The sequence below is a fragment of the Zea mays genome, chromosome 9 (assembly GCF_902167145.1).
Source record: "Zea mays cultivar B73 chromosome 9, Zm-B73-REFERENCE-NAM-5.0, whole genome shotgun sequence".
NCBI classification, from domain to species: domain Eukaryota; kingdom Viridiplantae; phylum Streptophyta; class Magnoliopsida; order Poales; family Poaceae; genus Zea; species Zea mays.
The window spans coordinates 14229642-14372672 of record NC_050104.1 but is presented as its reverse complement, the minus strand read 5'-3'; the positions used below and the strand labels follow the sequence as shown (position 1 = coordinate 14372672).

Sequence of the window (143031 nt, the reverse complement as noted above, 5' to 3'; positions counted from 1 at the left end):
TTGCTGCAAAGTACCATGTTGTTAGTGTTCCTCGGATGATTTTAGGGTTTTAGGGTTTTGCTACTGTAGGAAACGAGTGACGCCTAAGAGGGGGGGTGAATTAGGACTTCTAAAACTTTCGCTAAACTAGGCCACAATTAAATCCCTAGAGCAAAACCTATGCAAATAGACAAACTAGAATGTGCAAACTAGGTTTTGTCTAAGTGTTGCTATCTCTACCGCAAAGGCTAAGTTTCAATCTACACTAGATATGTATGAATACAAGATTGAAACTTAAATGCTTAATATTAATGCGGAAACTTAAAAAGCAAAGTAGAGAAGCAAACTCTCGTGGATGACGCCGATATTTTTACCGAGGTATCCGGAACCGTGCAAGGTCCCGACTAATCCTCGTTGGTGCCCCTACGCGAAGGGAAGCCCACGCGAGGGCCAAGCACCTCGGTCGAGTAACTCCGTAGAGAGCCGCGGGCCTTCTCCACGCGCAAGTGGTGCTCCGCTTCCGGCTCCTCTCGGACGCTCCCCGCCGTCTCCACTATCGAGCTTCCGGCCGAAACGCCGCGGGTCTCGTTCCCTCCGGTACACGGTGGCGGCCGTGACACAAACGCGGTTGTCACGGTCTCGCAAGACTCTCGCCCCACTCGGTACAATTACAACGACTCACGCAAGAGCCGAGGGGTTGTGTGGTTTTACAAAACTCACTCAACAAACTAGGATTCACCTAGAGCAAGCGCTAATGCGGTCTAACTAACCTAAGCACTTCGCAAAGCACCTACGCTAATCACCGAGTGATTCTATTAAGCACTTGGGTGTTTGAGCACTTGGAAATGTCTATAATATGCCTTGGTATGTTGCTTGGGCTCCCACACCTTCAAATGGTTGATTGGATGAAGTATATATAGGCCCCAACTCAACTAGCCGTTGGAAAGCAGACTGTTGTAAGGGTGGCACACCGGACAGTCCTGTCAGCCAACAGTGCGCCAACTGTGTGCCAACAGTGCGCCAACGGTGAGCCAACGGTGCGCCAACGGTGCGCCAACAGTGTGCCAACGTTGTGCAGCCAACGGCTAGTTCTGACACACCGGACAGTCCTGTCAGCCAACGGTGCGCCAACTGTGTGCCAACAGTGCGCCAACGGTGAGCCAACGGTGCGCCAACAGTGCGCCAACGTTGTGCAGCCAACGGCTAGTTCTGACACACCGGACAGTCCGGTGCACCAACTGTGTGCCAACGGTGAGCCAACTGTGTGCCACCGGTGAGCCAACTGTGTGCCACCGGTGTGCAGCCAACGGCTAGTTCTAAGCTAGCCGTTAGTGCACCGGACAGTGAATAGTGACTGTCCGGTGCCTTCTCTCAGAAAACTCTGATGGCTGTCCTGTGCGCCAACTGTGTGCCACCGGTGAGCCAACTGTGTGCCACCGGTGCGCCAACTGTGTGCCACCAGTGAGCCAACTGTGTGCCACCGGTGCGCCAACTGTGCGCCACCGGTGAGCCAACTGTGTGCCACCGGTGCGCCAGCTGACAGCCCATCTTCTAGGTCTTCTGTATTTTATTCTTGGGCTCCTTTGGTCTTGAGTCTTGGACTTCTAAGCTCTTTTTATGTCTTCATTTGAGGTGTTGCATCCTCGGTGTCTTCGTCCAATCCTCTTCGCATCCTGTGAACTATAAACATAAACACTAGCAAACACATTAGTTCACAGGTTGTGTTAATCATCAAACACCAAAACTCATTTAGCCAAATGGCCCGGGGTCCATTTTTCCTTACAATCTCCCCCTTTTTGGTGATTGATGACAACACAACCAAAGCAAGCAAATATAACAAACATTTGAATGAAAATATGCAATCTACTTGCTAGGATGCATGTTTTATCCCCACTTAGTGATATTATGGACTTAAGCCTCCGCTTAACTCCATAATTCACTTACTTCCTATTTTAGGACCAAATAACCAAAACCACTTGAAATACCATTTGTAGATATAAAATTTTAAATTTGTGGTGTTTGCTGTTTGATATAGTTTTCATTGCTTTGGTCCCTAAACTTCTCCCCCTTTGGCATCAACCACCGAAAAGGAAGACATTAAAAGCATGTAGGAAGTAAATAAAAGCTTGTCCTCAAAAGATTACTCCCCCTAAATGAGTATTCTCCTTTAGAAAGAGTTTTTCTCCCCCTTTAGAGATGAAGAAAAGCTCCCCCTGATAGAGATCTTAGGAAAAAGCATGTGAAAATTAGAGGTGCAAGACATGATTTGAAAAGACTAACTTCCCTTATGCATAGGTAACAGAATATGAGTTAACCACTTATGCATTTTTAGCAACATGGAAGTATATGATATGAAATATAGTCTAATCAAATATTGGAGAAGACATGTAAATGATACTGGATGTAGTCTCAAAAGATACCGATTGAAATTCAATGGCGAGCTTGAGAGACATAAGAGTTCTTGGAGATTTTGCAGTGGAAGATTGTTGTCTTTCTCCGGGGACCTCATTTTCCTTACAATGAGACTATCACATGAAATAGACTTGAAAAGGTGTTAGTCTCAAAGTATTAGATTATAGAGTAACCTCCCCCTGAAGATGTGCATACAAGTTTTGAATACTTGTTGGAGACATGCACTTTGATTTGATATCAAGAGGGGCAAATTATCTATAATCCGAACTTTGGCACATATAAGTTAAATGATACAACTTGTAGAAATCAAAATTTTCAATTGATGCATCATTTACTATGGAGTGATATAGAAGCTATGTGTCGTGCTTAAATAAATATTTTAAGCCATGTAGGTTTGCTTAAGTGTATGAATTTAAAACAAGCAATCCTACCATATGATTCACCTAGTATGCATAATTTAAAACAAAGGTAAATAACAAATGTAATACTAGGCAAGAAAGGTAAACTAGATACAAGGTAAATAGATACGCATATCTAAAAACAAGAGATACAATAAATCTAGTTACCTTAATCATGGGTGGGAAATTTGGGTCCAAAATTTTCACTAACCCACTTGGCAATAAACTTGATCCAATATGATGTATCCCATGATATACATCCCAACTTTGCCAAGTCTCCAAATTTCCCGCAGACCTTCGGTCCACTCACTTCCCTTTTGGGATCCAAACCTTCTTGGTGCTTTTCATGGTTGAAATTATTTCCTTTGGCACCCAGATGCGTTTGGCCCCCTTTCCTTTGTTGCCTTGCTTGTTGGCCTTGATTGCTATCACCTTTCCATTCTTTTTCTTCTTGATCAAATATGGTGTAACATCCTTTTTGTTCACCTTTTTGATGTAGGTGCTGGAGATTTTGCTTGATGGCTTTTGCTTGAGCTTTTGCCTTTGATTATCCCTGGTCATCACCTTGCATTGGAAAGACTTGTGGCCTTCCATGTGGCATAGCCTACAAATCACAGTTTCTCCCTCTACAAGCTTGTTCACTCCCGCAGTGGTGTTATCCTGTGGAGGTCGGATTTGTTTGGCTTTGCCTTTCTTGTCATACAAAGCCTTTCCAAGGCGAGCCACTTCTTGCTTTAATTGTTCATTTTCCTTTGCAACCTCATCCGAACATTTCTCTACAACAATATTCTCAACAACGACTTGGTTGCAGGAGTTAGAATCATCAATTAAATCAAAGCAGGAAGTAGAAGCATCTTTCTTAATTATTTCAGGTATTTCAACTAAAGATGCTGCTGGGGTGCTACCAATGTTTTCTAGCTTAGTAGTTAGCTCATTATTGTGTATGCTAAGAATTTCCATTTTCTCTAGCAAATTTTCAATAGCTTCTTGGGAGCTAGCTAACTTAGCCTTAAGTTTTTCATTCTTTTTAAAAAGGCTATCATCGGTAGCAGTGGATGGAGCACTAGATTCTAATAGCTCAATTTTAGTTGACAGCTCACAATTTAAGTTTGCAAAAGTTTCAAATTTTTCTAGCAAACCTTTATAATCATTTTGGGAGCTAATCAACTTATTTTTCAAAGTTTTAAGTTAAGCTTTTTGCTTAGTGCAAACATCCTGGAAAAATTCTACGCTTCCGCAAGCTCATCTACAGAGGGCTTTCCCTCACCTTCATCATCACTACTACTTTCATCACTAGAGGATGGAATGCTTTTGTTACCTCTTGCCATAAGGCATTTGTGTGATGACCGTGATGAGCGTGATGAGGACCGGTGGCTACGCGTCCTTGGATGTTCATCTTCACTTGAAGAATCATTCCAAGTTCTAACACTTGTTAGCGTCTTGCCTTTGCTCCTCTCCTTTTTGGGTTTGGCCATATTTGGACAGTTGTCCCTGAAGTGGCCCTTCTCCCCACATGCGAAGCATCCTCTCTTCCTTTGCTTTTTCCTGTCAATGTTAAAGAGAAGATCCTCGACCTGCAGGGGCACACCCATTAGATTAATCTTGCGGATCATCCTCATTACCTTTCCGACGCGTCGGATTGTTTCTTCGTCCTCGGAGGATGATGTGCATGGCTGATTATCTTCATCATCATCACTTTCTTCTTCTTCCTCTTCTTCGCTTGAGGAACTTGGAGTGGGAGCCTTCTTTTTGCCCTTCCTTTCATCACATGCAAAAGCATATGGTCTTGAGGATGTTGGCTCCTCTCCCCAACTCATTTTTCGCGACATCTCAAAAGCCGCGATTTTGCCAATCACAATGGTCGGGGTCATGTTGCTCAAGTCCTCCATGTTGTGAAGGATGGTGATGATGCTCCCATATCTTTGTTGTGGTAGCAGGGAAATAATCTTCCTCACAATGTCCGCATCACCTAGCTTATTAATGCCAATCGAATTGAGCTCATTGATAATTAGATTCAAACGAGAATACATGTCTCTGACAAGCTCATCATCTTTCATAGCAAAAGAATTATAATCATTTAAGACAAGGCAATGTTTTTGCTCACGAACATTGGATGTGCCGTCATGGAGCTCATGCAATTTTAGCCAAATCTCATTAGCAGTTTTTAAGGTAAATACTTGATTAAAAATATCCATGCTAAGAGATTCATACAAGCAATTTTTGGCTCTAGCATTTAAATGAATTTCTTTTTCCTCACTCGTGGTGGGTTTCTCAGGATTCTTGAGGGGTTTCATCCCGTCACGAGTGACTCTCCAAACACCTAGATCAACAGCCTCTAGGTAACAAGCCATTCTAGCACTATAATATGGGAAGTTAGTGCCGTCGAAGTGTGGTGGCCTATGGGTATCCATCCCTTCCTCCAAAAAGCGTCGGCTCTTTTAGCGGTGAAGCTAAAGCGTTTCAAATGAGCCAAACCGGCCTCTGATACCACTTGTAGGAAACGGGTGACGCCTAAGAGGGGGGGGTGAATTAGGACTTCTAAAACTTTCGCTAAACTAGGCCACAATTAAATCCCTAGAGCAAAACCTATGCAAATAGACAAACTAGAATGTGCAAACTAGGTTTTGTCTAAGTGTTGCTATCTCTACCGCAAAGGCTAAGTTTCAATCTACACTAGATATGTATGAATACAAGATTGAAACTTAAATGCTTAATATTAATGCGGAAACTTAAAAAGCAAAGTAGAGAAGCAAACTCTCGTGGATGACGCCGATATTTTTACCGAGGTATCCGGAACCGTGCAAGGTCCCGACTAATCCTCGTTGGTGCCCCTACGCGAAGGGAAGCCCACGCGAGGGCCAAGCACCTCGGTCGAGTAACTCCGTAGAGAGCCGCGGGCCTTCTCCACGCGCAAGTGGTGCTCCGCTTCCGGCTCCTCTCGGACGCTCCCCGCCGTCTCCACTATCGAGCTTCCGGCCGAAACGCCGCGGGTCTCGTTCCCTCCGGTACACGGTGGCGGCCGTGACACAAACGCGGTTGTCACGGTCTCGCAAGACTCTCGCCCCACTCGGTACAATTACAACGACTCACGCAAGAGCCGAGGGGTTGTGTGGTTTTACAAAACTCACTCAACAAACTAGGATTCACCTAGAGCAAGCGCTAATGCGGTCTAACTAACCTAAGCACTTCGCAAAGCACCTACGCTAATCACCGAGTGATTCTATTAAGCACTTGGGTGTTTGAGCACTTGGAAATGTCTATAATATGTCTTGGTATGTTGCTTGGGCTCCCACACCTTCAAATGGTTGATTGGATGAAGTATATATAGGCCCCAACTCAACTAGCCGTTGGAAAGCAGACTGTTGTAAGGGTGGCACACCGGACAGTCCTGTCAGCCAACGGTGCGCCAACTGTGTGCCAACAGTGCGCCAACGGTGAGCCAACGGTGCGCCAACGGTGCGCCAACAGTGTGCCAACGCTGTGCAGCCAACGGCTAGTTCCGACACACCGGACAGTCCTGTCAGCCAACGGTGCGCCAACTGTGTGCCAACAGTGCGCCAACGGTGAGCCAACGGTGCGCCAACAGTGCGCCAACGCCGTGCAGCCAACGGCTAGTTCTGACACACCGGACAGTCCGGTGCACCAACTGTGTGCCAACGGTGAGCCAACTGTGTGCCACCGGTGTGCAGCCAACGGCTAGTTCTGAGCTAGCCGTTAGGTGCACCGGACAGTGAATAGTGACTGTCCGGTGCACACCGGACAGTCCGGTGCCTTCTCTCAGAAAACTCTGATGGCTGTCCTGTGCGCCAACTGTGTGCCACCGGTGAGCCAACTGTGTGCCACCGGTGCGCCAACTGTGTGCCACCAGTGAGCCAACTGTGTGCCACCGGTGCGCCAACTGTGCGCCACCGGTGAGCCAACTGTGTGCCACCGGTGCGCCAGCTGACAGCCCATCTTCTAGGTCTTCTGTATTTTATTCTTGGGCTCCTTTGGTCTTGAGTCTTGGACTTCTAAGCTCTTTTTATGTCTTCATTTGAGGTGTTGCATCCTCAGTGTCTTCGTCCAATCCTCTTCGCATCCTGTGAACTATAAACATAAACACTAGCAAACACATTAGTTCACAGGTTGTGTTAATCATCAAACACCAAAACTCATTTAGCCAAATGGCCCGGGGTCCATTTTTCCTTACATGCTACAAAGTACCATGCTTGTGGTGTTGCATGCACCCATTTCGCTTCCATGTCTGGGATCAGATAATTTGTAGACTAGCTGAAAGGGAATTAGACTTTCACCTAGTCCCTAATTAATTTTGGTGGTTGAATTGCCCAACACAAATAATTGGACTAACTAGTTTGCTCTAGTGTACAAGTTATACAGGTGCTAAAGGTTCACACTTAGCCAATAAAAAGACCAAGTATTGGGTTCAAACAAAGGAGCAAGAGGCAACCGAAGGCACCTCTGGTCTGGCGCACCGGACTGTCCGGTGTGCCACCGGACATGTCCGGTGCACCAGAGGACTCCGACTTCAAACTCGTCACCTTCGGGAAATTCCAGAGGCGACTCCGCTAAAATTCACCGGACTGTCCGGTGTACACCGGACAGTGTTCGGTGCTCCAAGGAAGAGCGGCCTCCGGAACTCGCCAGCCTCGGGAATTCATTTCAACTGCTCCGCTATAATTCACCGGACTGTCCGGTGTACACCGGACTATCCGGTGTAACAACGGGGCAACGGCTATTTCGGCACCAACGGCTACCTGCGACGCATTAAATGCGCGCGCTGCACGCGCAGAGGTCAGGCACGCCCATGCTGGTGCACCGGACAATCTACAGTGCATGTCCGGTGCGCCACCGGACATCCAGGCGGGCCCAGAAGACAGAACTCCAACGGTCGAACCCAACGGCTTTTGGTGACGTGGCTGTCGCACCGGACATGTCCGGTGTGCACCGGACTGTCCGGTGCGCCATCGAACAGACAGCCTCACCAAACGGCTAGTTTGGTGGTTGGGGCTATAAATACCCCCAACCACCCACCATTCATGGTATCCAAGTTTTCATACTTCCAACCACTTACAAGAGCTCTAGCATTCAATTCTAGACACACCAAAGAGATCAAATCCTCTCCCAAATTCCACACAAAGCTTTAGTAACTAGTGAGAGAGATTTGCTTGTGTTCTTTCGAGCTCTTGCGCTTGGATTGCTTTCTTCTTTCTTGATTCTTTCTTGCGATCAAACTCACTTGTAATTGAGGCAAGAGACACCAATCTTGTGGTGATCCTTGTGGGAACTTTGTGTCCCAAGTGATTGAGAAGAGAAAGCTCACTCGGTCCGAGGGACCGTTTGAGAGAGGGTAAGGGTTGAAAGAGACCCGGCCTTTGTGGCCTCCTCAACGGGGAGTAGGTTTGCGAGAACCGAACCTCGGAAAAACAAATCCGCGTGTCTCACTTCATTATTCGCTTACGATTTGTTTTACACCCTCTCTCGCGGACTCTATTATATTTCTAACGCTAACCCAGCTTGTAGTTGTGATTATTTTTTTGAGAATTTCAGTTTCGCCCTATTCACCCCCCCCCTCTAGGCGACTTTCACTAGCAAAATCATGTCTGGGATCATGTTTACTGTCTAAACAAATCATGTTTGGGATCATGTTTACTGTCTAAATCATGTTTAGATAGTAAATCATGTTTAGACAGTAAAATCATTGCAACTGAGCACATCATGTCTGGGATCAGATGATTTGTAGGATCATCAGTAAAAATTAGGGCTTTAGGTTTACCTGAACATTTATGTTTTACTGTCTGAACAATGATTACCTAAACATTTATGTTTTACTGTCTAAACAATGATTATGTTTTACTGTCTAAACATGTTTCTGGTGTTTTTACAATGATTATGTCTGGGAACAGAACAAGTTTTACTGTCTAAACATGATTTGTTATTGTATTGAACTATTTTGAACATTCATATGTATGATCTGGTATTGTTTTTACTGTCTAAACAATGAATATGTTTTACTGTTTAAACATGGTTTTGGTGTTTTTACAATGATTATGTTCTGTTGGATCATACTATTATGTTCTAGTATATATTTGCTACTTTAATTTGTATAAAGAAATAATTTTGAGCTGGTGTGTGATCCTTCAATACCTCTGGGTGGCGCATCTCTTCTATGTCGCAGCCGTGGTTTTAATTTCAATGATGTTGAGCTGAGTTCTATGGTTACTTTTGATTATATTCATACTTACTCTCTGAGCTATCGATCAATGGTATGTGATGTTTTAATGCCTCTGGGTGGCGCATCTCTTGTATGTCGCAGCCGTGGCTCGTGTAAGAATTTGTTATCATATATTTGCAACTAGCAATCACTATGTTAAAACTGTTATGTTCTGAGCTATAGATCAATGTTCTATGATGCTAATATGCCTCTGAGCTATATATCAATGTTCTATGAATTTCCTTTTTTAGCAACTAGCACAACACATCTGAGCCAACTTAGACCTCTAATCACATTTTTTCTATTTTATTACTCTAGCAATGAATACTGCTATTGCACGCCGTCGGCTAATTTGTAAAGCCCAAAAATTTGTATTAGGCAAAAATAAATAAGTAAAGAAATTAAAACAGTAAAGTAAGATATCTCAAATTATACTTGAGGTTTGAATCTTGGGGACTGAATTTTGAAACTAAGAATTAACTTAGAAAAGAAGTAATAGAAAGATTTCCTATTTATTTGAGTAAATATCCCTTTCATCAATATTATATTTAGAAGCATTTACTAATGTAAGTAATAAATAAATATGTAAAAGAAACTTCGCATCCATTCCGAGTGTTTGTACTGTGCATTTAAATTTACTTAAAACTTGAACTCTATTTGAGTTGAATCTGAAACTTAGAAATTGAAAATAGAAATAGGAATAAAAAAGAAAGAAAGAGAAAGCTTACCTCGGCCTGGGCCGAATGCGGTCTGGCCCAGCACCACTTCCACGCCGTGGCCTAAGTTACAGCCGCTGGCACACCGCGCTGACAGGCGGGCCGAGCTCGCCAGTTTCTCAGCTCAATCCGCGTGCGTGTCTAGTGACTGCTTTGTGGACCCCGCAAGTCAGGCTTATCCCCTTTCCAGTAAATCCCCTTTCACAGTGCTGCGTTTCCGAAATTGCCGGGAAAACTGCGGGCTCGTCCGGTGCGTGGGGTTGTTGGGATTTGGTGTACGAACCCCTATATAATCCAGGTCAGGTTCCCCCTCCCTCGATCAAGCATGCTCGAGCCGCAAAACCGATGAACCAACGCCGCAGATTTTGAGATCGCGCACGGAGAGAATGAGGTGCGGGGGATGTCGCCACCATCCTTCGGGCTACAGCGCGCTCCGGCCTCTGGAACCAGCCACCAGTGACCATCTCCTAGGCTGTGGAACCCAGCCATGGGAAAGACCAAGCGGTGAACACCCTCGCTGTGCGCGGCGGAATCCAGACGATGTGCGTCGCTGCTGATGCCTGCCATGCGGTGCTGCTCGGTACTCAAACCAGAGTTGAGGATTAGCCACAAAGTGCCACTGCACCTCCAGTATCGCGCTCGTGTCCAGGTTGGGGTGATTCGTGGCCGGGGGCACGTGAATCGCTCGTTGGAGACCCAACATTGCCGCTGACCCGCCCTGAGCTGTGGATCGAACGTATGGCTGCGATACTGACGGTAAGAACTCATCTAGGAAGTTCGTGCTTCCCTATTTCTTGTTTAGCACCGGTTGAATTCGCGTTTGGGACACCTGGGCGCTGGCTCGCGTTGCTCCGGCGAGAATGCCGCTGCCGCGCGGGGTGTCTCTGCTCAGCCGTGGTCGCGAGGTGGGAGAAGCCCTCTGAGCCGTTCATCTCAGACCAAGGGTCAAGATTAGAATGTGGGGCGGTGTTGTGTGGGCTGTTGATCTCACTGTGGACGGCTACGATTGGATCATGGCCTTCCAGCGCGGGCGTGGGATGTTAGCCGTAGATCTCGGATCCTAGGATCACAGAAACATACCGGTTCGGTAAAGTGAGGATTTCATCTGGGCCCTTAGTGTCTAATTCAACGGCTCACAATAAATCTTACCCCTTCGCAGTGCACTTTTCTTAAAGAGCCCCTGCGTTTTATGGAAAATAACCCGCCGTCCAGTATACAGAAAACTGAGTCTCGGGATAAATTGTGGATTAGCCCCCGAGCTCTCTGGATTTTATGCGCTCAGACCAGTGACTTAAGAAAATAGGAAAAACAATATAGAAAATACTTTTCTAGCACAAAAATAATTCTAGAACTTGTGTAATTCCTAGAAAATCTATTTTAGCTCCGAATTGACCCATTCTAGTTGCAATAATTTTGTTTTAATATTGTCTATCAACTAGTAACACTATTTAGCCATGAAACTTGAGTTAAAATTGTTCATTAGGATTAATCTATTCTAAGCACTAAATAATTTCGAAAATTCATAACTTAATAACCGTAGCTTCGAATTTAGCAGTTCTTGTTTCTACGATCTTGTAGCAACGCGTAGAATCTTATTATGCAGTTTGTTCTTATGTTTGGTGTGATGTTAATTTTGCCTATACACTGTTTGTTTGTATTGCTACGACTAGAGCGAGGTCACGTGTCATCTGAAAAGCAAGTTGGTACCTGGAATCTCAAGTGCCAGGCAAGTTGTGCCCTTGATCACTTCTTTTTACCCACTCATGTTCTAATTAATCATAATGATCTGCATAGGTTAATTTTGATGGGACCCAATAGGTTACCCTAGTTTGATTATCTTTATACCTTGTTTACCACTGAACTTTCTAGGTAGTACTTGCTAGTGCTTTATGTGGTTTTGGGTATGAAGATACATTATTCATGATCACACTTTTATTATCTGTTTATTATTATTGTTCATGATAAGATCATTATGTTAATTGGAAAATGGAGAACCACCCGGGAAAACAGTGCTACCACAAGGGTTTAATGGGACACCCTTGGCCGATTAATTAGGAAAGCTAGTGGAAGACTACCTTACCCGAAAGGGGCAAGGGCAGTAGGGGAGTGGTCAGTGTAGGGAGGCCCTCGGGAGGATTTTGCTGCGATGGCGGTCCTGCAAGGGATTCCTGCATTGGAGCTTCCTATAAACTGTAGCGGGTTTTCTGAAGCTAGTGGAACTTTGTAAAGGCCTCGTAGTGTTACCCTGCCTCGCCTCCTCGGTAGAGGTGTATGGGAAGTCGCGATCCCTTGGCAGATGGGTAACATGACTTGTGGGTAAAGATGCGCAACCTCTGCAGAGTGTAAAACTGGAATACTAGCCGTGCTCACGGTCATGAGCGGCTCGGACACTCACATGATTAAATTATGGAACTTAAACTCAATTTGTCATATGCATTGCATCGCAGGTGATGTTATTACTTTTGTTCTACTACTTAACTGGGTTTGGTATTTACTTATACTTAGTAATTGCTAATAAAATTTTGACCAACTTTAAAAGCAATGCTCAGCTTCAACCATCCTCTTTGGTAAGCCTTACACTTCACGTGAGCTCCCACCTTTGGCGAGTTCATGCACATTATTCCCCACAACTTGTTGAGCGATGAACGTATGTGAGCTCACTCTTGCTGTCTCACACCCCCCCACAGGTCAAGAACAGGTACCGCAGGATGAGGCGCTTGGAGGATGCTGCGATGTGTTCGTGAGAGGTCTAGGCCGTCGTCTCCCAGTCAACTTTGGGTTGCTGGATCGTTTCCTCATATGATGTAATTATCTAATTATTTTTGTACAGAACTCCTGTTATATAGTAAAGATGTGACATTCGATCCTGTGCCACTATGCATCATATGTGTGAGACTTGGTCCCAGCACACCTGGTGTTTATGTTCGCGCCCGGGTTTTGGACCCCTAAAATCCGGGTGTGACAGAAGTGGTATCAGAGGAATGTTGACTATAGGACGAAACCTAGATAGAACTGGACAACCATTATCTACTTACCTTTGCTACTCTGATTCTTTCTAAACTTTTCTTAATCTTTTCTCATCTCTTTCCGCTTTACTCTGATTATTCTTATCTTTTCCCTTCTAAAGACAAATGTGGATTTCACACTTTGAAATCCTGTACCTAAAGTGACCTTTAGGAATAGGAGACCTACTCTTAGGAACAAAAAAATAAAACTATTTTTTTAGGTATCTATACACTTGAGTGCTTGTTCTTATGATACTTGTATGATTTGGATCTTTGATTGAGTGTGATGGGTTGTGGAGTAATGTCCACAATCACATCTGCATATACATATAGAAAAAAAAACGGTTATAAAAATATCTAAATGAACTAGGTTAGTTCTCATCAAAGAATCTAGCCTAGCAAAATCCATCTTATCTTGAAAAAGTCTATCCTACACTCATAAGATCCATCTTATCCTAAAAAAATAGATTCTCATCTTATCTTGAAAAGATTTTATCTCATCCTAATAGATCTAACTAACCTCAAAAGATTCTACCTTATTCTTATGGATCCATCTTGCCCTAATCAGCATATTTATCCCACTCTAGAATAACAACCATAAGCTAATCCAAAAAAAATTTATTTAGATTTTAACTAGTCTAATCTAGTCATATCCAATCTAATCTAGCTTCTGTCTAATCTATTATGATCTAATCTAGAGTAAGTTACTTAATGCTGGTACAAGATAAGGCCATACCCAACAACTTGACTTACATAACAGATCTATCTTAGCCTCTTGTCCCAATCCCGGATAGAGACACCAAAGAGCAAGATTGGAAAAGGAAAAGGATCAACCTCGTCAAGAAAGAAGAGAAGTCAAACTCGATCATCAGAGGCATGACCACCCAACAAGGAGTCCTTTCTCACCATAAACTGTCTTGCCCCAGGCTATTCTTGCCCTGACCTACCCACATTTTATCCTACATAATATATTATTGTACCTACGCTCTCCTAATCACCCACTATGGACTAAAAAAATGTAAGACTCTGAATTTTTGAATGAATTAGAAAGTAAAGGCTAAAATCACAAACCAATTCTTTTATATCCCTTTTCTTACAAATCTCGGGGACGAGATTTTTGTTAAGGGGGGTAGGATTTGTAAAGCCCAAAAATTTGTATTAGGCAAAAATAAATAAGTAAAGAAATTAAAACAGTAAAGTAAGATATCTCAAATTATACTTGAGGTTTGAATCTTGGGGACTGAATTTTGAAACTAAGAATTAACTTAGAAAAGAAGTAATAGAAAGATTTCCTATTTATTTGAGTAAATATCCCTTTCATCAATATTATATTTAGAAGCATTTACTAATGTAAGTAATAAATAAATATGTAAAAGAAACTTCGCATCCATTCCGAGTGTTTGTACTGTGCATTTAAATTTACTTAAAACTTGAACTCTATTTGAGTTGAATCTGAAACTTAGAAATTGAAAATAGAAATAGGAATAAAAAAGAAAGAAAGAAAGAGAAAGCTTACCTCGGCCTGGGCCGAATGCGGTCTGGCCCAGCACCACTTCCACGCCGTGGCCTAAGTTACAGCCGCTGGCACACCGCGCTGACAGGCGGGCCGAGCTCGCCAGTTTCTCAGCTCAATCCACGTGCGTGTCTAGTGACTGCTTTGTGGACCCCGCAAGTCAGGCTTATCCCCTTTCCAGTAAATCCCCTTTCACAGTGCTGCGTTTCCGAAATTGCCGGGAAAACTGCGGGCTCGTCCGGTGCGTGGGGTTGTTGGGATTTGGTGTACGAACCCCTATATAATCCAGGTCAGGTTCCCCCTCCCTCGATCAAGCATGCTCGAGCCGCAAAACCGATGAACCAACGCCGCAGATTTTGAGATCGCGCACGGAGAGAATGAGGTGCGGGGGATGTCGCCACCATCCTTCGGGCTACAGCGCGCTCCGGCCTCTGGAACCAGCCACCAGTGACCATCTCCTAGGCTGTGGAACCCAGCCATGGGAAAGACCAAGCGGTGAACACCCTCGCTGTGCGCGGCGGAATCCAGACGATGTGCGTCGCTGCTGATGCCTGCCATGCGGTGCTGCTCGGTACTCAAACCAGAGTTGAGGATTAGCCACAAAGTGCCACTGCACCTCCAGTATCGCGCTCGTGTCCAGGTTGGGGGTGATTCGTGGCCGGGGGCACGTGAATCGCTCGTTGGAGACCCAACATTGCCGCTGACCCGCCCTGAGCTGTGGATCGAACGTATGGCTGCGATACTGACGGTAAGAACTCATCTAGGAAGTTCGTGCTTCCCTATTTCTTGTTTAGCACCGGTTGAATTCGCGTTTGGGACACCTGGGCGCTGGCTCGCGTTGCTCCGGCGAGAATACCGCTGCCGCGCGGGGTGTTGAAAGGGAAATGTGCCCTTGGGCCATTTCTAAGTATTTTGGTGATTGAGTGCAAACACAAGGGCTTAAATGTGAAAATATGCTCATGGATGAACAAAGTGTAAATCACAAGTAAAGGTATGTTTCTAAGCCTTAGTACATTAGTTTTGTGTACTAACATTTTGTCTAAGTGTTAGAAACAGGAGAAAGAAGAAAAGAAAAGAAGTGGAGAGTGGCTGTGTACAGCCAAAGGCTGCTTCGGGCTGGGGCACCGGACTGTCCGGTGTGCACCGGACAGTGTCCGGTGCGCCAGACCAGCGCAGCGCAAACCAGCCGCTCTCGGGTTTTTCTCCGGCGACTTCGGCTAAAATTCACCGGACTGTCCGGTGTGCACCGGACTGTCCGGTGAGCCAACGGTCGGCCGGGCCAACGGTCGGCCGCGCGATCGGCGCGCGACACGTGGCCCAGCCAACGGTCGGAAGGAAGCACCGGACTGTCCGGTGTGCACCGGACTGTCCGGTGCGTCAGATCTGCAACGGTCGGCAACGGTCGGCTTCGCCATTTAAGGAAAGGAATCGGGCACCGGACACTGTCCGGTGTGCACCGGACTGTCCGGTGCGCCCGACGACAGAAGGCAAGAATAGCCTTCCAGATGTGCTCTCAACGGCTCCTAGCTGCCTTGGGGCTATAAAAGGGACCCCTAGGCGCATGGAGGAGTACACCAAGCATTCCTTGAGCACTCTTGATCACTCACACATCAATCTCGCGCACTTGTTCGACATTCTAGTGATTTGAGCTCCGTTCTAGTGTGCTAGTCTTTTGAGCTCAAGTCTGGGTCTTGTGTGTGCGTATTCGCTGTGATCTTTGTGTCGTGTGTGAGTTGCTAATCCCTCCCTTGCTCTGTGATTCTCTGTGAACATCTTTTGTAAGGGCGAGAGGCTCCAAGTTGTGGAGATTCCTCGCAAACGGGATTGAGAAAAGAAAAGCAAGAACACCGTGGTATTCAAGTTGATCATTGGATCACTTGAGAGGAGTTGAGTGCAACTCTCGTCCGTTGGGACGCCACAACGTGGAGTAGGCAAGTTTTGTACTTGGCCGAACCACGGGATAACCACTGTGTCATCTCTGTGATTGGATTCTTGTGGTTATTGTGTTTTGACTCCTCTCTAGCCACTTGGCATAAACTGTGCTAACGCCTAATCAAGTTTTGTGGATATAAGTTTAAGTTTTTACAGGATCACCTATTCACCCCCCCCCCCTCTAGGTTCTCTCAATTGGTATCGGAGCCGTTCTCTTCAAGAAAGGGACTAACCGCCCGAAGAGATGGATCCTAAAGGGAAGGGAATTGTGATCAACGACAAGGAGAAGGAGTCCTTCGTCAACGAGCCAAGGGATGACAAGTCCAATGACTCGGGCTTGGGCCACAAGCGAAGAGATGGGAAGAAGAAGAAGACAAGACGCATCAAGGAGATCGTCTACTACGACAGCGATGAGTCCTCTTCTTCCCAAAAGGACGACGACCACGACAAACAAAGGAAACCGGTTAATTCTAACTTTTCTTTTGACTACTCTCGTATTCCGCAAAGTTCAAATTCACATTTGCTTTCCATTCCACTCGGCAAGCCCCCACACTTTGATGGGGAGGACTACGGATTTTGGAGCCACAAAATGCGTAGTCACCTATTCTCTCTCCATCCTAGCATATGGGAGATTGTAGATAGTGGAATGCACTTTAATAGTTCGGATAGTCCTATATTCATTAATGAGCAAATCCATAAGAATGCACAAGCTACTACTGTTCTTCTAGCCTCATTGTGCAGGGATGAATATAATAAAGTGAGTGGCTTGGATAACGCCAAGCAAATCTGGGATACCCTCAAGATCTCTCATGAGGGAAATGACGCTACCTTGCTCACCAAAATGGAGTTGGTGGAGGGCGAGCTTGGACGGTTCGCGATGATAAGGGGCGAGGAGCCAACTCAGACATACAACCGGCTCAAGACCCTTATCAACAAAATAAGGAGCTACGGAAGCACGCGATGGACGGACCACGACGTCGTCCGACTAATGCTCAGGTCCTTTACCGTTCTTGATCCTCATTTGGTGAATAATATTCGTGAGAATCCCAGGTACACCAAAATGTCGCCCGAAGAAGTCCTAGGAAAATTCGTCAGTGGGCGAATGATGATCAAGGAGGCAAGGTATGTGGACGACGCCTTGAATGGACCGATCAACGAGCCGCAACCTTTTGCTCTCAAAGCCACAGGGAACAAGGAGGCGCTACCCAGCAAGGTGGCGCAAATTGAGGCGGCCGGTCTTAATGAAGAAGAAATGGCCCTCATTATCAAGAGATTCAAGACGGTGCTAAAGGGTCGCAATGGACAGCCGAGCAAGACTAAGACCAAGGGGAAGCGATCATGCTTCAAATGCGGTAAGCTTGGTCATTTTATTGCTAACTGTCCCGATAATGATAGTGACCAGGAAAAGGGAAACAAGAGGGAAAAGAAGAAGCATTACAAGAAGGCAAAGGGCGAGGCGCATCTAGGCAAAGAGTGGGACTCGGATTGCTCCTCATCCGACTCCGACAATGAAGGACTCGCCGCCACCGCCTTCAACAAATCAACCCTCTTCCCCAACGAGCGTCACACATGCCTTATGGCAAGGGAGAAGAAGGTATGTACTCGCAACTCTACCTATGCTTCTTCAAGTGAGGACGAATCTAGTGATGAGGATGAAGTAGATTATTCATGTTTGTTCAAGGGCTTAGATAGATCTAAGATAGACAAAATTAATGAATTAATTGATGCCTTGAATGAAAAGAATATACTTTTAGAAAAACAAGAGGATTTGTTGTATGAAGAGCATGATAAATTTGTTGAGGCACAAAAATCCTATGCTTTAGAAGTTAAAAGAAATGAAATGCTTTCTTTTGAACTATCTACTTGTCATGAAACCATTTCTACTTTGAAAGGTGTCAACAATGATTTAAATGCTAAATTAGAAGTAGCAAATAAATCCAATTCTTGTGTAGAACATGTTGAAATTTGTACTAGGTGTAAAGATTTTGACATTAATGCTTGTAGTGAACACCTAGTTTCAATTTCCAAGCTTAATGATGAACTAGCTAGTCTTAATGCTCAACTTAAGACTAGCAAGAATGATTTCGATAAGCTAAAATTTGCAAGGGATGCCTACACAATTGGTAGACACCCCTCAATTAAGGATGGACTTGGCTTCAAGAGAGAAGCTAAGAACTTAACAAGCCATACGGCTCCCATTCCCGCCAAGGAGAAAGGGAAGGCCCCTATGGCTAGTAATGTGCAAAAGAACCATGCTTTTATGTATTATGATAGGAGACAAAATAGAAATGCTTATAGGAGTTATAATGTTTTTGATGATTTTGACTCTCATGCCATGTTTGCTTCTAGTTCTTCCTATATGCATGGTAGAAATATGTCTAGGAGAAATGCTATTCATCATGTGTCTAGAAAGAATGCTATTCATGCTCCTAGGAAAGTAGTGAATGAACCTTCCACAATTTATTATGCTTTAAATGCTTCCTTTGCTATTTGTAGAAAGGATAAGAAAATTGTTGCTAGGAAGTTAGGGGCAAAATGCAAGGGAGACAAAACTTGCATTTGGGTCCCTAAGGATATTTGCACTAACCTTGTAGGACCCAACAAGAGTTGGGTACCTAAGTCCCAAGCCTAAATTTGCCTTGCAGGTTTATGCATCCGGGGGTTCAAGCTGGATTATTGATAGCGGATGCACAAACCATATGACGGGGGAGAAGAAAATGTTCACCTCCTACGTCAAGAATAAGGATTCCCAAGATTCAATCATATTCGGTGATGGGAATCAAGGCAAGGTAAAAGGGTTAGGTAAAATTGCAATTTCTAATGAGCACTCTATCTCTAATGTGTTTTTAGTAGAGTCACTAGGATATAATTTACTATCTGTTAGTCAATTGTGCAATATGGGATATAACTGTCTGTTTACAAATGTAGATGTGTCTGTCTTTAGAAGAAGTGATGGTTCACTAGCTTTTAAGGGTGTATTAGACGGCAAACTTTATTTAGTTGATTTTGCAAAAGAAGAGGCCGGTCTAGATGCATGCTTAATGGCTAAGACTTGCATGGGCTGGCTGTGGCATCGCCGCTTAGCACATGTGGGGATGAAGAACCTCCACAAGCTTCTAAAGGGAGAACATGTGATAGGTCTAACCAATGTTCATTTCGAAAAAGATAGACCTTGTGCAGCTTGTCAAGCAGGGAAACAGGTGGGAGGAGCGCATCACAGCAAGAATGTGATGACCACTTCAAGACCCCTGGAGCTGCTGCATATGGACCTCTTCGGACCCGTCGCCTATCTAAGCATAGGGGGAAGTAAGTATGGTCTAGTTATTGTTGATGACTTTTCCCGCTTCACTTGGGTGTTCTTTTTGCAGGATAAGTCTGAAACCCAAGGGACCCTCAAGCGCTTCCTCAGGAGGGCTCAAAATGAGTTTGAGCTCAAAGTGAAAAAGATAAGGAGCGACAACGGGTCCGAGTTCAAGAACCTTCAAGTGGAGGAGTTCCTTGAAGAGGAAGGGATCAAGCACGAGTTCTCCGCTCCCTACACACCACAGCAAAATGGTGTGGTAGAGAGGAAGAACAGGACGCTCATCGACATGGCGAGGACGATGCTAGGAGAGTTCAAGACCCCCGAGTGCTTTTGGACGGAAGCCGTGAACACGGCTTGCCACGCCATCAACAGGGTCTACCTTCATCGCCTCCTCAAGAAGACGTCGTATGAGCTACTAACCGGTAACAAACCCAATGTATCGTACTTTCGTGTATTTGGGAGTAAATGCTACATTCTAGTGAAGAAAGGTAGAAATTCTAAGTTTGCTCCCAAAGCTGTAGAAGGGTTTTTGTTAGGTTATGACTCAAATACAAAGGCGTATAGAGTCTTCAACAAATCATCGGGTTTGGTTGAAGTCTCTAGCGACGTTGTATTTGATGAGACTGATGGCTCTCCAAGAGAGCAAGTTGTTGATTGTGATGATGTAGATGAAGAAGATGTTCCGACGGCCGCTATACGAACCATGGCGATTGGAGAAGTACGGCCACATGAACAAGATGAACGAGATCAACCTTCTTCCTCAACTATGGCGCATCCCCCAACCAAAGATGACGAACAGGTACCTCAAGTGGAGGCGCTTGATCAAGGGGGAGCACAAGATGATCAAGTGATGGAGGAAGAAGCGCAACCGGCACCTCCAACCCATGTTCGAGCGATGATTCAAAGGGATCATCCCGTCGATCAAATTCTGGGTGACATTAGCAATGGAGTAACTACTCGATCTCGATTAGTTAATTTTTGTGAGCATTACTCCTTTGTCTCTTCTATTGAGCCTTTCAGGGTAGAGGAGGCCTTGCTAGATCCGGATTGGGTATTGGCCATGCAGGAGGAGCTCAACAACTTCAAGAGAAATGAAGTTTGGACGCTGGTGCCTCGTCCGAAGCAAAATGTTGTGGGAACCAAGTGGGTGTTCCGCAACAAACAGGACGAGCACGGGGTGGTGACGAGAAACAAGGCTCGACTTGTGGCAAAAGGTTATGCCCAAGTCGCAGGTTTGGATTTTGAGGAGACTTTTGCTCCTGTGGCTAGGCTAGAGTCAATTCGAATCTTGCTAGCATATGCCGCTCACCACTCTTTCAGGTTGTACCAAATGGATGTGAAGAGCGCTTTCCTCAACGGGCCAATCAAGGAGGAGGTGTACGTGGAGCAACCCCCTGGCTTCGAGGATGAACGGTACCCCGACCATGTGTGTAAGCTCTCTAAGGCGCTCTATGGACTTAAGCAAGCCCCAAGAGCATGGTATGAATGCCTTAGAGACTTTTTACTTGCTAATGCTTTCAAGGTTGGGAAGGCCGATCCAACTCTTTTTACAAAGACATGTGATGGTGATTTGTTTGTGTGCCAAATTTATGTCGATGACATAATATTTGGTTCTACTAACCAAAAGTCTTGTGAAGAGTTTAGCAGGGTGATGACGCAGAAATTCGAGATGTCGATGATGGGCGAGTTGAACTACTTCCTTGGGTTCCAAGTGAAGCAACTCAAGGACGGCACCTTCATCTCCCAAACGAAGTACACGCAAGATCTGCTAAAGCGGTTTGGGATGAAGGACGCCAAGCCCGCAAAGACTCCGATGGGGACCGACGGACACACCGACCTCAACAAAGGAGGTAAGTCCGTTGATCAAAAAGCATACCGGTCAATGATAGGTTCTTTGCTTTACTTATGTGCTAGTAGACCGGATATTATGCTTAGCGTATGCATGTGTGCTAGATTTCAATCCGATCCTAAGGAGTGTCACTTAGTGGCGGTGAAGCGAATTCTTAGATATTTAGTTGCTACGCCTTGCTTCGGGCTCTGGTATCCAAAGGGGTCTACCTTTGACTTAGTTGGATACTCAGACTCCGACTATGCTGGATGTAAGGTCGATAGGAAGAGTACATCGGGGACGTGCCAATTCTTAGGAAGGTCCCTGGTGTCATGGAACTCTAAGAAACAAACATCCGTTGCCCTATCCACCGCTGAGGCCGAGTATGTTGCCGCAGGACAGTGTTGTGCGCAACTACTTTGGATGAGGCAAACCCTCCGGGACTTTGGCTACAATCTGAGCAAAGTCCCACTCCTATGTGACAATGAGAGTGCTATCCGCATGGCGGAGAATCCTGTTGAGCACAGCCGCACAAAGCACATAGACATCCGGCATCACTTTTTGAGAGACCACCAGCAAAAGGGAGATATCGAAGTGTTTCATGTTAGCACCGAGAACCAGCTAGCCGATATCTTCACTAAGCCTCTAGATGAGAAGACCTTTTGCAGGTTGCGTAGTGAGCTAAATGTCTTAGATTCGCGGAACTTGGATTGAATCGTAGCATACATGTGTTTATGCCTTTGATCATGTTCATTCTGCGTTTTGTTGCTTATTATGGTGCTCAAGTTGTACAAACACTCCCTGGACCTCACAAGTCCGTTGCAAAGTGATGCACATGTTTAGGGGGAGATGTGTTACAACTTGACCCTTTGAGACTAACCATGTGCTTGAGTTTGATAATTTAGTCTCGAAGGAGGATTGAAAGGGAAAAGGTGGACTTGGACCATGAAAGACTTCCACTGCACTCCGATGAGAGGGTAACTAATTCCAAGTTCATCTCATGAAATCTTATTGCCATTTGCTCTTAATTGAAGACTTTGGTGAGGCAATGGGGTTAAAAAGGCCAAGATTGATCCCGTTTTGGTGCTTGATGCCAAAGGGGGAGAAAATAAAGGCCAAAGTGATAAATGGATCAGCTGCCACTTGAGAGATTTTGAAAATAGTAGAATAGAGTTTTTGTGAGTTTTTGTTTTGTCAAAAGCCTTTATTGTCTCTTATTGTCTCTATTTTCAAAAGTTGGCTTCTTGTGGGGAGAAGTGTTGATTATGGGAAATAGGGGGAGTTTTTGAAATCCTTGATCAATCTCTTTTGGAATGACTCTCTTTATGCCTCAACATGTGTGTTTGACTTAGAGATAGAGATTTGAGTTTGATTTGCAAAAACAAACCAAGTGGTGGCAAAAGATGATCCATATATGCTAAAATTGAATAAAACTCAAAGTCAGTTTTTATTTGAAGTGATTTTGCACTTGTTCTAGTTGCTTTATGTTGTGTTGGCATAAATCACCAAAAAGGGGGAGATTGAAAGGGAAATGTGCCCTTGGGCCATTTCTAAGTATTTTGGTGATTGAGTGCAAACACAAGGGCTTAAATGTGAAAATATGCTCATGGATGAACAAAGTGTAAATCACAAGTAAAGGTATGTTTCTAAGCCTTAGTACATTAGTTTTGTGTACTAACATTTTGTCTAAGTGTTAGAAACAGGAGAAAGAAGAAAAGAAAAGAAGTGGAGAGTGGCTGTGTACAGCCAAAGGCTGCTTCGGGCTGGGGCACCGGACTGTCCGGTGTGCACCGGACAGTGTCCGGTGCGCCAGACCAGCGCAGCGCAAACCAGCCGCTCTCGGGTTTTTCTCCGGCGACTTCGGCTAAAATTCACCGGACTGTCCGGTGTGCACCGGACTGTCCGGTGAGCCAACGGTCGGCCGGGCCAACGGTCGGCCGCGCGATCGGCGCGCGACACGTGGCCCAGCCAACGGTCGGAAGGAAGCACCGGACTGTCCGGTGCGTCAGATCTGCAACGGTCGGCAACGGTCGGCTTCGCCATTTAAGGAAAGGAATCGGGCACCGGACATTGTCCGGTGTGCACCGGACTGTCCGGTGCGCCCGACGACAGAAGGCAAGAATAGCCTTCCAGATGTGCTCTCAACGGCTCCTAGCTGCCTTGGGGCTATAAAAGGGACCCCTAGGCGCATGGAGGAGTACACCAAGCATTCCTTGAGCACTCTTGATCACTCACACATCAATCTCGCGCACTTGTTCGACATTCTAGTGATTTGAGCTCCGTTCTAGTGTGCTAGTCTTTTGAGCTCAAGTCTGGGTCTTGTGTGTGCGTATTCGCTGTGATCTTTGTGTCGTGTGTGAGTTGCTAATCCCTCCCTTGCTCTGTGATTCTCTGTGAACATCTTTTGTAAGGGCGAGAGGCTCCAAGTTGTGGAGATTCCTCGCAAACGGGATTGAGAAAAGAAAAGCAAGAACACCGTGGTATTCAAGTTGATCATTGGATCACTTGAGAGGAGTTGAGTGCAACTCTCGTCCGTTGGGACGCCACAACGTGGAGTAGGCAAGTTTTGTACTTGGCCGAACCACGGGATAACCACTGTGTCATCTCTGTGATTGGATTCTTGTGGTTATTGTGTTTTGACTCCTCTCTAGCCACTTGGCATAAACTGTGCTAACGCCTAATCAAGTTTTGTGGATATAAGTTTAAGTTTTTACAGGATCACCTATTCACCCCCCCCTCTAGGTGCTCTCAGGTGTCTCTGCTCAGCCGTGGTCGCGAGGTGGGAGAAGCCCTCTGAGCCGTTCATCTCAGACCAAGGGTCAAGATTAGAATGTGGGGCGGTGTTGTGTGGGCTGTTGATCTCACTGTGGACGGCTACGATTGGATCATGGCCTTCCAGCGCGGGCGTGGGATGTTAGCCGTAGATCTCGGATCCTAGGATCACAGAAACATACCGGTTCGGTAAAGTGAGGATTTCATCTGGGCCCTTAGTGTCTAATTCAACGGCTCACAATAAATCTTACCCCTTCGCAGTGCACTTTTCTTAAAGAGCCCCTGCGTTTTATGGAAAATAACCTGCCGTCCAGTATACAGAAAACTGAGTCTCGAGATAAATTGTGGATTAGCCCCCGAGCTCTCTGGATTTTATGCGCTCAGACCAGTGACTTAAGAAAATAGGAAAAACAATATAGAAAATACTTTTCTAGCACAAAAATAATTCTAGAACTTGTGTAATTCCTAGAAAATCTATTTTAGCTCCGAATTGACCCATTCTAGTTGCAATAATTTTGTTTTAATATTGTCTATCAACTAGTAACACTATTTAGCCATGAAACTTGAGTTAAAATTGTTCATTAGGATTAATCTATTCTAAGCACTAAATAATTTCGAAAATTCATAACTTAATAACCGTAGCTTCGAATTTAGCAGTTCTTGTTTCTACGATCTTGTAGCAACGCGTAGAATCTTATTATGCAGTTTGTTCTTATGTTTGGTGTGATGTTAATTTTGCCTATACACTGTTTGTTTGTATTGCTACGACTAGAGCGAGGTCACGTGTCATCTGAAAAGCAAGTTGGTACCTGGAATCTCAAGTGCCAGGCAAGTTGTGCCCTTGATCACTTCTTTTTACCCACTCATGTTCTAATTAATCATAATGATCTGCATAGGTTAATTTTGATGGGACCCAATAGGTTACCCTAGTTTGATTATCTTTATACCTTGTTTACCACTGAACTTTCTAGGTAGTACTTGCTAGTGCTTTATGTGGTTTTGGGTATGAAGATACATTATTCATGATCACACTTTTATTATCTGTTTATTATTATTGTTCATGATAAGATTATTATGTTAATTGGAACATGGAGAACCACCCGGGAAAACAGTGCTACCACAAGGGTTTAATGGGACGCCCTTGGCCGATTAATTAGGAAAGCTAGTGGAAGACTACCTTACCCGAAAGGGGCAAGGGCAGTAGGGGAGTGGTCAGTGTAGGGAGGCCCTCGGGAGGATTTTGCTGCGATGGCGGTCCTGCAAGGGATTCCTGCATTGGAGCTTCCTATAAACTGTAGCGGGTTTTCTGAAGCTAGTGGAACTTTGTAAAGGCCTCGTAGTGTTACCCTGCCTCGCCTCCTCGGTAGAGGTGTATGGGAAGTCGCGATCCCTTGGCAGATGGGTAACATGACTTGTGGGTAAAGATGCGCAACCTCTGCAGAGTGTAAAACTGGTATACTAGCCGTGCTCACGGTCATGAGCGGCTCGGACACTCACATGATTAAATTATGGAACTTAAACTCAATTTGTCATATGCATTGCATCGCAGGTGATGTTATTACTTTTGTTCTACTACTTAACTGGGTTTGGTATTTACTTATACTTAGTAATTGCTAATAAAATTTTGACCAACTTTAAAAGCAATGCTCAGCTTCAACCATCCTCTTTGGTAAGCCTTACACTTCACGTGAGCTCCCACCTTTGGCGAGTTCATGCACATTATTCCCCACAACTTGTTGAGCGATGAACGTATGTGAGCTCACTCTTGCTGTCTCACACCCCCCCCCCCCCCACAGGTCAAGAACAGGTACCGCAGGATGAGGCGCTTGGAGGATGCTGCGATGTGTTCGTGAGAGGTCTAGGCCGTCGTCTCCCAGTCAACTTTGGGTTGCTGGATCGTTTCCTCATATGATGTAATTATCTAATTATTTTTGTACAGAACTCCTGTTATATAGTAAAGATGTGACATTCGATCCTGTGCCACTATGCATCATATGTGTGAGACTTGGTCCCAGCACACCTGGTGTTTATGTTCGCGCCCGGGTTTTGGACCCCTAAAATCCGGGTGTGACATAATTGCAAAGGCAGTGGTCCTTGTAGCAGTTATGTCAGCCTGGTTGGATGCATGGTTGAGACACCGACTGCATGCTAGGAGGTGTATCACTTATGGCCCAATGCACCAAAGAGACCAAGAGAGGCAAAACAACCTAAGATTTATTTATGAATCCACTGATGTTGAGAGTGTTGACTTACTCAGGATGAGAAGAGCCCCTTTTATGCAGTTGTGTGACCTTTTTCGCACTAGGCAACTATTAAGAGATAGCATTCATAGCTCAGTAGAGGAGCAGGTTGCCATGTTTTTACATGTGGTAGGTCATAACCAAAGGTTTAGAGTTATACACATGACCTTTCGAAGGTCTATTGAGACCATTAGCAAATACTTCAAGGAAGTATTGTATGCTGTTGGTGAACTGAGGAATGAGATGATCTTGCCACCTTCAACTGCTACACCAACCAAAATTAGAGATAGCCACAGATGGTACCCATATTTCAAGGTCAGCCAAATCCAAACACACCACTACTTTTCATGTTGGGTTTGTAGTAACAAATGTTTGTCCCAATGTGTAGGACTGTATTGGTGCCATTGATGGCACTCATGTGCTAGCAAGAGTTCCTAGAAATCAGAGGGCTGCCTTCCTTGGTAGGAAACACACCACAACACAGAACATCTTAGCTGCTGTAGACTTTGATCTAAGGTTTACATATGTTCTTGCTGGCTGGGAGGGATCAACACATGATGCCCTTATCCTTGCTGATGCCCTTGAGAGAGAAGATGGTCTAAAAGTGCCCCAAGGTAAAAACTAGTTTCCTTGGTATCCCCTAATATTGGTCTACAATGCCCTAATATATGATATATGATGTTAGGTAAATTTTACCTTGTGGATGCTGGTTATGCTGTCAGACTTGGGTTTTTACCCCCTTATCGTGCCACATGGTACCACTTGAGTGAATATGGGGGGGGGGGGAATCCACAGAACCCCAAAGAGCTCTTCAACCTTAGACATTCATCACTAAGGGTGACAATAGAGAGGGCCTTTGGTGCTTTGAAGAACAGATTCAAAATATTATACAACAAACCTTTCCATCCATACAAGACACAAGTAAAGCTAGTCCTAGCCTGTTGTATCCTCCACAACTGGATTCTTCGCCATGGGAATGATGAACATATTCCACTGGAAGAAACATGGGCTGCAAATCAAGTTCATGAGGAAGCTCCCCATGACCTTGTCATGACAATGCTGCATGGTCTGCTACCAGGGACAATTGGGCTCAACAAATGTGGCAGAATAGGGCCTCACATAGGGGATAGTGGTCATTATGTATTGTGCTAAGTTGGCTGAGAACATTGTCTATTAGCAATGATGAACTATCTACAATTTTGAACTCACTTTCTTTGTGCTAAGTTGGCTGAGAACATTGTCTATTAGCAATGATGAACTATCTTCAATTTTGAACTCACTTTCTTTGTGCTAAGTTCCTTTATGTGATGTGCTCAGTTGCAATGATGACATTACTTACATCCTGATACCATTGTCGACTAGCAATGATGAACTTTCCTATGCTACTTCTGCTATTTTCTTCTACTTCTACTATCTCCCCCCTAATCTCTATCTCCCCCTAATCTTTTACTTGTTCCAGCTATGGCTGACATGGTCTCTGAGGTTGCTGGTCAGGGGGCTAGGCCTGCTCTTAGGTGGACTGCTGTAATGTCTAGGTTTGTTCTCCGTCGTTTTGTTGACTTGATAGGAAATGGGGTTAAGACTGACAAGGGTTTTAAGGAAATCCACCTTAACTCTGTTGCTAAAAATGTATCTGAGTTCTGTGGCCAAGAAGTAACAGGCCAACAAGTGTACAATCACCTTCGTAAGTGGAGGTCTAGGTGGGTCAAGGTTTGCAAACTGAAGGACATTAGTGGCGCTCTTTGGGATGAGGATAACTTTGTCATAAGCTTAGAAGAGGGTCATTATGCTGCTTACATCAAGGTTAGGACCAATACCTTCTATTTTTCTAACCTGTTAATGCCACTCTTCCACTTCAAATTCTCTTGTTCTAACTTGAGTTGCTAACTCAATAGGATCACCCAAAATATGCTGATTACCTCAATAGGCCCATAGAGAACTATATGCCTATGCAAATCATATTTGGAAGTGGGGTTGCCACAGGTAAGTTTGCAATGGGTTCAAATGAGCCTTTGGGCAAGCCAACTGACATTGTTGACATCCTAGATGATGGCATTGAAGTGACCTCAAATTTTGTTGATTGTTCCAATCTAACTAACAAGGGGAAGACTGTTGACAAGGGTACCCCTGGTGAGTCCAATGATAACAAGCCTAACTTAGGGAAGAGGAAGAGGTTCATGACTGATGAGGATGTTGTTGTGTTCAATGGGATGAAACAAGCTGTTTCAGATGTTGCTGCTGCTGTCCGTGAAAGCATCCATGCTGAAGCAGCACCTGAGATCTACAATGTTGTAATCAACTGTCCTGGGTTCTCTAGGGAGGCTCTCATGTATGCCCTAAACCACATGATGGAGCACAAGGCCACCTCCCTGGTGTTCCTGGACATGACTCCTGATGATCGTGACCTATGGCTCAAGACTTTCCTAGCCAAGCACTACCACAACTGATGTGATCTGATCTGTCTAAGAACAATGATGTATCCATGAGTTCTATGGGTGTATGGGTTTAGGACATCTATATTGTTTAAGAACAGATTTGGTCCACTTGCTCTATTCCATCTATCCTAGATGCTACTTAAGAACAATGATGTATCCCTGAGTTCTATGGGTTTCCCTGTTTAAGAACAGATATGCTACAGTTTATCTGATGTGTCTCTCCTTTATCCTGATTAAGAACAGATTTGGTACTTGAGAACAATGATGTTTCCCTGTTTGAGAACTGATATGCTACACTTGATCTGATGTGTGTGTCCTTTATGCCAATGATGATAACAAAAGTGAATATTAAGCCTACTCAGTTAGCCAGCCACTAATGACAGTCATTTATGTTGTTTTGCTGTTTTTGGTGTTTAAGAACAGATATGCTACACTTGATCTGGTTTTGGTTTTTGAGAACTGATACTCCTATCTATATTAATAACTATTTCATACCATCTTGACCTGATGCTATTTGCTATTTGATATTTGAGGCTACACTTGAGCTGATTACACTGTCATCTTGAGCTGATTACACTGTCATCTTGAGCTTATTACAATGATGTTCTGTCATCTTGAGCTGGTTACACTGTCATCTTGAACTGGTTACAATGATGAACTGTTCTGTCATCTTGTTCTGTCATCTTGAGCTGAACTGAATATCTAGTAGCTGGCTACACTGTCATGTAGGATCAATTTTGATGAGATGAGGCTAATAGTAATAACTATTTCAGATTTACACTTGATCTGTTTAGCTGAACTGTATATTCTATTTGCTTGAGCTGTTCTGTTCTCTCATGTGTGGTTCTGTTCTGTCATGTGTGGTTCTGTTCTGTCATCTTGAGCTGGTTACACTGTCATGTGTGGTTCTGTTCTGTCATCTTGAGCTGTTCTGTCATCTTGAGCTGATTACACTGTCATCTTGAGCTGATTACAATGATGTTTTGTCATCTTGAGCTGGTTACACTGTCATCTTGAACTGGTTACAATGATGAACTGTTCTGTCATCTTGTTCTGTCATCTTGAGCTGAACTGAATATCTAGTAGCTGGCTACACTGTCATGTAGGATCAATTTTGATGAGATGAGGCTAATATTAATAACTATTTCAGATTTACACTTGATCTGTTTAGCTGGCTAATATCAATTTTTCTGATTTTGAGTTACTTGTAACTGATGGTTTTCTTGTAACTGAATTTTAACTGGTGGTATTTGCTGCACTTGATCTAAGAACAGAATTTTAACTGATGGTTTTCTTGGTGTTTGAGAAGTGAGAACAGAATTTTTGGTGTTTGAGAACTAAGAACAGATACTCCTATCTCTGGTGATTTTAATCACAATTGTACAAACTGACGAGTTAGCTTGTACAATGACTTCCACCACGCCACATCTCTGTGACTTCTGAACCTCGTCAGTTTGTAAAATCAGTTTGTACAATTGTGATTAATATCTCAGTGTGAGAACTTAGAACTGAATTTTTGATGTTCAAGTATATCTGGTGATTGTACAATTGATTCAGCTTTAAATTTTGTTTTTGGTGTTTACACTTGATCAGCTCAGTTGCTCAAGTAAATTTATAATTGTGTAATTTTATGTAATTTATGACATTGTAATTTATAATTGTGTAAATTTACAAGTGTAATTTATAACCGTGTAAATTTATAAGTGTAATTTATAACTGTGTAAATTTGTAAGTGTTTTGAAATGCGTTTTAGTTTATGGCATTGTAATTTTAGATATGTAGTTGAGTCGTGCAACCAAACAGTAAACCAAACAGAGGCTCTGCTGATCCTGGTTAATTGTGGACAAACAACCAAACAAGTAGAGTTGTTTTGGTTTGCACGAATGCATGCAGGCTATGCCCAGCCTGCATCTGGGCTTTGACATGGATATGCTGATCCTGACAACCAAACAGCCGCTTAGCAACGCAACTGTGCAACCGCTTGAACCTGGTCGAATACGTTCTATGTTCAATGCTACCTGACGGACGGGATGAATTGACATGTGTACATTGACGGTCTCCTTTGTCTATTTTTATATTTGATCAACCTAAGTATCGACAAAAAAATCAGGGTGGTTTGGGTGTATTAAATCTGGAGTTTATGAATGATTCCTTACTATCTAAATGGCTTTGGAATATTGAAAATTTGAAAGTCTTATGGCAAAAATTTATTGCCAGTAAGTACATTAAGGGAAAACCCCTTATTTTAGTTAAGCAAAAACAAAATGATTCTCATTTCTGGAAAAAAAAATCCTGAGTTTACGAGACAACTTTTGCAAATATTGTAAAACAGAAGTTGGTAATGGTTTGAAGACTAGTTTTTGGAAAAGCAATTGGATTGGTAATCAACCTCTGTCTTACCAGTTTCCTGTTCTTTTTGACTTGACCTATGACAAAGATGTTTCTGTTAATGAGGTTTTCACATCGAATTTTGAGTCTCTTACTTTCAGAAGAAGGATTGTGGGTAATTTGAGGTTGTTATTCGATGAATTGATAAATTGCTGTAATCAGGTAATACTATCTGATCAAGAGGATAAAATTGTGTGGACTCTGGGAAAAAAGGCTTTTCAGTTAATTCTTTGTACAAAAAGAAAATGGAAGATCAAACTTTGATTCCATATAAGTTTTTGTGGAAATCTAAATTGCCTCATAAAATCAAGGTTTTCTTCTGGTTAGTGGTAAGAAATAAAATTCTTACTAAGGACAACCTGAAGAAAAGGTGCTGGATTGGTTCTTTGAATTGTTGTTTCTGTGGGGTGGATGAATCTATTGATCACCTGTTTTTTCAGTGCCCCATTGCTCAATATATGTGGAGAGTAATTCAAGTTGCCTTGAATTTGAGGATGATTCCGAAAAATATTAAAAATCTGTATGACAATTGGTTATGTAAACCAAAAGACAAAATGGCTCATCTAGTGTTATTTGGTTGTGGTGCTTTATTTTAGGCTATTTGGCGCACTAGAAATGATTGGTGCTTTGGAAAAAGTCATTTACTTGATCCGTCTAACATCAGTTTTCTTTGTTGCTTCTGGCTGGACTCTTGGACGATTCGTCAGAAAAAGAAGGAGCAAAAAATGGTGGTGCTAGGAAGCAAGCTAATCCGAAAGACGACAAGTGAAGCTTTCGGAAGGGCCTTGGGGTGGTGCCCTCTCGACAGGCGTATTTCTGGTTGATCTAGAAGCTGGAACTTGGAAGTTGATGTGGATAGTTGTCTGTCTTTTGTTGGCTAGACTGTTCAGTTCCTTTTGTGGCTTCTGCCTGTCTTGTTGGGCTGTAAATAAGAAAATCTTATGTAGTTCTTCGTAGACCAAAACTTTTCCTGTTATCGTAGGCTCTTCACTGATCTCGTGATAATGATTAGAGTCTAGATAGGGTATTGGCCGTGTTCGATCTTTTGGGATGTTTTACCGTGGGGTGGCGGATGTTTCAAACTTTCCTATTTCTTAATGAAATAGGGGGCTTCGCCCCTTCGTAAAAAAAAAAGGTATCGACAAACTCGACGTGAGGCAAAATGTCTATTCAATTGTTTACTATGTTGGTCTATATATTGTTATATGTAGTACGCATATCGGTTTTACCTATGAAATTTGGCTCAATTTAAAACCTGGATTTAGACTATTACGGCATTTTACATCAAGCACATGACACGAGTGGTGGAGCCGCCAAAAAGGATTGCCCAGTTCATGGAGAATTCGACTGAATCATAGTTTCCAAGTCTGTTACAGAAACCAGGGATTATCTCAAGATTAGATAGAACAACTGGACTGACAGAACAAAGATTTCTTCTAGCTGCATGCCACATACTGCAGGCAGCACGAGATCAACATGAACTCTGAAAGTTAGCAGCAGCTACGTTTAGGCTTGGACCAGGCTCTCCTTCCTCTCTGTACAGCCTCCGCCGCCGACCGGCCGGCCCCCGGCCCCGGCCTACGAGACCGAGTACCGCCGGTTCCTTGACGACGAGCTGGACGACTTGGACTCCGGCGGCTTCGCCGACGACCGCGGGCTCTGCGAGCTCCCGGACGTGTCCGACGACCCCTTGCCCGCGGCGGCGGCCTCCCCGGGCAGCTTCGCTCCGCCGACCCACAGCCTGTCAAAGATCCTCCGCGACCGCGACGACAGCGACATCCGGCTGCTCTGGTTGGCCACGCTGTTGCTGCGCGCCACCAGGCGCCGCCCGTCGTCGCCCGCGCCCTGGTGGTGGTCGCCCTGCAGCTTCAGGCTCCCCAGCTGCCTCTTCAGCGCGCCGGGGGTCGGGGGCTCCGGCAGCGCGCGGCCGTCGTTCCAGCGCTCCTCCTCTTCCTCCTGCTCCGCCAGGCGCGCTATGCACCGCGCCACGCTGGCGCTGGGCGTCCCAGCGGCGGCGGCGGCTCCCGCGGCGCGCAGCTGCTCGAAGAAGAGGACCTGGACCACCACGCGCAGCGGGAGTCGGTCGTTCTGCGCCGCGTGGATGCACGCCCCCTTGGACAGCTTCCTCACGTCCATCAGGTTCGAAATCTTCCTCTTCTCCATCTTGGGTAGGCCGGGATGCAACTGGACATCACAGGGCGAACAATTTTTTAGCTAGGTGTCCTAGGTTTCAAACAAAGTGGTTGCTGTGACACATACCTTCAGATATACGTCAATGGCAGTGTACAATCCATCATGTGTCGGTCTGGCTGTTTCAGGCATGGAAGTCGCCAAATCCACAAAGCTCGAAACAGAGAGATTTGGATCAGAGGCAACTTCAGCCAAGTACCTATCGACCAGCTTGCACAACGCTAGCAAAGATTCACCGTCCACGTTCGTCTCAAACATCTCCTGGTCAAGGTCGTTGAGAAAAATCCCACCTTGAGATACCCCGGCATGGCTCATGTACCTGCCGATGAGTGTCTGAACCAGCTGGACATCATAGACGGTCTGCGCCGGAGGCCTGGAGGGGATCAGGAGATCACTGACCGAGGCCTTGTGGAGCTGCAACACAGTCCTGTCCATGAGCTCTTCCTTCAGGAGCTCCCCAGCGCCGACGAGGACAGTGAATTTCAGCAGCTTCAGGAAGAAACGACAGGAGATCCCCGAAGACCCCTTGTCCGAGGGCAAAAGCCAGACGATGGTCTCGAGCAGGTGCTTGTACGCTCCAGAGTAGGCGTCGTCTACCAGCGCGTCACAGCACTCAGGCAGCCATCTAGCGGCGTATGCCTTGAGCGCCTCTCCGATGGCATCGGAGGGGATCCTCCCCCTCGACTTGACCGCAACCATGACACGCCTGTAGAGGTCCACATCGAGCTCACACAGATCCTCAACCCACCAGTCCTTGGGAACCGCCTGGGAGCTCCTGCGAGCCTCGACGATCTCGTCCGAGGACGCAGACTTCCTGTTGTAGGTGTACGACCACACAACGTTCGACGCGCTGACGGTAGCCTTGGCAGCGACAGAGTCCACGCATCTGCCGACCAGCTTGAGCTCCTCCGACCACGGCAGCAACGCGTCGGTGGTCTGCAGCGCGATGATCGAGTCCTTCCAGCTCCTGAAGATGCCGGAGCTCAGGAACACCTCGATCTTGAACACCAGGTTGCTCTTCTCGACGTCCTCGGTCATCCCAAGGTACTCCGCCGCGCACCTCGCGGCGACGACGTTGTACGCGTTCAGGGTCACCACCATGCCGTAGCAGAACTTCGCGCAGATCTCGAAGGTCTTCGCTCCGCCAGGGACGTCTTGTATGGCAACTTCGTCGCTGCCGTTCTGGCTCGCCTCTACTATCAGCCTCTGTAACAGACCGCTCTTGGAGAGAAGGGGGAACTGCAAAGTGGACACCAGAGTGACCAAACTTTCAGAGACTAGTTTACCAAAACTCTTAACAGTGAATTGGCCGTATAATTGGACAGTAGACCGTAGACAGTAGACGTTTCTAGATTTCTTGTAGCATTAATATTTGTCAAAGTATTGAAGAGGAGGGCATTCCTTAATCGCATGGTACCCAGCAGAAGCAAAGGAACCATGGGAAAGATTCTGAGAGCAGCAAAAATCCAAATTTACAGGTGGCGCCTGACAAAAGACGTTACTATTGCGGCATCTTCTCGTGTGCTGATAAGCTGTATGTTTGGCGGATCCATTGTTTTTAACTCTCGAGTACAGAGCATCAGCTTTGGGGGAACAATCAGCGACCTAACCTCTCTACTTAGGTTCGTAACTTAAGTTTAAAAAAAAATGGTGTGGAGTTACCTTGTGCAGGTAGAACCTTGCGTCGTCGACATGGACGACGATGTCTGACGGAAGGTCTGACAGCACGTATCTGCGTGAGAATATGAGATTGGCGTAGTCAACATAACATGATTGCTAATGAATATATTCATAAGGCACGTTCATATACGAAAGAGAAAAAAAAACGCAGAAATAACGTCTACCGGTTAGCAGCACAACAGGACGACTACACCTTTCACAGCAAGTCAGTACATTATTCCGTTTTTTCTCAAAAAAAGATACTTATTTAACATCGATTGAGATAATTTGGATACATCAATACCTCCAAAGACACCAATACATAATGGAATTCTGGCAAACGTCTCCAGTATAGAGGTTAAGGCTTCCGACTAACACTTCAAGTCCTGGATTTGATTCCTCTTGGGGACGAATTTTCAAGCTTTTGTTAACTCGTTGTGTCTCATCCGCTCTCGGTTTACGATGTTGTTGGGGGGTTTTCTCGGTTGGAATCAATGTTTTGGAGCACCATTTCCTCCCCGGCTGAGTTTTTTAACATAATGGAATTCTAAGACACGATGATAATAATAAAAGGGGGAGGACTAAAGTTGACATGAAAAGATAAACTTGGTTTAGTGACTTTCCGTTGGATTGTAACTCTAGCCTACCTCGCGCTGCTTGGGAGTAAAAAAGGCTCTGTTGTTGTTTTTTGCGCTTGTGCTTAGTTGAAGTGAGTGCACTGTAGATCTGATTTCCATGAGAAACAAAGGCAGTAGTGAAAAGCACCCACTTTTCTTTAGAAATGGAGACAAGACTTTGAAGCACAAAACATACAATATTTTTTTTAAAAAAAATGGATCTGTTCACAAGCTGCTGTCCATGTTCAATCAAAAGCCTACTCACATACAGGTACAGAACAGGGGAGAAGAAAAAAAAGAAACACGGGTAGGGGTGGGATGGTGGGCTTCAAACAGAAATGGAAGGCAAGCATTTGCAAGTTTAGGAGCAAGTCCAAGACCTCCAAACAAAGCTGAAGAACATGCACCAAATGTGGTCCTCATCACAGGCAGTCAAAAAAAAACGTAACCTCATGATCCTCCCTCACACCACAACTACTTCTACAACCGCTATGAGTGTGTTGGCGCAGCCAAAACCAAAAGGGACTTTTTGGTGGCGAGAAAAAGGGTGGGCCGTCGCCCCGGGTCAATTCAGCTTTGTGCCGTGGAGTGGAACCACGTAGTACACGAGCACTCATGACGAGCAGCGGCAGGCCGGCAGCCCCCGGCACAGGCACAGCACGCCGGCAGGTTCTGTGACTGTGACACCGTAACCCAACGGAAAAGGCACTCTCTCTTTTTTTTTTCAACTCGACGAATCAAGAACTCCAGACACGCGCCGAAAGATCCACGCTTGCAGAGAAAGCCCTTTCTTTTTGGTTTGCTCTTCGTTCACAGAACGCAGCGTTGCTAATGCTACCGCAGGTAAGAGAGAAGCAAGGGACCTAATCCTAGGAGCCAGGCGTGCAGGCAGGCAGGCACGAATGAAACACATGGCATTGCGTTGTTCTTGTTCGTGCTACCGAAACAGAGACGCTAGAACTAGAAGACATGGCGATAGACAGGTTTGCTGCCCTCGTCCGTTTTTCTTGTACAGAGGGAGAGCGGGCCGAGATCGCAGCCAAGAACACGTACGTACGCGTTGCCGTTCGGTCACGGCGGGAGCAATGGCTGGGGCCTGAGAGGGCGGAGGCGGAGGAGGAGGACGAAGATTGTGTAGGACAGGAGGGGATCACCTGGCGTCGCCGCCGCCGCCGTCGGTCTGGAAGGCGTCCGGCTTGGACCCGAGCTTCATGAACTTCATGGCGGCCGGACGGGCTCGCAGGAAACACGGCGCCGCTCGCCCTGCTGCTGCTGTGCTACCTCTCTCTCTCTCTCTCTCTCTCGTTGGGAGACGGAGTTCAGTTGACGACAGCTTCTCTGCGGCTTCAGCTCGGCGTGTCCCTCCCCTCCGCTTGCTTACATTTCACGCCTCCTCCTCCTGCTGCTGGGCGCTGGCCTTCTGCCCCCGGGCTCTCTCTCGTCGCTCTTCTGTTGAGGGCGCAGGCCAGGGCCAGCACCAGCAGAGGTCGTAGTAGTCCCAAGAAACACGCACGGGGGCAGCCGAGGACAGATGGTTTGTTTTGTTGGTTTGGTGAGGCGAGGAGGCTGGCATTTACTACTACTACCTGCCCCTTTACTACCACTGCCTCCTGCTGCTGCTACGCGTGCTCGTCTTCCTCTCCGTGACGGTCTCGGCCTCCTTGACCTGGGGCCCTGCGCTATACTACTACTATATTTTAGCCACCTCGTCCGGTCTTCCCATTTATTTTTCTTTTCCGCATATTTATTATATATATTATATAAAAAAAGTCGGGGAGTTCTTGCACTTTGTTTCTTTGTCAGCTAGGCCGACGCATGGATTTGGAACAGTAGCGTTCCCGTAGTGGTAGCAGGAGTACTTTCGTGTAGAACCCAGCTTTTCCCATCCCCTTTGCGATCGATCGTATCGGGTGAATGAATATTTTTACTTTTTTGCGCGCGGGTGAAAAGATCTGTTTATCCTGCTCCAAAGCTAGAGGGGTGGTGGTGGGGAAAGGAAAAAAAAAAGAAAGAAAGGGGGAGCGAAAACCCAAACCACGTGGGTTTGACTACGGCGTCCAAAGCAGTTGTTTCTACGGCATGTCACCGTTGCTGCTAGCATCATCTCACAGTCACAGGGTGGAATTGTTTAGGACTCATGACACTCGAGTGCAGCCTTAGGACGTGTGTACTCATGTCCTGTGCATAGAGAATTTTACAGCATGGATTTTTTTTTTTGTAGAAACTGGTTCGGTTTGAAAGAGCCGCAGCTTACAGTGGAGACAGACCTCACAGAATGGTCGGCATTTGTTGACACATGAGTCAACGTAACGAGGCGCGCACGGCACGGCACGGGAGGGTCCAGGTCTCTCTCTCCATGGCTCGCTCCATCCTATTCCTATGGTGTCCGGTGTCTCCGGTAGTCCGGTCCCTACTGCTACTAGAGCTACTGGGGGAACAGCCGGAACGCAGCCTCGCCACGCGCCGGGCCGCACTGCCGGCGTCCAGCGCAAACGCTAGGCTCTAGGATCCGATGCGAGGCATACAGCCGTCGCCCAGCATGTGGCCGCTAGCCTGGCACGGCACCTAGCCAAGCCTGCCGGGCGCTAGCTGAGTAGCTGTAGCGGGGCAGTAGGCAGTAGCCTCCCATTTTAGCCCCTGTGCGGTGCAATGCGACTGTGCAAGGCTGCGGCCGGCCGCTGTTGCAGTTGCAGGCAGGGCTGGCAGGCACAGCACAGTGGCTGCTGATGCAAAGGCCAGTGCTCGTAAAAAAGAAAGAAAAAAAAGGCTGCCAGTTTTGCTTGGGAATTGGGGTTCGAGCTGGCCCCTGCTGCCCTGCATGCAAGTCACAAGTCAGTGGGGGCGGCTCCGCGGCTCGGGAGTCGGGAGTCGGGGCCGGCCGATGAGGCGATGCTGGTGGCCATAGAGGCCGCCGCTACCCGTTGCTGGCCATCCAGCATGAACAGTGTGTGTGTGTGGGCGCGGTGCCTGCCTCCTGGCTGGGCATGGGCAGCGGCCTCAAGTCACAACTCATGAGACAAGGCGACGCATCGCTTCGCGCCGTCGGATGAGCTGCGTTGCATCCACCAGGCATTGCTTCGTCAGACGCCGACGAACGCTAGTCGAGCTAGCTTTGGTGTTGTTTTGGGCAACGCAACAGGCCGGCCAGGCATGCGTCCACCTCCTCCACCACCAGCCGGCCCGCCGGACGGGACTAACGAAAACGAAGCGGAAAGCGGGGTGTCCTCCGCAGTGGGGGCTCGCCGAATCTCTTTTTCGGATCACGCAATCGCCACCAGTAATCATGGAGTGCAGCGTGCGCAGTCAGCCTTGGTCCTTGGATGGGGAGTTGGAGGAGGACCGCGTGCCTCATCCATATTTTCATCAACGCAGCATGTTACTCCGTGCTCCCGGCCGGTACTACTAGTACTTGATTAGGTTTTTGTGTGCGTATCGTATCAATGAGAGGAGGAGCGCATGCAACCGTGCATGACACACAGTACCTCTTGTCAAATGCCAAAACACCCGCAGTCCGTGTTGGAAAAGATATATCCATGACCCTGACCGATATATGCTCTCTCTCTCTTTTTTTCTCAACACGGTATAGACCTAACTGTCCATTTATATTCATTCACGCAAACTTACTTATTAGACCATCTTCTCCGAAGCGTGTATATATGAACACGTGCAAAATATTTTTTTCCCACATTAGACTGCACTGTTTTATAAAGTGAAGTTTAAAATAGAGGGTAAGAAGGGGAGGTTGTTGGACCATTGGTTTTTATGGTGTGTTAAGTCTTAATCAAATTTGTTTGATGTAGTTAATAGAGGCTATGAGTGCGAGAGTGATTTGGTAGGTATGTCTTTTTTGAAAGTCTAAAGTGGTGGATTATATGGTTGTATAGATTACCGTTGGAGTTCGTCTAACTTAATTGACCATGCAATTCAATATGATACTGCAGTTATCCGTTATCAGGTTCAAGTCACGGTGAGCATGATTAAATAAAATAAACCATACCTAACTTTTATTTTGAGCCCGAAAGAAGCCTATACATCACGGGAGTATTGATGTATACGTGAATTGTCACAATTTTTCTCATCGGCTTGAGCTTTGGGTCCAACTGCTATATGGGCATGCAAACTTCCTAAAAATCATTTCCCACAAAGCTAATTTCGATCTCTCGTGATTGTGATTTACCAATTATTTAGCATGCCATTGTACAAACTTTTCCTCTTAGGGTTAGTTTAGTTATTCTTCTCCACGACATTATTTTAGCTTGTAGAGGATTTAATTCCCTTTAATACCTTTCAGCTATCTTCCATTGACCTCCAATGTAATCCCCACCAAACTGAAAAAAGCCCTTATGGATTAAAATAGGAAGAAAAAAACTACAACCCCGCCCATCCATACCCATCTTCACAACTCAGTTTGTTTACGACTTCAATAACTTCTTGTAACTTATGCGTATGGTAGCCGACTGAAGGAGAACTCCTATGTTGTGGCACAGTTGAAGGCATGGATCTACATACATGTCCATATATATGATAGAAACCAAGTATTTATCAAAAGGAGGTGTAGAATAACATTTAAAGAAAGGATGGTCGTATAAAAAAAATAGTTTGGTTGTTCAATCGAGGACTTCTCTCCTAGTTAGATAGATATTCGCCACACTCTATTATAGAGCTGGTATAAAGGTGGATTAGGATAAATAGGCTAGAACCTACGCCATAACCAAGAGATGAGGGGAGAACCGGGATGTTATGATGTTCGGTTGTGCTATATATAAGCTTGTAATCTTTTTTCATATTTATGTCCATCCATCGACGAGAAGAAAGAGATGAGTTGTAACGGCATATGGTGTATTACGTACACTGGGACCTTAACCTCGTGTGTTGGTTTTAAGTCATGCTTATGTTCAACATAATACCGGCCTGCTCCCTTGTCTCTCCTAAAACTCACATTCCTAGTGTCGTTTCGCAACCACGTTCGGAATAGAGGGACCATGTACAAAGTATACCATCTCGAATGAAGAAAAGTTCTATATAATTCAAATTGTCATCTGCCAACATAAACCAGCAGATCCTAGACGTGTTCATTATTCCCAATGGAATGTCGTAGCAGAGCAATTTCAAGGGCCGTGACGCTGGAGCTCATGATTAGCGATCGGATAGGACAAAAAGCATTCGATCTGGAAGCAAAACAGATCGCGTCGCGTCAAACACGCTGTTCCACGTACTACTACTATAGATCTTCCCGATCTTACGCTGATATAAATACCGACAGTGCATGCAGCAGCTAGCCTAGCTAGCATCTAAAAAATACTGCCAGCTGGCCCCATAGGCGCCACGCCACGCATGTAGATGTAGTACGTACAGTTCCCCCGACGCTCTCAAAAACATTCAAAAATCGTCTTGGAAAGATGTTAACATATATAGGGGGGTGTTTTGTTTGTAGTGAATAATTTTTAGTTCATATATTTTATTCTTTAAATTGCTAGATACATAAACTAAAACTATATTTAGCAATTTATAGACTAAAATTGAATAAAATTAGAGACTAAAAATTAGTTCTTAGAAACAAACACCTCCCTAGTATAAAAATGCATTAGTCTATCTTCCCTGGATTCTCCGTGAACATGCATGATTAGCTCGCATCCAAGCGCACGCCGTGTCGACGATGGCAGCCCACCTAAGCACTGCAACTTGCTAGTAGCCTTTAACATTTAACAGCAATTAGGAGGTGGTCGTGGCGGCGGCTAATCACCGGATATAGTTGTAAATCACCGGGGCTAAACCTAGATTAGTGCTTGGTACTAATCGCTAGGCTGATTAACCGGTTGGAATTAAGAATCCGCTGGACCACAGGGCCAATGAGAGCTAGTAGCTCCTCGTGATCATTGCCACGCATCTCATCACAATTCTTCCTGGTTTCCAATGATCCATGATTAGCGCCTGACGAATGGAGGAGCCGGGGAGGGACGATGGGGACGACCATCACAATCACTAATCGCTAGTAGAGCCTAGAGGCTGGGCATGGTCCTCAGTCCTCACCTCGGCCGTTAAACAGTCAAATATGGGAGATTAGCGTCTGGACCACGGAGGGGGGATGGTGGGCAAGTGCAGAGCAAGAGCTTTCCTGTCTCCTGCTCCTTTCGATAAAAGGGGTGCCGATGTGGATGCCGATCAGGGCTGACCCGGGACACTGCCTCTGCCCTACCTATGTGTACCTTGTCGGTTAGTGTGGTCTCACCAAAACTTTTCATGATTTTCCTTTTCCCCCCCTTTGTATACTTCCTCTTCCGTCTTAAAATAAATGTCTATTTTACTTTCCAAAAATTCAAACATTTTTTTTGCTTTAATTAAATAACATAATATATTTTAGTACAGAAAAATATGTATACATAAACACATATATATAATAAAAAGGAGTTAAATGCATGAGCGGCCCCTAAGCTTGTTAAGTAGCACAACGAAGTGGACCGTTTGGTCTGAAAATGGACCTGCGATGCATTGTTTCTACAAGTTTTAGTGATGTGTGGATGTGGTGCATCACTTAACAAGTTCAGTAACCTAGAAATGTATTTTCAAAATTCGTGGATTTAAGTAGCATCTCTTGACAAGTTTAGCAACCATTGATGGATCTAACATTCTAACTCCATATAAAAATGTACGAGCTTGACTCTTCATGAAGATAAATCTTATCCTTCTCTTTCTTTTTACTCAAAAAAATATATCCTGTGAACTACCCTCTTCTAACACTGTTGGAGCTGCCCTAAGGTGCAAACGCATATAACAATTTGACTAACATTTTTTAATTGTTATTGCACAGACATGATACAATTAGATTTACAAGTAAATGTAATATTCAATTGTAACATGTTTTTTTTTTACCCATGGACATGACCTCAACAGGAATCGAGAAATTCGGCCTGCTGTCGATGGGGGTACTGTACACTGTAAGGCTGTAAAACAAACGCATAGGACAGCGCCCTCCCCACCTGCCGCCGGCCTGCCTCTCGCTCGCATCGGTCGACGGTCGTCGGCGACGATGAAAATGTTCTTGTGCCCGATAATATTCGCGCGACGGAATCACATGCGCGAGCCCGGCCGGCCGGCCGGCCGCCAGGGACTCCTGGCCGCTGCCGCCTTCCCCCGCACCTCTTTTGAGGCCGGCCAGGTCTCTCTCTCAGATGAGATGCTCGCTGGCCGCGCACGCTTTCGCTGCCCGTCTCCTGCTGCCGGTGCCGGTGCCGTAGCCCGTAGTGGCGTGGCGTGGCGTGCCATGGCCTCGCAACTCACAAAGCCTGCCGCGGCGCCCGTGGCCGTGCATGCATGCACGCAGACGCAGACGCAGACGCAGCAGTGGATGCCTCGGCCTCGCTCGCGCGCTGCGCTGCCTTTGTGCACTACTGCACTAGTAGTACCTGCGCTGGCGCAGGCGGGCAGCCAAACTATTCGTCGCCTCGCCAGTCGCCAGTCGCCAGTCGCCCCCGTCTTCTTTTTCCCGCCCACCCTCCAGCGGCTCCACCTGCGCCAGCCAGGCAGGCAGGACGGCAGGCGACCACCATGGCCTGCCCCTGCTGCGTGCCGCTGGATCGAGCGAGCGCTGACGCTGCTGGCGCGTGATCTTTGACGTCGCCATCGGCGGTCCACGTCCGGCTTTTTGCTCTGGCCGTTCGTCACTCGCTGCGCGCGCTGTCGATCTTTGCTTGGTGCGCTCCTGCCGGCACTGGCTCGGAGACGCGTGCAGGAGAAGACGTGCGTACGCGTGCGTGCGACCACACCCACGTACTTATACGTACCGGCTCCGGATACCGTAAATGCACGGTACAGTAGTATACCGAGAGCGGGACGTGCCCTGTCAGAAATAAAGGCGGCAAGGGCGTGGGCGCTCTGTGTACTGTACTCTACACGTACTGTACGTACTGGACACGAATCTCTGCATGCAGCTTGTCTTGTGTTGCGTTGCGCCACCACCTTTGCCTAGTATTCAGTGTCACCCCCCCTCGCCGTATTTATGTTGTGGTGCTTGGACCAAATTCCGGCCAAGCCCCTTTGCACACCGTTATTTTTATTCGAGGTCTCTGCGTATTTGGGCACAGGCACAGTGGCACACTAGCCTCAACGGAACGCATGTTTCTCTTGGAGGTTTAGGTATACACAATATGCGAAACAATCTGGTTGCTAGAGACCAACATATTTCACCGCCGCAGTGCTAGTATATGTATAATCCGGACGGCAAAAGTAAGTTTGGGTGGTCATAAACCAAACCCAACAGCCAACACTCTTCAGCCCCTGCTGGATTGCAGTAGTGGGATGTTCTTAACACTGTGTTTGATTTTAGGCCATGTTTATTTGCTTACAAGACTATAATCCAGCGTATATACTATATAAGCATATATTAACTTGTTTATGTATTATTATAGTCTAGGTATCTAGATTACATAATTTACCCGATAATCTGTGTTGTTTGTTTAACTTCCAACTTATTTAAGCTAAATTATGGCGACGTTTGGAACAAGCAGAATTTTCGGAATCTGGATAGTGCACACTGCACACTATCCAAGCAAGAAAATGCAATTCATAAGGTTGATAATTGGAGATTCTGTGATGCAGCACATTATCCAAGGCATAGAATACAAAAATGTTTGGTTTCTAGCCGATAAAATCTATCTCACCGTAAGAATGAGTAACAAAACATGGACTATAATCTAAAAGGTAAATAAACATCAGCCTTATTAATAGAGAACAGTAAAACCGAAGAGCTGTCCAGTGGCAGTGGTGCGCTTCAATGCCGGCTACTGCTCCGTAGTACTAGTACAGCACTAGGCCTGCCTTTGTTTCTCCCTTTTTGGGAGTGCAGTGCAGGGGGGCTGCCGCTCCTGCAAGAGACAAAAAGAGCACCCTAGTAACCTTGGTAACCTAGCGTCCTAGCAGGCAGGGCTGGCTCCAAAGCCAAAGCATCACCATCAGTAATGTTGTGCTGATGCAGCAATCTCAAGCTTTTATCACTCGCAAGGAATTCGCCAGAAACTGCCAAACAGCTTTCGATGAAAGCTTTGTTGGTAGAGTCTGTGTGTGGTTTGAGAAGATTCTCCAAATCCATGACAAAATATATCTCTTAATTAGGCTGTTTGCGCTGAGGCACCTTACAAAATACTCTATCCTAATCCTATTGGAGTGTATTATACAGTACCAAAAGAGCTGCAGTGGAGAACGGCATAGCCTACGGTAAGTAGGGGCGTGCAACAAAAACGTTATTTACATAGTGTGCATGTGTGCCCGTGAAGAAGAGGTTGGCTCCAGCAAGCAAGGGCCCTAAACAGTCATCCATCCTAAATATAGAGGATCAAACGGTCATCTACGTTTTCCAGCCGTGTCCTCTAAACGGTCTTCTAAATTTAGAGGACCTTGCTGGATTCTCTAAATTTTGAGTTTCTTTAAACGGTTCTCTATCCATTTGAATACTTTAAATAACCGGTTTAACAAAGATAAAATATATATAATACATTTAAGAGTATGACAAGTAGGTATGTACAAAAAAAATAAAAATTATCTCTAATATACGTATTTGAGTATAGAAAACGTGATTTAGAGAACGTTGGAGAGCAAGGAGATATAGATGATGAAATATTTTAGAGGAGACTGTAAATGACAGATATAGATGATGGATATGACAACCTTAGGTTAGGAATGAAAAAAATAAAAAAAATAATATAATATCTGGTAGTTGGCATAGAGTTGAGATATAGAGTAAATATGACTATAGAGAGTTATGATATTGAGTAGAAAATTTTACTAACAGTAACAGAATATTCCTTTTAAGGTAGAAATTTAGAGTTATATGAGTGCGGATAGCCTTAGGGCGTCCGCAATAGCTGTCTCAAATAGTTAGCTGATGTTGAGATGAGAGAAGAATAAAAATAATATTATCTCACTACTACTACTTGGTCCCCACATGTAATACACTCAGTTTCTTGGAATACGTGAAATCCCCTCTCTATTTGCTCGTCACTAGCTATTCTCGGTTTCCTCATATTTTCCATCCACGTAGGAAAGAGGGTGAATCTAGCTAGTGAAATAGCTAGCCATTGGGAACGCCCTTAATAGCATCTACAAGAGACTAGTTAAATGACTCGTCAAGTCAAATTTTGGCTAGTTAACAACAAAATAACTCTCCAACAGACTAGCTATCTGACTCGCCAAACTATCTGGCTCTCCAAATTGGCTCTCTCACTAGCCAAATTTGGCTAGCCACCTGACTAGCAAAAATAGATAGATAGTCTGTTGGAGTGAGATGCTACATATAAAGTGTAATATTTATAATAAGGTAAATAGAGAGTCAAATAGAGAACAAAAAAATAGTCTCTTGGAGATGCTCTAAGGCATGTATAGTGAAGAGACACCAAAACGGTTCTCCAAGCACAAGAGACAACTAAGAGATTCTATTATACAATAGAGTATTTATAAATGTAATCTATTAATAAAAAACCAGAAGTGGATGCATATGTAGAGCATCAGATAGATATAACAGACGATGTATTCGTTCAAGGAAAGTCAATGCGTTTGTTACTACTTGGGTTACGAGCGAGAGACATCTCTTCATGGAGAGATGGCTCCACGATTTTTTAAAATACTCTTTTAGACAACTCAAGAGTCTTTATATTAAACACCATTGTACATACCGTAATAAGCCAAGTCTCTCTCATTTTCGGCGTAGATGCCCTTTAAAATCTGACTATCTAGTTGAACTCAGATAGTATGGGATAATGGACACGTTATCTAATGTTAGAACATAAGATCAGTCCTAAACAAAATTACATTTTAAAAATACATGACTTTAACACAAAAAAATCTGCTTTAACATGAGTCCCATTTCATAAAAAATATCCTATAATTATAAGACTCTGTCTCTCAAGTACTAAATATAGAACCCCATATACTACTTGCTGGAGCCATATCCTCGTGTTTTATACACTATTCCTAACCTTTTATTTCTAAATAACACGATGTATTTTCTAATGAAATGATATAAGACTCAACTTTTGGAGATGTAAATGTTGTTTGGCTCTAAACATTTCAAATTAGATTATATTTAAATTTTTAAGGCACAAATATATGACTTGTTAGAGATGTAGCTTCCCAAAACACAACCTTAGAGTCTGTTTGGTTCGCTGCCTAATTTGCCACAATCCACCTAACTTTTTTCTACTTAAAGTTATTTTTTCAATTTACTCGACTAACTTGTTTGCAGTTAACTAGAAACCGAACATGCCCTTAGTTTCTCGCTTTGTTCTTGCTAGTGCAAGTAGGACAATTTTTCATTGTCTCCTCTAAAATCTATATCTAGAACTTAAAATAAGTTGTCTAAAGTTAGCTTTAAACTTTAGAAAGTGGATTCAAACATGTTCGTAGTCAGCTCAACTCTAGTACGTGTATGTCCTTTTGAATTCTTTTGTGTGACAATGTTTTCTTTAATAAAAAGAACGTGCTCTACTATATTTGTGAAAAATGCTTACTTCGTATTTGTGTGTGCTAATTTCTCTACTATATAAAGCACTAGTTTCTTGATTTCAAGATTCCAGGTCGTTGTGAGTCTTCCCACTTTATAAAGTTGTGTATAAGTAAGAATTTAAATATTGGTTATTGGCTCTATATACACACTCACCTAACCAACTTAACATATATTTTTATGTTTTATTAAAACAAAATTTACCTATATATATATGAATAAAAGCCATAACAATACACATACATCTAACTAGTTTCCTCTATTCACCTCAACACCATTCAACATTTTTTCTTATAAGAATTGTCCTTTTTAACCTTTTCCCCTTAAGGCTTTGTTTAAGTACTCTAGTATTGACCTCAATTCACATGTGTTGAGGTCTATTAGGGTGTAAATTAGATTAATTTACACCCCAATCCACCTCAATATATATGGATTATTGTCAATATATACTAGAGTACTCAAGCTAGTCCTAAGAAATTTTTCAATTTAGAGTGGATTGATCCCTTCCAATCGCCGTCAATCCTCCCCTAACTGAACAAACCCTAAGAGATGGTTTGGTGAACAAATAAATGGAGGGGATCCATTCTCCCACATGGATCCCCTCTATTTCCCTATCCACCAAACTAGCTCTGATAATTGTTCTGATTTTGTAAATAATCTGATCATGTTTGACGTTTGATGTGCCCAAAACTTGCAAAAGATGACACTTTGCTTTGAGCCAAGGTGAGTCTTTATTTAGCTGTCAAAGCTTTGTCCTCTGACCAAAAAGTTGATCGATATGTGTTTGTTTCGCATTCATCTTTTTCTAAAGAAAAAGGTGATGATGTGGAATGTATAGCTCAAATTTCTATGATGTGGTGAAGGGGGGGAGGGGCGTGGTCATTTTATTGCACGAGGTACACTGTTCCAAGTCATGCTTTAGAAAGCAAAAGGAACGTGTGTTAATATACAATATCATTGTGAAATCAGTTGAATTTTTTTAGTCTCGATCATGGTGCAAATCGTTTGGAAAGCAGGTTGATGCAATCGAAATTCTAAGAATTACTGCAAGGAAAAATTAGCGTGCCAGTGAAGCATAGGCCCATTATATATCTTATCCACTATTTCAAATTTCACTTTACAAACATAACAATATCTACAGTGCAAATTCACTATTTTACACTATCTGTTGCGGACAACCTTACTCCCAATAATACTCACTCTAATAGACCCCGTAAACTTTCTTCAACCTGACATATTAAACCCTAATTAAGTTTCGTAACATGATAATAATGTATATTATAGAGAACTTTCTTGTATATATAGGGAAAGCACTATCACCGTATGGTTCTCACAATTCATAAGGATAGACGATATTATAAATTTTTAGTGAAGCCCAATTCATCTCCTCTTGAACATCATGATGCTTTCAGAGCTAACATATGGGACCAAGACAAGAGGAGCTCACTTAACTGATTCTGTTGAATCATGATTCTACAACCATATGGTCCAACAAATCCACGAACGTTCCACTGGATCAAATGATTTTGAGTAGAGAGAAGGGGGTTGATCTTGAGCTCTTCACATATGCACCAGAGTTCTAGACAAGTTTTCAAGATGTCATGGAACACCTTGTTCAGTGAGAACTCAAAAAATGTCGCTGGGTCAACAAAAAGGGTTGTCAGGTTGGCTCCTAGTTGATTTAGGTTGATTATAGGAAACGTCAATGTTGATTTGCGAATTTGGAGTCCTTATCGTAGTAGAAAGCATTAGGAACCTTCTGGAGAGAATGATGATATGCTCCTGGGTTAAGAGGAACCGATCAAGGTCACCAAGGAGTTTCTTTGAAAAAGTTTTTATTTAGAGTGATGGTTAGGTAATAAAATTTATTTTTCCTTTATGTCTTATTGTGGTGTTCACATGCTCTACATGATATATTGTGGGCTATTCGAATAGAATCGATGCGATGCTATTTTTTTTTTACATTTTGTCTATCACGTGGCCTTTTACTAATTTACTATTTTCTCTCTCATATTTTGTTCTATTTTTAACCAATTAAGTTTCCTTTTTATTCATTATTTTTCCTTTTCATAACATTTGTTATTTATTTTTATTTTTCTTCTTTAGTGTACTATAGTTAGTTATTTAAAAATTTCATGTTTAATGTTTATTTCTTACATTCTATGTATATATGTGGCATTATAATTATAGATGTGATGTTCCATGGTGTAATCTTCGGACGTTCAATAATATAAATAATTTTTTTTGTGATGTGCTTCGGGTTATTCATAGAGTATTGATATGATGTTCAACCATATATTTTCATTTTCTTAGACTTTATCCAGTAGTTCATCATATAGTCACCTCAAACACCGTTTTGTATATTTTTGAACTGTAGATTTCACTGTTTGTAGAATTAATTTTAAATGAGTATATGGATGTGTAAGTTACTGGAGATAACCTTATCGTATGTATAAGATGTTCTTAGGTTGTTCATGTTGGGGATTTGTTCTCAAATACTATGAATTAAGAACAAGACAACACAAGATATTAAATGTTAATGTCCTTCGTCCTTCGAAGCATTATTCCCCTTAGGATATAATGATCTTCAGACGAAGGTTATGAAGGACGTACCTTCACGATTGCAGTATAAGTTAATAAAAGAAGAAGCATATGAAATATAAGAGACAACATAAACAATCATATAACATTATTAATTCATTTTTATTATATTATCATGGAAAGACAGAAACAATATTGAATTACAAAAGTACCTTAGGCTTAACAGAAGGCAAAAAACATAAGCGTGATGCAAAAGCAAGTAAAAGTCAACGTGAACAATACGTGAGTACTGTTCATCTATTTATAGGCACAGGACACAGCATATGAGAGATTACAATTATGGCCTTTACATTTACTATTGGCTTATAGAAAAATCTATGAGGACTGAACAGCCTTTTCCCTTTTCAGTCGGTTCCCTTTTCTGCGATTTAGCCGAAGCTACCTTTCGCATAGCTTCAGAGCGACGCCAACCTTCGTCACGATCAAACTCCTCATCGTGTATGTTTTTATCATAAATCCAAAGATACCTATCCATAAACCACACTTGGAAGACATTGTTAAATTATGTTTTTGAGAACCTTCGGAAGACGAAGGCTCCCAACAGTTCACGTATTATACATTGAATATTCCATGATATCTTTTCATCTAGTCACCAGGTTGTCGGTACCCATAAGATATTTCATGATATGTTTTAATTTTTCTTTATACTTATTTACTTTGACTATTCCATTCATTCATTTTTATTTTATATGCTACGTAACTTTTGTATTATTCTATATGATATCTCACGAAATATTTTTAGTTCTGAACACGGTTAAATATTTTCTTCTTAATTCTTAGCTCCTGTGTGCAATAGTAAGAGCAATACGTTTGCTCCTTTCATATATCTCCTAGTACTCTGATCATCTCCGAGTCCCCCCACCCCGCCAAGTCTTTTTAGAATCAAGTTCTTTTGGAAAACATAAAATGTATCTCCAACAACTTCTCTAAAGTAATCATAGTTTTTTATAATCATTAAAACTCCCTCATTTATAGCTACAAAACAGAGATTTTTTTCTCCCATGAAACATAGTTTGCCGCCACCCGTTATCCCGCAACTATTGTCGCACGACCCTCTATTAGACCTCTATCGTCGATCAGGCCTCCGTTGTCGCTCGACCTCGCTGTTGGTCTTCCCTCACCGGCCACGCCTGCCCATGTTTCACCAGTGACCTCTGATGGCAGCACAGGTTTGGTGGTTGGGCAAACGCCAAAACGCTAAAGAAAAAAAATACACCTATAAAATATATCAACGTGGGCTTAAGGCTGATCAGGTATAGTTTAAAATATTTTGATTCATATTTAAGGGAACTGTTGGAGAAATGATTAAAAACTATCCCAATATATTTTGAGATGACCCTTAAGATCTTGTTTGATTGCATCTGAATTGGAGGGGATTGATGAAGGTTAAATTTTTTTATTCAAATTTGATTAGAAAGAGATTTAATCACCTTCAATCCTTTTAATCCACCTCTAATTAAATAAGCTCTAGATTGATTTTAGAAGTCAATTTGCGAGAACTTTTGGAGATGCTCTACTATTTATTTCTCTTTTGGCCCTGTTTGTGATAGCTTCAGCTTAAAAAAATTTAGTAGAATTGTTAGAGCAGGTCATTAGATGCTATAAAAAACTATATAACCGAAGGTGTAAGACTTTAAAAGATATTTAAATAAGTCATTTTATTTATTATTTAGAATAAAAATATTTTTAAAACTATTTAAATTGATATTATAAACTATTGCTTTACATGGAGCTAGGAACTGGAGCATCCCAAAGACCTCGAACGTATCTCGAGGACTCGCGGAACTACTGGAGCACAGAGCAGTTTGGAAGCGAACATCGCAACCAGCAGAGCGGGCCGGCCCATCGGGGAGGAGGAGACCAGCAAAATCCGCTAGTCGGCGAGGTGCATGGTCCGACCGGTCAGACCTTAAGCGGCCCCTTGTTGGACGAGTTGGTGGTCTGTTTGTTGTGGGGATGTCGTGTGTTCTCGCAGTCGGCCCAATATATCATTGTGTTCAGTTATTCGGCCTGGTGAGTGGTGACGGCTTGGGAGCTCGGCCGTCGTACAGCGCAGACTCCGCGGAGGGATCGCCTATCGTTTTCTGATCTCCCCGCTCCTCCTATGTGCGAGCCACGTGACTGAACAGAAATGACAAAGGATCCCAAAGGCCGAAGACCAAAGCCCAAAAGCAAAAAGCCGAGCCCACTCGCGCAAAGTGGAGATCCGCATGCGCGACGCGCGCTACTTTCAGAGCTGAGACGAAGCAGGGGACCCTCAAGTTAAACCATCACTGACAGTGGGTCCGTCGTTGCACTTGGACCCTCATGCCGTCTCAGCGGCGCTGCGCTCACGCCGTCGTTCGGCACTCCGGCGGTTCTGCCCCTCTCCACTCGATCGCTGGCCGCGCGCAGCGCGCTACGGGCTACGGTGCTAGTGCGATCGCCGGTTATGCCGAAAGCGGCGCTGCTCTTTGTTACTGCATGTGCTAATCACCTTTAGGATGTGATAACGGAAAAAGCGAAGCCACACTTTGGTGACCTTTCTGTACGAGAAGTCGAGAACAAACGAACGGTGGATCACACGCGTGGCACCACTCCACGACTGCCGACGGGACGGGGACGGGGACGGCGCGACGTACGCACTACTCTCCACCGGTCTCCACTCCGCTCGCCACCCGCCCGCCTGCCTCGGAATCGAGGCCGGCCGGTGCTCGTGATTCCAGTCCTCCGTCGGGCGCGGCGGCGTCAGCGTTCCTCCGCCGTGTGCCGCCTCCCTCTCCATGGATTTCGTCTGCCCCGGCGACCCCGCGGTGCGATTCCTAAACCCCGCCAAAACCCTACTTGTTTTTATTTTTACCCCGGGCGCCGGACGTACGCTGGGGTTTTTGAATTACCGATCGCGACGTGGTCCTAACCCGTGACTGTTTTGGGGCGGCGATCTCTCGGTGCAGGTATGGGACGTCGACGGGAGGCGTTTCGGGCCGTGCTTCGCGGATTTATATCCTTGCCTTTTGATTTTGATCTCGAGTGGGTTGCAGTTGCAGTTCTGTGGTTTGTTGTCCTCGAGTGTGGTTTGCCGTTGGTGTTGTTCTGAGGTCTCTCCTTAACACTTTTGTCGTGGTTGCACGGTGCTGGGATTCGCTGGGAATGCGATCGCCGCGGTTGCTGCACTTGGGCTCTTCCTCGCCAAGAGGAACACAAACAGAGCTCAGGTACTTGATTTTGCTCTGCATCATCTACTACTTCTCCGTTTAATAAAGTAATCGATCATTTTTGCGATCATTTCGAGGAGCATTTCGCTGTCAACATTCAGGCTATGTTGACTATTTGGAATTCGTAGGAAAGTTAGTTGCTAACCATCGTCTCTTCCAGATTCTGCTTTTGCATGACATATTGGCATTCAAAAACTGTAAGGGATTAGACAGCCGAGATACTCCTATCCTAAAATAGTTGTTGTTCTTGTTTTCGAGAAATCAATTCTTTTTAACTTTAGTCAAATATATTTTATAGTATATAACCAGTATTATTAGATAGGCCATTGAATCTATCTGTATAATAAATTTATTTAGAGATGTAAATGCATGTTGATAATATTTTCTATAAATCTAGTTAAATTTGAGAAATTCTAACCAATGTAAATATTATAGCGGCAACTATTTTGGAATAGCTTTTCTTGTTCCTATTTGCATTTTACTTGTTTCTATCTGCATATTTTGACCTGATGTGACACATTAATGACGGAGATAGTTGCCTCCTGCTGTAGTACTAATTGTATGGGACTACTGTTCAGACGTACTTTATGTAAGTGCGTTGTGCTCATAGAGGGGGTAAAAATAAGGGTGCCAAGTGCCATCTACTATACTTACTGCTGCTCAGTTTGAATTCTGATTATTCATTGTTATGTTTACATTCTATGCCTACAAAGCAATACCTTGCTGTCCGTTGTCAATGTATTAGGCCTTATATCGCATTATATATTTCACATGTTTGTTTACGGTAGACCATTTGGAGTATTCAAGTAAAGCTTGCATGTTGCATTACCGATTTCGTCATAAGGCTATCCCTAGTAGGTGCCATATGCGAATATGCATTTTGAGCGGTCACGGTACATATGCGAGCACGCAAATGAGAGGACGCTTCGAATAGACCGGGCATGTAGACGCTCAAATAAACCCACGGAGGAGAGAGAAACCATAGATTTGGTGTATGTGGAGGGTGAGCGCACATTTTCCGCGTCCTCATCTGCGCTCTGCTGGAAGGGGCTATTGTGGCTCGCGAGCACACAAAATGCACATACGCACCCGTTTAGGGGCTCTACTGGAGATAGCTATGTAATTGTAGAATTAGCACCTTCAGTTACTCATGAATAAGTCGATAATTGAAACTGGATCAAGATTTCAGAAATTTGGTGGTCATACTAATACTAGGAGGATTCAAGCAGCTGGCAGCATAATATACCATCCAGATCCAGTACTACATAATAATATTATATGTTCTTGCATTAAAGCACTTAATGAAACAAGAAAACTTGACACAAGGCAAACCGTAAAAACAACAAATTACATTTTAACACCATATAGAAGCAATGCCCAAGGAGAGTGGCTCTGTTTACATTTAATGCCTGTTACCTGACAATTATCTTATTTAATTTATGTTCTTCATTATTTGTACCTTGTTATGTATAATAATAGTTCTACTGTTGTAGAACGTCACAAGAAGTTTATCGGAGAAGTTGCTTGCATTCGGTGTGCCTGGTTTTGCAGCCTGCCTTTCTTTGCTTGGATTGACTATGCTAGCTAAGAAGAAATTTGAAGGGAAGGATGTTAAAAATTATGAACTATTCTTCACATGCTCCCAGTTTATTGCATGGGTAAGAACTCTGTTATCATAATGATCTTGTTTCTCTTTCGAGTCATATAAATGTTTGAACAAATGTGCTTATGGTTGGTGCTAAACATTCCTTTTGATAGATGTCTCTAAGTCTTGTCCGTGTCAGTGGGGCTTGGTTTGAAATCCTCTATAACCCAATAATGTGCTTCTTCTGGATATTGAAGGTTATTCTAGAGATACCTCATTTGCAATACAAGCTTATCTTACTGAAGGTATCCCATTATTTTACAAAACGATTTCCTTTATCTTCAACATGTTAATAAAGCTGTGGAAGGCTTCTACATTTCTTCTGTTTTATTATGTCTGAAATAACTGTTAGAACTGTATTAGGGTTTATGGGGTCTCCCTTGTATATTTACCGTTTCACCCCTCTGTCTGTAATGGGTCAGGCCCAACTCAGTCTATTAATATAGAGGCCCACCCTAGTGTAGAATTAGGGTTTCCAATATGTATAGAGCCAGTTTTTTTTCTGCTCTCCTCCCCAGCCGCCGCCCCTTCCCCTCCGCCGTCGCCTGCTGCTGACCGACGCCCGCTCTGCTGCCTGCGCGTGCGCCGCTCTGCGCGCGCGCCTGGCTGTTGCCTAGCCCCTGCTCGTCGTCTTCCTCGGGTGCTCGACTATCGCGACCCGCTTGTTCTCCTGGAGGAGCGCGCCCGGCGGATCTCCGTTCAGCCGTCCCCTGCTCGTCTTCCTCGGGTCGGGCGCTCGTCATCCACTCTTCCCCTGCCCTCCATCGGATCACCGTCCGACCACCCCGCCGCAGCGGCCCTGGGCACGACCTACGCCGCGGGACTGGGCGCCACCCCTGCCGTGTCGGGTGCGGGCGCCGCGGGGCTAGGCATGGCTGCCGCCGCCGGACACCACGTCGCCGCCGGGGCTCCCACCGCGGCCAGCGCGCGTGCTGCCGACCTCGCTGCTGCGCACAGGACAGCCGCAGCCACCTCCGCCGGGCACCACAACGCCGCCGGGGCTCCCACCGCGGCCACCGCGCGTGCTGCCGACTTTGGCCCCTCCGGGTTTGGCCTCCAGGGCTACCCGACGTGCGCTGGCGTCCTTACCTGTCTACCCTCGCCGACACGTCTCACCGGACACCTGCCCCCTGGGTTCCCCACCACTCGGCCGCTCGTCGCCGACGCCACCTGGGCTTCTCCGCATCCCTCCACCGACTCCACGCTGCCATCTACCATCGCCGCCATCCAGGCTGCCCTAGCTGCCTCGCAGGAGCGCGAGCGCACCACGTCCCGTGCTCTGGACCAGGAGCACGCCCTGGCTGCCACACTGACCGCCCAGATGGCCACTGTGCAGCGTCTCATCCTCAACCCTCCTCCGGTCGACCCGGGAACACCACCGCCCACCCCAGATGCTACCCACACCTCTGGACTCGAGGCTGACCACATCGCCGCTCTCCATGCCCAGGCGGCCGGACTACAGAACATCTGGTCCCTCGTGTCCGTCGTTTTTGGACCCGGCGTCCTCCCACTACCCTCGTTGTAGGGGGCAGGTCCTTCTCACCTTGCGGTGCTACGCCCTCGACGACCACGTCCTCGACGACGTCGCCACCCCGCCGTCTCGGGCCTGGTCCCTGATGGACTCCGTGGTCCTCTCCTGACTCCACGGAACCATCACCGTCGAGCTCCAGGACATCATCTGCGACCAGGCGGACACGGACCGTCAGGCGTGGCTCGCCCTCGAAGACCAGTTCCTCGGGAACCAAGACGCTCGCGCCCTGCACCTCGACGCCCAGTTCCACCTATTCTCTCAGGGGGACCTCTCCGTGGACGAGTACTGCCGCCAGATGAAGGGCATGGCGGACTCTCTCCGCGACCTCGGCGAGCCTATCGCCGATCGGACCTTGGTGTTGAACCTTCTGCGTGGTCTCAGCCCCCGCTATGGCCACCTAAAGGCTCTCATCAAGAGGACCGTTCCCTTTCCCACATTCCATCACATCAAGAACGAGCTGCTCCTCGAGGAGCTCACCATGGTGTATGAGGCCCCTGCTCCGGCTCCGGCGCTCTACAGCGCTCCTCCCGTTGGTCAGGCACCTTCAAGGGGCCAGGCCCCTCGCCCTCCGTCGACCGGGGCCCCTACTCGCCCCACACCTGCTGTCCCTGTGGCCCCTCGTCAGGCGTCCGCCTCCGACGACAGTCGTCGTTCCCGCAAGGGCGGCCATGGGGGTGGCGGCTCCTCTCGTGGTGGTCCCCCCGGTCGGGGTGGTGGCCAGGCGTGGTCGTCACTTTATAACCCCTGGACCGGGACCATCGCCATGTGCCCGGGCCAGGCCCCACGTGCCTCTCGTCCCCCGGCGCCGGCCCTCCTGACTGTGCCACCCTACGACGTGCCTCCCATGCCTCCCTACGGCGTGCCTACATCGCATCCGGCTCCGCCCCACCTCCTCCCCGGGGACCCCTACGACGACTTGGTCCCCGCTATCTGGAGGCTAGGAAAACACCTCCCTCGCCGCCGCTTTCAACACCATGGCGATGACCCCTCCTTCCTGAGAGCACCTAGAGGGGGGGTGAATAGGTGATCCTGTAAAAACTTAAACTTATAGCCACAAAACTTGATTAGGCGTTAGCACAGTTTATGCCAAGTGGCTAGAGAGGAGTCAAAACACAATAAGCACAAGAATCCAATCACAGAGATGACACAGTGGTTATCCCGTGGTTCGGCCAAGTACAAAACTTGCCTACTCCACGTTGTGGCGTCCCAACGGACGAGAGTTGCACTCAACTCCTCTCAAGTGATCCAATGATCAACTTGAATACCACGGTGTTCTTGCTTTTCTTTTCTCAATCCCGTTTGCGAGGAATCTCCACAACTTGGAGCCTCTCGCCCTTACAAAAGATGTTCACAGAGAATCACAGAGCAAGGGAGGGATTAGCAACTCACACACGACACAAAGATCACAGCGAATACGCACACACGAGACCCAGACTTGAGCTCAAAAGACTAGCACACTAGAACGGAGCTCAAATCACTAGAATGTCGAACAAGTGCGCGAGATTGATGTGTGAGTGATCAAGAGTGCTCAAGGAATGCTTGGTGTTCTCCTCCATGCGCCTAGGGGCCCCTTTTATAGCCCCAAGGCAGCTAGGAGTCGTTGAGAACAATTCTGGAAGGCCATCCTTGCCTTCTGTCGTCGGGCGCACCGGACAGTCCGGTGCACACCGGACACTGTCCGGTGCCCGATTTCTTTCCTTAACAGGTGCAGCCGACCGTTGCCGACCACTGCAGATCTGGCGCACCGGACAGTCCGGTGCACACCGGACAGTCCGGTGCTTCCTTCCGACCGTTGGCTCGGCCACGTGTCGTGCGGCGATCGTGCGGCCGACCGTTGGCCCGGCCGACCGTTGGCTCACCGGACAGTCCGGTGCACACCGGACAGTCCGGTGAATTTTAGCCGAAGTCGCCGGAGAAAAACCCGAGAGCGGCTGGTTTGCTCCGCGCTGGTCTGGCGCACCGGACACTGTCCGGTGCACACCGGACAGTCCGGTGCCCCAGCCCGAAGCAGCCTTTGGCTGCACACAGCCACTCTCCACTTCTTTTCTTCTTCCTGTTTCTAACACTTAGACAAGAATATTAGTACACAAACCAATGTACTAAGGCTTAGAAACATACCTTAACTTGTGATTTGCACTTTGTTCATCCTTGGGCATATTTTCACATTTAAGCACTTGTGTTTGCACTCAATCACCAAAAGACTTAGAAATGGCCCAAAGGCTCATTTCCCTTTCAATCTCCCCCTTTTTGGTGATTTATGCCAACACAACATAAAGCAACTAGAACAAGTGCAAAATCACTTCAAATAAAAACTAACTTTGAGTTTTATTCAATTTTGGCATATATGGATCATCCTTTGCCACCACTTGGTTTGTTTTTGCAAATCAAACTCAAATCTCTATCTCTAAGTCAAACACACATGTTGAAGCATAAAGAGAGTCATTCCAAAGAAATTTGACCACGGATTTCAAAAACTCCCCCTTTTTCCCATAATCAACATTTCTCCCCACAAGAAGCCAACTTTTGACAAAAGAGACAATACAAGAGTTTTGACAAACCAAAAGCTCTATTATACTTTTTCAAAATTTCTCAAGTGGTAGCTGATCCATTTATTGCTTTGGCCTTTATTTTCTCCCCCTTTGGCATCAAGCACCAAAACGGGATCAATCTTGGCCCTTTTAACCCCATTGCCTCACCAAAGTCTTCAATTAAGAGCAAATGGCAATAAGATTTCATGAGATGAACTTGGAATTAGTTACCCTCTCATCGGAGTGCAGTGGAAGTCTTTCATGGTCCAAGTCCACCTTTTCCCTTTCAATCCTCCTTCGAGACTAAATTACCAAACTCAAGCACATGGTTAGTCTCAAAGGGTCAAGTTGTAACACATCTCCCCCTAAACATGTGCATTACTTTGCAACGGACTTGTGAGGTCCAGGGAGTGTTTGTACAACTTGAGCACCACAATAAGCAACAAAATGTAGAATGAACATGATCAAGGGCATAAACACATGTATGCTACAATTCAATCCAAGTTCCGCGAATCTAAGACATTTAGCTCACTACGCAGCCTGCAAAAGGTCTTCTCATCTAGAGGCTTGGTAAAGATATCGGCTAGCTGGTTCTCGGTGCTAACATGAAACACTTCGATATCTCCCTTTTGCTGGTGGTCTCTCAAAAAGTGATGCCGGATGTCTATGTGCTTTGTGCGGCTGTGTTCAACAGGATTTTCCGCCATGCGGATAGCACTCTCATTATCACATAGGAGTGGGACTTTGCTCAGATTGTAGCCAAAGTCCCTGAGGGTTTGCCTCATCCAAAGTAGTTGCGCGCAACACTGTCCTGCGGCAACATACTCGGCCTCAGCGGTGGAAAGGGCAACGGAGGTTTGTTTCTTAGAGTTCCATGACACCAGGGACCTTCCTAAGAATTGGCACGTCCCCGATGTGCTCTTCCTATCGACCTTACATCCAGCATAGTCGGAATCTGAGTATCCAACTAAGTCAAAGGTAGACCCCTTTGGATACCAGAGCCCGAAGCAAGGCGTAGCAACCAAATATCTAAGAATTCGCTTCACCGCCACTAAGTGACACTCCTTAGGATCGGATTGAAATCTAGCACACATGCATACGCTAAGCATAATGTCCGGTCTACTAGCACATAAATAAAGCAAAGAACCTATCATTGACCGGTATGCTTTTTGATCAACGGACTTACCTCCTTTGTTGAGGTCGGTGTGTCCGTCGGTTCCCATCGGCGTCTTTGCGGGCTTGGCGTCCTTCATCCCAAACCGCTTTAGTAGATCTTGCGTGTACTTCGTTTGGGAGATGAAGGTGCCGTCCTTGAGTTGCTTCACTTGGAACCCAAGGAAGTAGTTCAACTCGCCCATCATTGACATCTCGAATTTTTGCGTCATTACCCTGCTAAACTCTTCACAAGACTTTTGGTTAGTTGAACCAAATATTATGTCGTCGACATAAATTTGGCACACAAACAAATCACCATCACATGTCTTTGTAAAAAGAGTTGGATCGGCTTTCCCAACCTTGAAAGCATTAACAATTAAGAAATCTCTAAGGCATTCATACCATGCTCTTGGGGCTTGCTTAAGTCCATAGAGCGCCTTAGAGAGCTTACACACATGATCGGGGTACCGGTCATCCTCAAAGCCAGGGGGTTGCTCCACGTACACTTCCTCCTTGATTGGCCCGTTGAGGAAAGCGCTCTTCACATCCATTTGGAACAACCTGAAAGAATGGTGAGCGGCATATGCTAGCAAGATACGAATTGATTCTAGCCTAGCCACAGGAGCAAAAGTCTCCTCGAAATCCAAACCTGCGACTTGGGCATAACCTTTTGCCACAAGTCGAGCCTTGTTTCTCGTCACCACCCCGTGCTCGTCCTGTTTGTTGCGGAACACCCACTTGGTTCCCACAACATTTTGCTTCGGACGAGGCACCAGTGTCCAAACTTCATTGCGCTTGAAGTTGTTGAGCTCCTCCTGCATGGCCAATACCCAATCCGGATCTAGCAAGGCCTCCTCTACCCTGAAAGGCTCAATAGAAGAGACAAAGGAGTAATGCTCACAAAAATTAACTAATCGAGATCGAGTAGTTACTCCCTTGCTAATGTCACCCAGAATTTGATCGACGGGATGATCCCTTTGAATCATCGCTCGAACTTGGGTTGGAGGTGCCGGTTGCGCTTCTTCCTCCATCACTTGATCATCTTGTGCTCCCCCTTGATCAAGCGCCTCCACTTGAGGTACCTGTTCGTCATCTTCGGTTGGGGGATGCACCATAGTTGAGGAAGAAGGTTGATCTCGTTCATCTTGTTCCTGTGGCCGTACTTCTCCAATCGCCATGGTCCGTATAGCGGCCGTCGGAACATCTTCTTCATCTACATCATCACAATCAACAACTTGCTCTCTTGGAGAGCCATTAGTCTCATCAAATACAACGTCGCTAGAGACTTCAACCAAACCCGATGATTTGTTGAAGACTCTATACGCCTTTGTATTTGAGTCATATCCTAACAAAAACCCTTCTACAGCTTTGGGAGCAAACTTAGAATTTCTACCCTTCTTCACTAGAATGTAGCACTTGCTTCCAAATACACGAAAGTAAGATACATTGGGTTTGTTACCGGTTAGAAGCTCATACGAAGTCTTCTTGAGGAGGCGATGAAGATAGACCCTGTTGATGGCGTGGCAAGCCGTGTTCACGGCTTCCGTCCAAAAGCACTCGGGGGTCTTGAACTCTCCTAGCATCGTCCTCGCCATGTCGATGAGCGTCCTGTTCTTCCTCTCTACCACACCATTTTGCTGTGGTGTGTAGGGAGCGGAGAACTCGTGCTTGATCCCTTCCTCTTCAAGGAACTCCTCCACTTGAAGGTTCTTGAACTCGGACCCGTTGTCGCTTCTTATCTTTTTCACTTTGAGCTCAAACTCATTTTGAGCTCTCCTGAGGAAGCGTTTGAGAGTCCCTTGGGTTTCGGATTTTTCCTGCAAAAAGAACACCCAAGTGAAGCAGGAAAAGTCATCAACAATAACTAAACCATACTTACTTCCTCCTATGCTCAGATAGGCGACAGGTCCGAAGAGGTCCATATGCAGCAGCTCCAGGGGTCTTGAAGTGGTCATCACGTTCTTGCTGTGATGTGCTCCTCCCACTTGTTTACCTGCTTGACAAGCTGCACAAGGTCTATCTTTTTCGAAATGCACGTTAGTCAACCCTATCACGTGTTCTCCCTTTAGAAGCTTGTGAAGGTTCTTCATCCCCACATGTGCTAAGCGGCGATGCCACAGCCAGCCCATGCTAGTCTTAGCTATTAAGCATGCATCTAGACCGGCCTCTTCTTTTGCAAAATCAACTAAATAAAGTTTGCCATCTAATACACCCTTAAAAGCTAGTGAACCATCACTTCTTCTAAAGACAGACACATCTACATTTGTAAATAGACAGTTATACCCCATATGACATAATTGACTAACAGATAGCAAATTATATCCAAGACTCTCTACTAAAAATACATTAGAGATAGAATGCTCATTAGAAATCGCAATTTTACCTAACCCTTTTACCTTGCCTTGATTCCCATCACCGAATATAATTGAATCTTGGGAATCCTTATTCTTGACGTAGGAGGTGAACATCTTCTTCTCCCCCGTCATATGGTTTGTGCATCCGCTATCAATAATCCAGCTTGAACCCCCGGATGCATAAACCTGCAAGGAAAATTTAGGCTTGGGACTTAGGTACCCAACTCATGTTGGGTCCTACAAGGTTAGTGCAAATATCCTTAGGGACCCAAATGCAAGTTTTGTCTCCCTTGCATTTTGCCCCTAACTTCCTAGCAACAATTTTTTTATCCTTTCTACAAATAGCAAAGGAAGCATTTAAAGCATAATAAATTGTGGAAGGTTCATTCACTACTTTCCTAGGAGCATGAATAACATTCTTTCTAGGCACATGATGAATAGCATTTCTCCTAGACATATTTCTACCATGCATATAGGAAGAACTAGAAGCAAACATGGCATGAGAGTCAGAATCATCAAAAGCATTATAACTCCTATAAGCATTTCTAGTTTGTCTCCTATCATGATACATAAAAGCATGGTTCTTTTGCACATTACTAGCCATAGGGGCCTTCCCTTTCTCCTTGGCGGGAATGGGAGCCTTATGGCTTGTTAAGTTCTTAGCTTCTCTCTTGAAGCCAAGTCCATCCTTAATTGAGGGGTGTCTACCAATTGTGTAGGCATCCCTTGCAAATTTTAGTTTATCGAAATCATTCTTGCTAGTCTTAAGTTGAGCATTAAGACTAGCCAGTTCATCATTAAGCTTGGAAATTGAAACTAGGTGTTCACTACAAGCATCAACGTCAAAATCTTTACACCTAGTACAAATTTCAACATGTTCTACACAAGAATTGGATTTATTTGCTACTTCTAATTTAGCATTTAAATCATTGTTGACACCTTTCAAAGTAGAAATGGTTTCATGACAAGTAGATAGTTCAAAAGAAAGCATTTCATTTCTTTTAACTTCTAAAGCATAGGATTTTTGTGCCTCAACAAATTTATCATGCTCTTCATACAACAAATCCTCTTGCTTTTCTAAAAGTATATTCTTTTCATTCAAGGCATCAATTAATTCATTAATTTTGTCTATCTTAGATTTATCTAAGCCCTTGAACAAACATGAATAATCTACTTCATCCTCATCACTAGATTCGTCCTCACTTGAAGAAGCATAGGTAGAGTTGCGAGTACATACCTTCTTCTCCCTTGCCATAAGGCATGTGTGACGCTCGTTGGGGAAGAGGGTTGATTTGTTGAAGGCGGTGGCGGCGAGTCCTTCATTGTCGGAGTCGGAAGAGGAGCAATCCGAGTCCCACTCCTTGCCTAGATGCGCCTCGCCCTTTGCCTTCTTGTAATGCTTCTTCTTTTCCCTCTTGTTTCCCTTTTCCTGGTCACTATCATTATCGGGACAATTAGCAATAAAGTGACCAATCTTACCACACTTGAAGCATGAGCGCTTCCCCTTCGTCTTGGTCTTGTTGGGATGCTCCTTGCGACCCCTTAACGCCGTCTTGAAGCGCTTAATGATGAGAGCCATTTCTTCATCATTAAGCCCGGCCGCCTCAATTTGCGCCACCTTGCTTGGTAGTGCCTCCTTGCTCCTCGATGCCTTGAGAGCAATGGGTTGAGGCTCGTGGATTGGACCGTTCAACGCGTCATCGACGTACCTTGCCTCCTTGATCATCATCCGCCCGCTTACAAATTTTCCAAGAATTTCTTCGGGCGACATTTTGGTGTACCTGGGATTCTCACGAATATTATTCACCAAATGAGGATCAAGAACGGTAAAGGACCTTAGCATTAGGCGGACGACGTCGTGGTCCGTCCATCGCGTGCTTCCATAGCTCCTTATCTTGTTGACAAGGGTTTTGAGCCGATTGTATGTTTGGGTTGGCTCCTCCCCCCTTATCATAGCAAATCTTCCAAGTTCGCCCTCTACCAACTCCATTTTGGTGAGCAAGGTAGCGTCATTTCCCTCATGAGAGATCTTGAGGGTATCCCAGATTTGCTTGGCGTTATCCAAGCCACTCACTTTGTTATATTCATCCCTGCACAATGAAGCTAGAAGAACAGTAGTAGCTTGTGCATTCTTATGGATTTGCTCATTAATGAATATAGGACTATCTGAACTATTAAAGTGCATTCCACTATCTACAATCTCCCATATACTAGGATGGAGAGAAAATAGGTGACTACGCATTTTGTGGCTCCAAAATCCGTAGTCCTCCCCATCAAAGTGTGGGGGCTTGCCGAGTGGAATGGAAAGCAAATGTGAATTTGAGCTTTGCGGAATACGAGAGTAGTCAAAGGAAAAGTTAGAATTAACCGGTTTCCTTTGCTCGTAGTCGTTGTGGTCATTGTCCTTTTGGGAAGATGTAGACTCATCACTGTCGTCGTAGTAGACGATCTCCTTGATGCGCCTCGTCTTCTTCTTCTTCCCTTCCTTTCGTCTATGACCCGAGCCGGAGTCGGTAGGCTTGTCATCTTTGGGCTCATTGACGAAGGACTCCTTCTCCTTATCGTTGATCACGATTCCCTTCCCCTTAGGATCCATCTCTTCGGGCGGTTAGTCCCTTTCTCGAAGAGAACGGCTCTGATACCAATTGAGAGCACCTAGAGGGGGGGGGTGAATAGGTGATCCTGTAAAAACTTAAACTTATAGCCACAAAACTTGATTAGGCGTTAGCACAGTTTATGCCAAGTGGCTAGAGAGGAGTCAAAACACAATAAGCACAAGAATCCAATCACAGAGATGACACAGTGGTTATCCCGTGGTTCGGCCAAGTACAAAACTTGCCTACTCCACGTTGTGGCGTCCCAACGGACGAGAGTTGCACTCAACTCCTCTCAAGTGATCCAATGATCAACTTGAATACCACGGTGTTCTTGCTTTTCTTTTCTCAATCCCGTTTGCGAGGAATCTCCACAACTTGGAGCCTCTCGCCCTTACAAAAGATGTTCACAGAGAATCACAGAGCAAGGGAGGGATTAGCAACTCACACACGACACAAAGATCACAGCGAATACGCACACACGAGACCCAGACTTGAGCTCAAAAGACTAGCACACTAGAACGGAGCTCAAATCACTAGAATGTCGAACAAGTGCGCGAGATTGATGTGTGAGTGATCAAGAGTGCTCAAGGAATGCTTGGTGTTCTCCTCCATGCGCCTAGGGGCCCCTTTTATAGCCCCAAGGCAGCTAGGAGCCGTTGAGAACAATTCTGGAAGGCCATCCTTGCCTTCTGTCGTCGGGCGCACTGGACAGTCCGGTGCACACCGGACACTGTCCGGTGCCCGATTTCTTTCCTTAACAGGTGCAGCCGACCGTTGCCGACCACTGCAGATCTGGCGCACCGGACAGTCCGGTGCACACCGGACAGTCCGGTGCTTCCTTCCGACCGTTGGCTCGGCCACGTGTCGTGCGGCGATCGTGCGGCCGACCGTTGGCCCGGCCGACCGTTGGCTCACCGGACAGTCCGGTGCACACCGGACAGTCCGGTGAATTTTAGCCGAAGTCGCCGGAGAAAAACCCGAGAGCGGCTGGTTTGCTCCGCGCTGGTCTGGCGCACCGGACACTGTCCGGTGCACACCGGACAGTCCGGTGCCCCAGCTCGAAGCAGCCTTTGGCTGCACACAGCCACTCTCCACTTCTTTTCTTCTTCCTGTTTCTAACACTTAGACAAGAATATTAGTACACAAACCAATGTACTAAGGCTTAGAAACATACCTTAACTTGTGATTTGCACTTTGTTCATCCTTGGGCATATTTTCACATTTAAGCACTTGTGTTTGCACTCAATCACCAAAAGACTTAGAAATGGCCCAAAGGCTCATTTCCCTTTCACTTCCTCCGACTGGGTGATCGACTCTGGTGCCTCCTACCACACCACTCCACTACAGGCACGCTCTCCCGCTCCCATCCCCCCAATTCCTCTCATCCTTCATCGATCGTCGTTGGGAACGGTTCCACTCTGCCTGTCACCTCAGTAGGTGCCTCGGTTCTCCCTGGACCGTTCTACCTCAACGACGTTCTCGTAGCCCCCCACATCACTCATAATCTCCTTTCTGTTCGTCGTTTCACCACTGACAACTCTTGTTCTGTTGAGTTTGACCCCTCTGGTTTCTCTGTGAAGGATCTGGCCACCAAGACTCCCCTCGCCCGCTGCGACAGCTCGAGGCCCCTCTACACGCTCCGGCCATCCACCTTCGGCGCGTCTCTGCCTCCTGCCCTGGTCTCCACCACCTCCTCCACCACTTGGCATCGTTGTCTCGGACATCCCAGACCTGACGTCATGACCAAGATCACCAGTAGCCTAGATCCTTCATGTAATAGGGGACATTTTGAGGGCCTCTGTCATGCTTGTCAGTTAGGCCGGCATACTCGTCTCCCATTCACCACTTCTTCTCGGGCTGAGCAGGCTTTTGACCTAGTTCATTGCGATCTCTGGACATCTCCTGTACTCAGTCTTTCTAGTTATAAATACTATTTAGTGATTTTGGATGACTTTTCCCATTTTCTTTGGACTTTTCCTCTTCGATTGAAGTCCGACACGTTCACTACCCTCACACACTTCTTCGTCTGGGTCTCCACCCAATTTCACCGCCCGGTCCGTGCCCTTCAGTGTGACAACGACCGCGAGTTCGACAATCGCGCCTTTCGCTCCTTCTTTTTCTCTCATGGCGTCCAGTTGCGTCTCTCGTGCCCTTACACCTCTGCCCAAAACGGCTGGGCCGAATGCATGATTCGCACCACCACCAATATGATCCGCTGCCTTCTCTTCCAGGCATCTCTCCCTGCCAGCTACTGGGCAGAGGCCCTGCACACCGCCACCCACCTTCTCAACCGTCTTCCCTCCAAGGCGGTGAACCACCCTACTCCCTACTTCGCCCTGTACGGCACAGCCCCCACCTACGACCACCTTCGCGTGTTCGGCTGTACCTGCTACCCTAACACTTCCGCTACTGCCCCTCATAAGCTTTCTCCTCGCTCCACTTGCTGCCTCTTCCTTGGCTACTCCTCTGACCACAAGGGGTATCGGTGTCTGGACCTCGCCTCCCACCGCATCATCATCTCTCTGCACGTCGTCTTTGACGAGGATGTGTTTCCCCTTGCTGGCCCCTCCCCACCCACCGATCTCGACTCCCTCCTCGAGTCCGATCAGGTCTCCCCCTCCTCCCAGGTGCCCCGCCTTGCACCGTTACCCGCACCCCGTGCGGGCTCGACGTCGTGGCTCGCGCCTACTCCCGCGCCACGCGCGGCCCCGTCGACCACGCCCGCGCCTCGCGCTGCCCCGCCGACCCCTCCCGCACCATGTGCGGCCCCGTCGACGCCCACCATTTGCTTCGCCGACCCCACACTCGTCTACCGCCGCCGCCGCCACGTCAATACCTCAGCACCTGCTGACTCGGGCCCGTCGATGAGCCCGGTGCGCTTCGCCGACCCCGCCGTCGTCTATCACCGCCGTGAGTTGGCCACGCCCGCGGCCCCCGACGTCCTGGCAGACCGCCCCGAGCCACCGGTGTACCACCCGGTCGCCATCCACCGCGTCCCCGGGCACGTCCACCCGATGGTGACCCGGCGCGCCGCTGGCGTTCTTCAACCTGTCGACCGGTTGATCTTGGCAGCTGATACGACTACCACTCCACCGGATGCCTCCCCGGTCCCCTCCTCCGTTCGCACCGCTCTCGCCGGCCCACACTGGCGACGCGCTATGGAGGAGGAGTACGCGGCCCTCCTGGCCAACCACACCTGGGACCTGATGCCGTGTCCACCAGGCACCAACGTGGTCACCGACAAGTGGCTATTTCGCCACAAGCTTACCTCGGATGGCTCCCTCGACCGCTACAAGGCCCGTTGGGTCCTTCGAGGCTTCACCCAACGCCCCGGAGTGGACTACGACGAGACATTCAGCCCCGTCGTCAAGTTCGCCACTGTTCCCATCGTCCTCTTCCTCGCCCTCTCCCGGGACTGGGCGATCCATCAGCTCGACGTCAAGAACGCCTTCCTCCACGACACTCTGACGGAGACTGTCTACTGCAGCCAGCCCACCGGCTTCGTCGATGAAGCTCGTCCGAATCTGGTCTGCCGGCTGAACCGCTCCCTCTACGGCCTCAAGCAGGCACCGCGGACCTGGTACAGTCGCTTCACTTCCTACTTGGCCTCCATCGGCTTCGTCGAGGCCAAGTCGGACACGTCCCTCTTCATCTACCGTCGCGGCGACGACGACACCGTCTTCCTTTTTCTCTACGTCGACGACATTGTGCTCACGACATCCACCGCCAATCTTCTACAATGCAAGATCGTCGCCCTACAGCGGGAGTTCGCGATGAAGGACCTGGGGCCCCTCCACCACTTCCTCGGCATCACCGCCGAGCGCCGGCCCCAAGGTTTCTTCCTCCATCAGCGCCAGTACACCATCGACATACTGGAGTGGGCTGGCATGTCCGACTGCAAGTCCTGCTCCACGCCTGTCGACACTCAGGCGAAGCTCTCAGAGGACGACGGGCCCCCGGTCGCCGATGCGACGTCCTACCGGAGCCTGACCGGCGCGCTCCAGTACCTCACCTTCTCCAGGCCTGACATCGCCTACGCCGTCCAGCAGGTGTGCCTGCATATGCACAACCCGCGGGAGCCTCATCTCACCGCTCTCAAGCGGATCCTGCGCTACCTCCGCAGCTCCCTCGACTACGGCCTCCTACTCCGACCATCCCCGACGTCGGAACTCGTGGTCTACACCGACACCGACTGGGCTGGCTGTACAGACACGCGTCGATCCACCTCCGGTTACGCCGTGTTTCTAGGCACCAACCTCGTCTCCTGGGCCGCCAAGCGACAGCCCATCGTCTCTCGCTCCAGTGCTGAGGCCGAGTACCGCGCCGTGGCCAACGGTGTGGCAGAGGCCTCATGGCTGCGACAGCTCCTCCACGAGCTCCACAGTCCCCTCCAGCGCGCCACCCTCGTCTACTGCGACAACGTCAGCGCAGTCTACCTCTCCACCAATCCCGTGCAGCATCAGCGCACGAAGCACGTGGAGATCGACCTGCACTTCGTCCGCGAGCGTGTCGTCGCCGGTGACGTTCGGGTTCTCAGCGTCCCCACCACGCTGCAGTTTACCGACATCTTCACCAAGGGGTTACCGTCGAGTGTATTTTTAGACTTTCGCTCCAGTCTCAACATCTGTACAAGATAGAGTTGCGACTGCTGGGGGTGTTAGAACTGTATTAGGGTTTATGGGGTCTCCCTTGTACATTTACCATTTCACCCCTCTGTCTGTAATGGGCCAGGCCCAACTCAGTCTATTAATATAGAGGCTCACCCTAGTGTAGGGTTAGGGTTTCCAATAATAACATATGTTTCTTTTCATCTTTACACATCTATTCTAAGCTTTTTTTAATCAATAGGCAGCGTCATCTTTTATCGAGATTATCTCATTTTGTACTGCAACCATATTTGGACTCTTTGTCACTGTGGCTGCTGTAATAGGCCAATCAGGCATCAAAAGGTACCTGATTTCCCAATTTGGCTATGTTCTTGAATATTTTTATATTTTCATTTTCTAAGATTTTGTGAACTATTACATTTTACTTTTTTTATTTAGCAAATAGCAACTAGTACATACTATTTCATTTCATTGCCCTAAAAATAATGTGCAACTGTTCACTCTTCCAGAGAAGCGAACTCTATTGAAGCCCCACTCATTCCAAATAATGAAAAGGCTGAGGGTGAAACTACAGACATGGTATGTGATTTCAGTAATGAGCCTTTGGTTTTCTATTGTACATTCAGGATGGTGCAATTTCAGTCTATGATCTGGGTAATAAGTTTTACATTGGTTATGGTACTGCTATTATAATCTCATCTTGTGCTTGTTTTTTTTTCTTGAACACACATGAGATGTACGCATCAATGTATCATTATATTAAGTAGAGATCATCTTATGCATGCCGTAAAGTTGCTATTGGCTTCCAATTTGAATAGATGATCTTGTAATACATTCTATCGTACGTGAATTTGGTTGATACAATGGGCAAGGCTTGCCTTGTTTTGACTGGATTGTGTTGAAATGTGTCAAGATTTTGCATGCCCCCATCCCACCATACGGCGAAAAAAATGTCTTGTAATTTTTTGTGTATGAACAACTATATTACCTGCAATTTTGACAGGGTGCTAACTGTTTCATGCTGACGTGCATTGACTTCCTTATTGTTCACTATTTGGAGTTGATCATCGATATTTGGGTCCTGTTCAATCCTTTTTATTTGTTTTCCATCACCAAAAGGTGATTGCGACTTCTTCCCTTAATGTTATCTTTTTTCAGATAAAGGACTACAGTTTGTGGGAACTGTTGACTTTCAAATTCGTTAATCCAGTGATGGACATTGGTATCACAAGACAACTTGACTTCACAGATTTACTTGAGTTACCAAATGAGCTCAGAGCTACCTCCTGTTATGACAAACTTCTGTCTTCCTGGACTGCTGAATATCAAAACCACCATGATAACTCATCTCTACTTAGAGCCATGTCTAATTCTTATGGATGGACATACTTGCGTTTGGGCCTTCTTAAGGTATCCTTTTCTTTCCATTGAGGTTGTTGAATTGAGAAAAGGATGTTGCTAGATGTCAGCTCTGAGATTCATGGCATACAAAAGTCGGCGTCCTTTTGTTTTCACCTCTTCTATGGTAAATAGCAAATATATCCTTTTTTTTGCAAGGAACAATTAATATATCCTACAATGAGCAGATTACACAAGTGACCTGAAACATATTATCATAGTATTACCTGAAATTCCATGAACGACAACATGGGGTTAATTATCTTAGAACAACAACCTTTTCATGTTATTACTCTTATTTCAAAGCCAAGCATTCTTATATTGAAGTTCCCACTGATTGTCTTTAGTTTCTAACATTCTATTCATGCAGGTATTAAATGACAGCATCGGTTTTGTTAGCCCTCTGTTGCTTAACAAGTTTATAAGACTTCTTCAGCAAGGTATTAATTCTTCAAGAATAGAATACTCATTATTAAAAGTTCTCCCATGCAAATAGATGCTCCGTTCATTCTTGGCACTTAGTGTTAGAATACCCGTTTAGGGTTTGGAGTTTTCCCCGTGTAATTACTATCTCACCCCTCTGTAATGGGTCTGGCCCAGTTTACTCAGTCTATTAATACACCACCCAACCCTTGTTAGGGTTTTCCATTCTCTAACTTGGTACCAGAGCTAGGTTTAGGTTTCTCTCTGTTTTTCTCTCTCTTCCTCCCCCAACCCCCCAGCCGCCAGCCATCTGCCGCTCAGGGCCGCCGCCGCCGTCCGACCGCCGCCATCGCTCGCCCACCCTTGCCCCTCAGCGACGTCGGGTGGCCTCTCTCCGCCCTGCTCGGCCGTCGCCCTACTCGTGCTCGCGTCGCCAGGCTTCACGCCATCTGGACCCTCCTCTGCTCGGTCCGCCCGCGTCGTCCCCGAATCGGGCCCGCGTGCCCCTCGTCTCGCCGGCGGCCTTCGAATCGCTGCGGACGCCCACTGTCCCAAGAAGCACCAGGGTCGTGCCTCCTCGCGCTCGCCTCTCCCTCTCCGGCCGCCGTCCTCCTCCTCTTTCACTCCAGCCACCGCCGGCCATCACCCCCTCCCTCCCCGGCTGGCGCTTCACCTCCCCGGCCGCGCCACGCCGCCGGTCGGCCCGCCCTCCCTCCGCGCCCTGCTCCTGTCGCGGCGTCGCGTGCGTGCAGGGCGGCATCGGCGGGCGTGCCGTCGTGCTGCATCTCCCGCGGCTCCGCCTCTCGGGTCCCATCTCACAAGCGCTCGGCTCGCTGCCATACATCGTGCGGCTCAGCCTCTGGTCCAACGACCTCTCCGGCGCCATCCCAGCGTCGCCGGCCCGCGTCACCTCCCTGCACACCATCTTCCTCCAGTACAACTCGCTCTCCGGCCCAATTCCCCAGTCCTTCCTCGCCAACCTCACCCGCCTCGACACCTTCGACGTGTCCGGCAACCTCCTGTCCGGCCCCGTCCCCGTCTCGCTTCCTCTCTGCTCATCTCCTACCTCCAGTCGTGCTCCCGAGCAGCCTTGCTCCCCTTCCCATGGAGCTGAGCTCCTCCACACTCATCCTCGCCCTATAGAAACGCCTTTCCCCAAGCGTCGTGCCGGCTGCTTGTCTCTGACCACTTCTCCGCTCTCTCATGGCTTCACCCCCTTTCGACGGGCTCACCGTGCGTGTCCTCCACGATGGTCAGCTTGTCCAGGGCACCTTCGTGGCCTTCGATCGCGCCATGAGCCCTATCCTTCGTGACTGTGTTGAAATCCACCCCAAGGCCGGCCGTCACGTGCCCGGACCCCTTGTCTTCCCTCGTACAATGATCGCCTCCCTGGCAATCGAGCCCCCGTTGTCTCCCTCCCCTCCTAGTAACCATGTCAGAGCTCCTCCTCTGGCTCTCTCCGCGCACCCTACGACCTCCCCGCTGTCTCCCTCTCCCTCCGATTGGGTGGTCGATTCCGGGGCCTCCTTCCACACTACTCCCACAACTAGTTCGTTATTCCACTCCCATCCACCACACCCCTCACATCCTTCCTTCATCGTCGTAGGTAACGGTTTTACTCTCTCGGTCACCTCAGTAGGTGCATCAGTTCTCCCAGGACCATTCTGCCTTAACGACGTCCTTGTTGCTCCCGGTCTAACTCATCCCCTCCTCTCGGTTCGTCGCTTCACTAGTGACAACCACTGCTCTATGGAGTTCGACCCCTGGGGTCTCACCATACACCACCTTCCCACACATGTTGTGCTCGCTCGCTGTGGCAGCTCCGGCCCCCTCTATTCTCTTCACTTGCCCTCCACTCCCCCCACCAGAGTAGCCTCATCTCCTACACTTACTACTACCGCCACATCACATGCTCTTGCTACTACCACCACCTCCTCCGCCATTTGGCACCGTCGCCTCGGGCACCCTAGACCTGACGTCATGACCCAACTTTCCAGCCACTCAGACATATCATATACTCGGGGCTCTTCTGAGCGCCTCTGTCATGCTTGTCAGCTCGGCCGTCACTCCCGTCTTCCTTTTTCCACTTCCACGTCCAGGGCTATTCAGGCCTTTGATCTTGTCCACTATGATCTCTGGACGTCTTCTGTCCTTAGCCTCTCCGGCTACAAATACTACCTGGTCATTCTTGACGACTACTCCCATTTTCTTTGGACTTTCCCCTTAGGCTGAAGTCCGGCACGTATACCACCCTCACTCACTTCTTCGCCTGGGTATCCACCCAGTTCCGGCGCCCGGTCCGTGCACCGCAGTGCGACAATGGCCGCGAGTTCGACAACCACGCCTCTCGGTCATTCTTCCTCACCAGTGGCATTCAGTTGCGGCTCTTGTGCCCCTACACCTCCGCCCAGAACGGTCGGGCAGAACGCATGATTCGCACCACCACCAACATGATCCGCTGCCTTCTCTTCCAGGCGTCTCTCCCTGCCCGCTACTGGGCAGAGGCCCTGCACAACGCCACCCACCTCCTCAACCGTCTTCCCTCCAAGGCGGTGAGCCACCCTACTCCCTACTTCGCCCTATACGGCACAACCCCCACCTACGACCACCTTCGCGTGTTCGGTTGTGCCTGCTACCCTAACACTTCCGCTTCTGCCCCTCATAAGCTTTCTCCTCGCTCCACCCGCTGCCTCTTCCTTGGCTACTCCTCTGACCACAAGGGGTATCGGTGTCTGGACCTCGCCTCCCATCATCATCTCTTGTCACGTCGTCTTCGACGAGGATGTGTTTCCCCTTGCTGGCCCCTCCCCACCCACCGATCTCGACTCCCTCCTCGAGTCTGATCCGGTCTCCCCCTCCTCCCAGGTGCCCCGCCTTGCGCCGTTACCCGCACCCCGTGCGGCCTCGACACCGTGGCTCGCGCCTATTCCCGCGCCACGTGCGGCCCCGTCGACCACACCGGCGCCTCGCGCGGCCTCGCCGACCCCTCCCGCACCATCAACATACATGGAAATCCGATGGAGTCTAGTTGTTCTTGACAGATGCTGTAATAATCCTGCTTCTTCCGCTTGTGACAATAATAGACCTAGGACATTCATAACAAGGATAAAAAGCATGGGAGAAAGGGGATCTCCCTGCCAAAGCCCTCTTCGATGTTTAATACAATTCCCTGGAATTCCATTAAGTGGTGGAAGATGAGGACAACAGCCCACAAATAATATCCCTCCAAATTTGGCCAAAACTAAATGTTTCATGACATCAATAAGGTAAGGACCAAGAAATCGAATCAAAGGCTTTAGTGATATCTAATTTGAGAAGAAGACTAACCTTTTTTTGTTGATGAAAAAAGCCTTATATTTTTCGCAAGTGTTGTTTGTATTTTCTGAGTTTTTGTGGGGTTGTGTATGCCATGTGTTTTAGGGCTTGAGCCACTTTCTTCTTAATACAATGATGCACAAATCTCCTTCGAAAAAAATAGAAGTGCAATACTACTTATGTGGTTTAATCCACCAGTTTTAGAAATCATGATTTATATTTTTAGCAATCTAATAAACTAATCTACATCTTCTGTTGGTTTCTGCATGACTTTTCAGGTTCTGATGGCATGGATGGATATATTCTTGCCATTTCCTTAGGATTGACTTCTATTATCAAGTAAACCATCCTTACTATATGATTTGCACTTCTGCACATCCATTGAAGTGCTCATGATTTCTCTTATACTCAAACCTTTGATAATTGTTGGAGGAAATGAAACCCCTAATTCATTGAGTGGGTTGAATATTACACATACCCGAGTTACATGGGCTAGGCTCTAGGCCCATAACACTTAAACAGAAATACAATAGTCTAACATCCTCCACAGTTGAAATTGTAGCCATGACAGACGTTGAGACTGGACCGAAACTTCAAGAACAACGAGGAGGGAAGACCCTTCGTGAAGACGTTGGCAAACAACGTGCTCGTCGGGGCATGAAGAACATGGAAGTCTCCGACAACAACACGCTCACGGACGAAGTGAAGGTCGATCTCAACATGCTTCGTGCGCTGGTGCTAGACAGGGTTGGCGGAGAGATAGACGCTGCTGACATTGTTGTAGTAGACAATCGTGCTCCTAGTGAGGAGGTTGTGAAGCTCTTGGAGGAGCTGGCGCAACTAGCTCACCTTAGCCACCCCATTAGCGACAATCTAGTACTCAGCCTCAACACTGGAGCGGGAGACCACGGGTTGACGCTTGGAGGACCAAGAGATGGGGTCGGCCTAAGAAACACTGCATAGCTAGAGGTAGATCCATGGGTTCCAGGAACCGACCTAGTCAGCGTTGTTGTAGACGACCAACTCATGTGTGGTGGAGCACTGAAGATGGAGCTCGTAGTCGACAGTGCCCTGAAGGTATTGAAGGATCCTCTTGACTGCACTCAGGTGCGGCTCTTGGGGATCATACATGTAGAGGCAGACCTATTGGACAACATACATGATCTTGAGCTGGGTGAAGGTAAGATACCAAAGATCACGGATAAGACTGTGGTAGGCAGTGGGGTCATTGACTGGTGTGGCTCATGGCTTGCAATCCAGCATGTCAGCTCACCTTATGATACGATGTACTGGTGTTGCTGAAGAAATAAACCATCCAGACGAGGCTCAACATCAATCCCGAGAAATGATGAAGATGCAAATCCTTCATTGCGAACTTGTGCTGAAGGGTGGTAATGATCTGGTGTAGCAGGCCCGAAGAAGAGGCAATGAGCACAATGTCATTAACATACAGGAGGTGGTATACAGTGTCACTGCCATGCTAGTAGATGAACAGAGAGGTGTCTGACTTAGCCTCAACAAAGCCTAGGGAGAGCAGATATGTGGCATACTTGTTGTACCAAGCGTGGAGGGCCTATTTAGACTATAGAGGGACTTGTTGAGCTTTCAGATCATGTTAGGTTGAGTAGAGTCAACAAAGTCGACAGACTGACTGCAATAGACGGTCTCTGTAAGTGTTCCATGAAGTAAGGCATTCTTGACACCTACCTGATGAATTGGCAAAGAACGAGAGAGGGCCAGTGAGAGAACGACATGTACATTAACATACTTCATCATTAGAATGAATGTCTCATCGTAGTCAACCCGAGAACGGTGAGTGAAGCCCGAAGAACCTAGCGGGCCTTGTATCGGTATAGAGAATAATCCCTTCCGCTTATGTGTCCAGACCCACTTGCCAGTTACCATATTGCCTCCTAGGGGACGGAGCACAAAATCCAAAGTGTGATTGGCAAGGAGGGCCTGGTACTCATCCTTCATAGCGCGACTCCAATGAGGATCGACGAGCACGCTATGAATGGAAGACGACACATGAGTGGTCGGCGGGAGGAGGTCGTAGAGAGGACAAGACGTTTGACAGAGCAAAGAATCCCAACGACCTATCGAGTCACCGTGGACACGGTGAAGAAGGGGGATGATACATCGCTGACTCGACCTATGAGTGGGGTCATGCACACACCCACGCATGCTCATTGATAGACATGCACAGGGTTGGTGTAGCAAGGAGGGGACGGGACGTCGGGGCCGGCAAGGGCACCAGGGAGGTCCCTAGTTGCGCGGGCAAGGTCGGAGATGCCAGGGGTGAAGATGGGGCCACCAGGGTCGCCAGCGGTTCGAGAAAGTTTGGCGGGAAGGCACATGGTCTGATCGAGGGCGATAGGGCAGTCTGGAGGGAGTCCAGTGGCATCAGTGCCGCAGGCGGGAGTGGTGTGAAAAAACAAAGGGTGCTTGACCATAGGGAGCCATGGGGTCAGGGTCAAGAAGATAGTTCAACTCAGGAAAGAAGTCAATGGTGGGCTGGAAGGGACTCGTGAAGGGAAAATCCGTCTTGATGAAGATGTCGTGTTGGGAGATCAATAGGCGATGAGTGGTGAGGTTAAGACATTGATACCCTTTGTGATCCGGGAGTAACCGAGGAAGACACAATGGTTGGAGCGAGGGTTAAGCTTATGGGGAGCAGTGACAGAAAGGTTGGGGTAGCATGCACACTCAAAGACGCCAAATGGTCATAGGATGGAGTGGCGCTAAAAAGAGAAAAGTGGGGTGTGCAGATGCAAATCAACCCAGTAGGAAGCAAGAACGGATGCCTAAATAGCAAGGAGCACATGATATTGTTAGTAGTGTGAATCAGGCACGCAACCTTGACATTCTGAGAAGTGTAGGTGCTAGACATTCGAAGTTGTACACCATGAGAGAAGAATGACCTAGAGGAGTTATCACTCACAGCTATTGTCACATTGGACCTTAATGATGCGACCAAATTGAGTGGAAACCCAAGCGAAGTACATGAGAGTTGCAAATGTGTTGGACTTCAAACGCAAGGGAAAAGTTCACAAATAATGAGTGAATCATCAATAATCACTAGATAATATTTATAACCCGAAACACTAATAACAGGAGAGGTCCACAAACCATAGTGTATGAGGTCAAAAGTATGCACAACCTGATATGAGCTAGGGAAAGGAAGTCGAACATGACGACCTAGCTGACAGGTGTGGCATAGATTCTCAGAGGTGCCCCTAGTACAAGAGATGACTAGACTACTACACAACTTGGACAACACATCAGGGCTAGGATCATCGAGTCAATGATGCCAAGTGTTGGAGGTACTAGAAGAAGTCAGTGCGTGCAGTTGCGGCGAGGATGAAGGCGGTGATATAGCAGAAGCAGTAGGTGGAGAAGTGGATGTAGGCAGCTGCATGGTGTATAGGGGCCTAGAGCTATCATAGCGGGCGAGAAGGCTCTAGGTAGTGAGATCCTTCACAAGCAAGCCAAAAGGATCAAACTCAATAGAGCAAGAGTTATCGGTGGTAAATTGACAAATATATAAAATATTTTGAATGATATAGGGGCGACAAGAACATTGCGAATATGGTAAGGCTCACGAAGAACCAGATCACCTACAAAGGTAACTGGGAGAATGTTCCTGTTGCCCACAATAATAGATGAAGGATGAGACGAGAGAGGTGGGTGGGAATAAGAAAGTATACCAGCGTCTGGTGTGGTGTGGTAGGAGGCACCAGAATCAACAACTCAGTTGGTGACAATAGGAGTCAGGGTCATCGTGCTGAACGAGCTAGCAAGTAACTGTTGATCCCACCCACCAGGCCACAAATTCTAGGATAGAACAAAGTGGGGTGATAGGAGTAGTAACGTTGGTTGAGGTGCCGGTGGCGCAGAGGGAAGTGGGCCGAAAGGATACCCCGGGTTGGGCATCGTCAGGTGTGCCAGCTAGGTGGAGGCAGAAGCGGGGAAGGTCCACCTAGGGACAGGCCATGCCACATGGAGATGCGACCGGTTCACGGGTTGTAGAGAGTGGGCCAATGGGCGTCCCTTTGTCCACCCCATCCCCACGACTACCCTTCCTCCAATGACGACCACCCCCAACCCTGCACCCCTTTCGACCACGGGTGGAGGGAGGGCACGTGGAGCTAGAGGCTGGAGGGACAGACGAGCGTGATGATGATCCCCCAAGGTAGGACTGGAGGAGGGTGGGCGCAAGGGTTGGCCCTTGGGGATAGAGTTATAGAGAACGGTAGCGGCGTCGGGGCGAGGAGGCGCCGCCTTGGTGAGCTCCTCGAGGATGAGGTCATTACAGACCTTGTGGAAAGACAGGAACATGACCAAGAAAGTGATCTAAGTCTAGAGGTGATTGTAGCGCTCATTGAGGCCACAAAGAAGGTTGAGGACAAGCGCGCGATCAAAGACAGGCTCCCCGAGGTCACAGAGGGAGGCCGCCATGCCTTTCATTTGATGACAGTACTTAATGACGGAGAGGTCCCCCTGGACGAAGGTCTGAAAGGCAACATCGAGGTGGAGAGCACGAGGCTCGCAGTTGCTGAGGAACTACTCCTCTATGGCACCCTAGGCCTTGTCCGCGCTCGTGAATGACATCTTGCAGCTCAACAGGGACCGTACTGAGAATCCAAGAGAGGACCACACTATCCATCCACCTCCAAGAGGGGATAGTGAGGGACACCGTGTCAATGAAGACATGGTTGTCCAGGGTGTAGTACTGTAGGGTGAGGAGGACGAGGTCGCGTTGGCAAGCGTAGGTGGAGGAAACTAAATCGAGGATAACGGGGAACAAAGAGCGGATGTTCTAGACACTTCTCGTTTGGGCGTGGAGGTTGGCAATGACGACGACATCATACACCAATGGAGGGGGTCGACCACTGGGATTCCGGAAGAGGGTCAAGGCAGGGAGAGCCAAGCAGATGGCGCTCAGCCTCGTCAAGCTTCTTGGTGAGGGTATCGGCAGCGGTGCGTTCGCCCTCCTAGATGAGGGCAATGACGCGTTCGCACTCTCGGACAACGGAGATAGCCACCTTAGAAGTCGTGAGGGCCACAACAAAGGTGGAGTGGGCAATCACAATGTCGGTGCGGAGTAGTGTGGGGTGCTCGGGGCATGGGTGGCCACGCCTAGTCCGATGGCGGCTAGACCCAGGCCAGCAGTGCCATGGGCGGGACCAGCCAGGTCCATTCCTAGGCCAGGGCTAGCCAGAACGGCTGCGCCTTGGCCAGGGAGGCCTAGTCGGTAGCACCCGTGCCGGGGGCGATCAGGTCAGCAATGTCCAAGCCATGGTTGGCCAGGCCTGTAGCGCCCAAGCTAGGGGCGCCTAGCCCAGTGGAGGCCAAGCTGCCACTCGCAGTGGTAGGGGCAGGCGGCTGAAGGTTGGGGAGGGCAACGGGTTTGGTGGAGTGAAGCCTAGTAGCGTTATAGGACCAGCAACAAGGGAGAAGGGAGGAGAGCCGGCTGGGGGTAGAGGAGGGTCACTAGCCATGGTGGTAGCCGACAACTAGGTGAGAAAAGGAGGAAAGAGTGGCTAGATACCATGTTGGAGGACATTAAACCCCTAATTTATTGAATGGGCTGAGTACAACATATACCCCAGTTACATGGGCTGGGCTCTAAACCCATAAATCTTAGACAAAAAATCAATAGTCTAACAATAATGATGGATGCATCTCATTTCTGTGTCATTGATTTTTCTTGACATTTAACATAAGTTAAATTATGGGTGTGAAACATGTATTCTCATGTTAAGGTTGTATCACCGCGGTTGTATTATGTTCTACATTTGTATTAGTGTTACATGTTCATGTGGTTTCAAGTTGCAAGCTATCTACTTTCCTCATAAGGAGCAGATAATGCACTTAGTCATACCAACAGTTGAATTGAATCTCATGTTAATAAAGATGAATTTAGCAATTACATCTCTGAGCACCATGTTGTATTATGTTTTATATTTTTCTTGTTATAATATATTGTCATTCGAAACACTGAAATAGAATACCATATTAGTGGACCTTTGTGTATAGAAAGAGAATTACTTTGGTGGTTCCTTGGATTATATGCTCTTAGTTCTTAGTATTAACTAGCATTTTTTGTTTACACTTTTCGTTTTTTATGCTAGGTCCTTTTTAGATAGCCAATACTCATTTCGTCTAGCAAAGCTCAAGTTGATGTTACGATCAAGCATCATGGGGATAATTTATTGGAAGGTATCATCATTCCTCTCATGCACTGTTAGTATTTCTCTGTGATTTTTTTCTAAAAGAGTCATTCAAACATGTGAAGTCAGCTTGTATTGTACAATAGTTTTTCAACTTGGAAATGAACCCATACCATCAAGATGTTCTTAAGCATTTGTACTCTGATATCACAATACAACACTGGTTGGTTAACTATTATCCATAACAACATATTCACAAGGACAATTTGGACTTTCCATTACTGTAGGAAACTATAGTGCTTGATGTATTGCATAGGAGATGGGGTACAATATATAGACTGGAATAGAAGTCGAAGGTAGGAGCCGACAGGTTGAAATCCCCCCCCCCACAGTCGCAGCGTCATGAGGGTGCGAATGTTGCGGCTGGAGTAGAGACCGGTGTGGACTCCGAGAAGATGATAGCCCCTGGATGCCGAGTTAGCCGAAGTCGAGGTGGTCGTGGTCGAGAGACACGCAGCAGTAGCCTGTTCTTCGGGAGGGGTCAACGTTCGAGCGTCAACGATTGGCAGGGCGACACAACAAAAGAGCACCAGCAGGCCGACCTTCTTGCTTCTTCGATCGTCCGGACGTCGAGGAGCCCCGCCAGGGAGGCCGACGGCAGCGCACGCGTCTGCGTCGGTCATGGTGGCCGTGCTCGTGGCAGAATAGATGGGGTTACGGCGGATCCGGCTGGGAAGGCAACTACAGCGACGGATCCAGCCGGAAAGACGCGATCTAGACAAAGGGACGTCGGATCGAGCTGAGAAGGTCGCAACAACGGTGAATCTGCCCGAGAAGGCCGCGACAGTGACGGATCCAACGAAAGCGATGAAGGGGAGGGCGACGGGGCAGTTCCAGCCGGGCAGGGGCCTACGCCGGACCTGGCAAGGGGGTGTTGACGACAGTGATGAAAGAAGCTCGATAAGTTGGCGCTGCTGGGTGTCAGTGTGGGCAGTTAGTAGGTGGCTAGCGCGATGACGAGGGGCTGCACGGGCAAAGATGCAGGGGGTGGGCTGCTGCACTAGGCCCGACGGCGGTGGATCCGTCAGTGGCGGCGCGGGCGGACAGCCCTGCCCTCGACCTCCTCTGTTGTTCGCGCCGGCGCGGAGCCGGTGGACGTCGAGGATGGAGGGGCCGCGCCCGCTGTCCTACTCGCGTGGCGGCAACTCGCCCCTAAGGTCCCTCCGCAACCGGTGTTGAGGAGCGACGACGGATCAGGGCGACAGGCAGCACGGGGAGGCGACACGTCTGCAGCCAAGGTGCCACTGGGGGCAGCCGGCAGCACGGGGAGGCAATGCGGCCAAGGGGCCACTGGGGGCGGCGCGACCTGGAGGGGGGGTGCCGGCGTCGCCGGTTGGGGGCAGGGCCGGACGCGGCGAGCTGCGGGCGCTCGTGCCGGCGGGGGAGGCTAGGGTCGCGCCCGCCATAGGCCGCCGGCGGCTGCTGGGGCAGGGAGCAGAGGAGAGGGGGCCAGCGGCTGGGATGGGGCCGCCCCGGGGAGGGAGGGATGAGCCTTCCGGGGGCGACGGTGACTGGACCTGGGCAGGGAAAGGGGGCGTCTGTGGGGGTAGGGGGTAGGAGGGAAAACCTTAACCTAGTCTGATACCATGTAGGAAACTGTATCGCTTGATGTATTGCATAGGAGATGAGATACAATATATAGACTCACATGACCCTAACCTTAATGGGCCGGCAGCCCAACAGTTGTGCCGGCCCACACACACAGTCTAACAATTACAAATGATTCAAATTAACAGCTAGGAGATGGAATGTACTCCGTACTGCCACTAGAACTAAGTTGTTGTATGCTAATTCATATGCCGTTTATTCCCAAATAGATGTCATTCAGGCAATCAAAATGGTCACATTTACTTGAATCTACAATTCCTTTGCAAATTATATGTTATAATATAATTTGCAATCATGTGATTTTTTTTAATATATTCTGGCAACAGTTCCATTTGAAAAGTTCAATTATATTTTTTTGATACGATAGGTAACAATTTTTTTAAATTGAATGCATGTTCAAGCACGAAATGTATTTGGAACAGTACTTGCTAATTGCGTAGAACTTCTGCTTGGTATTCTATATAGCTTCTGTGGCAGCTCGTTTTGATCCAATTCGACATTGTATTATGTAAAAATTTAATTATGAAGCATGTTATAACTTTACTTGATTTTTACTTGTTATTTTTTAAAATTTGGATGGATCTTTCTCAAAAACAGTGCCTATGTCTCAGTCTAGCTGAGCGTTCTAGGTTTTCTGAAGGTGAGATACAAACCTTCATGTCTGTTGATGCTGATCGCACAATAAACTTGTGTAACAGCCTTCATGATGCCTGGAGGTACTTCACTTCTCAATCTCACAATTTTTTTGTACAAAAGGCTTAAATTACTATATGTATAATGTTTGCACATGCAATCCATTATCTAATTTTTTTTTGCATGATTTGGTGTTTATCTAGCTTGCCACTACAGATTGGAGTTGCTCTTTATCTGTTATATACACAAGTCAATTATGCTTTTCTATCTGGGCTTGCAATAACAATCATACTAATACCAGGTATGCTTACCTTTTGCTTCCTTGTCCTGTATTACACTTAGTCATTCAAAGATTTGTTGCCATGCGCCCATGCATGACCTTCTCCCCGTCCAAAAAATATGGTTTGTGATAATTCTATCATATCTAGGTTCGCCCTTATTATCTTGTGAATACTGATCTATTTTTTTTTCTCGAATATGCAAGAAAGATACGTATCATTATATTAATAGAAGAGGAAAAAGGCCTGAAAACAAACAGGAAAACACACGAACACCCACAGCAACACACACCAGTCAACGCACACAGACTCACCCCCATACGCACACCTGACACACCCTGCACTCCAACACCTCTCAAGGACCTTCCTCTAACCCGGATCAAAAAGAGAACGCAAGTAAAGAGAACGCAAGTTCTTGGCCCCTGCCAAAATCCAAAGATGTAGCTCCTCTCTAAACCCAGACTCCAAAGAGATCAGATAGGACCGAGCTCCATAAAAAAAACACCTGTTTCTATGCTTCCAAAGGCTCCAAGCACCAAGAATGACAATACTATAAAAACCCTTTCCTTTTCTTTTATGAATCTTAACTGATGTTTTCCTCCACCATTCAGCAAAACAAAGATCCCTCCTCTTAGAAACCAGAGAAAGCCCAATTGGAGCTAAGATACTATGCCAAAAATGCCTTGCAAAGACGCAATTCGTTAGAAGGTGCTGTGCTGCCTGTGCAGTTTCATCGTCTTGGTCACATAGAGCACAATTTTCAGGATAATCTAGACCTCTCTTTTGCAGCCTGTCTGCTGTCCAACATTTATTGTTGATAGCAAGCCAAATGAAGACCTTACACTTAGGGGCTCCCAGCTCTTCCAAACCCTTTTCCAAGGCTCAAAGGTTTCAGCCCCAATGAAGAAGGCTCTGTAGGCTGATTTGGAGCTAAACAAGCCATTACTACTAAACCTCCACACATGATTGTCATTATTATTTTGTAACTGAAAACCACCAAGAACTTCCCACAACTGAAAATATTGCTCAATACCGATCAGAGAGAGATTTCCTTGTATATCTTGCACCCAATTTAAAGCTGTAAGGGCCTGTTGAACAGTCCAAATACAAATAGATGTATAAGAACCTGATGGTGCTAGGGACTGGATATTTTAGTGCGTAATGCGAACCCATGTTTATAGTGAAATCATAACTTCCTCAAATTAAAATAGATACTCATGCCTTTTACTTTGAACCATATCGGTCTCTTTTTCTTGTAACCATGTATACATGCACAGTGAACAAATGGATTTCTACAAGGATTGCTGGTGCAACAGAAAAGATGATGAAGCAAAAAGACAGGAGGTAAGAAAACTGGTCCTCCATTGCATTTGATGAATAAAGAAAACATTGTTTCATTTTGCCATATTCCCATATCTGAAACACCATTACATTTATACCTCAACTTCACTGGCATATATTGTTGATTTGTTTTGGGTCATGAGGCAGGAGGAATCATGCAAATGTTTGGTAGTCAACACAATAATATAGAATCTAATACTCCAAAATTTGTCCATGAATAGGATAAGCTGTGCAGGGGAGCTCTTAGCACATATTAGAACAGTGAAGATGTACAGTTGGGAGAAACTATTCACTGAACGTTTGGTGGAAAGAAGAGAATCAGAAGTGAAGCATCTCGCGGTGTGCAATTGCTTTTGATTAATCTACATTTTATAATAAGTTGAACATATTGTACTGGAACTAACAAGGGCCTCCTATTTCCCAATAGACAAGAAAATATCTGGATGCTTGGTGCGTCTATTTCTGGGCAACCACACCGACATTGTTCTCCCTTTCCACCTTTTCTATTTTTGCAATAACGGGACACGCATTGGATGCTGCCACGGTAAAACAATATCATGAATGATATGCTTAGGATATGCCTTTGGACCAAGAAACTTTCTGCTAATATCTGGAATCCTTATTACAGGTATTTACTTGTGTTGCACTCTTTAACACACTAATATCACCGCTAAACTCATTTCCATGGGTTATTAATGGGATGATTGATGTAAGTGGATAATTGGTTTATGCCATTATACTGTTACATACATTCGCAGCTGCACTAACATTGCATGCTTTGTTTGCTGCAGGCTGTTATCTCTAGCAGACGGCTGAGTAATTATTTATCTACTCCAGAGCATCACTCATCCGAGTTAAATGCCTCTGCTGACCTTTTAAACCACCACTTTAAGAGATATACCAAAGTAACTCATAATCCAATGGCCATCGTCTTTCAGAATGTATCCTGTTCTTGGTCTAGCAGCTCTGTTGCTGAGCTGAACATAGTTCTCAGAGATATATCTTTGCAGCTACAAAAAGGGTTCTTTATTGCAATTGTAGGCGAGGTAACTATTCTGATTGTCACATTTTCGTTTTTGTACTAAGGTGTTCTTGGAAAGTTATGTGGTGGGGGTACACAATTTCGTTAATGGTTTGTTTGGTTGGGGAAACTGAATAGCATGTTCATACTGTTTGGCACATTATATTATATCTCAATTTGCCAGTATCTGCAAAGAAATACAACCATATATTCAGATCTTTTTTATAATAATCTAATCTGATGCTATTGCAATTTTTCCTCTGAACTGAGGAAATTTTATGTCCCATATCAGGTTGGTTCTGGTAAATCATCTTTATTGAACACAGTCATTGGAGAGACTCGTGTCATCAGTGGTTCTATTAGCTCCTGTGGTTCAATTGCCTATGTACCACAGGTAACACTTTATGACCTGAAATTGCTTAAGATTTGCATTGAAATGTCTGGAGATTAAAAATGTAACTGGTGTTCTTTAGGTACCATGGATCTTATCTGGCTCTTTACGAGATAATATTTTGCTTGGTAAAGAATTTGATCCAAGGAGGTAGTTTATCTGTCTCTGACATACATTATCACAAGTTTGTTTCATTATGTCATTGCATGGCATTAAAGCAGCTATCATGATTCATGAACTATTGTAGATGCTCATACACCATAGAATTTATTGCTTCCCCTTTTAATTAGCATTCTGCATTACAAAATTAATGCAGATACGAAGAAGTAATAGAGGCATGTGCGCTTCATGTTGACATATCGGCAATGACCAGAGGAGATATGTCACATATTGGAGAGAAAGGTACCAACTTATCTGGTGGACAAAGAGCTCGTCTAGCATTGGCAAGGTCATGTTTTTGACAACTTTGTGGACTTTCATCCTTCTTAAGCTCGCTAGCTAACATTATGATCATACACTTGCAGGGCTTTGTACCACAATTCTGATGTATACTTGTTTGATGACATCCTTAGCGCGGTTGACTCCCAAGTTGCTTCGTGCATCCTGGAAAAGGCTATTATGGGGCACCAACTAATGCAGAAAACAAGATTACTAAGCACACACAATCTTCAGGTAGTATTCACTGAATCTTGTCCAAAAAAAACTGCACCACATTGGTATTAAATGTATGAATCATATTTAAGGTTATATCTCATACTACTAGGATGTATGCATGGAATAAGAGTGATGCTGAAAGAACAATGTAATTTTCCTTTAGTTTTCTTTTCTGTTTCCCAGGCCATTTTTGCTGCAGATATGATTGTAGTCATGGCTAATGGGCTCATCAAGTGGTTCGGGACACCGAAATCTTTCTTGGCAACTCCATATTCAAGAACCTCTAAGCCAGATAATTCAAGTCCTACCTCATTTGCAGCTTCTGTGAAAGATAAAACACCAATGGTAACATGTGAACTGAAACCTGATGCTGTACTTGAAGATTCAGTGGTTTGTTATGAGGAGACAAAAGATCGGGTAGAAGAAGAGGCAAGGAAACAAGGCAAGGTTGAGCTTGGTGTCTACAAGTGAGTTATTTTGTGAACTGGAGTGCGATATACAATAGAATGATAAAAGTATTTCGGTCTTGTGTGATCTATTATTCATAATGGTTCTTTTTTACAGAAAATATGCAGCATTTGTGGGGTGGTCAACTGTTGTTTTAATATTCCTAAGCGCATTCTTAATGCAAACATCTCGTAACGGCAATGATATTTGGTTAACTTACTGGGTTGATACCAGCACAGGCACCAACAACACGAGGTTTTATCTTGTAAGACTACTTTCTACCAAGTGAATATGAACCGTAGTAATCAGTATGTTCAATTTGGCGTTCAGTTGTTCACGAAAGAAATATTTTCAGCACATTTATGCTCATTCAAAAACTTGCCTGTGCAGATTATCCTTGCTATGTTTGGCATCATCAATTCTCTTTTCACTTTGGGAAGGGCATTTTCTTTTGCATTCGGTGGCCTCCGTGCAGCAATCCATATTCATGCATCTCTTCTTGAAAATATCATCAGTGCACCGATTTGTTTCTTTGACCAAAATCCCAGTGGTCGGATCCTAAACAGGTTTGGTATCTTATTCATCAGATCACCTCTAGTTTTCAGTAAGCATCGAAAGATTGAAATGTCCCTTGGCCTTGGCAACGCTTTATGAACTTCCAGATTATCGTCAGACCTCTATGCCGTTGATGATTCTCTTCCTTTCATCCTCAATATATTTGTGGCCAACTTCTTCAGCTTATTCGGCACTCTGGTTGTTTTGTCTTATTCACAGGTAAATTATGTAAACAATAGTATAGGGCCAACCTTGTACCTCAGAAAGAAACTAAACCGCGTTTCTTGTATTTCATGAATGTTTGGTCTGCAGGTTTCCTTCTTACTCGTCTTACTTCCACTCTGGCTTATCTATAGGAAGTTGCAGGTACTGGTTTCATTTATTTCTGTATTGATGCTTAACTCATTTATCTCAACCTTTATAGACTACTATATAAAATCCATACTTTAATACATCAGTGTGTAACAGTTAATCCTCTTTTCCTCTTAGTTAACACAGTGCATCACGGTATATATCTATGGCGTACCATATGGAGAAAGAAACTAATGTTTTGTACAGTTCTATTACAGGTCTACATCACGTGAAGTACGGCGACTTGATAGCGTTGCTCGTTCACCAATCTATTCATCTTTCACAGAGACACTTGATGGTTCATCAACAATAAGAGCTTTCCAGAATGAAGTATGTTTCATTTTTCTTCCTGGGCTAGAAGGAAGCATTCTAATTGCATTTAGACAAATTCATAAGGATGTTAAAACATCATAACTTTCCTTTTGAACTCAAAAGTGTCACATATCAAAGGCACTAGCCCCTAGTGCTAGTGCTTGAGTGGTTTGTTCAAGATGCTGACAGTTCACTACACAGGGGTTCTTCTTTGAAAGATTCATCCAACATGTGACACTATATCAGAAAACGTCCTACACTGAGCTCGTTGCTAGTTTGTGGCTCTCGTTGAGACTCCAGGTGTATATTTTTTGTCCTGCTATAATAAAATAATCATGTACATGGAATTAGTTACTTTTATCCATCAGTGAGGCCTATAATCAGGCACTGCAGTGACGAGCAAACTGTTCAGTTGTTGGCAGGTTTTATCATTCTGTTTATCGCCATGATGGCTACTATCAGCTTCCATAGCAGTTCTCTTGTCAACTTTGCAACACCTGGACTGGTAGGTTTTATTGGACACAATTGCTGACCTTGTGCTTAGGCATTTCCATCTCGATGCAAATTATAAATATAATTCTGTTCAAAGTACTAGATACAAATCAATATTAAAAATAATATATATTGCAGGTGGGCCTGGCTTTATCATATGCAGCACCGGTAGTATCATTGCTCAATGGCTTCTTAACCACCTTTACAGAGACAGAAAAGGAAATGATCTCCGTGGAAAGGGTTGACGAGGTAACCCAAAGAATCTTATACTCTTATTCATCAAGCATGTCTCTAGCTCTAATAGTTTGATGATGCTTGCAGTACATTGGCATACCTCAAGAAGAACTCCAGGGATCAGAACCTCCACCGAGAAGCTGGCCAACGGAAGGGAAGATCGAGTTTGAACATGTAACACTGAAGTACAAGCCAGAGCTCCCACCTGCTTTAAGTGACGTTTCGTTCCTTATTGCATCAGGCATGCAGGTACGATGCTTCCAAGACTTCCACTGAATTATTTTGATTTTGTGAAGGTATCCTGAAATCTGTGCTGCCTTTTAGGTTGGAATAATAGGAAGGACTGGAGCAGGCAAATCAAGTATACTGAATGCACTTTTCCGCTTAGTTCCAATTTGGAACGGCCGCATATTAGTAGATGGCATTGATTTGGCTAAAGTTGCCGTCCGAGAACTCCGTGGACATTTTGCAGTGGTCCCACAGAGCCCCTTTTTGTTTGATGGGTCTTTGAGGTAACTACTGATCCTCTTTTTCAGAGTTTTCAGGCTGGCTTTTCACTGTTTTCATGCTGACTATTTTCATGCTTGCACTGATTAGGGAATAAACAAAAAATAATGTTCAACATTCAATATTTTAATAGTGAATATACATGACAGGGAAAACCTGGATCCTTTCAATACAAAAACAGATCTTAGGATATGGGAAGTTCTTGAAAACTGCCATATGAAGGGACAGGTAGAATCAATAGGTGGACTTGACATTCATGTGAAAGAAAGCGGTGCATCTTTTTCAGTAGGGCAGCGGCAGCTCCTATGCCTTGCCCGAGCCATCCTAAAATCATCCAAGGTACGGGCTATCTTATCATTGAAGTATATCTTATAGCAGATAAACAAATGTGCAAAAGCCTAATAAAATTCATCTGGCTAATTCTATCAGTTTTCATGATGAGTTAAAAAATCTCAGTCAGAGATGATCAAATAAGTGATGTATGTAATTGTTAATGATTCTGCAGGTGCTTTGTCTAGATGAATGCACAGCCAATGTTGACAACCAAACAGCCTCCCTGTTGCAAAATACTATTTCTGCTGAATGCAAAGGCATGACTGTTCTCACCATAGCGCATCGTATTTCAACAGTGATGAAGATGGACAATATTCTAGTTCTTGATCAAGGAAAACTGGTAAGTTGCGCTACTAGGATTGACATTTTGAAGGACCATTGCAAAAACCAAAGTGGAATGTGGGAATGAACTCAGAACATATGTACCGAAATAACATTTCACAAATCACAAGAATGATATATCATAACAAATACAAATGAGGATGCCACATCTGTTCAAAATTTATGTTAAACACAGTCTTAAACCAAGTGACAGACCAAAATGGATCAACGTTTTAATTCTATGACAGACCAGGTCATGAGTATGCTTTTGTTCAAATGCCTTATTGTCCGATTAAATGTCGGAGTTATCTAACACTATGCCGCTCCACTTTAGGTTGAAGAAGGAAACCCAGAAGCCCTTATGAATCACAGACACTCAAGATTCGCTCAGCATGTCAAGGCCTCTCAGATGTGATTATGGGAGCATGGTTTCCTACTATGTTATGCTAGGCCTTTTTACTTTTTTAGAGTTAGAACTTAGACAATATTTACTATGGAGCAATGAGCTTGTAAGAACAGTTCCGAATTGACACCACTAGCTAATATGGCTAATAGAGGCTTTGACCCTCTCCGAATCATTGAACATGATGATCCCCTAGCTGTTAAAATTCCATGCTTTGTTACTAACAGGGAATGGATCTCAGAACCTGTTTCTAAACAAGTACTGTTCATAAAACCCTTATTTCATCGATTGCTTTTCAGTTCTCATGGTTTTTGTTTTGGTAAGGAGTAGCTGTATTCAAGTCTAGTGGCATGGTGCTTGATTGCTCGCTAAAAGTTAGGCAATGCAAGGATGGATTGAAATGCAAAAGGCACAACGGGCAATGAGGGAAAATGCAGGGGATTTAATAACCATCTGCAGTTTCATTTCACAAGCACAACTGAACGAGGTAGCAAAGTAACCCTAACTAACTCCACAGATCCCGCAACACCAGATCTTAGTTTATGGAATGAATCCGTCCAGATTGTCAGATTCGACATACGAATTTACAGTTTACAGAAGGCCACAGGATGGATTTAGTTTACTAAACCAAACAAAAAGATGCACACAGCACAGAGGACGGAGGTAGCAGCAGAGACACGGACCAGAGCACCACGGGGACCGGTCCATCTTGTCATGCTACGTAGACGTAGTCGTCGTTGTCGCGGTGGCGGTGGGGGTCGACGGAGCAGATGACGTACACGGCGTAGAGGACGCCGGGGAGGTAGCCGAGGATGGTGAGCAGCACACTGATCCAGAACTCCATCTGCCCAGAAAGGCAACGGGCTGTAAGAGCAGAGCAAAGCAAGCAGGGAAGGGGAGGATAGAGCGGGACTCACGGAGCAGCAGCCGTGGCGGAGGCAGACGCCGAGGGGCGGGAGGAGGACCGAGCACAGCAGCTCCAGGCACCGGCAGCAGCACGAGCACAGGCCCATCTTCTTCCTCCACCTGCGGCCGACCGCGCGCGTGCAAGTGCTGATTGATGGCGTCTCCTCCGATCCTTCCTGGCGCGCTGCCCCGCTCGCTTGCTTCGGGGAGGTGAGAGAGATTCACGGCAGCCGAGCACGGACCGTTCTTTTTTCTCTTCTCTTCGAGCGGAAGGAGAGAAGAACTCCGCACGACGCGGTATGGCGCAAGCTGAGCCAGCAATGAAATTTTTACGTGTCACACCTAGAGATGGCAATGGGTAAAAACCCGCTGGGTATTACTTGCCCAAACCCGTACCCGCGAAGAAAAAATACGCCCGCTAAAAAACCCATACCCATGACGGGTATAAAATTTTGCCCAAACCCATACCCATGCGGGTTTCGGGTACCCAACGGGTTTCCCATACCCACTAACATCAACATAAAAAATAATTCATTATGTAAATGACAATCAATACATTAATAAGCTAGCATAAAAGGAGCAAGTGGTAACTAATTTTAGCCTAAATTTTGTTACATAAAGTTTATTTCAATTAGAACATATTCAATTAGTAATATTATGAGACATATTTATAAGAAATGTTAATTTTAAGGCGGGTTTTAAAAACCCATGGGTTTGCGGGTATGGGTAGTGGAAGAACAAACCCATGCCCACGTACCCGTTGGGTTTCCGTTTGAACCCATTAACAAACCCGTGGGTAGAGAAATTGACCCAAACCCATACCCTAATAGAGCAAAAACCCACCGGGTTTCGGGTAGCGGGTACCCATTGCCATCTCTAGTCACACCAGGAATCGAGATTACGTCTAAGACATTTTTTCCGTACCTGAGCCTTTCAATCGATTTTCTAAATATAGGAGACTACATAACACAATCTTAAATCTCTAGATGATAAACTCTCATGTTTTTTTCAGTTAACCCTTTAAAGTCCCTTAAAAAATCATATTAAATAAATTGTACATGCGCTAAAAGTATCACCGTCCTATTGAGAAAAACTCTTTTAATAAAACCTGATACATTGTAAAATGGAGTTTTTTTTTCATAATTTTCTCCACGCCCCTTTCATCATTTACCCTTTAATACGTGATATTTGTTTTCGTACCCTTAAATACGTTTTCTCCTCTAAAACATATCCTTTCAACCCTTAGGAACTCTTTTTAATGTTTTCTCCCCCAGCAACCTGAAATGACGCTTCTGGCCTTCTTATATCCACATGATGCTTCGGTCGTTCCATCCTAGCCTCTCTCTCTCTCCAAAACATAAAAAACAGAGACTAACACACAGCTTCAGGCATTACAAAATGTCCATATAACAACACATAGACATGTTTGGTAGGGTGGTCAGAACCTGACATGACTAGAAACCATAGCAAGGATGGAAACACCTGGCTGGCTAGAGGAAGCCCCCAGATGTCTGTTTTCGTTGCACCTGGCCCAAAGTGGTTGCACAATTTTAGATGATGTTTGGTTTACCTAGCTATGAGATTGGCTTAAGTTGTATTGTTGTTTAGTTGCGCTGGTCAGGCCATGATTTTTGAAGATTTTTGCTAAATATTTGTGTGAAGGTGTATACCGAGCTAAGTCTCCCTTTAGAATGTGGGAATTCTTTCTGTTTCAAGTGTTTTTCCTGCAAAAATGAATTGATTCCTGTGAAATTCTTGTATGAATCCTCCAAAATTTCTGCATTCCAAAGGGACTCTAAGTTTTTTGTTTTTTGTTGGAATGTGTGATGTCTGATGTTTTCAAATCATCATTTGTACATGATGGAGCATATCACCTCAGAACTTAGCCAATCATCACTTGTACGTAATGGAGCACTCCAGTGATTCAAAGACAAATCAAGTACTAGAACAAAGATCCTAGTGAGAATGTAGATCCTAGTGAGAATGTGTAGTTGACAGGGACTGTTGTAGGATGGAAAAAAGATAGTTTCCAGCGACAACAATGGCCCAGATTTCCCAACGACAAATCAACATCCTTCTCAAAGAGCACATCAATATCAGTTTCCATCTAAGAAGTGATAGGCTGATTAGTCTGAGGACTGACTCCATTTGTTTCACTATTACTAACACTAGGCCCTCTTCCAAAATAGTAGGCGGTTGTGCATGACTAGATGTGATATTTGCTTGCTCTTCTGGATTCTTCCAAAAGCAATCTGATCCCGATCTGCAGATTGCAGGTGGTTTTACAAATTAGAATTCTAGGAGTAAACTTCAGATGCTTTTGAAGTAACAAACAAGAGAGAGAGAACAATCAAAGGCTAAGTCTTAAAACATTTTAAATCACTTCAACCTTCCAAATCTTTGTGGTCAAGCAGGAGCCATCATACCATAAACATCCAAATCTTTGTGGTCAAGCAGGATCCATCATACCATAAACATTAAGATCTCTTCAACTTAGAACCAAGGGAAAGCATAAAAAAGCGCAGAGAACCTTAAAGGTCAATAACATTGGTTGTGCAGAAGCTGTGAACCATGAGAACTTTCACTTAAGTTTAACAACACCAAAAAAAGCGGGGAAACAGCAATTGCACTATAAGTTAAAGTAACACTAAGGTGAAACCGTGAAACAACAGCTATGACCTAAGCAGGGTTCGGCTAGGCGGCGGTTAGGCGGCGGCTAGGCGCGCCTAGGCGCTAATCGACGGGCTGACGCGTAGCCTAGGGGGCTGTGCGGCGTCTAGGCGGCGCTCAGCCGCGCCTCCGCGGCGAGTTTGCGGTGCGCAGGCGCCGTAGGCGGGCGCGTAGGCGGCCAAGTTTTTAGCGCGCTTAGATTTTTAGCGCGCGGCCAGGTTTTTAGCGCGCGCGCGCCGTGCTCCTCCCGCGCGGGAAAATCCCTCCTCCCAGCTGCTATCCCGCTCGGACTCCCTCCTCCCAGCGCGGCAAAATCCAGCCGCTGTCCCGATCGGCATCTCTCCTCCCCGCGCGGCAAAATCCAGCCGACAGCCGCTATAACGCGCCGGAGGAAGTGCAGCCGCCGGCCTCCCTCGTCCCCGTCGTCCCTGCTTCCTGCCAGTGCCAAGGTGAGTTCTCCTCCCCCGCCGGCTGCTCCCCTCCCTGCTCATCCCCATCCGCTAACTTGGCCTCTCCTGCTAACTTGGCCTCCCCTGCTTTCCTCCCTTGGTTTTAGCCTCTAGATCCTGCAGACTGCGGTCAAGAGAAAGGATAGCATTCTGAAACTTAAAGATGTCATCAGAAACTGCAGCTGCACCTTCTGAAACTGAAGCAGCTAGAGCGAATCTCCTAAAAAGAAATTCAGATGATGTTGGATGGGAATATGGTGTTCTTGTTGATGCTAACAACAAAGACAAGGTGAAGTGTAAGTTCTGTGACAAGGAGATGAGGGGAGGGATTTATAGGTTGAAGGAGCATCTTGCCCATGTTGGAAAGAATGTGAAGAAATGCACGTCTACAACACCGCAGGCTCTAGAGGCTAAAGAGAAGTGCAAGAAAGCAATAGAGGCTGCAAAAAGGAAGAGGGAGGAGAAGACTGTTCGTGAGCTAGAACTTAGAGAGGAAGTGAATGTATCTAGGGTTGGAGAGGAGTCAGAAGAAGTCACTTGTGTTGGAAGCTCACAGCCTCACAAATTAGGGCCAATTGACAAATGGACACGTGCTATTGATCCTACCAAGGCTGATTCATTCAAACAACAGCAGCTGAACAAGGAACTATGGAAAGAACGAGAGCATGAGGTGCACAAGTTTATTGCAAGATGGGCCTATAATCATGGTAAATTGCTAGTATACGATGCTGTTTTCACATTTTAAAATTCATGAACTGAACACATTTTAAAATTAGACTTCATTTTTTAATCATTGGCAGGAATACCTTTCAATGCATGTGACAATGATGAGTTCAAGCAAATGTGTGAAGCAATTGGACAATTTGGACCAGGACTTACACCTCCAACTCAAGATGCCTTTCGAGGTAGTTTGCTGGAAGAAGAATATGAAAGAACCAAGTGTTTGCTGCAGGAACGTGAAGCCGAGAAGATGAAAAATGGGTGCTCTATTATGACCGATGCTTGGTCAGATAGGAAGAGGAGAAGCATAATGAATATATGCACTAATTGTGCTGATGGAACCTCCTTCATCAGCTCAAAAGAGATGTCAGATGTGTCACACACAAGCGAAGTCATTTTTGAATTAGTGGACAAAGCAATTGAAGACATTGGTGAAGAGAAATAGGCTGACTACAACCCGCCTCAACAAGTTGGTCTATATTCAGTTCAATAACAGGCTGATGAATAACGAAGAAAAGATTAAGTCAAAGAAAATCACTGATGTTCTCTTGTCTAGTGATACAACTGAAGCTCAAGGTTTTCTCCAAGAGGGTGGAGATGAGTGTGCACAAGTTGTCTTTAGAGATGAGGAGGAAGATGAGATGGAAGGTACAGGGATACCTTGGTCTGTTATTGGAGAGGCAGTGGGAGAAGAAGAACAGCTTGAGCCTCGTAGAAGTGCAAGAGTGAGAGAGCTCTATGAAGGAGAAGAGTTTGAGTCTGAAGAAGAAGAGTATGAAGATGAAGATTTGTGCTACAGTGAAGATGAAATATGATCTGGACCATCTCCATCTAGTAGTGAAGCCTTTTGTGATGCCCTGGTCTTATGAACTGCAGTTGTGTCACTTTGTGTCTGTGTGTCTTCTTTTGTGTGAGACCTGAACTAAGAACTATGTGCTTGTGTTGTCCTTTATTTATAAATTGTGTTCTGCACTTGTATTACTGTCCTATCCACTTGTGTTGTAATTACCAGTTGCTGATATGGTGTGTTCAACTGCTCATGAATCCCGGCTGCTGAAATCATCCAGATAAGTCACAATTTAGTGTTTTCTATTTTTTTTGATGAACAGCTAGCTGTCTATTGACTAATTTACTAACTACTAGCTGTCAAAATGTGTTGCAGCCTTGCAGGAGCTAGGAACATGCAAGAGTAAGCTCAGCTAGGAATCAGATATGTCTACTGGCCTTCTTTTTATACTTACTGTGACTCATATCGTCATATATAGTAGTTAATTAGTTATATACATAATATATATGTATATATATAATTTATGGCTATATTGTCAAAACGCCTAGAAAAGCGCCTAGAAGCGCCTAAGACCGAGTACTCCCGACTAGGCGCTAGGCAATGGGTCACCGCCTAGATTCCGCCTAGCGCCTAGCTGAACCTTGGACCTAAGTATGTACCCTTTCAATTTTTGGTAATGACTGAAATAGTTGTTGTGCGGGATAAATGGAATGCCACTGTCTAGTGGTGCAAAGTGCAAACAATGGCAATTTTTGCAATACAAGTGAACGTCTCCAATAGATAAGCCCTTCAAATCTGTTTATTGATGACAACTAATCATACAAAACAATGCATATTTGATTTCAGTTGAAGAAATAAATAAAGAGAGCATATCATGTGCACATATTAGATCACGACTGTCCATACAGATATAATGTTCCTTGCTGCTTTGTATATTTTGCAAAAAAAAACACCCTCCACCACTTTCACCCTGCTCTGTGCAAAAAGGGATAGATATGAGACCGTTGGATCTAAAATGGATGGACACGATTTAACATGGCATGTGCACCTGATATGTTCCCATAAATAAATAACTGATGTTTTGCCAAGCCTAGTTCCAAACCGAGAGAAAAGCAGGAATGGATGATCATTGCTTAGCGCTAGAGAAGCTAGAGGCTCCGCACCGATGAGGGGGGGGGGGGGGGGGGGGGGGGGGTCGACAGAAAGGACGAGCGCGATGTGAAGCTTGAGGTGGTCCCCCACGGCAAAGACACGACACTTGAAGCTTTCTTTGGATACTCTAGTATTCATCTCAATCCACATGTAATCATGTATTGAAGTGGATTGAGATGTAAATTAATATACACCCCAATTTACAGATTGATCCACCTCAATATATATGGATTGAGGTAAATATTGAAGTATCCAAACAAAGCCTGAAGGGGGCGGGAGGGTCTACGAGCACCACTGCGACGAGAAGCTTGAGTGTGATGGTGGCCCCATCCTCGATGAGCGAGAATGAGAGGTGGAGGAGAGAGCCCTAGAGTCGGAGGTCGGTATGGATGTCGAAGGGAAAGGGGAGGAGAATGTGGGGCAGGGGGAGGTATGCGGGACAGGTAAGAGCATCTCCAAGAGTCTTTCTAAATTCCACTCTCTAAATTATCATTTAGAGAGTTATTTGCATAAAAATACTTTCTATATCTTTTCAATCTTCAACAACCTTTCTATATCTTGTTTGTACTATAGAGAGTCATTCACGTTTTCTATAATTGGCTAGCGAGAAACCCGGAATGGAAAATGACTATATTTGAAGAGTATTTTTTACAAAATTTCTATTTATACATATTAGAAAGAATATTGTGAGCGTTTTGGAGTTGCTCTAAGGGTGTCCGGGTTAGCCAGTGAAAGAGGCAAGTGCGGCTACATGGAGACTGACTCCAGAAAAACGGTCAATCTTGACTTTCGGTCCCCATTGGAATGCAGGAATTTTTCCTACTTTCTATATTTTTTCTGTCAAAATAAACTGATTTTTGATATGATTCCTTAAAAATTCCTGTATTCCGAAGGGGCCTTCATTTGCGGCCAGGCCACAGAGGTCAAGCTGCGCGACATGGGTAAGGCCTGACTCCGAACAAGGCAACCAAACACAGTGACTTGCATAATTGAAGCCTGCCTACAGACCTGGCCACCCTACAAAACATGTCCATAAATCCAGGCTACAAGATTTTTTATTTTAAATTACAACACAGAAACTAGACAAACATAACTCCAAGAAACATATAAGAACCATTCCAGTTTTGCACTTTATGAGCTAAACGTAAACCACTGCAATTGTATGCAGCCGTTTGTCACATGTGATACCTAAAGCAATTTTCATGAATGGCTGCGCCAGGAATTACTTCAAATGTTGCCATTGAAAGTGAGCTGCTGTCCCGACAGTGCCCACCGCAACTTGTAGTAATAATGAAATCAGTATACCATGAGAATTTTGATGCCATACCTCCCATAAGGTATTCTTTGAACCTTGGGTCGTGCATCAATCATGCTTGTGTAGCGCTAATGTGAGATGGGTGACTCATTTACATCAATTCATAGTGAATCTTCAAGCAGATCCAGCCAGTCTTCTCAACTAAAACCAGCCATGCATTTGATTTTGGATGACCATCAGTGCCACAATAATACAAGACAATACGTTGAACATTTTTCAATCATCAGAACCCTTATCGAGCGCAGGTTGGCTGTTGTTTTGACGAGGCTGGGAGATCCAGTGCAGCCCATCGAGCAATTCTGAATACATCCTCTGGTCCAATGTCCCTCGCTTCCTCCCTTTCAGCTCCTCCAGCACATCAAATGCCTCCTCCGTGCGTCCAGCCCGGCACATCTCCTCCAGCAGCGTCCTGTAGGTGATCATATCTGGCTTCCTACCACAATCCAGCATATCCAGCAGCACCCGCCTTGATTCGTCAAACCTCCACTCCAATGCCAGCGCCGACACGGCGATCATGTACACGCCTCCGGATGGTACAAACCCCTTCTCCCTCATCTCTGCAAAGTACTCCATCCCCTTGTCCGACCTGCCCTTCTGAAACATGGCCTTCACAATGTAGCCGTACGTGAACTCGTTGGGTTCACAGCCGTACAGCGGCATTTCACGGAACACCTTGAGCGCCTCGTCTACCTCCACGCACCGCGCGTAGGCCTTGATGATGAGGTTGAGCAGGAAGGTGTCCGGAACCACGCCGGAGGCCTTCATCTGGCGGTAGAGGGACCGGACGGCGTGGAGGTAGACCATCGACGCCGGCGGGCGGCGCACGCGGCGGACGACTGCGGTGAGGAGGAGCGTGTAGGTCTCGACGTCCGGGCGGCACCCTGCGGCGGCGGGCATGGCGCGCATCTTGTTGAACATGTCGAAGGCGAGCTGGAACAGGCTGCGGCGCGCGCAGCAGAAGCGGAGGCAGGCGTTGAAGAGCCTGAGGTCGGGCGCGCAGGCCCCCGCGAAGACGTCGTGGACGAGGGCCTCGGCCGCGGCGGGGCGGCGGCCAGACGAGGCCGCGGTGAGCGCGGCGAGGTAGGATTCGGGCGCGTGCCGGAACCCCGGGCGCAGCGCGGCCCATCGGAAGAGCGCGAGCGCGAGGTCCGGGTCCTCCTCGGCGGTGATAGCCGCGGCGAGATCGGACGCGGTAAAGCCCGGGCGCAGCCGCGTCACCCACGCCGCGAACTGCTCGTCCGGGGGAGTGCGGACGGGGGACGGCGCGGGGGTGATGGGGTCGGGGTCGGGGTCTGGGACGGGGTCGGGAGGGAGAGGGTATGTGGAGGAAGTGGTGGCGAGAAAGCGGGTGCGGAGGAGCAGGCGGTGGTGGCGGCGTGCCGCGGCGGCGAGCAGCGCCATATTGGGGTGGGCTTGGTCTGCGCCGCGTTGGGTTCACTGGACTCAACAGGGAGAGAGGCTAGCGAGCCGGCGACGGTAACGCCCACATGGGCCGAGACAAGGGACAGGCCCATCTTTGCTGACAGTTGGGCGAGAACTCGTGACTGGTGCCATCTCACGTGGGCTATACATATACATCTGGGCTATAATTAGACCTTAATTCAAGCACACGACCAACCTGGCACCGTCTATTTAACTAGAGTTCACTAAATATTAAATATTTTCAAGACGTGTCTAGTAAAATTATCGGTATAACTTTATATTATGTATTATTTATCATGCACATGTTTCTTAGCAATTTATTATCATTTTAGATAATCTTTTACTTTTATATATGTTGTGCATTTTTATTTTACAATTGATTGTGTGTTAAATATTATACGGTGTAGAGCTATACCTAAATTTTTCACCGTTCCCCGCCATAATCGATATCAACCCTACGTCATCGGTCAATATAGTTCGCTGGCACCATACACAAGGCCTCAACTTCACTGCAGTGGTTCCCCACAAAATCAAACTATAAGTACATCATTTCCGTGAAAAGCAGGTCGTCGCAGCAGACCGTGCCAAAAGCCTGCTAGTCTGTATCCGTTGGTTCATTCAATGCGCGTAACTTGATGGATTCCGTGAATCTTCAGAGCCGGCCGGGGCGATTGCTCGAGTGTTAGTAACTCCATCCTACATTATAGTATAAAAATCAATTCAACTTTCACGGAGAGTAAAGAAAAATATCAAATTTATATGATAAAAATAATATTTATGGTACCAAATGAGTATCATTAGAATTTTTTTATTAATTATTATTTTATAGTATATCTATTTGATGCCATGTTTTTCTGTAATTTTTTCCTATAATTTTTATCAAACATTTTATGTTTTGACTCTCAGAAATGCTGGAATATTTCATAACTTCAAACGGACGGAGTACTGTTTTATATGACCTATAACGTCCATATTTCAACACCTGCTCCAGCCAAATTGTCTGACTTTAATCCTCTCAGCCGTTCGGAAAAGAATACAGTTAGACCCCGTTGGGTTAAGCTGGAATAAGACTAGGAATTATTCCTAGGTATGTGTGGTCTCATGGTTAGCCCCGAATTTATGGAGCAAAAGGGGTGTGGGTTCGAGTGCTCGTTCTGCACTATTTTTTAGCTTCTTAAAATAACCGAACGGGCCTGTCGGTACCCTAAATCAGGGTACTCTTTACTACAGTATGAAGACACGGTGCCCGTACGGCGATCTCTAGCCGCACGGTGAACAGCACCCGGCCCCACCACGTGAACGGCTCAAGGGGCACCACTTGGTGAGAAAAGATGATACATCCTATGGTGTATCAGTTGGATCGGGCCTCCGCTAGGAAGCACCGGACCCCTGTACGCACGACCCGGACCCCAGATTACGGTCCGGGACTCTCAAGTAAACATGCCGGGTCCCTTGGATGGGGTCCAGATCCCTCCAAGTAAGGTCCGGGCCACAACGAGGTCCCGGGACAGGGGATACCCTGGCGTAAGCAAGGGTCCGTGAAAGGGAAATAGGCTCACACATTTTCTTAAAATGATTTTGGTGGTTGAATTGCCCAACACAAATAATTGGACTAACTAGTTTGCTCTAGATTATAGGTTCTACAGGTGCCAAAGGTTCAACACAAACCAATAAAAAGTCCAAGAATGGGTTTAAATAAAAAAGCAATGAAAACCGAAGGCTGTCCTGGTCTGGCGTACCGGACTGTCCGGTGCACCAGGGTGGATCATCTCAAACTTGCTAGCTACGGGTTTTCTGGGAGCCACTCTGCTATAATTCACCGGACTGTCCGGTGTAGCACCAGACTGTCCGGTGTGCCAGCGGAGCAACGGCTAACTGCATCAATGGTCGTCTGCAAAAGTCTACAGTGAACAGTGAACAGTGCAACTACGCACGCAGAAGTCAGAGCAGGCGCCAGATGGCACACTGGACAATGAACAGGAGTTGTCCGGTGCACCACCGGACTGTCCGGTGGCCCACATGTCAGAAGCTCCAACGGTCGAACCCTAACGGTTGGGTGACGTGGCTGGCGCACCGGACAGTGTCTGGTGGCGCACCGGACTGTCCGGTGCGCCATACGACAGCAGCCTTCCCCAACGGGCATTTTGGTTGTTGGGGCTATAAATACCCCCAACCACCACTCTTCAAGGCATCCAAGCATTCACTACTCCTCATTCAATACAAGAGCAATACACAACACTCCAAGACACAAATCAAAGCCTCCGATCAAATCAAAGTCCCCAATTCAACTCTAGTTCTTAGGACTTGTGAGAAGATCGGCTTGTGTTCTTTTGTTGTTCTTGTTTCTTGGTTGGCCTTCTTCTTCCTCTATTCTTGTTCCTAAGATCATTGTAATCAAAGCAAGAGACACCAAGTTGTGGTGGTCCTTGTAGTGGACTAAGTGTCCCATTTGATTGAGAAGAGAAGCTCACTCGGTCTAAGTGACTGTTTGAGAGAGGGAAAGGGTTGAAAGAGACCCGGTCTTTGTGACCACCTCAACGAAGAGTAGGTTTGCAAGAACCGAACCTCGGTAAAACAAATCATCGTGTCATCCGCTCTTATTTGCTTGTGATTTGTTTTCGCCCTCTCTTTCGGACTTGATTATATTTCTAACGCTAACTCCGACTTGTAGTTGTGGTTTAAGTTTATAAATTTCAGATTTGCCTATTCACCCCCCTCTAGGCGACTTTCAGTCCGGTACTGACACGTGTCCAGGCCTTATCCTATGCGCTTGCGCTCCCCGCTCAGGCGGAGACCCGATGCTGCCACGTGGCTTGTTGCCCGTGACATAAGCCAGCGAGGGGAGCCTGATGTAAGGCCTTTAGGCCGCGCGGTCTCTGCATTTATTGCGGAGAGGACACGCCGCATGTCCACCCTACTGACAGGCGATGTGCCTCCTCAGTATTTAATGCGTCCTGTCCACTCCGCTGGCAGGTGGCGCCAGGGCCATCCTGCAGACGGCGCGCCTGTGCAGTCCATTGTCAAACAGTGCGCCCGTGCTGCGCGGCGTACTGTGTCCATTGACAATGCGCCCGTGCTGCGCGGCGCACTATGTCCATCATCCCTTTTGCGAGAAGCTTCCCCTACACGCCGATACGATGCAGATCTCGGATGTCAGGCGCAAGAAGGTTGCTCCAGCAGCGAACATTAGTAGCTCCAAGTACTACATCTGTTATGTTCCTGGGCCCACATGTCGGGGCTCAGTACCCTTGTACATGCCCCCCTTAGCTATAAAAGGGGAGGCATGCAACGTTACAGAGGAGGTCTCTCTTAGACAAAACTTAGACACAGACTATGAGCGCTCAAGCTTCCACAGCAATCCAACACACAGTGGAGTAGGGTATTACGCTCCGGTGGCCCGAACCACTCTGAATCCTTGCGTGTTCATGTGCTTGGTGATCGCTTAGCAAGACAGGCAATACACTTAATCCCCTTCCTCATCTTAGGATTTAGGGCGGGTGCATTTCGCCACCCGGCCGGAGAAATCCCTCTCCGACATTTGGCGCGCCAGGTGTCACACCCGGTTTTAGAAGGCAAACCGAATGCAAACCATGTACGTGCCAGGATCAGTTATTCACGTACACAGCAGTTACATAATATGGACATCATCACACGGTGCTCAAAATAGTATTAAAAGGGAATAATAGTCGGTTACATCGTACGTCTGAGACGTCCATATAGTTCTTACAATAAATCAAAGTGCGGAAAAGGAAACGTAGATAACTGCGGCCTTCACAGGCAGCCGACTGGGGGTTGCCGCTAACCCACACCTAGAACTCGTCGTAGTCTTGGAACTCCTGGAAGTCTCCTTCCACAGCTTCATCTTCGCCTGAGCAGTGGTTGCAATGCTGACAACCTGGGGGGGGGGGGTTTGGTGTGTAGAGCAAGGGTGAGTACACATCAACATACTCAGCAAGTATCCTGTTTGGCTGTAGTGGACTAGCTTTATGTGGGGATAAGTTAAGCAGTTGCTTTTAGTTGGTCAGATTATTACTTACTAGTAGAAAGCCAAGTTTTAGCATTAACCCAAGTTATTAACCCGATGTACCCTTTCCAAACGGAAAGAATACCACTTACCAGCACCATAGTCATAACCAAACCATCGATCTCATAGCCACCTGTACCACAATGTCTCTGATCAAGTACCACTAATCACTGGAGCTCCCTTGGCCGCTCATAACCGCGAGCACGGCTGATATATCAGTTTTCAAACACTCTGCAGAGGTTGTGCACTTTACCCACAAGCCGTGATTCCCATTCTGCCCGGAGATCATGACTCTCCATTGATCACTACCAAGGTGACCCAGCAGGGCATCACTACGTAGCCTTTACAAAGATTCCCCGGGGTTGTAGCCACCCGTTAGGTTTCCTAAATGTACTGCACTCCTCCCCAAGGGACAAATCAACCTTGGCAGAGCGAGCCGCATACACCGAGCCCCATTGACGGCACGACGGCTAAGTGAACTACATCACGGATCCTCTAATTATTCAGCTAAGGGCATCTTATTCCACCCTCATGGTTGCACTGTTTTCCCGGGCGGTCATCCATAGAACAGGTCCTTACGGAGAGGCACTCGAGAAACCGCTCGAGCCCCCTTGAAGGTCACAAGTACAACATCATAATAAGAGAAGGGAAAACAGCGTATCATAGATAATCTCATCATGTTCATTGATTATAGTTGAGCAATAGCATAAAGCTAAACAGTAATAATCCAACCCAAATAGGTAATCAAGGACAGGGATAACAAAAGCTAGTCAAACCTTAGGTATAAATATGTAAAGCGGGAGGTGAATTAAAGAATGAATAGGACAGAGATAGGTCAAAGGACACTTGCCTCCACCAACCGACTGCTGCTCAGGGGCTTCTCCTGCGAGTTCCTCGGGCTCTTCAACCGGATCGTTCTCTATGCGAGCGCAAACATACATACATCCACATATTTAATACAAAAGAACAGTACACCATACAATAGAAGGCAATAAGTAAACAGACGTTCCACGCGGGCTCGCGAGTATGGTTAAGAGAGAAAGAGGAAAAGACAGTCGAGAAACGATCACGTTACATGATTATAAAGACAGTCGAGAAAGAGGAAAAGACAGTCGAGAAACGCGGCGTTACACCTTAAACAACCTAAAACAAAAATGGATCGTCGCGCGACGAAGCGCACGACGCAACACAAGATAGAATCTGAAATTAGACAAACCGTCACGCGGCGAAGCGCGCGACGCAACACGCTAATTAACGAATAATCACCGCGAGCGCGGGCGAGCGAAGATACGGTCGGGCGAGGCCGAGACGGGGGAACGGGCGGGCGAGCGGGGGGAAGGGCGGTTGAACCGGCCAGGGGGGCGGTTGAACCGGCCGGGGGCGGCCGAGGTCGCGCCGGCGAGCAAGGGCCACCGGGGCCGCGCCGGGCCACGCCGGGGGCGCGCCGGGGCCGCGCTGCGCGCGAGCAGGGGAGGAGCGGGGGCGGGCGGGCGCCGCCACGGAGCCGGGACGGGCGGGGAGCGCCGCCGGGGAGGCCGGGGAAGGGGTCGAGCGGGGGGGGGGGGGGCGAGCGGGGGCCGAGCACCGCCGGGGAGGGAGGCCGGGCGGGGGGTCGAGCGGGGGCTGAGCGCCGCCGCGGGGAGGGGCGGGCAGGGGCCGCGCTGCCGGGGCAGGGGCGGGGACGGGGCCGCGCGAGGGGAGGCCGGGGACGGGCGCCGAGCGCCGCCGCGGGAGGGAGCGGGCGGGCGAGCGCTGCCGGGGAGGGCAGCCGGGCGGGGCCGAGCGCCGCCGCGGGCGAGCGGGGAGGGGGTCGAGCGCCGCCGCGCCGGGCAGGGGCGGGGACGGGCGGGGTCACGCGCGGGCAGGGGGAGAGGGAGGGCGCGCGCGGGGGGAAGAAGAGAAGGGAGAGAGAGAGAGAGGAGAAGGGGAGGGGAGGGGAGCTCACCTCGGGGTCCAAAATCCGTTGATCGCCGTCTCCAAATCCTAGGGCACCACGGGGAGAGAGAGGTGGGAGAGGGAGAGGAGAGGCTGTTGCGCGGGAGATCCAAATGAGAGAGAGAGAGGGGATGGGGGGCGCAGGGGGGGGGGGGGGTTGGGCGCCAGGGGCGCGCAGGCCGGGGCGGGCCGGGCCGGCTGAGCTGGGCTGGGCTAAGTTGGGCTGGGCCGAGCCACTTCGCGGATTGAAAACCCACGACGAGCGCGACCACTAAACGGAATTAAATCGCGAACTGAAATCCGGAACGGAACGAGACGAACACTCATCATCAGACAAAGAAATGTGCTTCGGCATGATGCAACACCCATGACACTTAGGTTTTGGTTTATACATGACACGGACACATGCCGCTATACTGGTTTGAAATTGGGAAGAAGGAGCAAACGGGGAAAGAGAAAAGAGAGTAACGCCCGAATTTGGTGAGAGAAAAGAAGAAAAAATTCTACCCCCAAATTCAGGGCGTTACAAACCTATCCCCCTTAAAAGAATCTCGCCCTCGAGATTCAGGGTTGGCTAGCAAAGAGCTCAGGGTATTTAGCCATCAGATCATCTTCACGCTCCCAGGTTGCTTCTTCTTCAGAGTGGTGATTCCATTTGACTTTGCACATTCTGATGGTCTTCCTTCGGGTGACTCTGTCTGCAACTTCAAGGACCTGCACTGGCTTCTCAACGTAGGTCAAGTCCTCCTGGACCTCAAGACCTTCCACTGGCAACTGCTCTTCTGGCACACGCAAGCACTTCTTCAACTGAGACACATGAAAGACATCATGCACAGCAGACAAATTCTCGGGCAAACTGAGCTGATAGGCCACTTCTCCACGTCTTGCAAGAATCTGATACGGACCAATGTAGCGGGGTGCTAGTTTGCCTTTCACTCCGAATCTTCTGACTCCTCTGATCGGTGACACTTTCAGATAGACAAAGTCTCCGACTTCGAAACTCAGCTCTCTTCTTCTTGTGTCTGCATAGCTTCGCTGCCTCGATTGCGCTATCTTCAGATTCTCTCAGACCATCTTGATGTTCTCTTCGGCTTCAAGCAAAATGTCTGGCCCAAACACTTGCTTCTCTCCAGGCTGATCCCATTGCAACGGAGTTCTGCAACTCCTTCCATAAAGCGCCTGAAATGGTGACATCTTCAAACTGGCCTGGTAACTGTTGTTATAGGAAAACTCTGCATAAGGCAATCTCTTATCCCATCCGGACTGATCTTGTAACGCACAGGCTCTCAACATGTCTTCAAGAATTTGATTGGTCCTTTCGGTCTGGCCATCTGTCTGCGGGTGATAAGCTGAACTGAAATTCAGATGCGTGCCTAAAGCTTCATGCAACTGCTGCCAGAAATGAGAGGTAAACTGCGTTCCTCTGTCTGACACTATCTTCTTTGGCACACCATGAAGACAAACGATCCGAGACATATACAATTCTGCCAATACGGCACTGCTATAGTTGGTCTTGACAGGTATGAAGTGGGCTGACTTGGTCAAGCGGTCCACTACTACCCAAACGGAATCGTAGCCGGCTCGAGTGCGAGGCAATCCGACTATGAAATCCATACCAATTTCATCCCATTTCCACTGAGGGATCTGCAACGGTTGCAACAATCCAGCAGGTCTCTGGTGCTCTGCCTTAATTCTTCGACAACTATCGCACATAGCCACATGCTCTGCGATTTCCCTCTTCATTTTGTACCACCAGAATTTCTTCTTCAGATCCTGATACATCTTCTCACTGCCAGGGTGAATCGAATAGGCTGTCTCATGAGCTTCCTTGAGAATCAACTCCCGAATAGACTGGACATTGGGAACACACAAGCGGTCTTTGAACCATATCACGCTTTCTGCATCTTCTCGAAAATCTTTGCCTCTGCCATCTAGAATCAGTCGCCGGATCTCACTGATTTTCTCATCATTCTTTTGCGCTTCTTTGATTTCGCGCTCCAAGGTAGGTTCCAACTCAACTGTGACTCCTCGAGAATTGTTCAGAAATCCGAGACTCAACCTGTCAAACTCCTTGGCCAACTCATAAGGCATCGGACGAGCAACCATCAGATTGACTTGACTCTTTCTGCTCAAAGCATCTGCCACTACGTTTGCTTTGCCTGGATGGTAATGGATCTCCAACTCATAATCTTTGATCAACTCCAACCATCTTCGTTGCCTCATGTTCAACTCTGACTGAGTGAATATGTACTTCAGACTCTTGTGATCTGTGTAAACATCGCATTTCTGTCCATACAGATAGTGCCTCCATGACTTCAGTGCATGAACCACTGCTGCCAACTCTAGATCATGGATTGGGTAATTCTTCTCATGAACCTTCAACTGTCGGGACGAGTAAGCCACAACTCTTCCCTCTTGCATCAACACACATCCCAAACCCGTGTAACAAGCATCACAATACACCGAGAAGGGCTTGTGCACATCAGGCAAGACTAGGACAGGCGCTGTAGTCAACTTCTCTTTCAGCGCTTCAAAGGCCTCTTGACATTTCTGGGTCCACTTGAACTCAACTTTGTTGCCTAGCAACGCTGTCATTGGTTTCGCAATCTTTGAAAACCCTTCAATGAATCGCCGATAATATCCGGCCATTCCAATGAAGCTCTTGATTCCTCTAGCATCTGTTGGCGCTTTCCAGTTCAAAATGTCTGCCACTTTCTTCGGATCCACAGCCAATCCTTCTTTGTTGATTATGTGACCCAAGAACAGGACTTCACTGATCCAGAACTCACACTTGCTCAACTTTGCATACAACTGGTGCTCTCGCAATCTCTGCAATACCATCCTCAAATGATCTGCGTGCTCTTCTTCGCTTTGAGAATAAACCAAAATGTCATCAATGAATACCACCACAAACTTATCGAGATAATCCATGAATACACTGTTCATCAAGTTCATGAAGAACGCTGGCGCATTGGTCAAACCAAAAGACATTACTGTGAACTCATACAACCCATACTTGGAAATGAATGCCGTCTTCGGAATGTCCGAAGGTCGGATCCTGAGCTGATGATAACCTGACCTCAGATCAATCTTGGAGAACACACTGGCTCCTCTCAACTGGTCGAACAGATCTTCTATTCTGGGCAAGGGATACTTGTTCTTGATCGTGACCTCATTCAAAGCTCGGTAATCAATGCACATCCTCTTGGTGCCATCTTTCTTCTCCACAAATAGGACAGGGGCGGCCCAAGGCGAGGTGCTTGGCCGAATGTAACCTTTCTCTGACAGCTCATCAATTTGCTTCTTAAGTTCATCCAACTCTGGTCCCGATATTCTGTAAGCTCTCTTGAAGATAGGGGCGGTTCCAGGAAGAAGCTCTATGGCAAACTCAACTTTCCGCTCTGGTGGCATACCCGGTAAGTCCTTTGGAAACACATCTGGGAACTCGGACACAACCTTGATACTCTCAATCAGGTCTGCTTCACTGCTATCAACAGCTAGCTGATAACAACTTCCTTTCTTTGGCTCAGGCGAGACTAACTCGGTCACCACTTCCTCTCCTAGTGGGGACACCAACTTGATTGTCCTTTTATCACCACTGATAACTGCCTGATACTTATCTAGCCAATTCATCCCTAGGATGACATCTATTCCCTGAGTACCCATTACTATAAGGTTGGCGGGAAACGCTATCCCCCTTATTTCCACACTTATATTCAAACAAATGCTATCGGCTCGAATTCTACCACCGGCTGAGTCAATTTGAATGGGGGTTGACATGGTAGTAATTGGAAGATTATGTGCTTCTACCCATGATGCAGTAATGAAAGAATGCGTTGCTCCAGTATCAAATAACACTTCTACAATATGGGAGTCGACTGGGAACATACCTACTATCATGCCGGGGGTCTCCTGAACTGCTTCCGCCTCCAAGTGATTCAGCCTTCCATGATTATAGCGCGGCTGAGAGCGATTGCCTGCTCCAGACTGAGGCACATTCTGCTTTGCTGGGGCATTGGGGCCTGACTGCTGCTGGGCTGCCTTCTTCGGACATTGCATCACCCAGTGGCCTTGCTCTCCACAATGGAAACATGCTCTGTTTCCAACCTGAGCTGGTGCTGCCTGATTGCTCTGCTGGTTTGCTGGGGCAGGAAGACGAGGTGCCTGCTGATTCTGCCTCGGAAACTGACCTCCTGACTGATGGTTCTGACGGTTCTGGTACTGATGCTGAGGATACTGCCTTTGGAACTGCTGATGCTGCTGAGGTGGACGCTGGTTCTGCCTGAACTGCTGAGGTTGATTGCCTGAGAAACGAGGACGACTGCTGCTTCCATGCTGGGGTCCACTGATCTTGCGCTTACGATCCTCCATCTCCTTGCGCTTTCTCTCCATCATGATTGCTCTGTCAATCAGGTGCTGGAATGTCGGGAAGGTGTGATTCATCAGTTGATACTGAAGAGGGTCGACCAAGCCTCTCAAAAAATGGTACTGTCGCTTGGCGTCGGTGTTGACATCTTCAGGAGCATAGCGAGACAACTGCAGAAATCTGTCTCGGTACTCACTGACAGACGATGACCCTTGCTTGAGGGCCAGGAACTCCTCCTTCTTCACTGTCATCAGACCTGCAGGAACATGGTACTGACGAAAACTACCTCTAAACTCTTCCCAGGTGATGGCGTCAGGATGGGCATGGGTGGCGAGGTAAGACTCCCACCATGACTGGGCTGCTCCTCTCAACAGACGGGGACCATACAGGACTTTCTCCCTATCATCGCACTGAGCGGTATGCAACTCCCGCTCCACAGTGCGCAGCCAGTCTTCAGCATCCATAGGGTCAGAAGAATGAGCGAACGTTGGTGGATGACCTCTCATGAATTCAGCACGCTTGTCTCTAGGCATCTGGGGCATCTGAGGCTGAGGTGGGGCCTGCTGCTGTTGCTGCTGCTGCTGCTGAATGGCGGCCAAAGTCTGACCGATGGCTTGAACTGCCTGAGTCTGCATCAGAAACATCTGCTCGATGGACGTCGGGGGCGGCAGGTGCTGCTGCTGGGGCACCTCATCCTGCGGAGCGGCTCGCTCTCGCTGAGCACGCCTTCCTCCTCTGTGCCTGTTCTCTGACATCTGCAGAATGCAACCACACATCAGAACTGATCTAGCAAATCTTGCAGCATAAGAAAAGAGTAGAGGATTCTTCAACAGCACTGAACAGATGAGCATCTTCACTGATCTCCAACACAGACCACACAGCTTCTCAGATAAAGAGGAAAGTGGAATAAAAGGTTTCCCAACTATATAACTAACTCCATTAACATAATAGGTAAACCAAAATGCAGGGGATACCCACACTCTGGTGACAGTCATTACAAAGATCCAAACCAAACATAGTTCATCATGACAAACATAGATGCACAGGATATAGCAAACTACCCTGTCTAACTAAGACTAACTAAGACCGAGACTAACGCTAAGACTGAAGCTTCTATGTATATATATTTCGTATTAATTACAAGATCCAACTCTAACGATCTATGGTTCTAGAGTTATCTTGGTCTTGCAGTCGGGATTGCCATAAGACTGGTGTCCACGCTGAGGTGAGCGGTACGGGTGCTGAGTCCCGACGGGAGCGGGGGAACCACCATCCAAGTGACGACGTTCCGCGCGCTCAGCCCGCAGCAGGGCGATCTCAGCACGAGCCCTACTCAGCTCGTCTAATGCATGGTCCAGCTCCGTGTTTAGCACGGCGGCTAGGTTGACTGTGCTGCTCAACCTAGGATTGCCCTCACCGACAGGTGAGACAATCACGCCTCCTGTGCTGCCAGATGGACGGCGGGGGTAATACTTCAGGTCAAGACCGTCAGCTGCCCCACCGAAAACCGAGCAGTAGTGCGAAAGCGCACGCCGTGCAGCATCTTGCATGGCTGCCACAGCTGAGTCCCGTTCAGAAATAGAATAGTGCTCTGAGCAGGCCTCTGCACCCTGGAGACTGTTCTCCGGACGGCGCACCAAGCAGGTTGCCTCCCAGCGGTCCGGGTGGACCCCGCGACTGTGCTGGTAGACCACACAGCGATACTCGACGGACCAAGTATGTCGGTCAAATGCCCGACGTAGCAGGGTGTCGAGCGCATCGTGGAAGTGACACCCGCGAGCAGCGTCGCGAGTGATGGGTCGAGCAACCCATCCTTCCGGCTCAAGGTTAGCAGAGAAGTCGGTGTCGTGGCTCGAGCTGTCGTCGCCACCTCTGTCGTCTGGGTCTCCTCCAGCAGCTACTCCAGGGGCTGGGACGCCCAGTGGTGGTGCAGGGGGCGCCTCCAGAGGAAGCACAGGGGAGCAGCTCCTCACAGACTCTATCTCCTGGTGGAGCGAGAAAGAAGAGCCCTGCTGCTCCTGTCGTCGACGTTTCTGCTCCTCATGCAGGCGGTGGTGCAGTCTCTCCAAGTGGCTGGACTGTCCGGCCACAGGACGGCGAAGCGGACGCTCAGCAAGGCGGGAGGGTAAGAAGGGGATGACTGACTTTCATGCAGTGTGTCTAAGTCGAGCCATCTACAAAAGACATCGCAAGCAAAAGGGTGAGAACAGAATTAATAGGACCAGCAAATAATGAATCATGAGTGATTGAAGGATTAGAATAAAACATGATTTTCAGCAAGGTATAATATATAGTAGAACATAGGTTCGGTCGATATGACCAACTTTTGAAGGGATATCAAAGTCAAGGAAGGGACAGAGGTCTATAGTCCTTAGAACGGCCATTCTACTCTAGGTTAGCGGTCCTACAGTCAGCACGGCTTTGATACCACTTATGTCACACCCGGTTTTATAAGGCAAACCGAATGCAAACCATGTACGTGCCAGGATCAGTTATTCACGTACACAGCAGTTACATAATATGGACATCATCACACGGTGCTCAAAATAGTATTAAAAGGGAATAATAGTCGGTTACATCGTACGTCTGAGACGTCCATATAGTTCTTACAATAAATCAAAGTGCGGAAAAGGAAACGTAGATAACTGCGGCCTTCACAGGCAGCCGACTGGGGGTTGCCGCTAACCCACACCTAGAACTCGTCGTAGTCTTGGAACTCCTGGAAGTCTCCTTCCACAGCTTCATCTTCGCCTGAGCAGTGGTTGCAATGCTGACAACCTGGGGGGGGTTTGGTGTGTAGAGCAAGGGTGAGTACACATCAACATACTCAGCAAGTATCCTGTTTGGCTGTAGTGGACTAGCTTTATGTGGGGATAAGTCAAGCAGTTGCTTTTAGTTGGTCAGATTATTACTTACTAGTAGAAAGCCAAGTTTTAGCATTAACCCAAGTTATTAACCCGATGTACCCTTTCCAAACGGAAAGAATACCACTTACCAGCACCATAGTCATAACCAAACCATCGATCTCATAGCCACCTGTACCACAATGTCTCTGATCAAGTACCACTAATCACTGGAGCTCCCTTGGCCGCTCATAACCGCGAGCACGGCTGATATATCAGTTTTCAAACACTCTGCAGAGGTTGTGCACTTTACCCACAAGCCGTGATTCCCATTCTGCCCGGAGATCATGACTCTCCATTGATCACTACCAAGGTGACCCAGCAGGGCATCACTACGTAGCCTTTACAAAGATTCCCCGGGGCTGTAGCCACCCGTTAGGTTTCCTAAATGTACCGCACTCCTCCCCAAGGGACAAATCAACCTTGGCAGAGCGAGCCGCATACACCGAGCCCCATTGACGGCACGACGGCTAAGTGAACTACATCCCGGATCCTCTAATTATTCAGCTAAGGGCATCCCATTCCACCCTCATGGTTGCACTGTTTTCCCGGGCGGTCATCCATAGAACAGGTCCTTACGGAGAGGCACTCGAGAAACCGCTCGAGCCTCCTTGAAGGTCACAAGTACAACATCATAATAAGAGAAGGGAAAACAGCGTATCATAGATAATCTCATCATGTTCATTGATTATAGTTGAGCAATAGCATAAAGCTAAACAGTAATAATCCAACCCAAATAGGTAATAAAGGACAGGGATAACAAAAGCTAGTCAAACCTTAGGTATAAATATGTAAAGCGGGAGGTGAATTAAAGAATGAATAGGATAGAGATAGGTCAAAGGACACTTGCCTCCACCAACCGACTGCTGCTCAGGGGCTTCTCCTGCGAGTTCCTCGGGCTCTTCAACCGGATCGTTCTCTATGCGAGCGCAAACATACATACATCCACATATTTAATACAAAAGAACAGTACACCATACAATAGAAGGCAATAAGTAAACAGACGTTCCACGCGGGCTCGCGAGTACAGTTAAGAGAGAAAGAGGAAAAGACAGTCGAGAAACGATCACGTTACATGATTATAAATTAACTACTCGCTTAATGGAAGGAAATTTAATGTAGACACTATGTTTAGCGTAAAGTAAAGTCATGTTTCATGTCTAATTATTATAAGCAGGTGGAGATAAATAAAAAGGATGGTCGCGTGGCGAGACGCGCGACAAAGCTCTCTAAAACAAATTAAAAGTTAACGACTCGTCGCGCGACCGAGCACGCAACGAGACACTTCGCCTTAGTTACGAGGAGACGTTAAGCGTCGCGCGACGAAGCGCACGACGGCATACGTCGACTAAACTGAGTCCAAAGTGGAACGTCGCGTGAATACACACGCGGCGTTACACCTTAAACAACCTGAAACAAAAATGGATCGTCGCGCGACGAAGCGCACGACGCAACACAAGATAGAATCTGAAATTAGACAAACCGTCGCGCGGCGAAGCGCGCGACGCAACACGCTAATTAACGAATAATCACCGCGAGCGCGGGCGAGCGAAGATACGGTCGGGCGAGGCCGGGACGGGGGAACGGGCGGGCGAGCGGGGGGAAGGGCGGTTGAACCGGCCAGGGGGCGGTTGAACCGGCCGGGGGCGGCCGAGGTCGCGTCGGCGAGCAGGGGCCACCGGGGCCGCGCCGGGCCACGCCGGGGGCGCGCCGGGGCCGCGCTGCGCGCGAGCAGGGTAGGAGCGGGGGCGGGCGGGCGCCGCCACGGAGCCGGGACGGGCGGGGAGCGCCGCCGGGGATGCCGGGGAAGGGGTCGAGCGGGGGGGGGGGGGGGCGAGCGGGGGCCGAGCGCCGCCGGGGAGGGAGGCCGGGCGGGGGGCCGAGCGGGGGCCGAGCGCCGCCGCGGGGAGGGGCGGGCAGGGGCCGCGCTGCCGGGGCAGTGGCGGGGACGGGGCCGCGCGAGGGGAGGCCGGGGACGGGCGCCGAGCGCCGCCGCGGGAGGGAGCGGGTGGGCGAGCGCTGCCGGGGAGGGCAGCCGGGCGGGGCCGAGCGCCGCCGCGGGCGAGCGGGGAGGGGGTCGAGCGCCGCCGCGCCGGGCAGGGGAGGGGACGGGCGGGGTCACGCGCGGGCAGGGGGAGAGGGAGGGCGCGCGCGGGGGGAAGAAGAGAAGGGAGAGAGAGAGAGGAGAAGGGGAGGGGAGGGGAGCTCACCTCGGGGTCCAAAATCCGTTGATCGCCGTCTCCAAATCCTAGGGCACCACGGGGAGAGAGAGGTGGGAGAGGGAGAGGAGAGGCTGTTGCGCGGGAGATCCAAATGAGAGAGAGAGGGGATGGGGGCGCAGGGGGGGGTTGGGCGCCAGGGGCGCGCAGGCCGGGGCGGGCCGGGCCGACTGAGCTGGGCTGGGCTAAGTTGGGCTGGGCCGAGCCACTTCGCGGATTGAAAACCCACGACGAGCGCGACCACTAAACGGAATTAAATCGCGAACTGAAATCCGGAACGGAACGAGACGAACACTCATCATCAGACAAAGAAATGTGCTTCGGCATGATGCAACACCCATGACACTTAGGTTTTGGTTTATACATGACACGGACACATGCCGCTATACTGGTTTGAAATTGGGAAGAAGGAGCAAACGGGGAAAGAGAAAAGAGAGTAACGCCCGAATTTGGTGAGAGAAAAGAAGAAAAAATTCTACCCCCAAATTCAGGGCGTTACACCAGGTAGGGGGCTATGCATTAGGTTTTGCTTGTTTCCTCGCTCAGCATGATGGTGCAAATCGTTGAGCACCACGCCGAGACTTCAATGGATTTCCTGGTGGAGGAAGAAGTTGTTTCTTCCACGCCACAGGTTCCCAACTGCCCAGTGTCGGGCACTACTGCTGTGCACACTGCACGTCAGCGTACAACTACGCAGACATCCCGGACTCCATCGAGGGCGGCTCCGGGAGCATTATCAGCAGCCGGGGAGTTGTTGCGTCACCCTCCAAGCTCCACGACCTCACCAGAGGCCATGAAGCAGTGGCGGGACGACGTCGACCGACTGCTCGGCATGGCACATTCTACCTCGACCAGGTTGAGGCCACGGTCATCCCGGCGCCAACATGAGGCGTCGGCGTCTGTGCGCTCACCCTCAGTGAGGGGCGCACAGACCAACGACCTCCGGGCCGAACTCAACCGTAGGCGTGCGGGAGAGGATGCCCAGGTCTCTTTAGAGAGGGCGTGCGAGCGCCGGCAAAACATCGAGGGTCGCAACCTCGATCAAGACTTTGCTGCGGTAGCACCGCAGGCCCCCAATGGGCACCCGGTCCCAAGCGGGTGTCCCCTTGGCCGGTGTGGGCTGCGCCGCTCTCGCGGATCGTCTCCACGCTGCATCATGGCCACCCAAGTTCCGGCCGCACCTGCCGGAAAAGCACGACAGAACGTCAAACCTGTCGGAGTTCCTGCAAGTGTACGTCACCGCTATCACAGCAGCAGGTGGAAACACCGCTGTGATGGTGACATATTTTCATGTCGCCTTGTCTGGACCTGCCCGGACTTGGCTCATGAACCTCGCCCCAGGGTCGATCTACTCCTGGGAAGAGCTCTGTGCGTGGTTCATTGCGAACTTCGCCAGCGCTTACCAGCAGCACGGTGTGGAGGCCCACCTCCACGCGGTAAGGCAGGAGCCCGGGGAGACTCTCCGGACGTTCATCTCCCGCTTCACCAAGGTGTGAGGTATTATACCTCGCATTTCTGATGCTTCCATCATCACGACCTTCCGCCAAGGAGTACGTGATGAGAAAATGTTGGAGAAGTTGGCCACGCATGACGTGGAGAATGTCCCCACACTCTTCGCGCTAGCCGATAAATGCGCCAGAGCCGCCGAGGGTTGTGCATGGCACTCGGCCCCACAAACCGGGGCTGCCCAGTCGGGTGGCTCGGGTGTCGTCCCTTGGGACGGTAAGAAGAAAAAGAAGAAGGATCGCGACTACCAGAAGCCGCGGTCCACCGCTCTAGTTGTTGCAGCCGCGACCGGGGGCCGGGGCGACCGCAACAAATGCCCACGGCCTCAGAGGGGTAACAGTGGGCAGTGGCTCATGCCCTGTGCACCCCAACGGTCGCCACAGCGCCGCGGAGTGTCACGAGATCATTGACCTCGCGAAACGCGTCAGCGAGCGGCGCAAGTAGTCTTCCAAGGACGGCTCCCCACCTCGTCGCTGACCTGGCAAAGAAAAGGTCGACGACGACGAGGTGGCCGCGGCTAAACGGGACCTCGGGTTTCAGTCACCCGAGGGGGGCCTGAAGGATGTCTTCGTCGGAGACTCCTACTCCGGTGGTGACAACTAGATGGACCCCCAGAGGGACCCCGTTGAAAGGGAATTAGGCTTACACCTAGTTCCTAATTGATTTTGGTGGTTGAATTGCCCAACACAAATAATTGGACTAACTAGTTTTTCTCCAGTGTATAAGTTATACAGGTGCCAAAGGTTCACACTTAGCCAATAAAAAAGACCAAGTATTGGGTTCAACAAAGAGAGCAAGGGATAACCGAAGTGTGCCCTGGTCTGGCGCACCGGACTGTCCGGTGCACCACCGGACAGTGTCCGGTGCACCAGGGGACTTCACGCTGAACTCCTCACCTTCGGAAAAATCCAGAGGCGCTTTGCTATAATTCACCGGACTGTCCGGTGTACACGGACAGTGTTCGGTGCTCCAAGGAAGAGCGCCTCAGGAACTCGCCAGCTTCGGGAATTCGCTCCGCTATAATTCACCGGACATGTCCGGTGTGCACCGGACTGTCCGGTGAGCCAGCGGAGCAACGGCTACCTCGCGCCAACGTTCACCTGCAGAGGCATTAAATGCGCGCCAGAGCGCGCAGAAGTCAGGCACGCGCGAAGTGGCGCACCGGACACTCTACAATGCATGTCCGGTGCGCCACCGGACATCAAGGCGGGCCCAGAAGTCAGAGCTCCAACGGTCGGAACCCAACGGCCTTGGTGACGTGGCTGGCGCACCGACATGTCCGGTGTGCACCGGACTGTCCGGTGCACCATGCGACAGACAGCCCCACCAAACGGCTAGTTTGGTGGTTGGGGCTATAAATACCCCCAACCACCCCACATTCAAGTCATCCAAGTTTTCACACTTCCAACCACTCACAAGAGCTAGGCATTCAATACAAGACACACCCAAGTGATCAAATCCTCTCCCAATTCCACAAAAGCTTTAGTGACTAGTGAGAGTGATTTGTCGTGTTCTTTTGAGCTCTTGCGCTTGGATCGCTTTCTTCTTTCTCATTCTTTCTTGTGATTAGACACTCACTTGTAACCAAGGCAAGAGACACCAATTGTGTGGTGGTCCTTGCGGGGAAGTTTTGTTCCTGGTTAATTTGAGAAGAGAAAGCTCACTCGGTCCGAGGGACCGTTTGAGAGAGGGAAAGGGTTGAAAAAGACCCGGCCTTTGTGGCCTCCTCAACGGGGAGTAGGTTTGCGAGAACCGAACCTCGGTAAAACAAATCCGCGTGTCACACTTCATATTTGCTTGCGATTTGTTTTTCACCCTCTCACAGACTCGATTATATTTCTAACGCTAACCCGGCTTGTAGTTGTGATTAACTTTGTAAATTTCAGTTTCGCCCTATTCACCCCCCTCTAGGCGACTTTCAATTGGTATCGGAGCCCGGTGCTTCATTAGAGCCTAACCGCTCGAAGTGATGTCGGGAGAACACGCCAAGAAGGAGATGGAGACCGGCGAAAAGCCCACTACAAGCCACGGGAAGGCTTCATCGGAAGAGTCCCACAAGAAGAGAAAGGGGAAGGAGAAGAAAGCCTCTTCCCACAAGTCGCATCGGAGTGGCAACAAGATAAAGAAGATGAGGAAGGTGGTCTACTACGAGACCGACACTTCATCACCTTCCACTTCCGGCTCCGACGCGCCCTCCGTAACTTCTAAGCGCCATGAGCGCAAGAAGTTTAGTAAGATCCCCTTACATTACCCTCGCACTTCTAGACATACTCCATTACTTTCCGTTCCATGAGGCAAACCGCCAACCTTTGACGGTGAAGATTATGCTAGGTGGAGTGATTTAATGAAATTTCATCTAACCTCACTCCACAAAAGTATATGGAATGTTGTTGAGTTTGGAGCACAGGTACCATCTGTAGGGGATGAGGATTATGATGAGGACGAGGTGGCCCAAATCGAGCACTTCAACTCCCAAGCTACAACCATACTCCTCGCCTCTCTAAGTAGGGAGGAGTACAACAAGGTGCAAGGATTAAAGAGCGCCAAGGAAGTTTGGGACGTGCTCAAGACCGCGCACGAGGGTGATGAACTCACCAAGATCACCAAGAGGGAAACGATCGAGGGGGAGCTCGGTCGCTTCCGTCTTCGCCAAGGAGAGGAGCCACAAGACATGTACAACCGGCTCAAAACCTTGGTGAATCAAGTGCGCAACCTCGGGAGCAAGAAGTGGGATGACCACGAGGTGGTTAAGGTTATTCTAAGATCACTTATTTTCCTTAACCCTACTCAAGTACAATTAATTCGTGGTAATCCAAGATATACGCTAATGACTCCCGAGGAACTTATCGGGAATTTTGTGAGCTTTGAATTTATGATCAAGGGCTCACGGAAGATCAACGAGCTCGACGGTCCTTCTATGTCCGAAGCTCAACCGGTCGCATTCAAAGCGACGGAGGAAAAGAAGGAGTCTACACCGAGTAGAACACCTATCGACACCTCCAAGCTCGACAACGAGGAAATGGTGCTTGTCATCAAAAGCTTTCGCCAAATCCTCAAGCAAAGAAGGGTGAAAGATTACAAGTCCCGCTCCAAGAAGGTTTGCTACAAATGTGGTAAGCCCGGTCACTTTATAGCAAAATGTCCTATCTCTAGTGACAATGATAGGGGCGACGACAAGAAGGGGAGAAGAAAGGAGAAGAAGAGGTACTACAAGAAGAAGGGCGGCGATGCCCATGTTTGTCACGAGTGGGACTCCGACGAAAGCTCTAGCGACTCCTCCGACGACGAGGACGCCGCCAACATCGCCGTCACCAAGGGACTCCTCTTCCCCAACGTCGGCCACAAGTGCCTCATGGCAAAGGATAGCAAAAAGAAGAAGGTTAAATCTAAATCCTCCACTAGATATGAGTCCTCTAGTGATTATAATGCTAGTGATGAGGAAGACAATTTGCGTACTCTTTTTGCCAACTTAAACATGCAACAAAAGGAGAAACTAAATGAATTAATTAGTGCCATCCATGAAAACGATGACCTCTTGGACTCCCAAGAGGACTTCCTAATCAAGGAAAACAAAAAACATGTTAAAATTAAAAATGCTTATTCTCTAGAAGTTGAAAAATGTGAAAAACTATCTAGTGAGCTAAGCACATGCCATGAGACTATAGACAACCTTAGAAATGAGAATGCTAATTTGTTAGCTAAGGTTGATTCTATTGCTTGTAATGTTTCAATTCTCAATCTTAGAAATGATAATGATGATTTGCTTACTAAGATTGAAGAATTAAACATGTCTCTTGCTAGCCTTAGGATTGAAAATGAGAAATTGCTTGCTAAGGCTAAAGAACTAGATGTTTGCAATGTTACAATTTCCGACCTTAGAACTAAAAATGATATATTGCATGCTAAGGTTGTAGAATTGAAATCTTGCAAACCCTCTACATCTACCGTTGAGCATACTTCTATCTGTACTAGATGTAGAGATGTTGATATCAATGCTATACATGATCACATGGCTTTAATTAAACAACAAAATGATCATATAGCAAAATTAGATGCTAAAATTGCCGAGCATGAACTTGAAAATGAAAATTTTAAATTTGCTCGTAGTATGCTTTATAGTGGGAGACGCCCTGGCATTAAGGATGGCATTGGCTTACAAAAGGGGGACAATGTCAAAATTAATGCCCCTCCTAAGAAATTGTCTAATTTTGTTAAGGGCAAGGCTCCCATGCCTCAAGATAACGAGGGTTACATTTTGTACCCTGCCGGTTATCCTGAGAGCAAAATCAGGAGAATTCACTCTAGGAAGTCTCACTCTGGCCCTAACCATGCTTTTATGTATAAGGGTGAGACATCTAGTTCAAGGCAACCAACCCGTGCTAAGTTGCCTAAGAAGAAAACTCCTAATGCATCAAATGATCATGACATTTCATTTAAAACCTTTGATGCATCTTATGTTTTCACTAACAAATCCGGCAAGGTAGTTGCCAAGTATGTTGGGGGCAAGCACAAGGGGTCAAAGACTTGTGTTTGGGTACCCAAAGTTCTTGTATCTAATGCCAAAGGACCCAAAACCATTTGGGTACCTAAAGTCAAGAACTAAACATGTTTTGTAGGTTTATGCATCCGGAGGCTCAAGTTGGATCATCGACAGTGGGTGCACAAACCACATGACAGGGGAGAAGAAAATGTTCTCCTCCTACGAGAAAAACCAAGATCCCCAACGAGCTATCACATTCGGGGATGGAAATCAAGGTTTGGTCAAAGGATTGGGTAAAATTGCTATATCTCCTGACCATTCTATTTCCAATGTTTTTCTTGTAGATTCTTTAGATTACAATTTGCTTTCGGTATCTCAATTATGTCAAATGGGCTACAACTGTCTATTCACTGATATAGGTGTCACTGTCTTTAGAAGAAGTGATGATTCAATAGCATTTAAGGGAGTGTTAGAGGGTCAGCTATACTTGGTAGATTTTGATAGAGCTGAACTCGACACTTGCCTAATTGCTAAGACTAACATGGGTTGGCTCTGGCACCGCTGACTAGCCCATGTTGGGATGAAGAATCTTCATAAGCTTCTAAAGGGAGAACACATTTTAGGATTAACAAATGTTCATTTTGAGAAAGACAGGATTTGTAGCGCATGCCAAGCAGGGAAGCAAGTTGGAGTCCATCATCCACACAAGAACATCATGACGACCGACAGGCCGCTTGAGCTGCTCCACATGGATCTATTCGGCCCGATTGCTTATATAAGCATCGGCGGGAGTAAGTATTGTCTTGTAATAGTGGATGATTATTCTCGCTTCACTTGGGTATTCTTTTTGCAGGAAAAATCTCATACCCAGGAAACCTTAAAGGGATTCTTGAGACGGGCTCAAAACGAGTTCGGCTTAAGGATCAAGAAAATTAGAAGCGACAACGGAACGGAGTTCAAGAACTCACAAATCGAAGGCTTCCTTGAGGAGGAGGGCATCAAGCATGAGTTCTCTTCTCCCTACACCCCTCAACAAAATGGTGTAGTGGAGAGGAAGAATAGAACTCTATTGGACATGGCAAGAACCATGCTTGATGAGTACAAGACTTCGGATCGGTTTTGGGCCGAGGCGGTCAACACCGCCTGCTACGCCATCAACCAGTTATATCTACACCGAACCCTCAAGAAGACATCATACGAACTCCTAACCGGTAAAAAGCCCAATATTTCATATTTTAGAGTCTTTGGTAGCAAATGCTTTATTCTTGTTAAAAGAAGTAGAAAATCTAAATTTGCTCCTAAGACTGTAGAAGGCTTTTTACTAGGATATGATTCGAACACAAGGGCATATAGAGTCTTTAACAAGTCCTCTGGACAAGTTGAAGTTTCTTGTGACGTTGTGTTTGATGAAATTAACGGCTCTCAAGTAGAGCAAGTTGATCTTGATGAGATAGGTATTGAAGAGGCTCCATGCATCGCGCTAAGGAACATGTCCATTGGGGATGTGTGTCCTAAGGAATCCGAAGAGCCTCCACATGCACAAGATCAACCATCCTCCTCCACGCAAGCATCTCCACCAACTCAAATTGAGGATGAAGCTCAAGTTGATGAAGTACAAGATCAAGCAAATGAGCCACCTCAAGATGACGACAATGATCAAGGGGAGATGCAAATGATCAAGACAAGGAAGATGAAGAACCAAGACCGCCACACCCAAGAGTCCACCAAGCAATCCAACGAGATCACCCCGTCGACACCATCCTCGGCAACATTCATAAGGGGGTAACTACTAGATCTCGTGTTGCACATTTTTGTGAGCATTACTCTTTTGTTTCCTCTATTGAGCCACACAGGGTAGAGGAAGCACTACAAGATTCGGATTGGGTGGTGGCGATGCAAGAGGAGCTCAACAACTTCACTAGGAACGAGGTATGGCATTTAGTTCCACGTCCTAATCAAAATGTTGTAGGAACCAAATGGGTCTTCCGCAACAAGCAAGACGAGCATGGTGTGGTGACAAGGAACAAAGCCCGACTTGTGGCCAAAGGATACTCCCAAGTCGAAGGTTTGGATTTCGGTGAAACCTATGCACCCATAGCTAGGCTTGAGTCAATTCGTATATTATTGGCCTATGCTACTTACCATGGCTTCAAGCTTTACCAAATGGACGTGAAAAGTGCCTTCCTCAATGGACCAATCAAGGAAGAGGTCTATGTTGAGCAACCTCCCGGCTTTGAAGATAGTGAGTACCCTAACCATGTTTATAAACTCTCTAAGGCGCTTTATGGGCTCAAGCAAGCCCCAAGAGCATGGTATGAATGCCTAAGAGATTTTCTTATCACTAATGGCTTCAAAGTCGAAAAAGTCGATCCTACACTCTTCACTAAAACTCTTGAAAATGACTTGTTTGTATGCCAAATTTATGTTGATGATATTATATTTGGGTCTACTAACGAGTCTACATGTGAAGAATTTAGTAGGATCATGACACAAAAGTTCGAGATGTCTATGATGGGGGAGTTGAAGTATTTCTTAGGATTTCAAGTGAAGCAACACCAAGAGGGCACCTTCCTAAGCCAAACGAAGTATACTCAAGATATTCTAAGCAAGTTTGGGATGAAGGATGCCAAACCTATCAAGACACCCATGGGAACCAATGGGCATCTCGACCTCGACGATGGAGGTAAATCCGTCGATCAAAAGGTATATCGGTCGATGATAGGATCACTACTCTATTTATGTGCATCTCGACCGGATATAATGCTTTCCGTATGCATGTGTACAAGATTCCAAGCCGACCCTAAGGAAGCTCACCTTACGGCCATAAAACAAATCTTGAGATATTTAGTTTATACTCCTAAGTTTGGGCTTTGGTATCCTAGGGGATCCACATTTGATTTGATTGGTTATTCGGATGCCGATTGGGCGAGTTGTAAAATCAATAGAAACAGCACATCGGGGACTTGCCAGTTCTTGGGAAGGTCCTTGGTGTCTTGGGCTTCAAAGAAGCAAAATTCCGTAGCTCTTTCTACCGCCGAAGCCGAGTATATTGCCGCAGGCCATTGTTGCGCGCAATTGCTTTGGATGAGGCAAACCCTTAGGGACTACGGTTACAAACTAACCAAAGTTCCTCTTCTATGTGATAATGAGAGTGCAATCCGCATGGCGGATAATCCCGTTGAGCATAGCCGCACTAAACACATAGCCATTCGGTATCACTTTTTAAGGGATCACCAACAAAAGGGAGATATCGAGATTTCATACATTAATACTAAAAATCAATTAGCCGATATCTTTACCATGCCACTTGATGAACAAACTTTTAACAAACTTAGGCATGAGCTAAATATTCTTGATTCTAGGAACTTCTTTTGTTGATTTGCACACATCGCTCATTAATATACCTTGATCATGTCTCTTTTACATATGCTATGACTAATGTGTTTTCAAGTCTATTTCAAACCAAGTCATAGGTGTATTGAAAGGGAATTGGCGTCTTCGGCGAAGACAAAGGCTTCCACTCCGTAACTCATCCTTCGCCGTCGCTCCGAGCCACTCTCCACCTTGGGGGAGAAGGACTCCGTCTTTGGTATAATCTTCACTCATTTATTTATGACCAAAGGGAGAGAGAGAGTAATTCGAAGGGCTCTAATGACTCCGTTTTTTGCGATTCATGCCAAAGGGGGAGAAAGTATTAGCCCAAAGCAAAAGGACCGCACCACCACCTAAATTTTAAAATGATTTTCAATTGGAAATTTCAAATTGATATTCTATTATGTTCAAAAGGGGGAGAAAGTAGTATTTCAAAATTGATTTACCAAAACCCTCTTGAACACTAAGAAGAAATTTCATTTAGGGGGAGTTTTGTTTTAGTCAAAGGAAAAAGCATTTGAAACAGGGGGAGAAAATTTCAAATCTTGAAAATGCTCTGCAAAATCTTATTCATTTGCCTTTGACTATTTGCAAAAGAACTTTGAAAAAGATTCACAAAAGAATTTGCAAAAAAACAAAACATGTGGTGCAAGAGTGGTCCAAAATGTTAGAAATGAAGAAACAATCCATGCACATCTTATAAGTATTTATATTGGCTCAATTCCAAACAACCTTTGCACTTACATTATGCAAACTAGTTCAGTTATGCACTTCTATACTTGCTTTGGTTTGTGTTGGCATCAATCACCAAAAAGGGGGAGATTGAAAGGGAATTAGGCTTACACCTAGTTCCTAATTGATTTTGGTGGTTGAATTGCCCAACACAAATAATTGGACTAACTAGTTTTGCTCCAGTGTATAAGTTATACAGGTGCCAAAGGTTCACACTTAGCCAATAAAAAGACCAAGTATTGGGTTCAACAAAGAGAGCAAGGGATAACCGAAGTGTGCCCTGGTCTGGCGCACCGGACTGTCCGGTGCACCACCGGACAGTGTCCGGTGCACCAGGAGACTTCACGCTGAACTCCTCACCTTCGGGAAAATCCAGAGGCGCTTCGCTATAATTCACCGGACTGTCCGGTGTACACCGGACAGTGTCCGATGCTCCAAGGAAGAGCGCCTCAGGAACTCGCCAGCTTCGGGAATTCGCTCCGCTATAATTCACCGGACATGTCCGGTGTGCACCGGACTGTCCGGTGAGCCATCGGAGCAACGGCTACCTCGCGCCAACGGTCACCTGCAGAGGCATTAAATGAGCGCCAGAGCGCGCAGAAGTCAGGCACGCGCGAAGTGGCGCACCAGACACTCTACAGTGCATGTCCGGTGCGCCACCGGACATTAAGGCGGGCCCAGAAGTCAGAGCTCCAACGGTCGGAACCCAACGACCTTGGTGACGTGGCTGGCGCACCGGACATGTTCGGTGTGCACCGGACTGTCCGGTGCACCATGCGACAGACAGCCCCACCAAACGGCTAGTTTGGTGGTTGGGGCTATAAATACCCCCAACCACCCCACATTCAAGTCATCCAAGTTTTCACACTTCCAACCACTCACAAGAGCTAGGCATTCAATACAAGACACACCCAAGTGATCAAATCCTCTCCCAATTCCACAAAAGCTTTAGTGACTAGTGAGAGTGATTTGTCGTGTTCTTTTGAGCTCTTGCGCTTGGATCGCTTTCTTCTTTCTCATTCTTTCTTGTGATCAAACACTCACTTGTAACCAAGGCAAGAGACACCAATTGTGTGGTGGTCCTTGCGGGGAAGTTTTGTTCCTGGTTGATTTGAGAAGAGAAATCTCACTCGGTCCGAGGGACCGTTTGAGAGAGGGAAAGGGTTGAAAAAGACCCGGCCTTTGTGGCCTCCTCAACGGGGAGTAGGTTTGCGAGAACCGAACCTCGGTAAAACAAATCCGCGTGTCACACTTCATATTTGCTTGCGATTTGTTTTTCACCCTCTCTCACGGACTCGATTATATTTCTAACGCTAACCCGGCTTGTAGTTGTGATTAACTTTGTAAATTTCAGTTTCACCCTATTCACCCCCCCTCTAGGCGACTTTCACCCGTACTCCCCGGTCTACGGGGCCGAAGCCTGCCTTCCCCCGAAAACCCTTCTGGACTCCCCACGGGTCCAGGCTTCTGACAAGTCCATGCAGAAATGGCTACAACACGAGGATGAGGACTCCCTCATCAAACGCAGATGGGAACCCAGGGTCGGGACCTAGTCCTACGGCAAGTACCAAACCAAGAAGGGCTTCGCAACTCTCCCCCAGCTGGGAAGGACCCTCCAAGGTGACAGGAATACGCCGACCCGGGGGACTATCTTGCTATGACTAAAGGAGTACCTCTTCCTGGCCACTGGAGCATCTCTGTAAGTTCTATCCATAGGAGCAAGTCTGAGAGGTCGAATTTTTCTCCCTTTTGTAACTAGGTAACGCATATGTGTATGCCAACCCGGTGAGATCCGCCCTCATAAGCCCGACTTGTTGGTCTGCACCCATGCATGACAGGTTATAAAGAAAAGATTTACCCCCTCAGATGCGCCTCTGTGATAGTTTTATCCTAGTGCTCCATGGTCTTACCTTGCAGTTTTCCGGATGTTATTTTATCTAACCCACCCAAATAGTTCCCACCCAATCAAACATGATGACATCTGAATTGAACAGCCAGGCTTGCAGTTTAGGACCTCTCTGCGAAAGCAGGAAGGCCCGACAGCCTGGGGGCCGGTTCTAAAGAACGGGAGCCCGTTCCATGGGGTGGTCCGGAGCCTGTGTTACCGCTTAGCCTGGTCCCGTACCCGAAAGCCTGCACACTCCACCACTCCGTGATGGGTACCCTAGTATTTGGAGCTATAAGTCCTGTGGGTCCGGCAACCTAGGGTCCGGAACTAGAGAATGGACACTTGTCTCCTGGGGTGGTCCGGAGCCCGTGTAGCCGCTTAGCCTGGTTCCGTACAGTGGGCCTGCACGCTCCACCACTCTGCGACGGGTGTCCTAGTACCTAGAACCACCATCCAGGGGGTCCGGACGCACAACTTGGTCTCCCAGACTAGACCCTGCAGGTCCCGAGCATGTATCAAAGGATGGCTAGTGTCAGATGATGGGTCCTGTGGGGGTACCACCAATGCTCCTTAGCCGAAGCTGTGTGCAGGCCTAGGTCCCAATCGAGGTTACCTTCTGGAGGCCATTGCCAACTCTTTCTTAGGTATGCTGGTCTGTAGCCTCGACAAATCGAGCCTACATCCCAGGGGGCCAGGTACCAAGGAGGAATCGGTTACACCACACGCAACAGGGACAAGTGGTACACAGATAAGTGCTAATACTGCTTGATAAATAGTACTCAAAAGTACCTTACAAAAAGCAAAAGTATTACATCCGCCTTCAAGTGGAGTCCTAGCTCCATTTCTACTCTACAGGTATGAACTACCTCCACACTAGTAGGGCCGCGTGGGTAGCTAGCTCCGAGCGGCTCGCCAGCGGAGGCGGCTACCTCTGCACCGACGGCTCGCCAACGGCGGCGACCACCTCTGCACCGACGGCTCACCAGCGGCGGCTTGCCGGCGACAGCGACCACCTCAGCGCGTGCGAAGAGGTCCTCACCCCCGTCCTCCTACGGGGGTGAGGACAAGACCATCCAAGAATGCGGCCGTCACCTCCATGGAGTACGACGTCTTGTACGACCTCCCGGGCGGCGTCGAAGCAGCGTGGCCGGTGGCGCAGGGGACGCTACGGATGCAGCGGACCAGCGCACGGTGCGACCGTCGCCCGTGCGGTGGACGGACAGCCACGCCCGCTCGGCGGTGGGAGGCGGCGTTGGAGGCGGCACCAAAGCCATCAAAGCCAAAAAGATAGGGCCACAACACGGCTCGCTTCCTACCCCAAAAGAGTTGAGGGCGCGAGGGATGGAGCCGTGGCTCAGCCCACTGTCCACCTTCACGAGGCTGGTAACCATCCTTCCCCCCGAATGCTGGAGGAAGAAGCAGGAAGGAGCGTCGCCTCCACGGACATCCCGCGGAGGTAGGCGATGATGGCCGCCTGAAAGATGAAGCAGGACGCCACGGGTAGAAGCTGCGGGCCAAGCCCCTCCAGCAGCTGCTCGAAGAAAGACGGGATCGGCATTGCCAACTAGCTGGGGAGTTTGGAAACAATAAACACAAACTCTTCGGTGGCGGGGTCATCGAGAGGAGAGACACCGACACAGGTCCTCCCGGCAAACGCCAGCACTCCCCATCTGAGCGGGTTGCGCACCAAGTTGAGTGCCACCTCGGGCCGGAAGCGCCATCACAGATACGATGACATAAGAACGCGAAGAGCTCGAGGGCGAAAGGCCGCTGATGAGAATGGATACCATGCTTGGGGGGAGTCCCTTTTTAAAGAAGGATTCTCCTAATGGCGCCCCGAAGCACCACAGAAGACCTCGCCCGACGTACGCCAGGGTGACTCAGTCCCTGGCACGGGGGACCGGGCCCACGAATCATGCTCCTTGGGCGTTGGCCTCCATGTGCGAAGAAGGCGAACCCCGCAAAGGGAGCACGCCGCCGCCCTGCAGTAGTGCGCCCCTTCGTCTTCGCCGCGACCAACGGTCCAGAGGGTGAACCGCCACACAGGGAGCATGCTACCACCTCGCGGTAGCACGCCCCCTCGGCTTCGCCGCAACCAGCCGCCCGACCTCTGGCATGGGGGCCTAGGCCCACACGTCATGCACCTGGTGCGCCAGTTTCTGTGTGCGGAGAAGGCGAACCGACGCGTGAAGAAGCATGCCACCGCCTACGATAGTGCGCCTCTTCGCCCCCGCCGAAACCGACAGCCCAGTCTCTGACACGGGGGCCCGGGCCCATGGGTCATCCTTCTTGGGTGCCGGTTCCTGAGTACGGAGAAGTCGCACCGCCGCTCGCGCCAGTACCGCACCTCCTCGGGGCCGCCGCAGAAGACAGAGAAGTTAAATTTTCAAAACAAATGCAGCGACACGAGGCACCCCGCGCATGGCCCGACAAAGCCATTAAGTGCGGAGGTAACAGGTCAGTCAGCCGCGGGGACAGGCGTGACAGTCGGCATGACCATGGGCGGACCGGCAGTAATTGCATCAACGGGCGCGCAGAAACAGTGAGCCAATCGCCAATCAAACTTTGGCCCCACCTGCAGGCTCGTATTCTCCCCTGAGGCAGGCCCGGGGCCACTGTCGGTACCCTGAATCAGGGGTACCCCTTACTACAGTATGAAGACACGGTGCCCGTACGGCGATCTCTAGCCGCACGGTGAACAGCACCCGACCCCACCACGTGAACGGCTCAAGGGGCTCCACGTGGTGAGAAAAGATGATACATCCCAGGGTATATTAGTTGGACCGGACCTTCGCGAGGAAGCACCGGACCCCTGTACGCATGACCCGGACCCCAGATTACGGTCCGGGACTCCCAAGTAAGCATGTCGGGTCCCTTGGATGGGGTCCAGATCCCTCCGAGTAAGGTCCGGGCCACAACGAGGTCCCGGGACAGGGGATACCCTGGCGTAAGCAAGGGTCCAGTACTGACACGTGTCCAGGCCTTATCCTGTGCGCTTGCGCTCCCCGCTCAGGCGGAGAGCCGATGCTGCCACATGGCTTGTTGCCCGTGACATAAGCCAGCGGACGGAGCCTGACGTAAGGCCTCTAGGCAGCGCGGTCTCTGCATTTATTGCGAGAGGACGCGCCGCCTGTCCACCCTGCTGACAGGCGATGTGCCCCTCAGCATTTAATGCGTCCTGTCCACTCCACTGGCAGGTGGCGCCAGGGCCATCCTGCAGACGGCGCGCCTGTCCAGTCCATTGTCAAACAGTGCGCCCGTGCTGCGTGGCGCACTGTGTCCATTGACAATGCGCCCGTGCTGCGCGGCGCACTGTGTCCATCATCCCTTATGCGAGAAGCTTCCCCTACACGCTGATACGATGCAGATCTCGAATGTCAGGGCGCAAGAAGGTTGCTCCAGTAGCGAACATTACTAGCTCTAAGTACTACATCCGTTATGTTCCTGGACACACATGTCGAGGCTCAGTACCCTTGTACATGCCCCCCTTAGCTATAAAGGGGGAGACATACAACGTTACAGAGGAGGTCTCTCTTAGACAAAACTTAGACATAGACTCTGAGCGCTCAAGCTTCCACAACAATCCAACACACAGTAAAGTAGTGTATTACGCTCCGGCGGCCCGAACCACTCTAAATCCTTACGTGTTCATGTGGTTGGTGATCGCTTAGCAAGACAGACAAAACGCTTAAGCCCCTTCCTCATTTTAGGATTTAGGACGGGTGCATTCCGCCACCCGGCCGGAGAATTCCCTCTCCGACAGGGCCCTTAGCATACTATCAAATCAAACCATCCAGAGTTTGATTACACGCTGAGACCTTACAAGGACTAACTTCATTTCCACACTAAAAAATGATCATCCCGCATCTGAAAGGAGGGCCTTATAGAATATATTCATTTTATGCTATTAAATAAGTGTAGGTTAGATTTCTCATAGAACATAATTATATTTGTCTAATATCATAACGCCACTTTTTTAATGTACCTATACTTAGCTCGATGACAAAAAAACTAAACGCGGTTTGGCGGTTTGACGGAAGGAACAACAAGTGAACTTGCATCTTTTTCATCACCTTTTCGGGATGAATGGAAAAAATGGATGTAAAGTGATGAATGCGCTCACGGATATAGTTAAAAAAAAGATGTGTCCAACTCCACCCTGCCTTGGATTCGAACTACTCGTACTTTGTATGAGAATTTGTGAGCTGCTAAGTTTGTTTTAGATCGATCTCCGTGATACTTACCATGGTAATCTGGTCGATAATACTAGTGATCCATAGCAAAAACCATCTGAAAAAGCTTTTACGTACCGTCCTCTCAGCGGGAGAAAAAGAAAGGGTTGTTGTGACGGCGGCGTGGTTGCTGTGGTGACACAAGCGTATGCATCCTGAAAACGTGCTTGTGTGCGGAAATTCCAAGCTATAGCTAGGTCTGCGTCTCTCAAGTCCATGGGGTTTGGTGCGGCCGGCTGCCAGTAGCGGCGTGGCGCGTACGCGTGTGGCCGTGGGGACGGTCGATCGGTCCTGCGCGCGCCCTGGTGGAGCGGTGGTGACCGGGTGAGACAGTGCAACAGTCAACGCAACGGACCGGGTGAGACAGTGCGTCTCTCAACCGCGCGATGCCCAGGTAGAGACAGCACACCGTACCGTACCATTTTAGGTTGCTGCTACACATCAATGGACCTCATTGACCGACTGACAGCTAGAGATAGCAATGTGTATCCACTATCCGAAACATATTGGTTTTTTCTCTATTAGAATACGAATTTAGTCTAATTTCTGTAACCAAAGATTTATTAATAGGTTCAAATGAAGACAACGACTAAGATGCAAGCAGTCATTAGATGCAAGCATGCAAGCAGTTCTTTTGGTCCATTAGATCTAGATCCAACCGTATGTATAATCATGGTTTGTTAGAGTTTTTTTATAAATCTACACTAAGTGGTGGTGGGAGAATTTAAATGCTAAATATAGCAATACTGTTAGATCTAGATCTAACGGACTAAAAGACCTGCTTGTACGCTTGCACATAAAGGTTGCTTGCATATTAGTTATTGCCTGAAATGAAAACCCAGCGTGTACGTGGGATGAGTTTGTTCTTCCACTATCCATACCCGCAAATCAACATGACTACCAAATATATGTCATATAGTATCATTACTTAAATATGTTCTAGTTGAAATAAACTCCATGTGTTGAGCACCAGTTTGAGCCGATCGGACGGTCCGCGGTCCGGACGGTCCGCGCGCGCAGAACAGATTAGGGTTCCAAGTTTCTTGCTATGTTGTTGGCGAGAATCTCGGGATAAGCTCAAAATTTTGTTGGTAACGGGTCCAGCCCCCCTCCTCTATAAAAGCAGAGGACTACAGCCAATTTAATGATCAATCAAACCTTCAATCAAAATGTCGGGGACCATAATTAGAGGTACCCTCAAGGCTCCTAATTCTCAGCTGGTAACCCCCATCAGCATAAAGCTGCAAAGGCCTGATGGGTGCGATCAAGTCAGGGATCAGTCCATTCGAGGGACTCGATCACGCCTTGCCCGAGCCTAGCCTCGGACAAGGGCAGCCGACCCCGGGGGATCTCCGCCTCGCCCGAGGCCCCCCTCCAGCGGCGAACATATTTCCGGCTCGCCCGAGGCCCTGTCTTCGCCAAGAAGCAACCCTGACCGAATCGCCGCACCGACCGACCAAATCGCAGGAGCATTTAATGCAAAGGTGGCCTGACACCTTTATCCTGACGCGCGCCCCTCAGCCGACAGAGCCGAAGTGACTGCCGTCACTTCGCCGCTCCACTGACCGGTCTGACAGAAAGACAGCGCCGTCTACGCCGCTCCGACTGCGGTGCCGCTTGACAGAGTGAGGCTGACAGGCAGTCAGGCCCGGCCGTAGGCACCATAGGAAGCTCCGCTTCGCCCGACCCAGGGCTCGGACTCGGGCTAAGCCCCGGAAGACGGCGAACTCCGCTCCGCCCGACCCAGGGCATGGACTCGGGCTAAGCCCCGGAAGACGGCGAACTCCGCTCCGCCCGACCCAGGGCTCGGACTCGGGCTAAGCCCCGGAAGACGGCGAACTCCGCTTCGCCCGACCCAGGGCTCGGACTCGGGCAAAGCCCCGGAAGACGGCGAACTCCGTTCCGCCCGACCCAGGGCTCGGACTTGGGCTCAGCCCCAGAAGACGACGAATTCCACTCCGCCCGACCCAGGGCTCGGACTTGGGCTCAGCCCCAGAAGACGACGAACTCCGCTTCGCCCGACCCCAGGACTCAAACTCCGCCCTGGCCTCAGCCAACGGCCTCCGCCTCGCCCGACCTAGGGGCTCGGACTCGACCTCGGCCACGGAAGACGGACTCGACCTCGACCTTGACCTCGGAGGAGCCTCCACATCGCCCAACCTAGGGCACGGGCCGGCCACGTCAACGGGAGGCGCCATCATTACCCTACTCCAAGCTGACTCAGGCTACGAGGAACAAGACCGGCGTCCCATCTGGCTCGCACCGCCAGATAGGCGATGATGGCGCCCCGCATGCTCCCTGACGATGGCGGCTCTCGGCCCCCTTACGGAAGCAAGAGGACGTCAGCAAGGACTCGACAGCCCCGACATCTGTCCCTCCGCCAGGCTCCAGTGCTCCTCCGACGGCCACGACATCACACAAACCGGGCACCAAAATCTCTCCGGCCGCCACGATGGCGTGTACTTAGGGCGCTAGCTCTCCCCCGCTAGACACGTAGCACTCTGCTACACCCTCATTGTACACCTAGATCCTCTCCTTACGCCTATAAAAGGAAGGACCAGGGCCCTCTTAGAGGGGGTTGGCCGCACGGGGACGAGGACGAGACAGGCGCTCGCGCAAGGCCGCTCGCTCCCTCTCCCGTGTGGACGCTTATAACCCCCTACTGCAAGCGCACCCGACCTGGGCGCGGGACGAACACGAAGGCCGCGGGATTTCTACCTCTCTCTCGCCCATCTCCGGCCACCTCACTTCCCCCCTTCGCGCTCGGCCTCACGCCGACCCATTTGGGCTGGAGCACGCGACGACATTTCACTCGTCGGCTTAGGGACCCCCCGGTCTCGAAACACTGACAGTTGGCGCGCCAGGTAGGGGCCTGCTGCGTGTTGATGAACAGCTTCCCGTCAAGCTCCAGATGGGCAGTCTCCAGCAATCTCTCCAACCCGGGACGGTGCTCCGTTTCGGGAGCCTTGAGTTCGTGTCCCTCGACGGCAGCTACGACATGATACTCCTTCCACCGCCGTGCGACAGCGACAATGGTGGCCGACAGCCCGCCCGCCGGCGGCGGAATCGACGACGTCTTCCCCGCGTGGTGGAAGAACAACATTCGAGCTCACCCCGTCCTCTCCCCGCCGACGGAGGAGGAGGCGGGGCAACCAAGGCCAAGCAGGAGGCAGCGCCTCGTCGGCTGTCGAGCGAGTCGACGGCGCCAGCGCCCTAACGAGGGGCGCGTCGGGCATCGACCTCGCGTTTGAGACGAGGACGAGCGCCGTCTCCCCGCAACGCGCCGATTCCGGGCAAACGGATGACGCCAGCGCGCTCACGAAAGGCTTGCTGGACGTCACCCTCGTACCTGAGACGACGGTGCGGTCAGTCCCCGACGTGACTTCGTCGCCGCCCATCGACCAAGAGGTACCGACCGATTCCCATCTCACGCTTTTCAGATTCAGCCTCGAACCGCCAAGCGACCTCGCTTTGGCGGACGCCCTCGTAGAGGCGAGTCCAAACCCTCTGGGGTATCGTGTGCGGTCACCCTGGGACCGGCTGACGGACGTCTCGACCTACGGGCCCTCTGGGTCCGAGGAAGACGACGCACCCGACTTCTGCTGGGATTTCTCTGGACTTGGCAACCCCAGTGCCATGCGGTACTTTATGACCGCATGCGACTACTGCCTTTCCGACTGTTCCGACGGTAGCCGCAGCCTCGGCGACGAGGACTGCGGCCCAAGCCGCGAATGTTTCCACGTCGATCTAGGGGGTCACTCCGAAGGCAACCATCTCGGCATGCCGGAGGACGGTGATCTCCCTAGGCCGGTGCCTCGCATTGACATCCCACGGGAGCTAGCTGTGGTCCCCGTTCCGGTGGGGGGTCACGACCCACAGCTCGAGCAAATCCGCGGGGTGCAGGCCAGGCTCGACGAGGGAGCAGGAGCGCTTGAGCCAATCCGCCGGGACGTCGGGCAGGCATGGGCGGGCCAACCTCTGGCCGGAGAAATACGTCATCTACCCCAGGGCTTCCAGCACCGCATCGCCGATGATGTCAGGGTCAGGCCGCCACCCGCATCCAGTGGGGTCGGCCAGAACCTGGCTGCAGCAGCAATGCTTTTTCGTGCGATGCCAGAGCCATCAACCACCGAGGGGCGGCGAATCCAGGGAGAGCTCAAGAATCTCCTGGAAGGCGCCGCGGTCCGGCGGGCCGAGAGCTCCGCCTCCCGAAGGCAGGGGCACCCCTCGGAACATCGTGCCGCGACTTCCCGATTCATGCGGGAAGCCTCGGTCTACACCGGGCGCACGCGCAACACAGCGCCTGCGGCCTCGGGACGCCTCGGCAACGAGCACCATCACCGCGACCGTCGGGCCCACCCCGACGAGAGGGTGCGCCGAGGCTACCACCCCAGGCGTGGGGGACGCTACGACAGCGGGGAGGATCGGAGTCCCTCGCCCGAACCACCCGGTCCGCAGGCCTTCAGCCGGGCCATACGACGGGCGCCGTTCCCGACCCGGTTCCGACCCCGACTACTATCACGAAGTACTCGGGGGAGACGAGACCGGAACTGTGGCTCGCGGACTACCGTCTGGCCTGCCAACTAGGTGGAACGGACGATGACAACCTCATCATCCGCAACCTCCCCCTGTTCCTCTCTGACACCGCTCGCGCCTGGTTGGAGCACCTGCCTCCGGGGCAGATCTTCGACTGGGACGACCTGGTCCAAGCTTTCGCCGGCAATTTCCAGGGCACGTACGTGTGCCCCGGGAATTCCTGGGACCTCCGAAGCTGCCGACAGCAGCCGGGAGAGTCTCTCCGGGACTACATCCAGCGATTCTCGAAGCAGCGCACCGAGCTGCCCAACATCACCGACTCGGATGTCATCGGCGCGTTCCTCGCCGGCACCACCTGCCGCGACCTGGTGAGCAAGCTGGGTCGCAAGACCCCCACCAGGGCGAGCAAGCTGATGGACATCGCCACCAAGTTCGCCTCCGGCCAGGAGGCGGTCGAGGCTATCTTCCGGAAGGACAAGCAGCCCCAGGGCCGCCCACCGGAAGATGCCCCCGAGGCGTCAACTCAGCGCGGCGCCAAGAAGAAGGGCAAGAAGAAGTCGCAAGCGAAACGCGACGCCACCGACGCGGACCTTGTCGCCGTCGCCGAGTACAAGAACCCTCGGAAACCCCCTAGAGGTGCCAACATCTTCGACAAGATGCTCAAGGAGTCGTGCCCCTACCACCAGGGGCCCGTCAAGCACACCCTTGAGGAGTGCGTCATGCTTCGGCGCCACTTCCACAGGGCCGGGCCACCCGCGGAGGGTGGCAGGGCCCGCGACGACAACAAGAAGGAAGATCACCAGGCAGGAGAGTTCCCCGAGGTCCGCGACTGCTTCATGATCTACGGTGGGCAAGCGGCGAACGCCTCGGCTCGACACCGCAAGCAAGAGCGTCGGGAGGTCTGTTCGGTGAAGGTGGCGGCGCCAGTCTACCTAGACTGGTCCGACAAGCCCATCACCTTCGACCAAGCCGACCACCCCGACCACGTGCCGAGCTCGGGGAAATACCCGCTCGTCGTCGACCCCGTCATCGGCGACGTCATGCTCACCAAGGTCCTCATGGACGGAGGCAGCAGCCTCAACATCATCTACGCCGAGACCCTCGGGCTTCTGCGTATCGATCTGTCCTCGGTCCGGGCGAGCGCTGCGCCTTTCCATGGGATCATCCCCGGGAAGCGCGTCCAGCCCCTCGGACAACTCGATCTTCCCGTCTGCTTCGGAACACCCTCCAACTTCCGAAGGAAGACCCTGACGTTCGAGGTGGTCGGGTTCCAAGGAACCTACCACGCGGTACTGGGGAGGCCATGCTACGCGAAGTTCGTGGTCGTCCCCAACTACACCTACCTCAAGCTCAAGATGCCGGGCCCCAACGGGGTCATCACTGTCGGCCCCACGTACAAACACGCGTTCGAATGCGACGTGGAGTGCGTGGAGTACGCTGAGGCCCTCGCCGAGTCTGAGGCCCTCATCGCCGACCTGGAGAGCCTCTCTAAGGAGGTGCCAGACGTGAAGCGTCATGCCGGCAACTTCGAGCTAGCGGAGACGGTCAAGTCCGTCCCCCTCGACCCCAGCAGCGACGCCTCCAAGCAAGTCCGGATCGGCTCCGGGCTCGATCCCAAAAAGGAAGCAGTGCTCGTCGACTTTCTCCACGCGAACGCCGACGTCTTCGCGTGGAGTCCCTCGGACATGCCCGACATACCGAGGGATGTCACCGAGCACTCGCTGGACATCCGAGCCGGAGCCCGACCCGTCAAGCAGCCTCTGCGCCGATTCGACGAAGAAAAGCGCAGAGCTATAGGCGAGGAGATCCACAAGCTAATGGCGGCAGGGTTCATCAAAGAGGTATTCCATCCCGAATGGCTTGCCAACCCTGTGCTTGTGAGAAAGAAAGGGGGGAAATGGCGGATGTGTGTAGACTACACTGGTCTGAACAAAGCATGTCCGAAGGTTCCCTACCCTCTGCCTCGCATCGATCAAATCGTGGATTCCACTGCTGGGTGCGAAACCCTGTCTTTCCTCGATGCCTACTCAGGGTATCACCAAATCAGGATGAAAGAGTCCGACCAGCTCGCGACTTCTTTCATCACACCCTTCGGCATGTACTGCTATGTCAGCATGCCGTTCGGCTTGAGGAATGTGGGCGCGACGTACCAGCGGTGCATGAACCATGTGTTCGGCGAACACATTGGCCGCATGGTCGAGGCCTACGTCGATGACATCATAGTCAAGACGAGGAAAGCCTCCGACCTACTTTCCGACCTTGAAGTGACATTCCGATGTCTCAAGGCGAAAGGCGTCAAGCTCAATCCCGAAAGGTGTGTCTTCGGGGTACCCCGAGGCATGCTCTTGGGGTTCATCGTCTTCGAGCGGGGCATCGAAGCCAACCCGGAGAAGATCACAGCCATCACCAGCATGGGGCCCATCAAGGACTTGAAAGGCGTACAGAGGGTCATGGGATGTCTCGCGGCTCTGAGCCGCTTCATCTCACGCCTCGACGAAAGAGGTCTACCTCTGTACCGCCTCTTAAGGAAGGCCGAGTGCTTCACTTGGACCCGTGAGGCCGAGGAAGCCCTCGGGAACCTGAAGGCGCTCCTCACGAAGGCGCCTATCTTGGTGCCCCCAGCTGCCGGAGAAGCCCTCTTGGTCTACGTCGCCGCGACCACTCAGGTGGTTAGCGCCGCGATTGTGGTCGAGAGGCAAGAAGAGGGGCATGCATTGCCCGTTCAGAGGCCAGTCTACTTCGTCAGCGAGGTACTGTCTGAAACCAAGATCCGCTACCCACAAGTTCAGAAGCTGCTGTACGCGGTGATCCTGACACGGCGGAAGTTGCGACACTACTTCGAGTCTCATCCGGTAACTGTGGTGTCATCCTTCCCCCTAGGGGAGATCATCTATTGCCGAGAGGCCTCGGGTAGGATTGCAAAGTGGGCGGTGGAAATCATGGGCGAAACAATCTCGTTCGCCCCTCGGAAGGCCATCAAATCCCAGGTCTTGGCGGACTTCGTGGCTGAATGGGTCGACACCCAGCTACCAACAGCTCCGATCCAACCGGAGCTCTGGACCTTGTTCTTCGACGGGTCGCTGATGAAGACAGGAGCCGGCGCAGGCCTACTCTTCATCTCGCCCCTCGGGAAGCACCTACGCTACGTGCTACGCCTCCATTTCCCGGTGTCCAACAAGGTAGCTGAGTACGAGGCTCTGGTCAACGGGTTGCGGATTGCCGTCGAGCTAGGGGTCCGACGCCTCGACGCTCGCGATGACTCGCAACTTGTCATCAACCAAGTCATGAAGAACTCCCACTGCCGTGACCCGAAGATGGAGGCCTACTGCGACGAGGTTCGGCGCCTGGAAGACAAGCTCTACGGGCTCGAGCTCAACCACATCGCTCGGCACTACAACGAGACTGCGGACGAGCTAGCCAAAATAGCCTCGGGGCGAACGACGGTTCCCCCGGACGTCTTCTCCCGAGATCTGCATCAACCCTCCATCAAGATCGACGACGCGCCCGAGCCTGAGGCACCCTCGGCCTAGCCCGAGGTACCCTCGGCACAGTCCGAGGCACCCTCGGCTCGGTCCGAGGCACCCTCGGTTCGGCCCGAGGTACCCTCGGCCCCCGAGGGCGAGATGCTGCACGTTGAGGGGGAGCAATGCGGGGTCACGCCTGATCAAAACTGGCAGACCCCGTACCTGCGATATCTCCACCGAGGAGAGCTACCCCTCGACCGAGCCGAAGCTCGGCGGTTGGCGCGGCGCGCCAAGTCGTTCGTCTTGCTAGGAGAAGGGAAGGAGCTCTACCACCGCAGCCTTTCAGGCATCCTCCAGCGATGCATCTCCACCACCGAAGGTCAGGAACTCCTCCGAGAAATACACTCGGGGGCTTGCGGCCACCACGCAGCACCTCGGGCCCTTGTCGGAAATGCTTTCCGGTAAGGTTTCTACTGGCCAACGGCGGTGGCCGACGCCACTAGAATTGTCCGCGCCTGCGAAGGGTGTCAGTTCTACGCAAGGCAGACCCACCTGCCCGCTCAGGCTCTGCAGACGATACCCATCACCTGGCCTTTTGCCGTGTGGGGTCTGGACCTCGTCGGCCCCTTGCAGAAGGCACCCGGGGGCTACACGCACCTGTTGGTCGCCATCGACAAATTCTCCAAGTGGATCGAGGTCCGACCCCTAAACAGCATCAGGTCCGAGCAGGCGGTGGCGTTCTTCACCAACATCATCCATCGTTTCGGGGTCCCGAACTCCATCATCACCGACAACGGCACCCAGTTCACCGGCAGAAAGTTCCTGGACTTCTGCGAAGATCTCCACATCCGGGTGGACTGGGCCGCCGTGGCTCATCCCATGACGAATGGGCAAGTAGAGCGTGCCAACGGCATGATTCTACAAGGACTCAAGCCTCGGATTTACAATGACCTCAACAAGTTCGGCAAGCGATGGATGAAGGAACTCCCCTCGGTGGTCTGGAGCCTGAGGACAACACCGAGCCGAGCCACGGGCTTCACACCGTTCTTTCTAGTCTATGGGGCCGAGGCCATCTTGCCCACAGACCTGGAATACGGTTCCCCGAGGACGAGGGCCTATGCCGACCAAAGCAACCAAGCTAATCGAGAAGATTCGCTGGACCAGCTGGAAGAGGCTCAGGACAAGGCCTTACTACACTCGGCGCGGTACCAGTAGTCCATGCGACGCTACCACGCCCGAGGGGTCTGGTCCCGAGACCTCCAGGTGGGCGACCTGGTGCTTCGGCTGCGACAAGATGCCCGAGGTCGACACAAGCTCACGTCCCCCTGGGAGGGGCCGTTCGTCATCGCCAAAGTTCTGAAGCCCGGAACGTACAAGCTGGCCAACAGTCAAGGCGAGGTCTACAGCAACGCTTGGAACATCCAACAACTACGTCGCTTCTACCCTTAAGATGTTTTCAAGTTGTTCATATACCTCGCTCCCACGCAAAGTTTAGTCATCAAGGAAGGGTCAGCCTTGCCTCGGCAAAGCCCGACCCTCCCTCGGGGGCTAAAAGGGGGGAACCCCCTCTGCGTCGAAATTTTCCTCGAAAAAAGATCTTTTCCGCCAGAATGTCTTTCGTGCTTTTCGACTACTTCGAAAGTGGATCCTGAAAACGACGGAGTACACGTAAGCAGCCAAGGCTGACCGAGCCGAGGGACTCCTACGCCTCCGGGATACGGACACCTTACTCATCACCTTCTGCGATAAGTAACTCACGTTCGGATAAGTGATTCCGCGGACCGAACAAGTCTTCACGTTCGGAAGCCCTTCTGCCGGAGCGATTCTTCGAGCCTTCTCGACTGCGTCGATGACAGAACCCCATGGACGGGAAAGAGTGCGCGTAAGCGGCAAGGCCGAGCGAGCCGAGGGACTCCTACGCCTCCGGGATACGGATACCTCACTCATCACCTTCCGTGAGAAGCAACTCTCGCTCGCACAAACAATTCTGTTACCGACAAAAAGGTCCAGATACTCGAAACAAGAGGAAAGGAGACGCGGCTTTACAACACGGCAAGGGTGTGTTTTGGCCTCGGCGGCCGTAGAAAACACACGCTACAAGATAATCCGATCCTGCAGGCTCGGATCTTGACGGCTAAAGGGAGCAACAGCACCCTCGGCGTCGACAACACCTTCGGCGAGGTCCGACCTAGCCTCGGACGGCGACGCGGTCCAAGGGTCTCCGCTCTGAAGGACAACGTCATCACCAATCTCGGGCCATCGCTGCTAGGGTCTTCTCCGAGAATCCGGCCCGAGCAGGCGGCTCGGCCGGTCACCCCGGGGCCTCGGCCAGCTGTCCCCCAAGGACATCAGCCCGGCCCGAGGCCTCGGCAGATCAATTCCGGTGTCGGTCCCGCTAACGGACGACTCGGCCAGGCTCCGGCCGACCAGGTCTTCTTTTTGAGCCAACTCTGCCTCTGTTCGCGCTGACACCGCTACCCCCGGCCTCGGCTCATCGAAGAGCGGCCGAGGGGTTCCTCTAACTAAGCAAGGGAAGCCTCAGACAACAAAGTTGACCGAGCCGAGGGAGTCCTACGCCTCCGTGATACGGATACCTCACTCGTCACCTTTACACGGGGCGACTCACGCTTGGTGAAGCGGTTCAGACAACCAACAGGCGAGTCTTAGTGCTCGAAAAGGAGGAAAAAACACGGCTCCGTGCCGAAATTACATACATGTTCAGGCCTCGACAGCCACAATGAACAAAAACACTGGCATTCGAAGTGCCATTACAAACGGAACTCCGGTTCCACCTCCGTGGGTACGAACAACCCCACTCGATGGGGGGGGGGCTGCGGAGCAACAGAAGACTGACGAACAGCGCGCCGTCGCCCGCTCCGGTAGCGACGACGACGACGACTTCTGCTCTGGGGGGCCGAACAGCGGCAGCGATGACCTCAGGGCGGATGCTGCTGCCAGGAGGCCCCCGCCCATGCCCAAACTCGTGAGGCAAGGACAGGCAGAAGGCCGTAGAGTTGGAGGTCGGTCCGTGCGCGGCCCTGGCTGTCTCGTCGGCGGAAGAACCTCTTCCAGCTGCCGTGGCGGAAGCCGGCGCCGAGAACGGCTCCGAAGCCACTCGGGTCCGAGAGCCAGGCACGCGGCAGCTACCAGTGCCACGGACGACAACCGCGCTTCCCCCGATCACTGAGGGAAGGAGCGGGCCACCGCCCACGCAGGGGCCGACCCCAACTCGGCACACTCCCTTCCCCAGCCCTGGTGATGAAAATCCTTGAGGCTGAGGGAGGGGCAGAGGCCGCGGCCCAGTTCGCTCTCCCCCGCCATCGAACTAGAGGTCACCATCTTGGGTGACCGCCGGCGGAGGGGTGCAACCGGGCTGCATGATGAAAATTCTTGAAGCCGAA

The 143031-nt window shown here is 48.4% G+C and overlaps 5 protein-coding genes and 1 long non-coding RNA gene across 14 annotated transcripts; 3 read left to right on the top strand and 3 right to left on the bottom strand.

Annotated features, from left to right (window-relative positions):
* The first annotated feature begins 27771 nt into the window (after nt 1-27771).
* Nucleotides 27772-28757, top strand: LOC109942469 (uncharacterized). The gene is made up of 2 exons (XM_020544517.1): nt 27772-28113; nt 28206-28757. The coding sequence occupies exons 1-2, from the start codon at nt 27772-27774 to the stop codon at nt 28755-28757; spliced, it is 894 nt and encodes a 297-aa protein (XP_020400106.1).
* A 3681-nt stretch (nt 28758-32438) lies between these two features.
* On the bottom strand, nt 32439-37254 carry LOC100279255 (uncharacterized). Of its 2 annotated transcripts, none has more exons than XM_008660241.4 (4): nt 35980-36734; nt 34986-35055; nt 33393-34562; nt 32439-33317 (listed from the first exon to the last, which is right to left on the bottom strand). In XM_008660241.4, exons 1-4 carry the CDS (start codon nt 36051-36053, stop codon nt 32712-32714), a joined length of 1920 nt encoding a protein of 639 aa, XP_008658463.1. In that variant the 5' UTR covers nt 36054-36734; the 3' UTR covers nt 32439-32711. The 2 variants fall into 2 exon arrangements, with proteins under 2 accessions (XP_008658463.1, NP_001347879.1); NM_001360950.1 differs by lacking the exon at nt 35980-36734 and adding an exon at nt 36754-37254 and having other exon boundaries at nt 32441-33317.
* A 14947-nt stretch (nt 37255-52201) lies between these two features.
* LOC103637972 (ABC transporter C family member 13) lies at nt 52202-90836 on the top strand. Of its 4 annotated transcripts, none has more exons than XM_008660967.3 (36): nt 52202-52483; nt 52625-52671; nt 52801-52885; nt 54379-54543; nt 54644-54775; nt 69544-69644; nt 69812-69881; nt 70461-70712; nt 71071-71140; nt 74717-74777; nt 80573-80660; nt 82877-82995; nt 83116-83213; nt 84468-84534; nt 84753-84870; nt 84959-85075; nt 85160-85240; nt 85323-85577; nt 85845-85946; nt 86026-86093; nt 86260-86391; nt 86468-86615; nt 86781-87064; nt 87162-87309; nt 87435-87610; nt 87707-87818; nt 87912-87965; nt 88158-88280; nt 88464-88562; nt 88675-88767; nt 88893-89003; nt 89076-89237; nt 89313-89500; nt 89645-89834; nt 90001-90168; nt 90484-90836. In XM_008660967.3, the coding sequence occupies exons 1-36, from the start codon at nt 52454-52456 to the stop codon at nt 90562-90564; spliced, it is 4395 nt and encodes a 1464-aa protein (XP_008659189.1). In that variant the 5' UTR covers nt 52202-52453; the 3' UTR covers nt 90565-90836. The 4 variants fall into 4 exon arrangements, 3 of the variants coding, with proteins under 3 accessions (XP_008659189.1, XP_008659190.1, XP_008659191.1); XR_004852552.1 differs by having other exon boundaries at nt 52251-52483; nt 89586-89834; XM_008660968.4 differs by having other exon boundaries at nt 52254-52483; nt 86317-86391.
* LOC100285363 (hydrophobic protein LTI6B) lies at nt 83391-91788 on the bottom strand. Of its 4 annotated transcripts, none has more exons than XM_008660492.3 (3): nt 91470-91788; nt 91236-91396; nt 83391-84278 (listed from the first exon to the last, which is right to left on the bottom strand). In XM_008660492.3, the coding sequence occupies exons 1-2, from the start codon at nt 91563-91565 to the stop codon at nt 91265-91267; spliced, it is 228 nt and encodes a 75-aa protein (XP_008658714.1). In that variant the 5' UTR covers nt 91566-91788; the 3' UTR covers nt 83391-84278; nt 91236-91264. The 4 variants fall into 4 exon arrangements, with proteins under 4 accessions (XP_008658714.1, XP_035818187.1, XP_008658715.1 ...); XM_035962294.1 differs by lacking the exon at nt 83391-84278 and adding an exon at nt 88855-89296; XM_008660493.4 differs by lacking the exon at nt 83391-84278 and adding an exon at nt 89549-89819.
* A 1724-nt stretch (nt 91789-93512) lies between these two features.
* LOC100382549 (uncharacterized) lies at nt 93513-99980 on the bottom strand. 2 transcript variants are annotated; one of them, NR_159452.1, is made up of 2 exons: nt 98564-99980; nt 93513-93721 (listed from the first exon to the last, which is right to left on the bottom strand). NR_159452.1 is itself a non-coding variant. In NM_001366794.1 (1 exon), exon 1 carries the CDS (start codon nt 99950-99952, stop codon nt 98768-98770), a length of 1185 nt encoding a protein of 394 aa, NP_001353723.1. In that variant the 5' UTR covers nt 99953-99980; the 3' UTR covers nt 98220-98767. The 2 variants fall into 2 exon arrangements, 1 of the variants encoding a protein (NP_001353723.1); NM_001366794.1 differs by lacking the exon at nt 93513-93721 and having other exon boundaries at nt 98220-99980.
* Nucleotides 95216-96278, top strand: LOC103637973 (uncharacterized). The gene is made up of 2 exons (XR_004852551.1): nt 95216-95284; nt 95378-96278. It is a non-coding gene; the product is annotated as an uncharacterized lncRNA (long non-coding RNA).
* Nucleotides 99981-143031: the final 43051 nt, after the last annotated feature.

What these genes read in the sequence shown, in the direction of transcription:
- LOC100382549 (NM_001366794.1), bottom strand. Translation starts at nt 99,952, where the DNA reads ATGGCGCTGCTCGCCGCCGCGGCACGCCGCCACCACCGCCTGCTCCTC.
- LOC103637972 (XM_008660967.3), top strand. Translation starts at nt 52,454, where the DNA reads ATGGATTTCGTCTGCCCCGGCGACCCCGCG. An exon ending in AGGGTGAAACTACAGACATG is followed by an intron (nt 69,882 to 70,460) that starts GTATGTGATTTC and finishes ATCTTTTTTCAG; the next exon opens with ATAAAGGACTACAGTTTGTG. An exon ending in TTGTTTGATGGGTCTTTGAG is followed by an intron (nt 89,501 to 89,644) that starts GTAACTACTGAT and finishes TATACATGACAG; the next exon opens with GGAAAACCTGGATCCTTTCA.
- LOC100279255 (XM_008660241.4), bottom strand. Translation starts at nt 36,053, where the DNA reads ATGAGGTTACGTTTTTTTTTGACTGCCTGTGATGAGGACCACATTTGG. An exon ending in TTCTTCAGCTTTGTTTGGAG is followed by an intron (nt 35,056 to 35,979) that starts GTCTTGGACTTG and finishes ATTCTCACGCAG; the next exon opens with ATACGTGCTGTCAGACCTTC. An exon ending in CCATTGACGTATATCTGAAG is followed by an intron (nt 33,318 to 33,392) that starts GTATGTGTCACA and finishes TGTGATGTCCAG; the next exon opens with TTGCATCCCGGCCTACCCAA.
- LOC100285363 (XM_008660492.3), bottom strand. Translation starts at nt 91,565, where the DNA reads ATGGGCCTGTGCTCGTGCTGCTGCCGGTGCCTGGAGCTGCTGTGCTCG. An exon ending in TCCGCCACGGCTGCTGCTCC is followed by an intron (nt 91,397 to 91,469) that starts GTGAGTCCCGCT and finishes CTTTCTGGGCAG; the next exon opens with ATGGAGTTCTGGATCAGTGT.
- LOC109942469 (XM_020544517.1), top strand. Translation starts at nt 27,772, where the DNA reads ATGGCTGACATGGTCTCTGAGGTTGCTGGTCAGGGGGCTAGGCCTGCT. An exon ending in ATTATGCTGCTTACATCAAG is followed by an intron (nt 28,114 to 28,205) that starts GTTAGGACCAAT and finishes CTAACTCAATAG; the next exon opens with GATCACCCAAAATATGCTGA.